We start from the raw sequence: 113,514 nt of genomic DNA, 5'->3' as shown, positions 1-113,514 counted from the left end.
TTATTTTCAATAAAGATTTCTCAACATGAAGCTCCATTCACACCAGTTCACATCAATACCTGCATCACAATGTTGCAGAGGCTGCTGGGCTCTCCGGCTGTTGACAAGCAAACACTTGCAATTGCCAGATAAGAGCTCGAGTGGTGCCATTGATTAACCAGGGACTTCATTATAGTAGCTGCCATTAACAATGCAACCCCATTGATTCAGCCACTGAAATGGCTGGGAGAGAAATCGAGGAAGATAACACTAAGAGCCTCGCTTTATATTAGAGTCACTGCAGGATCCCAGCACTGCTGCAGCTGCATGTGAGACAATGAGGCTCTGTGTAATCCACCTTTTACTCCAAAACGATGAACTAAACTGCTACTTAAATATCTGACTGTCACAGAACATTGCCTCGGCTATTTTAGTAATACACCATGTTCTGCTGCTTCATTTGAAAAGAGGGTAGTGAAGAGAGGCTCTTTTTCAACCTTGAATTGTGATCTTGTTCCATAATATTACAGGGATGTGTATTTAAAAGGTTTATTCCACCCTGTTGGTAAAATTGGAAATGAGATGATATTATTCATTAGAGCCCCTGTATCCTCTTGTGATTATTACAAGACAACTTTAGCAGCATAATGAGAAAACAAGCATCTTTATTAGAGAGGAAAACACTTTCCTGGAAGTGAATCAGTGCGCCTGTTTGCTCTAGCCGTCATTTCAGGAGGAAAAAAGCGCATTGCGTAATAGTGTACTTGAAATAGCTGGTGTCAGAAGTAGGCCTATGTCGCTGTTGCATGCTCTGTGATCCGAGTGCAGGATAAATGCAGGGCAAAGGGTGGATGTCTGCGGAGAAACAGCACAGCGCTGTGGTCTGAAGTGGTACTACTCAACACATGAATAATTCCAGACAGCCGATAAAATCCAGCTGACACATTCAGCAGCGGAGACTGAAAGGACAATGAGTCTACAAATAGAAACCGGGAAGTTTTTGAGTAACTTAATAATAATAAAAAAATAAAGACAAAAATAATAGTTCAGAGCATTGTATCGTTGTTTCAACTGATTGTAATTCCTTGATATTTATAGTAATAAATATTCATCAGCATAATTATATATGAGGCTTTGATCGTGAAAATGTGTTATCCCGTGACGAATATACCCCGCTGTCTTCACAAGGTCAGCGCTGCGTTTTAAGATGATTTATGTCTGGATAATGGCCCGCCTCGTGTCTCGTGACTCCCCGCTTTCTAACTCGGCCAATTTTGTCTTTTCATGCTCGTCTCAAATATATATATATATATATATAGGTTATATATGAATATAAAAGGCTATTATTTTCGCTGTTAAAGCTAACCCGCGTGCCCGGGTTATAACGCGTTACAAGTTCTGCTCAAAGTGAAAAAAAAAAACGGCACCTCGCGGGTCTTACATTGCCTTTTGAGGAATCATTTGATAGCCCTATTAACTTTCATGTAACATTGTTTCTTGAAGGCATCCACAGCAAGCGCCTCAGTGTCATTACTGTGAGAAATGTGCTTTCATACTGAACGTCTTTTACACAAGTCCTTGAAGGTACATAGTATTAAAAGGCACAAAATACATAAAATTTGTACGAAATCATCAGTTGTGGGCAGATAATTTTTCGTATGTGGGCGATATGTTTGAATACGTAACAGCTACTAATTTGTTATTGAAAATTATTGAACATTTTATAGTTTTATGCCAATATTTGCCTGGGTACGTGATTTTGCTTCTTATAAATGATCCAGACCCTTGTTAATGTTCGCTAAACCAGACAAAATAGTCAAACAAGCTCACTTTATATTTTTGAAAATGTATTTACCACAAAAAAATATTTTTAAAACCGTCTTTCTCGGTCAATAAAGGGTGTTCTGAACTCTACAGAAATATGTACCTTGCAGGACCTTCGACAATCCATTCAAGCCAGCAAGTTTGGAGAGCGTGTTGAGTTTAATCAATTCATAACGTCGAGATGGAGCCGAACTCACTGAAGGTAACGTTTGATATCAACCGTCGATTTATTTTATTTTCGCTTTAAGCTAAACGCCACCTGCTCGAAACTGTGCGCACGTGCCTAATCCACAAAACTTTGTCACATTGAATTTAGTCGGAGCACATCTGTGTCATATGTTGAACGTCCAAAAATAGTTACACGATACTAATTGTGTGCAGAAAACTGAGATGTCCTGATGCGATATTTGCCAGCCTTGTGTAATCACGCAGGCATGTTTGAAATCTTTGTGTCCGCTCTACTCGATTTGTTTACTAAATGAGTTGATAAGCCATTCATTAATTTCTCTGTCTGTGTTTTTCCTCCACAGTGGGTGGGCTCGTCTTGCGGTTTACATGGACCATATATTTTCTATAAAGCCTTTAAATTTTACCGGGACGACAAAGCGAGGATCCTGTCTCTTGGAGACTTTTTCTTCGTCAGATGTAAACCAGGGGAACCTATATGCATAGCGGAGCTTCAGCTGCTCTGGGAAGAAAGAACAAGCAAGCAACTTTTATCAAGCTCTAAACTTTATTTTCTACCCGAGGATACTCCCCAGGGACGGACGATCAGCCATGGAGAGGTAGGACGATTAATAAGCTGGGGAATATTTCAAAATGATACGTCTTTGAAATGTTTGTTCTGCTTTGTTTGCCTTTTTATTAACCAGCATCTTAACTGCATTAAGAGTTGGCAGTGGACGTGTATTCTCCTGAGGCAGGCTTTCATAAACGCATGTATTGATACTGACATTGATGTATCAGAGCAGTAAAAGGATTGACCTACGGCGGTGTTTGTTCTCTAGTTTTACTTTAGCCTATTTGCCTATTGTTGTGTCAACTGCTGAATGTGCACTTGTCCAGCTGCGCTCAATAAGGCTGCCGCTGCGCTCTATGGGGTTAATTGTGTCATAAAAGGGAAAATCCGCAACAATCCTGCGCCTAGACTCCGTCATTTCATTTCTTGGTTAAAGTGTGTCAAATACTGGCATATGAGCGGAAATTGCGAAACGGCAATGAATGCATGGGGTCAACCTTGCTCAGATCATTCGCCGTGATAGTTATTAGATATTTTGTAATGCCGCCTGATGTTGAAAGAGGCACAACGAGCCATAAAGCGTGGCGCTGACACGTTTAAACTACTCTCCAAGCTTTGCATAAATTTCCATGTGGACATTTCCATCCGCAACAATGTGATATTGTCAGCTCGCAGGGCTTAAAACGCCTCTGTGTGTTACATGACGCCGCTTTTGGCACAGAAAAGCAATAGTTATGATTGACTGTGGCCATATGTGGCGCTTGTGATCCGGTTACATCGCTGCTCTGACTGGCATTACTCTTGATATCGGGGAGTTAAACAAACGCCGTGTTGTTTTCTATCTGATATTCATCCGCGAGCGACAACAGCACTTTAATTACTCCTCTCTGCTTTTGATCACTCGCGGCTGGATGGAAATGATTCTCCGCTGCTGTTATATTGTTTATAGGGAAGGACAAAGCCGTGTTTGTACTCGACTCTTCCGCTGATGGTTTACTTACATTCTTTCCTCTTGAGTAATAGAGTGGCTATCACATTTCCCTTTCATGAGAAAGGTGGCTATTTATGGCCCTGCCGCTTAGACAAGCTATCATCTTTGTGGCAGAATTCTTCTATAAACGGGTATCATCTCCAGCAGCCCTCTCGCTTTAGCCTTTAACACGCTGCAATTATTTAGTAATTACGTTGAGAGCATGCATCGCCGACTCTGAGGCCACACTTGCGCAACGACACATGAGCTCCGCCCCCTTTCCTAAAGACTTATTTGCATTGCAAAGTGCTTACATTCCAGTCTGTTGGATATAGCTGGGAAATATACAGCGCTGCACAAGCAGTGCAAATACAATCTTGCACTGTTTGGGACATTAAGTGCAGACAGAGTGATACAGTTTGTGTTTGATAATAGAGTGAAATCACAGGAGCAATAAAAAGCATGAATTATGCAGTGACTTGCATCACACAGCCCTGCAGATGCTTTGAAGCTGCAGCCTGATTACAGTATAAGTCAAACTATCAAATAAGATAATTTGAGGATGATATATTTAAGTGCAATGTAAGTGCCTGCAGGGCTGCCCCCAATTTAAGGGCCTGTCAAAGCCCTCCTGCTCTCAGCGAATAAGACTACTTACTGTATATTACACAGTGGAAACTGCCCTGACAACTTCAAGTCAGTTTATGACCTTCACTGAGCCTGTTCAGATTCTCGCTGACTTTGCCCCATAACACTAATCTGCCCTGCATGAGTCAGCGAGCAACGCTTACAGATACAATCCATAATCCAGAAAACAAACAGGAAGTGTAAACCTGTCATAAAAAGCTTTGATGTTAAAAAGCCCAATGGCTGTTAAAATCTTTGCCTGCATGTGTGAAAAGATTGTTTACAAATGTAAACAAGAAGAAGAAGAAGAAGTGGAGTTCACTTATAGCCACACTGGGAAGTGGAGTTTATAAACCTATCATAAGTCATTTTTCTTTGTTAGCACATAAAGACAGATATATGGTTGCAGAATTGACCAGAATTGTAAATCTGTAATTGACTGGATGAAAATGAGCTGAGTGAGTCCTAGAGATATGAACATGATAAGACCCAGCTTTCAGGAAGTGTGCTATTTTCACAAGATTTTAGTGCTAAATGAGCACAGGCTGCACTGAGAGGTGAAACCACAGCTTGGTGTCATTGAAGCTCAAGACTTTTATTCTTAGATCATGTTAGATCTACACTTCAACATTTCCACACAGCATAAAAGCAGTGCTTTCTTTTTTCTACATTTGACGTGTAAACAGCTGCTGCTATGTTGCTCTCAATCTCTATGAAATTGTGCCTCATATCTTGCAGATCAGTATTATCTTAAGCTCCAAGCCAATATCCTCCAAATACCACAAGGCATGACTCTTTGAAGAGCATCACAAACAGTCTTATATTGAGCTAGCTCACTCGAATTGGATTACTGATTCACTTGTGTTTTCTGCACAGAGGTATGATGTAATTTCCTGGTTATTTCTCAGGTATTTGTTTGCTCCCATGCCTCTCCTGCACCGTGTTTTTTTTTTTTTTTTTTTTGCCGCTCTGTGCACTGACAAGAGGAACCAACCCATGACCTACTGTGCTTGTTTTTCTTCTGTCGCAGGGTCCCGAGGTCAATTCCTTTTAAATGCAGCCAGCTTTTAAAAAGCCGGGCTTGAAATAGAAATAATGATTCATTGAATAAACTTAAACTCTTGGCGCCTGAGTTTGCTGATAAACAAAACCAGAGGGGAATTTATTAATCTACTGAGTTAATTATTAAGTCCATATGTGGAGGAAGCTCTATTTTTTGTGCATCTCAGGCTGACAAGCAGTGTTTACCCCCACCAGTTGAGCTCTGCTTGCTCTTTAAACAGGCTTTGTGTCTAGCTGCTCACCCATTATGACAAACCCTCTATTGGGGCCTCTGCTCTATTTGTCTGCCTGCAAACTGCCACCGACTAAACAGTCACATGTGTTTTAAAACTCACTAAGTGACACATTATTTCTTGGCTCTGCCCCTCTGTTTTTGGAGAGTGTAGACGTAGACTCACATAACACTCATTTATTGTACACTCTGGCTTCAGGCGCTTAATTGCCGCTTCTTATCTTATACCATATATCCCACTTTAGTGCAAATACATCACAGCACTCTTAATGGGAATTCACAACCACAGAGAATATTTCTGGATCATGTTATATTAATGTGCTATTATCATCACCTCTGATTTCATCTGACCTCTCCTCTCCTCTATTCTGTCCCTCTAGCTGACAAGGCTTTGGCACAAACGCACACACACATACACACACTGACAGGCAGGGGACTGCAGCAGTAGGCCAGTATTGATTGCTGTGGAAAACACTTTGGCATGCATCCAGGGCCATTTCTTCAGTCCATGGCAGGAGTCCATGCATGTGTTTCAGTGCTTGGAAAGCCAGCTTGTAGGGAAATTAGATTGTATTCATTTGCTGCTTCTTTGATTTTTCCTAAGGGAAAAACCCTGAATGGGTAATTCAAGCATCTGGGATGCCGGTTGAATTAAGTGTAAGTGGCTTAGATATGCGACCAGTATTTTGATGGATAAGGTCGTTCCACTGAATGACTCCAGTGTAAATGTGATATGGCACATTTTTACAGTGATCTTTTTACCAGCATCCTTACTACCCGCCTTGCTTGGCCAGCCTGTGCATCATACCGAATCTCCCAATCCACACAACAATGGCAGGAATTTAGAGTTGGGGTAGTAGAGGAGAGGTGGGGGCTTTTTAGTCTGCATGTGTGGCTTTTGCGTACGTGTGCCTCCTCCTGCCGCAGAACAAGTCATTAACTCTGAACACTGCCCTCCAGTGAATTCCTCACCATTGCTGAAATAGCATGTAAATTATTACCAGCTTTTTAGGATAGTGTAATTTAAAACCTTTAAAATGGAATACCCTGGACTTCAAAGGCTATAAAAAACACCCTGCTAACATTTCCCATTGGTAAAGGAGTTCTCAGCTTCATCCTTCACAGTCTTCTGACTCTTTTTGCCAAACTTTTGTGTCTTTCCCGCCTTGGTAATAATATGTTTCAGCAGTGCCCAGTTTGTCAACACAAGTCAGCCTTTCGTTGCTCTTTAGCTCCAGTTTTTTTCACTTTGTCATTGACTAACCACTTGAACAGGCAAACATTTGCCTTGATGCATGACTCCAGCGCCCCCAGCTACAGTGGATCGTTATTATAACCTTTGAGGGGAACGTAGCTGCAGATGAGAAGCTCTTGCTTAATGCTTCAGCCAGTATTTTTCAATGTTGAGCATATGGGATCATCAGGCTTTTTGTCACTCTTTTTTTGTCTCTGTGTGCATTTATTTGCTAAAACACAAGACTACAAAGATGGAGCATTTCAAAGGAGCTGACAGAGCTTTTTCTGTGGTGTCACCTTACATGATGGATGCCTCACCCACTTTTCAGTGCAGCTTTGAAACCCTGTTATCTTGCTATTTTTCTCTGTCGTTATAACCCACAAAAGAATGCTTCAGTTCATATATCACCTGAGCAATCTCTTTAATGGAATCAGTGAATAAAAGATGAGCTCAGCAGCCTGCAGATATTACAGCAACTTTTTATGCATACGAATAAACTTGCATGCATTAAGTGGCAGAACATTATGTACAATAATTCTCACCTTTTAGATATTGTACCTTAAACTCCATCTAGACTCCAGGAAAACATATTCTAATTCAATTGCAGCTGGCTTACTCCCTAGGGCTGCTTTTTAATTCCAAGATAAGTTTGTTTTGGGACACTGAAGCCAAGGTCAGGCATGGGGCAGGGAGAAAGATAATGAACTCATATTGTGTTTCATACCTTCGTTCCCTCTCTTTCTCTCTTTCCTTCTTCCTCTGTCTCTTCATTGTCCATGTCACCATGTCCATTACTCAATTACTAATCTCCTTTGGCCTTACGAATTCCAGTGCTGACCTCTCAGAGGCAGCAGGCTGAAACCTTCCCAGCATGACATGAGCACTCTGTTTGTGTGTGCATGTGTATGTCTGTGTGTGTGTACCCACAGTATGGAAAGACACCCACCCACTGGTAGCGTGCACCCCATTGACTCCCAAAGCTGAAAGTCCTGTCCGAGCGATGAGACGCTCTGCCGCAGAACGCTGACAGTCAGGAATGTCTGCCCTCACTGTTCTACGCTGGGAATTGTTGGGAATGATATGGAATATTTCAGGGTGCATTGTCTCTAATTGGATCACCTAATATAGAATCCAGAACGTCTCTTTATGTGCTGTTTTTGCCACCAATACACCACTGCATCCATATAAATTGAATGATATGGATTTTAGCGAGTTTAATTCTTCAATGAGATTGCTGGAATCATGCATTCTCTGGAACAGAGTTATCTACAGTTTTGCAGCAGATTATTTTTTTCCTTCCACTTCCAGTCCATTATGTGCAGTCAGAGCAATAAATTCACTCAGTAATGTTTTTTGGAGATATTACGCTGCTGCAGTAATAACATGAATTATTGATAGAAGAACGGAGACAGAATGTAACATTCAGCTGTTAATGTGTTACTTTGCGTTTTAACTGAATCATAAAAATGAGCAGTTAGGCAGCATGTGTGTGTCGACTTCCTGGAGGTGAAATAATGGCAGTACATTAAGATATTAAGTGCAGAACTCAGTGTATATAAATGGTCTTAATACATGTGTGTGTAGGAAGTGTCAGTGAAATGACACCCGGCACTTTGGTATGTTGCTGATGTGGAGTGTCACCTCTTAGCTGTGGGCTTCCAGTCCTCTGACCTATATTATCAAGTGGCCTGCTGGCTGTGTCTGCTGCTCTGCTAAACTATCAGCTGCCTAACTCAACATGACAGGACAGTGTGGAAAGGCTGCATTTACAGAACAGCAAGTTTCCAAAGCACAATTTTACAACCAAAAACCCAACGAGAGCCCTGCAGTGGTTGATAAATCCAGCTGGAGTGATTCTCTTGGCTGAGTTATGAGTAGCTGAAGCAATTATGTAGAGGATTGATTTGACAGAAAAGAAAGTTTTATCTTAAAAGAAATGATACGTTTATTTAGTAGCTCCACTAAGAGCAATGCAAAGTGCTTTACAAAGCTAAGAACAGTGCATAACTACATTTAGATCATATAAAGAAATATGACACATATAAAGTAAGGCATTAAAATACAAAATCTATTAAAAGATAAGATCAAAGAGTGAGAAAAAATGAAGTTTAGCAAAGATAAGACATGAAATACAAGCTATATATTAAATACAAAATCATAAAGAAAGAAAGTTTTGGCATGAGCTAAGAAATGAGACTTAAAGACACAAAATGTATTAAATATTTTCATTTGGGACACGACACAAACACTTAAAGGAATCATTGTGTTCATGTGATTCTTAAAATGCCAGCATATAACATTCTGTCTGTCTGTCTATCTATCCTTATTTATGCATGTATAAATGTCAGGGTTGGAAATGATTTTTTTGCCTTCTTGCCACATCAGGAGTAACTTTAGAACTGTATCATACCAATATTGAGTGTAAAGTTTACCTATGCTGTCTAAAAGGCCTCTCCACATGCAAATGAGTCTGACATCTGGAAGATTTAACAAATAAATAACCAGGAAAAGGAAACCATTTATTGTAACAGATGATATAATTATAATAATAGGTAAAATCATGTATCTTGGTAAATGTTCTCTTCCATGATTGATTGGCCTCCACTGACTTTATCTACTCATTTTCCTCTCTCTTCACTTTTATTATCCACACACATTGAATAGCTCCATCTCTTCCTTTTGTCTCTATGCCTGTGTTATCTTTTGTCAACGCTCCTACATTTATAAAGTTTGAAGAGTTTCTGTCGTAATCTGCATGTCGACAATGTTTATTTACAAGCATAAATAACGATCATAAATAAAAACACAAAAGTGGTTGTCCCCCAGTTTATTGGTCCCCGATGAATAAATGTTAAAATTATAAAATGATCATCAGGTGGCCTGCGGATGGGCCGCTCAGTCATAGTCTGTATAGGAGCTGATCCTGTCTGATATTCACGGCTTACCTGCCCCCACACACCTGTGAGGGACCAAGGGAGTTGGTGCAGAGATGAGCTCACTGTTGCTGATTTTAACCACGTTTCCCATCGGTTTGTCAGTTTACAGCGTGATATATGGGGATTGCAGGATTATCCTGCATCGCAAGTGTCAGACTTGTTGCGAGAATTTAATATCTCTCGCACCGAAATCCAGTGCTCGTTTAACTATCTTAGACGTAAAACAAGCGGAGCATCGGACGGGGCACCCCCCTAATAGATTGGAACACTGATCACCCTTCCTTTGGTACACATCCACAACATTCATAGTGAAGGTCACAGGGGCGTAATATAGCAATGTTACGGCACTGGTTTGACTCGACTGGGAGCAGGTACCCATATGCTGAGGCTACACTCCTAGCCGTACTGGTTGCAGGTTAAAGTCTAAATCCTAGTGCTGTTTGGGGCTCGTCTTTTAGAGATGCATGACATTGAATTTTTGCAGCTATCTGATATGCAGATATTTACAGATTCATTTGGCCAGATACTGATACCGCTACCAATGTATGCATGTAGTTCAGCCCTCTAACTTCAATCCTTGAAACTCACTTTAAAGTTTAATGATGAACAAAGATGCAAAGTTCTGTCCTTTGAACACACTTTCATTGTAAAAAATCCAACTGGATTAATGTTAAGTAAAAAAATGATGAAATATAGGGTGCAGTTTTGAAAACTGAACCAGTTGGTACAGTGGGTTTAGTGAGTTTCCTCAACTACCTAGCAGTTAAAGACATAGATATAAGTTGAGTCAACATTTTCTGGGGGCTCAGCTTTAATAGTTGGCACAACTATTTTTATTTGAGCCCATTGAAATGTATATTTTTATTGGAAACATCTTCTGCCAACTCAACATTTTTAGCTATGAGCATGTTATGTTAACTTAATTCACAAAGCTGTGAAAATTGTTCTTTTTACATTGTAGCCCTCTATTTGTTATTACACTGTGAAAGAAAAAGACTTCAGCTGATATAGGTCTGTTGGTCTCACAAAAACCCTAAACAATATAGAATTTTAAAAAAGAAAAAATCACAACTTTAAACAGCACTGTGAATTGGGCAACTGTTTGTGTTGATTTTGGCAACCCCCTCAGATGATCTCATCCTGTACTTGTATGGGTAATGTATTTAACGAAACATACTATCCTCTGGGATGCTGGCAGCCTAGTATAGGTTCTTCACAGATGACATCACTCAGCAGCAGAGAACACCACTTGGAGGGCAAGTAGTGATTTCTGCTTGGAGAAACTACCAAAAAGGTCATGTTTTGAGCTGTTTATGACTATGTCAAGCATTAAAAAGTGCGAAAAGATAAACTTTCTTAACTCTGAAGCTATTTTTGTGTCACTGACAAATACTCAGCCAAACATTTTTTAAGTTTATAAAACTTAGAGAAACAGCAGCAGGCAGGAATTTAAAAAAGCCACTGTCTACAGCTAAGAATGAGCGGTTTCAATGCTTGTGTTAGGTCCAGTATGGTTCAGTCAAGTTTTGTCATGTTTTATCACACTAAACTCTGATCTTACCCGTTTCCTCAGCTGATATCCATCTCACCAACCTCTAGCCTCTCTCGTTACGTCGGGAAATCTGCCTCATTTGGCTCAGTGCAGTAGAGCTCCCAAACAGCTCTTGATTTGGTAACAGTTTAGCCTTTTTAAATGTGGATTAAATAACGACAAATGATGGAGGAAAGAAAAGTGGCACTCAAACAGGAGCTAGCTACCGTGGCTGGCATAGAAGAGCTATTTCATAGCACAGGCTTGTTCATGAACAGCTCATTATCACTTGGTCCCTTACCCCGCAAGGTTTAGTCGCTTGATAGTACATCACTGTTTACATTAAAAGCATATTTGTGACAAGACGATTTTTAAAAATGTGTTAAAGGGACTCAGCTCGCCTCTTAGTTCAGTACCTGTCTCCTCTAAACCCCTTATCTGACCAGATGACACCAGACACCAGGTCTGCAGGACTATTTGTGATATTGATTGCCTATACACCAGGTTAATCTGTTAAACTGTGGTAAAAATAGCCTTTTTTGTGAAGTGTAGGGCTCAAACTCAATGTATGTAGAATGTATGCACTGATAAGTGCATCGAAGAGATCCATTTAGAGCTGTAAAGTAAAAACTTTCCTCTGTTCCCATTCATTCTTAATGGCTGTCCCCTGCTTTCTGACCCTGATATTCAGGATCATGTGATTGCAAACAACCAAAAGTACCTTGTTGTTGTTATCAGCATGGCCATTCCAGATTAAAATCCAATCAGTGGCTCTTTTCCTGCATGTCATTTCCCACTCTCTCCCCAGTTTCCAATTCTATCCACAGTCCTGCCTACAATAAAAGCATGAAAGCCCAATACTATATCTTAAGAGAAACATCACCTTCTGTCTTCAACACTTAAATATAACACTCACTGACAATCTTAGTTGTGGAAATTGTGAACAAGGCTGTTTCTGTAGTGTGAACTTTCCTCCTTCTGACACCCTGCCCCTCTGGAATTGAGCATAAGCAGTAACTATAGAAATTAACCATCTTGTCGCTAATCGCCTCGTTGGCTTTTGTGGCTCCTAAAAGGGCATTGGTAATCGTTTCAGTCTGTTTCAAAATTAGTAAAAAGTGTCCTTACACAAGCTTTAAGAGTAAAAATAAAACATGAACTGATCCTTCTGATAATAAAAACATTTCTTTTCAGGCTAGTTTTGTCTTCTTGTAGCTCTGGTAGACACTCTTGTTTTTTATTTTCATGCCCAACCAGGCTGACAAAATGCTGTTTTCATTGCTCCATAACGTAGTGGTTATCTTGATTCATTTCTTGGCTTATAACTTACTAGAAATCAGACAAGGAGAAGTGATTCATTCATTGTGAGTTCAATTCATCATCTTTTTCAGCCTATATTTTTATTACTCAAAGCTGTTTTGTATTACAAAAAGAAGCTGTTTAAAGTCTTGATTCTGACTTTCCCTATTCTCTGACTCTATGGCCAGAAGAGTTGAATTAAATCAACAGATTATGCAATAATGACAGCAAAAATTGATCGCAGGCTTTTTTTAAATTTCATAGTGGCAAACCAGGCTGACGAAACACTGTTTTCATTTCACAACAATGGCCTCGTTCTCATGGAAACCACATTTTTTTCATAAATCTACAGTATTTGCCTAAACATTTCACAATCAAACATCATGACTTATGCAAACCACGCGCCTGTATTCAGCTGTCTTTCTGTACGTGCTGCATCAGTCCCCAAACTTCAGGTGCCGTTTTAAAGTTCAGTATCCCACAAAGCTAATGGATGTAGCCTGTTTGTGCTGCGTTCATAGACTGATTATATTCTGGACTGTGTTGACAGCTGGTGAATTGCTCTCACCTGTTGTGTTTCGCTCTTGAGCCGAACAAGTCCCCAAACAGGATCTGTTGACACTCACACAAGGCATCGTGTCATCGGGCTGATTGATATAGAAGGAAAAGTCTGTGTGTTTTTTAAAGCTTTCTGTTGCTGTGTGCAAATGCTCTGGTGTGCTATTGAATTACTTGAAGTTTTCCTGTTTGACTCATACACCAGCAGGAGAACATTCGGAGCATTATTTCAGTGCTGAATGGAAATACTTCAGTTACATTTCTCTGTGTGCTGTCAGTCGATGGCATCAAAGTACAGTAGCTAAATCTGTAGAGAAAGAGTACAATGTGGTTTTGGCTGCAGGCTGAATGCTATTTACTGTTGTTCTACATTATTCAAATGGCCTTTATTTCTGAAGGCAGGAACAGCAGTCAGTTTTTCTTTGCATGGAAAGCCGGTTACAACCACCCGCCACCACTTGACAGCCGAAGACAGCTCATTATAAGAAGACCGAAAACCCATGTTTGATGTTTCTACTTAGTGAGGGAGGCACAGCTATATCAAGCTATCCCTCGCAGGCTTTTCCTTTATAAGGAAATACTGTCTCCAACTGGTTGGGATTTGATATGCCTGTAGTTGCAGATGATGTGAGAACTGAATACGGGTAATTGTGTAGACAGAGCACTCTGAGAGAATCTGAAATGCAGAGAAATCGTGTGTTTGTGTTTAGAAAATGGAAACAAAATAAGAGAAAGTCTTTGAAATATTCCATTTAATCATAAAAAGAGTTGACATCTTAAGCTTCACAAAGGAAGGATTTACTGCACAGTTGTTCTTTTGGATTTTATTACATTATATAGGTGTAGCAGCCTTTTTATATTTATACATAAAATGCACAAAAATGTCAATCTAAGGGCAAACAAAAGCTATTTTGATGTCTATAATATACAGGCTCTTTGAGGGTAAATGTTTGCATGCCTTTTATATTGGACATAACCAAGGTAAACACCAGAGACGTACTCAGAGCATCTGCGTTTCTGCTTGTACACATCTGTCCTCCATATTTGCCCGTTTCTGTAATAGCCATCTTCCAGCACGCCACTTCACTCTGCTGGTAACACACTTCAGCCATTAGCCCTCCAAATGGAAACACATTTGAACATCTCTGCTTCCTTCCCTCCACAGTGGACTAGTAGTTTTTCAAGTGCAACAGTTATTAAAAAGGGTTGAATCAACCTTATAGGATGGAAGAAAGGTTGATGTTCATACTGGAGAGAGCAAATCTTATTAAGTAAAGCTACTGAAAAGAGTGGAGTGTGTAAACAAAATCAGTGCAGCTTTATTCAGCCATGCACATCACTGCCATAGTTTTACATTTATAGTTTCCTGACAGGGTTTTATTTTGTGTAAGGCAGACCACAGCTTTCGCCTCTTTCCACTTGTGGTTTAAAAGCAGAAATTCTCAGCATCTCATGGTGGATATCAGGAGCCAGAGTTCTCAAACTAAATGCTAATCAAAAAAGCCCAAAACATCCGACGTCCTCATTGACATTGATTTAACTGCTGGCATAAATTCAATTCAGCAATCACCCGCATCATCCATATTCATGCAGCCGTAATTTACTTACATTAATGTGCATCCATAGCCGTAATGCTACTTGACGCACATACCAATTTAGTGGAATAATAAGGACGTTGTGTCTGTCCTGTTTCCTCGACTAACTCTTATCCTGATTCTGGTCTTTGTCCTTATTATAATCCTGTTATGTAACCTGACCTTTACTTTTGCTGTATTTACTTTATACTTCCATACATTACTTACTACAAGTACTGTAGTAAAGTACACATTTGAGGCAGTTAAACTGAACTAAATGTTGCCGCTCCATGCTTCTTTATAGCTCTACCTCACTGCCATGGGAGTGTAATAGTTCAGGTTTTTATTGTTCTGTATTTATTGAAACTTGAAGGGCCTTAGCTGATGAAGGGATTATATAATATACATCAAAACACGTACCCTTTAGTATACAATGACATTATAGTGTGTAACAAAAGGGTCCACATGTACAAACTAAAACCTTAAAATGTTTTTTATTGTGTGCAGTCAAGTCCTGGACAGATCTGTTAAATGGGAAAACAAAATGTGATCGTATCCTATCACTTCTTAAATTTCTGTATCATTTCATATCCTATCACCTCATCTGAAGTAGCATATTTTGTCTTGTACTATAACGCACTGTAATGTATCATATCATGTAATATATCGTACTGTATTGTATGAAACCATACTGTATTATACCAGACTGTATTCTCTCCTGTTATGTCCTATTGTATCCTACTGTGTTGTGTATATATGTGCATTCTTTGTTGGTATTAAAAAACACACACAAAATATGGAAAGATGAAACCCAAAGAGCAGCAAATACTGAGCACTTCGCCTTTGGACATTTTATATACATTAGACTGACATAACCGCTGAACTTTTAATATAAAAAACTATTAGTGAGATTTTTTAGATTTTTTTGCGAAGGGATCAAAATATTCCTCCCAGTGGTCACTTTACTTAGTGTATAAGATGGAAATTTGCAGTAACATATGTGCTCAAGTTTTGAGTACTAGCTATTATAATTTAGGGATGCACAATATTATCTGCATGATATTGGTATCGCTAGATATTGGTTTAAAAAGTGAATTATCGGTTTGGAAGATATGAAAAGTTCTGCCAATATTTACAATTGATATTTAGGTTGTGTCTGCGTACATCAGCTGTAGCTAAATATTGGTCGTACAAACAAATATTGTATGTTGATCTCCAGACCTGCTTCAGCTGAAGTTTTTTCTGTATTCATCATCATCATTCATTACAATCTAAGTGTGTTATAGGGAATGTGTTAATACATTCATCCTCAAACTTTAAATTGTGTCTTTTAAGGACTGAAGTTTTAGGTCTGATCTACATTCAAATATGGGTATCAGCTAAAATAATTTTTGAATATCAGCATATCGGACATCAGCAAAATCCAATGTTGTGCATTCCTATCATATATTTTACCTGACAGGCCAGAAAGACTGTTTTGCATATCCATTGCATGGATATATTTCACATTCATCTGGGAAGGCTCCCATAGAAAGCATTTGGGAAGGGCAGTACTTTTCAAAAAATTCCCTGGAAGATGATCAGAGGAGCGTTTTGTCTGTCACATTCATGACGGGCCGATCAGAGCAACAAGACAAAATGACATTTTTACGCATGCACTACTGTTGAGCTGACAGGCTACCACTGCCATAGATTGCAAATGCCGAAGCTTCTTGGTAGGGATGTTATTTCCCCATTTGGCTAAAACAGTCAAATTCATCACAGGGTCACTGTGTTAGTGGGTGTGATGTGAGCCTGATATATTCTGTAGAGCCTAGCTAACATTAGCAGCTAGCTCTGCCAGCATTCATTCCTCTATGCAGATTAATATTAGCATTGATATGTGGCCTCTTGTCACGTCAGTTGAGTAGTAATATGCAAGTTCAACCCTCGACAGCCTACATACCGCTTAATTTCCATTTATTTCTTTAAAAAACTGTCATACCGCGCTGTTCCTACGGCACGCTAACTGCTAAGCTTCTCATATTTACATCCAGTGAGGTGCTTGGGCAAAGCTCAGAGTGGTAGACAGAGGCCGTTAACTGGAGCTACAGCTAGGCCTGGGTGATATGCCCTAAAAATCATATCACTGTATCTCCAAGCATAGGAACACAGAAAACATGTTTTTTTTTTAAGTCTCTCTAGGTTTACTTCTAATTGCACTCCTAGTTTACAGCAGCTTTTCTGACCTCATTTAACATCGCAGCCTGGGTCTTTGACTTACTGTGGACTTAGAAAAGAAAGTCATAAGTTATAATAGACTTTTAAACAGTTATTTATACCATTGTAAGAGGGAGAGCTGCAGCGCTGGCCTCTGCGACCAGCCAAAGCAGCACTTTGCTTGTGTTACAGCCTCAGGCAGACTGACAGAGATAGCACACTGAGTTGCGGTACAGCCATCAGACTTTGAGAGGAAAAAACGTGTTTTTGCCTGCTAACTCACACTGAGGCAGATACGATGATGTCATTAACAAGCGTTATCGCGATTGGTTGGTAGAGTCCAAATCTCTGCCCTAGGCCAAATATATATCATTTATACCGTCTACCACATATACCGCGCACCCCTAGCTACAGCGGCTTCTAGTGGCGGGAGGATTACTACAGTTTCAAATATTATCATAGCTTGGGATTTCAAGCCTGTGTTTATAAAGAAATAAAGGCAATTAATTACTGACTCGTAAATCTCGGGTTGGCTAATTTGATATTGAACATAACCATTTAACTGCGGGCCTACTCTCCACACTTCTCGATATTGGAAATACATCAGAGTCATTTAATGTACTTAACAAAAATATTCAGTTAGAACCCAGAAGGTTTGCGTAAGAACATCCACAACAAGTACCCAAGTGCTGGGGTACCTACGCTACACTGTATAATATGGGAAAACAAATGCAGAACAAATTAAACTCCACTTTCTCTTCTTCAAAAAGAGCTTAGCTTTCAAACCAAACTGAAACTGATGAACCAACAGTCCTGTTGTAAATAAACAAAATTCTTGTAGACTTCAAGGACAGGAAGTTTAAATTATAGAAGCATTGTCATGATAACCTCACAGAAGGTAGTGCTTTCTAAAATGGATAGAGACAGTTGAATATAAAAAGAAGTATTTTTGATGAGTTGTATGATTTTCTGTTTGTGGAAAAATTGCTGTTTCTATCGTTGTTTTTTGTTTTATTGTTCTCAAATTGGTTTTACAGTTCTTTGTAAGAGGAGATAGTTTTCAATTTCAAGAATTCACTCATGTTTGTGTCCTACTGTATTGCCTTTGAAATGTTTCTCTGTTGAACAAAACAGTTTCAAACAAAGCCATAAACTGTGTTACGAGGAAATGACCCGTGGCCTTGGCACAGTTGCATTTATGTAACTCCCTCACTGTGCCTCTGATTGTAATTGGGATTGTGCCCTGCTTCCTTTCAGCACGAGGTAATTGCTGTGTCTGAGAAGGTGATTGTGCGGCTGCAAGACCTGGTGAAGTGGACTGTACCAGACTTCTCAGGATGGGCACACTGTCTGAAGGCCGAGCCCCTCAAACCCTCCGTACTTCGGGAGCTGGGCACCAATGGGAGGCGGGAGGCTCTCCACCGCTACCGAGAGAGCACCCTGACCAGTGGACTCAACTTCAAGGATGTCCAGAGAGAGAGGGCGCTGCTAGGTGAGCGCCAGCACAACCTCAATTTCTTTTCCGTTATTTTTTGAGGATTGTTTTTTTTTGTAATTCCAAAGGTTACTGCTGAGTTCCCACCCTCTCTGTGCTGCTTTGTTGAATGTTTCTGTATTATAGACCTGCCTCTGCCATAAATCAGCTTATATTTATTATCCTTTGGTCGGTTTAACAAGTGTTGTCTTGGCTGGAGTAATTCATCAGCATGTAGTTGGAATTCCTCCTGATATAATGAGCTGAGAATCACACTAATAAAGGCCAGTTTGAGGTAATGGCAGCGTGTTTGCCAGCACATTTATATCCTACAGAATAACAGCTCTGTTTTCAGAGTGACAACAACAAAAGCTGCTAAACAGAACAGCATGCAGCTTGTTATATCTTTAAATATTTGAGCCACATCAAACTGCAGTGCACAGCACCTCTGACATCTTCTTATACTTTGGTTCAGATCATAATTGGCCGTACATCTCAGGAGCTTTAAGGATCATTGCTGTCCATGTTTCAGTGGCTGCCTGGTGTGTTCACCATGTTCATAGTGGCATTAAGTGTCACTGATTATTTGATTCCTTCTTTCTGAAGCTCTTGGGGTCTCACTACAGCATTCTCCATGAATCAGGCTCATCATAAAGCTAGATGTCTGTGTATGACTCATCGGATGCAAATAGGATACTGGCATTTGAGGCTAATAATCAGAAAGAACATAACGTTCCCTTTGAAGTCATTTCCCACTTATTTGCCCCTCTGCCTTTCACATGGAAGTGATGTAATGTTTAACACTGATTAGAATGGCATTATGTAGCTAAGGAAACATGCTAAAAATACAGTCACACCACAGATTCAGATTTAAGCCTAAAATATAGCCTAATTGTCATTTCACCAGTAATTTTAAAGCCTCAAAGGAAGTGGAAGTGCTACATTTTTCTGTAGAAAATGATGATTTATTGATGACTTATGCTACTTTACCATTCAGGGTCTCCCAGGAAAGCTGTAATGCCCTTGATTACTTGACTTTGCTTGAATCTCATACACACAAAAAAAAAAGACAAGAGGATCAATAATGGATGCTTTGTTGTTATTCCCGGAATCAATATAGTTTGACCGTGCTTGTGTGTGTGCATACATGTGATTGCTTGCTTTCATAACAAGACATGTCATTGTGCTTCTTTAAAGATATTATGTTCCATATCATTGCTTTCTATAAATGCGCTGCATTGTCCAAATTATATGGGTTTATTTCTGTCCCTGTAATAACCTGACGATGACGCTATTGTTATATAGAGGCTGTGTGTGAATGTGTGTGTGTGTGTGGGTGTGTGTGTATGCGTGCGTGTGTTGCTAATGAGCAGCGCTGCCGTTAATGACTCCATCAGGCTGTTTCTAAATGCACTTGTCACTCCGATGGGACACTCCGCCAGAGAATCTGCCCACTCAGCAGAACGGGCTCAGACTCTGGCAGGCCACCAGAGACACACACGCACGCTTTAACACACGTACACACATGCTACACATGGACAATCAGCGGTGGGCACTCGCTTACCCATTTGTTTATTTGCTCACTACGTCTTTGGCCTGTTTCTGTTGTTGACAGTCTAACAATATGAGCACAGCCCAGAGTTTGGGAGTGAGTGAGGGAGATCACTTATTCATCAAGGCAAATGCACGTTACTCTGAGCAAGGGTTTGCATAGAAATATGAAATATGCCTCTGCAATGCTGCTGACTACCCAAATGAAATATTCATGGCACAGCAGCAGCACATCAGATATAAAAGAAGCCTTAAAGCATCCTGTAGCTGAATGTCTGTAATTCAGTGTAATATGTTACCTCATTTACTAAACCAACTCTCTTTTTTGTGACATATCTATATTCTCCTTTCTTTGTGGTTATATTTATGAACAGCCTGAGGTGGCTGCTGGCTGAATGGCTTAAATGATGTATTTTGCTGATTGTTATTCTGATCTGTAACTATGTCAGAGGAATTGGATTTGTCCCCATAACAGGATGCTGCAGCAATACCACAAGCTGCACAGAAAACCATTGTGAGCTAAAGAGCAATAAAGTGTGCCATTGTTATCGAGGGAAACGTTTCCCTCTTTTTTTTCCATAGCGCGTATCTTAACTTTTCCTGGCTCGCTGCCGAGGTGATTTAAGTGTACTGTAATGCACTTTTGTCTCACAGACACACATGAAAAATACTACGAGGGAACTGTGCCTCAGATAGCACCATTATGATAGTAGGGATTTTAAAATACATTTAGTGTTAAGTGATGTGTATGTCATCAGAAAACTAAACCAAAGGCATCTTCCTAATTTAAAGCAATTAATTAGAGAAACAAGTGACCTTTACCACTGCTGTCCTGCAGAATCGACAGCTGTGACTCGGACCTGCAAGGCACAGAGATGATTGGTATCATAATTCAAATTCCAGCTTTAGCCAGCCTTTGAAAGGCAGTATTTTAAAAGAGCGGCTGAGCTAGCATGAAAGAACCTTGAGAATGATGCAACTTTCTCACAGACCTCTGAAACTTAAAAGGAAAAATGATTTAATTTGTACAATTTGTTGAACAAGTGGCGTCAGGCTGTTCTTTCCCCGAGCAAGACGAGCAGATTGATACCACTCTCATGTCTTGTATGCTAAATATGAGCCTACTAGGGGTCTATCTGCATAACAATGCACAAAGACAGTAAACAAGGGTAAACAGCTAACACGGCTCAATCAAAAGATAAGAAACTGACATGCTGAACCCTTTTTAGGAATCATTTAATGGAACAAAATTATTTGTTGTTTTACAGGTGAAGTGCATTGAGATGTTTCCATCTAGCTGCTAGCTTCAGTTTTGTCATACAACAGTCTAGATATGTAGTTAAGTTTTCCTTTTGATATGTTTTATACCATATTAGCCTGGGAAAATTGAAGATGAAGTTTGATAGTTGTCATGTGACATCACACTTTATGAACTGCTTTCTACTGCTGTACGCTATAAAGAAGCTTGCGGTCTGTTGTCACCTACATGTTTCAACCAGTTTATCCTGATTTTTTTCAATGACACAGTTGTTGTTTAGGTGGATGCAGTGACTTCTCATAATCCTGACATCAAATATCAGATTACTAATAAGATAATGTAAACTAGCTATTTAATTAGCACTCATTTAAGTGTTAATTATGAAGGATTTCTTGTCTTTCACTACTAAAAAAAGCACCATTATTGACTTGGACACATCCAAAATAGACTTCATAAAGTTGTCTGTACCTTTGCTGGTTTTATCCCACTGAAAGCAAAGGGGAAGGATTCGCCACTATGGCCCCGTCCACACGGAGACAAATTCAGGAGTATACGCAAAAGTATTTCTGTTGTATCCGCGTTTCATCCACACAGGCCGTAAACGCTACTTTTTGAAACCAGGTCCCAGATTGAACAAATCTGTAAACGCTTACCGTTTCGTCTCCGTGTGGACAGCCAACCGCATCTTTCTTGAAACTATTATGTCACACATAGCGTAGCCTGCTTATGCCACATGCGCATGTTGAACCAAAACAATATTGGCAGATTACAGGGTTGTGTTCGTGTTGCAGAAGCTATTGAGCTCATTATGGCTTTTCCAGCAAAATCTGATGCTCCTTTACCACCAGTGAAAACAGCATATACCAGATGTTCTTAAATTGTGGAGAAATAACGTGGAGAACAACCATGAGGGCATCACTTCTAGGCTTGGCATATATACTACAGCGTTTTCAGTCGTTTTTAGTGGTTCCGTGCTTACGCAGACATTTAACCCTAACCCTAACCCTTGAAATGAATGTATTTGTATGCTGTAAGTAACCAAAGTGGGACAGTATATCTGTGTAAGCATGCTAAACTCAATTTAGCATCACTGCTAGGCATTTTACCCAGTGCTTAGCTAAGCTAACTTGCTGTTGCTAGCTTTAAATGTATTGTATACTAACATGTGTGGCATCAATGTTCTCATCTAGTGTCTGCTAGAAACCAAAAGTATTTTTTTTAATACAAAACTGAAGGAACCTTAGTAACATTTGAACATTGCATGCAGTAAATAGTTGCAATGAATCAGATTTCCCTTGTACAGTCTTCCAAGCCAAGAGAGTCATTCTTATGTGAGTGTATAAAGACAGATGTATTGCACTTTGCAGTCCTTACATAATCTGTAATGCAATTCACTTAATCAGGTAATGCAAGCCATCCACTCAGTTTATCTTGTATTGAAGTGAGCATTAGAGCTTCTTTTTACAGTTCAATCCACCGGGGAAAGCTTGCCAGGGAAGTTTACATTCTGCACCTCTATCTCTCCCCAGAGAACTGGCCTGATTTTTTTTTCATTGCTGCCTGCTGAAATTGGTTTCTGGTCGTATACTAGGAGGCTGAGGGTTGCAAAGCTGTATCTGCTGATACAGTTTTGTTGGCTTGTGCTTAGAGAAATATAGCTGTATAAGAAAAAAAAACATATTAGAGTAACAACGTAAAGGATGCACACAAAACACCTTTATAGATTTTCTTTCTTGTCTTTTTTTTAATTGAAGCCTTCAGTTGTGATCCAAGCGAGCAGATTCTCAGTTGAGATCCTGCAAAGGATTACACAAAGGTCAGGGCTTGTGACTCCTGCATTCAAAGAAAATATACAGTGTTCCTGACTCCTGCCCTCACCTATAGTATCATCTGTAGTCGCTTCATCCGTTAGTGCAGCGAGGATCAGGGCTCTGAGAGAAAACATCCAGGCAGGAATGTATAAGCATGCAGGTGGAAAAAAAAAGGATTTTACAAAAGGTTCTCCCTCAGTTCTCCTTTTTATATGACTGTCCCTTCTGCAGCAGCTAACTATTGGGTTGTAGTAATACTATTGTAGCAGTGTTTCCCCTAGTTTTTTTTTTTTTGGGGGGGGGGGGTGTCATGGTGTTCATGTGATTCTCTAATATCTATCTATCTATCTATCTATCTATCTATCTATCTATCTATCTATCTATCTATCTATCTATCTATCATTATTTATGCATGCATGTGTGAATGACAGGGTTGGAATTGAACTTTTTTGCCTTCCTGCCACATCAGGAGTAACTTTAGGACTGCATTGTACAAATATTAAGTGTAAAGTTTACCTCTGCTATCTAAAAGGCCTCCCCACATGCAAATGAATCTAATACCTGGAAGATTTATCAAATAAATAACAAAAAAAACTATTTAGGAAGCCGTTTATTGTTACATATAACGTATTTATAGTAGGTAAGATTATGTATTTTGGTAAGTGTTATTTACCATGATTGATTGTCCCCCACTGGCTGCACTACTCATTTTCTCTCTCTTCAATATTATTATCCACACACATTCCATGTCTCCGTCTCCTCCTGTTGTCTATTCCCGTGTGATCTTTCGTCAACACTCCTACATTTATAAAAGCTGAAGAGTTTCTGTCATTATCTGCATGTGGACGAGGTTTATTTAAGAGTATAAATAACGATCATAAATATTGCCACTAGCATCAGGTGCTAATGCTAAAGCATTAAAACACTAACGCAGTCCCTGATGAATGAATGTTAAAATGATAAAGTGATGGGCCGCTCAGTTATAGTCTGTATAGGAACTGATCCTCTCTGATATTCACGGCTCACCTGCCCCCACACACCTGTGAGGGACCAAGGGAGTTGGTGCTGACATGAGCCCACTGTCGCTCGTTTTAACCACCGGTTCCCACCGGTTTGTCAGTTTGCAGCGCGATATAGCCTACGGGGGATTGCAGAATTTTCCTGTATTACAAGTGTCGGACTTGTTGCGAGAATTTAATCAATTGTGCGCAATTGCTACAATCTTGCGCCAAAATCCAGCATTCATTTAACTATCTCAGACGTAAAACAAGCAGAGCATCAGTTCATACACAACTTTAGAGGATAAATCAGTTTAATTGGAGAACTCTCTCTCATGATACTGAGTCAAAGCATCTTAGCAAACATTAGACCCCATCTCTGACACGGGGAGGAGGGGGCGAGGCTCTCTTGTCAGTGAGTGTGTGGGTTAGCTCAGCTCTAGTCATGGAGTCAGAGGGAACGAGCAGAAAACCAGGACCCAGATATTAAATACAGTCATGTAAACAAGATAAATAACATAGGGCTATTTAGCTTGTTTGATAAAGGAACCGAGTAGAGACCTGCTTTATTGGAAAGACATCCTTAAATGACTTCTGTTGTGATCTGGCGCTGAATAGAAAATACAATGAAATAAAACTGACTTCACGTTCAAGGTGGGCAGGGGGTGCCTTTAATAGAATGGCAGGGGAAACACTGATTGTAGTACTGATGACTATGTAAGGTATTAAATGATAATGTAATGGGTGCATAGTTTATGCATTAAAACTAGTGTACATGAACCATAAAATGTGAGGATTTTAATGCAACATTCAGTCTGTGACTCTGAAGGGCTACTGCCATTATTATTCAAGTAAAAGGCAGGTTTGTCATGCATTTATTTATGTTTGAAAATGTTGTTTGAAAATGGTTTGTGATGATTGATGTTCTGTGGACAGTTTCTCCATCAGTGTTGGAGTTCAATTTGGCCTGAAAGATAGGATTTTATATTCACTGTAGAGTGAGATGTAAGCACAGAAAATGGCATTAAGGATTGTCTCAGAGTGATCCTTTATGGTTGACCTTTATAACAGAGCATGCTGTACATTTTTGGTGAAATAATATTCAATTTTCAGGTGCATTTGTCCCAGTTTCTTTCCAAACATTTACATCAGGAGCAGCATTAGCTTGCCCAAGGATGCTTAAGCATGTGGAAAAGAGGAGCAAGGGATCAAAACAACAAACCCTGCTATAAATGGGTGACCTTCTCTGCCAGCTGAGCCTCAAAATTGCATCATAATTAAAACATTTGTCAGCCTTGAGCAGCCCTTCAATTTCCTTTATGGGTTGCATTTTGGGACAATAGTGAGCAAACTCTTGAATAAAGCTCTTTAAAGTGAAAAAATACAGGCTTTTTTTGGAGTATATTTGAATGTATCAGTTTTTAAAGTAATTTGGTTGGTTAGATTAGTGTGCAGTCTGGAATTGGGACGCACTTAAACATCCTTCTATGTGATCAGAGCTAAACGAACATTGATTGAGCTGGATGGCGCAGCAGGCTGGCGAGACACAGAGCGATGTCAGTGCATTTCAACGAGTGAAGAGAGAGAAGAGAACCAGTGTGTATTTTTCCTTCTGATGCAACATCTGATCTGTATGCCAGGCTTGGCACATACACCCGATGTTGATATACCGACAATATTTCAGTCGGAACATTTCAATTTGATGTAGAGGGTAGATTCTGTCCCTTTTCAGGGGCCGTTGCGAGCGTCAATGAATGTTTATACGGGTAGGAGCCGGCGATAAGGAAACAGACAGATGCTGTCTTCTCATGCTTGATTTGTCTTGGTGACAATACAAAACAATATTTGGGACTTTGACTTTGCTATCACACATGAAAATGTTTTATGTTTCGACGGCAACATGGGAAAGGAGTAAGCGCTTTCTTGGGAAAAAAGATAAAGAGAATGTGTTGTGGTGTGAAAAGAGTAATGGTATGTTGTGACTCTGACAGAGGAGGAATGCACATTCTCACTATGTAGTCCTCCATTCAGAATATGTGGCAGATTGTATCGTTTGCACTCGTTTGCTTTCCGCCCCTCAAACATATTTGCTTCCCCTTCTGCTTTTTTTGCGCAGAACTAATTCAACAAACTGTTGAAAAATCCCCTTTTGAAGTAATTTAATGGAGTGTTTGTATTGATTATGTGCCTCTCTCACCCCCCTCCTCTCTTTCTCTCCTTCTCGGGTGTTTTTTTCTTCTTCTCGTGTTAGGAGGGGGTGGCTTTATGGCAGTATCTTCTTCATTATGCTCAGACCTGTAGGAGAGAGAATCACAAGCTGTTTTTCCTCACTGATGTGCTCATATCATTAATTCACTTCTGACTGGCCGGAAGCCAGAGAATTCTAAATCTGTAAGCAGTAAATTGTGTGCCGGGGTGGAAAAATCTATTAGATGTTTGAGCATGCCTCGAATTTGAATGGGAGAAAGAGACACTGTGAAACAGAAAGAGAGAGACCACCCAACACCCGAGCCATATCCTGTTATGACTCCAACCATAATCAAATTCAACTTCTTTGGATGGCTATATTCATTAATAATTTGTGTTATTTTATTTCTGGAATGTCACATAATGTGTTTCCCCAGACTTCAGCGAGGGTTGCTGGATGGTTAAACAATGAGAACGGCCTCAGAGGGGAAATGAAGAGCTCCATCTCTCCATTACAACAGTTGTGTCTGTCTTCTCTCCATTCTCCAGTCAGGTCTGGAACAACAGAGATGCTATTGATGTGACCCCTGCCAGGCATCTTAAACAGGCAGAAAAAGGGAGAAGCTTATCTGCCTCTGAGACAAATTTCCCTGATAGTTATTATTACATTAATAACAGTTATCTGGTTATTTTTCTTTGTCACAAAAATCACACGCATTGGGAGGTTTTTATCAGAGATTGTGTGTTGATTGAGGAACATTTTGCTCTCTCCTCTTAAACAAATTGTCTGCCAGTTTCAGTTACACTCTGACTCACACTCGTGTTACCCAACCAGCAGCTTTGTTGGACAGACTTTTATATCTGTCCTTATGAAAATAATGCTCATTTCAAGGATTACATTGACATGAATATTTCAGCAAATGACTGCTTTAGCTACATGTCTCCCTGTTGTTATATTTTCTTTTAGATAAAAAAAAAACAAACAATAGAAATAGATGATATGAATCACTCTGCTGCTCAGTAGGCATTCAAGACACACACAGATTGCACAATAAATAACTCTGCATATTTCATGAGTGTGCCTGTCCATCTGCTTTATGAATGCATGTAAGACTGTTCTCTTCTGGATGCCCTGTTGTGTATATTAAAAGGACTTTAGGTTCAAATAAACAAGTAAACACAAGCAGGGGGAGGTAAGAATTTGATTGGGGAATAAATCTGACATATTTGTGCTTAAGTCTAGTTTTTAATTTAGCATAATATGGAAATAATAGATGCTGTATCCATCTTTATCAGATGCCTTTAGGTGCTGCAGGATTTTACATGAAAATAATGATGTTTTATGAAAAATCATGTGTTATAGCAGATCTAATCACTCATGAACTTAAACCTTTTTAAATGAGCTTCATTTCAATTAGCTACTTTTATACATGACTGTTGCAGTGAAAATAACCCAGTAAGAGTATGCTTATATCAGCCATTTTTCCACACCCTGAGTACTGAGTGGGCACATGAGTAGTTCTAATTGTGATACTTCAAGTACATTTTGCTAATACCACTTGTGTACTTTTACTTAAGTGACACTTAAATGCAAACAGCACGGACTTGTTTAAATGAAAGTACATGAACATGAGTCAGATCACTACATTATCTTTGACAAGTTAGTCTAGATAATGGCAGAGGTTTAGTTTGACACTACAAGGATTAAGTCTTATACCCTGTTATCTCTGTACTGTTCATTCTGATTAATGAACCACAACAAGTAGGATTGGGATAGAGTATTGATATGACAATACTTTATCATCCTTACCATAGACTGTAAAAAGAATTGGACAAAGCCTGTGTGACGTCAGCCGTCTGCTTACAATATGCAGACTCAAACAGCTTTTGAAGCAAATCCGTGGTGCTTTCCATATTGAATTTGCCCACCTGCCCACCAGTGTTAATTTTGTCAACTAAAACAAAAATAGATCTGTGATGACTAAAACTGACAAAAAGTAAGTTTAGTTTTCGTCAAGATAACTAAAACTAGACTAATATCTAATTTAGATTTTGTCAGACATTCAAAATCTGTGACATTTCTCCACTGTGGGTGAATATGTCAAAAAACAATACATCTATAGCTATTCTGCCTCTCAGCAGTAGAAGGCAGGGACCCCAGGATTAGCAGAGTGCACAGAACACATTACCACAGTTTAGTACCAGATTTACACAAGAAAATAATGCTTGGACTAAAAGAAAGGACTAAAATGTGAGGACTTTTTATGGACTGAAACTAGACTAAAATGCTTTAGAGTTGTTGTCAACTAAAACTAGACTAAAACTAAAAAGAGTAGAAATGACTAAAATGTGACTAAAACTAAAATACATTTCAACTTAAGGCTGAGACTAAAACTAAAATTAAAAATAGCTGCCAAAATTAACACTGCTGCCCACTAACTCTACTTCCTGTCAGCTAGCTAACTGTCATTCTAGGTGATAGAAAGGTAGTGTCTGGCTGTCAAGCTGTCTGTCAGTCAAATGAGACATACCAATCAGTGTGCAATGATATAATCGAAATGATTGTTGTACCAAACCCCCCCCCCCCCCCACACAGTGAGATTACATGAAGACATTAGCTAATAAGTATGTTTGTTTGTTTTTTTTTTTAACCAGGCTGTAAACCAGTTTATTTCTAGTGTAAAAGTCGGCTTTTTAACAGGTGTTGCGCACGGGACTTCTGGTGTTCCTGCAGCCAGCCTCAAGTGGACACTCGAGGTATTGCAATTTTTTGCACTTTCGCATTGGCTTCATTTTTGAGGACTGGAAGTTGCGACTTGATCCTTACTCATGTGATACAAATATCCCAGGACCTCTGTATCACAATATTTCTATTACAATGTGCCATGTATCGTAGCGTATTGTATCGTATCATATCGTATCATATCGTATCATACTAGAGCTGTCACTTTTTCAACATAACTTCGAACCAAATTCAAGTGTACAGTGTACAACCAGTACAGTATAATTTTGTATGACATCGCATCCTATCATATTGTATTGTATCATGCTACATAGTATTGTACGGTTTTGCATCATGTTGTATCACATGATTTTCTTAACGTGTCAGCTTGTAGGGTATCTTATCATATGATGTAGTATTACATTTTAATTAATGGTTTCATATTCTATCATATGATATTTTATCACAACGGATAATATTATGTCTAATAGTATGATTTAATATTGTATCATATCATATAATGTTATATAGTAGTAAAACATAGGAGATTCATCGAACTTTACCTTTAAGTATCTTATCATATGGTATTGTGCTCTACAGCATGGCAGCATGGTATTATTTTCTATCATATGGTATGATATTGTATAGTGTTATACTCTACCGTATTGTGTCATATTGTATCATATGTCACGTTAAGTATTGTATCGTATAGTATAGTATCGTAATGTATTGTATTGCTTGTGTTATACTGTATCCTATCCTATCCTATCCTATCCTCAACTCTTAATAACAAGCATTTCAACTGTTTCTTGTGATTACTAATAAAATCCAGCTCCACCTTTTTAAACTTTAAGAATGGCTCACGCTCTCATGCTTGTTGCTCATGTGATTAAATACGGCTGACTGTGCACATTCATAGTAGTTTGTATCATAAACTGTGCACCCATTAAACACCCATTTTACTCTACCTCCAAGTAACTGTGTTGGAAAACACATTTTGACCTGTGCAGAGGTAAAAATAACTCTCACTGCTGATTGCAGATCAGCTCCTTGACAACATCCACTTAATATCTGCCATAATCTGTAAGCCAGAGCTGATTCATAAGGGTCCCAGAGCCTGGCTGCTGGATATATACCGTGTAGGTCACAGTGTGGAAGAAGACTTCTAGCCTTGTAGGAATAACACAGTGTTCATTTCACAGCACAGAGGTAATGCATTTTACCAGCATTGAAAGGTAATTGCAATGCGGGCTTTGATCGATTCCAGACCTTCGGTGGGAGCTGTGTGTGTAGCTGCGTGTGTTTGTGTGTGTGTGCTGCATGCTCACACATACTTGCTTGGATACATAACTGCCCTTAATGCTTTTATTAAGCCAAACAAAACACAAATGACGTAATTTGTATTTGCAAAATATCTCTGCACAGATGGTGTAATATATTTTGCTTTCTTTGATATATTGACTGCCAGAGGAGTTGGAAAGCAGCGCCTTGGCTGCAAACAATAGATCATTGATGCCTCTCTGTCCTCTTTCTCAACCTGTCAGTCCATTTCCTTGTTATGTACTGGCCCGAGGAGCACTTGGCAAAATGAGAGGCATTCAGCCAGTCTTGTTTTTCCCCCCCGTTTTTCCCCTTCAGCCATAACTCAGAGAAAGCTGTTGTTTTGTTTGACGTGCCAAGGGATAATATCAAAAGTTAACAAGTCACAGAATCACTATGATCCAATGAAGATAACTTTAATCTATTCAGTGTGACACACAACAGATTACAATAATGAATATGTACCAGATATTTCTGTCTAGCTCTCACATGGAGCGGTACTTTGTCCATGACACACACACATGTTGTCAGTCATCACTATGACTTCTAAGCTAACGGGAGACTTAGCCAAATGATTCATAACAGTGTCATTTCATGTCTCTTCTTACTATGTTATTATACTGTGTACAAAACACAAACCAGTCCAAGGATGGGTTTCACAAAATAAACAAAAACAGCTCCCTCTGTCATTTTCAGCTCATATTATTGGCCGTTTTAGAAAAGATGTTATGGGTGGAGAAATAAGGAGTTTTTTTTTTTGGCAGAGTGGACTTAAACTTGTTATCAGGCTTTCTAGATATTCTCCACTGAAGTTCTTATCACTCTTGAGCAACGTGAGAAAAGCGTCTGCAAACACTGTATTTTATGTATGTTCTGCATTTAGGTGATTACAGCTCTGTCTGTAAAGCAGACGCTTGCCACATCAGAGGTCGTTCTGCCATAAATAAGTTTAAAGGAAAGCTGGGAGCGCTTTATCAGAAACTACCTGCTTGTTTTAGTCAGATTTTGTGTGTCACATGAATAACACAGCGGGCTTGTGAAAACTGTTTGTGCAGAAACATCAAACGCACATCATTAGAGCTTGCGGAGAGAAAACAATTGTTAGTGTGTTTCTCCTCTTCTTGTGGTTCTTTCTTAAAAAAATATGTAATCACAGCTAATTGCAAACACCAAAAATATGCAAGAGAAAATCCTCTGGTTTGCATTTCCGGGATTTCTTTTGTGCATTCAATATGCTTGATACCACAGACAGCACATAAACAAGAAATGTTGAACAGATGGCGCTGGTTTTTAATGACATATTGCTATCTGTAAAGTCTCCCTCTAATCCACAGACTAAAACGTCTCCCCCTTGGGGAGTGCACCGCTCTAGTTGTTATCCGCTGCTAATGTCACTCTTTTCTTTGCCACATTGTCAGGTCCTCCAGCTAAATAAATGCAATGTAAATGGAGTATTGTGCGGGATATAATTATTAAAAAGGGTTCCAGTTGGCTTAGCTCAACGGGCTGTTTATTTAAAGCCTCCCTCCTCCATACAGATCTGATGATAGAGAGAGACAGAGAGAGAAAGGGAGAGAGGGCTTCTTATATAATGACAAGAATTCACAATGGAGCCATGTTGAATGACAGCCCCCCCCCCCAAACACACACACTTAAATAACCCCTCCTTTTCTCTTTCTCATTACAGATTTACCATTGGGAAAGTGTCCTAAATAGCCCCTAGTATTCTTCTTTTTTTCTTTATTCTTTTACTCCTAACATATTCAATCATGTTTCCTGTTACAGGGCACACGCCCTGAGAAATACAGTAAGTCTGCGTTGATAATGAGGGCCCCCTTCTTTGAGGAAATACACACGGCAACTTTGATCTAGAATGGCATGTAATTCCTCGCCTGACCCAATTCCCAATCTCCTGATAAGATGTTTTTTTCTCTCTCCTCCTCCTCCTTTGCTCTAACCTTCTCCCTCAAATGGGAACTTGCTGTCCCATTAAAGACGAATTTAAAGCCCCTAAACATGACATCCATTTCATTCTGCAGCAAAGCAAACTCTCTATGTATCCCTCTGTCTGTGAGAACCTCTCTGAGATCTCTCTGATCACAGCTGCTCGATTGAGTTTGTGTCGGACAGAGCTGCGTGACAAATGAGAGAAGCCGTCATAGCAGATAGAGTATCATCACCTGGGTGTATGAGCTTTTAGGCTCGTTCAAGGAGAAGTGAAGAGACACTGAGACGAGTGTTTCTCTTGTTTGTGTCTACTCAAAAAGGCAGCTGCTTTTCTGTTGATTAAATTTGCTCCCTGTGGTATTTGCACATTTTGGAGTTCTTGCGGAGCAGCTTGTTTTTACTCTCAGAATTGACCGCGCCATAAGTGGATTGACCCCCCAAAACCCAGCAGTAGTCTTTCATTAGTCAAGATGCGGCCAGAGACCAGACAGAGAGCGGCGTTTAGGGCCGATCCATCACGACACAAAAGGAATTAACAAACTTGTCCTCCTCATCTGAAGCGACAACCTCTAACCTTGTAGTAATCACTGCTTTGACTTTTTTTTTTCTTACTCCTCTGCTTTACTCTGATTGGCAAAGTGTTGTGTAATTTCATCTCCTGCAACAACAACAACAAAAAAAAAATTGTACCCTTTGGAGCTTTTCTGATCGCTCAGTTATTACGAGGCCCCTGTTGTTTTTTGATAGTCAAAAGAAGCAATTTGGGTTTTTGACAAGGACGCTCCCTGAATAATTCCTTCATGTATTACAGGACCTATTAAAAGCAAACTTTTCAATCTGGCAATCAATAAGGCAGGCAGCTTTCCCTGGCCGCGTGCCAGACACATTAGGGCTGCGAGCGATGGTTGCTATGGAGCCGAGCCTGCTCAGGGGAAAGAATGTTTAATGTAATAAAATCACATAAATCAAGCGGAGGAAAGTGCTCATGTTGTTTCATCTTCTCTTCTTCTTCTCTGTTTAACTGAAAACATTTAATATGGGTGTGTGTTTTAAAAAATGTGGTATGGACAACCCCTGCCCCCTCCCTTTCTCTTTTTGTGAACCACAAGAACATCTGGAAAGGAATTAAGTTGAAGGAAGTTGAATTTTCTCTCTGTTTGTGTGTGCACATTTTCTTATGAGTGTGCTTGTTTTTGTACGCATAGCTCTCTGCTCTAAATCTTTGTGCACACTTGAATAAATTGAGGTGAAAATAATATAAATGTTTCAACTTTAAAAAATATCTTTGTCACAGGCCGATGCCCCACCCTACTGAAATGAATGAGGTACTTTAGTGCTTTACTATAATTAAGAACAGGAGCCAGCATGCATGGAGAGCTCTCTCTCTCTCTCGCTCAGCCCTCTCTACAATTTCAACAGAACATTTCCTCTGGGTGTTAGTGGCCTTTGTGGGAATATGATTATCTAAGAAAAATTAGCACACAGACATGGCCTCTGTAAAAGTGTTAAAGCCAGATATCCTTTAAAGTCACACTCCACCCCTTGTACCTGATATATCTGAGTCTTTTAATAGCAGGCACTAAAGTTTGTCCATCAGGCATAGGATCAGATGTAATCAGCATGCATTCAAATATTCTCATTTATCAAACTTGCTTTGCAGCCTAAAAAACCTGTCTGGTTTTTATCAATAAGCTCTTTTTGTCCCAAATGGTTTTATTTTTACAGACTACATGGCTATCACACTCACAGTCATCTGCCAAGGCTGGCGAAACAGTAGATGGTTTTCAAATCTTAACCGATTTTAGATCCATGGGAGACCATAGACATCATGACAGTTTCAGGAGATTTCTAACATTACTATCCTTTAAAGTGCAAGGTAGATTATTCAACAAGACCATTAGACCACCATGAGACCTCATAGCTTCCATGTGTTACAAAGATTTCACAGAGGAGAGTATAGTTGTTATTATTATTGGTTATTTTGGGGATTCTGTTGGAGCCTCCCCATGATGGAATCATACTGATCAAACATGTTTGATATTTATGATTCCAGAATGGGGAGGCTCTGATGCGGTATGGAGATGTAAAACTATCCTGTTGACACCAGCGCTTAGGATGTAGTCAGTTCCGACTAGCCTCAAACTTGGTCTTATCTAGCATAAAATAGTCTTGTGTGGAGCCAGCCTGAGGTTTTATAATGTTCAATGCCTGCACAGCGAAGTCAGCAGTGTTAATTCAACTCCCACAATTTTTATTCAACACATTTTCTGAGTTTATATGATTATCATGGATTTTGAGTAAAATTAAAACTTTAGGAAGTGTGAATATTTTACCGCTCTTACAGTGTTGATTTTTAACGATGTTAAAGTGTAATCTTAACACAATATTATGTTACCTCCTTTCACTTTGGGTATAAATTTGGGCTACTTATAATCTAATTATTTTACACAGATCAAAGCAATTTCTATACTTAATAAGATAGCTGCCCTGCATTCAACAATTGTGGCAAAGCCACAAAGGGTCTTGTGATGGTGATGGAGCAAGGAGACAGATGTGGAGCTTAAGTATGGCCTGAACTTAAAGTCTACACTCTGCCCTTCTTATGGACCATCCCCTGCCACAGGCAGGAAGTTACCAACTTGGTGAATAACTTCACTCATGGTGCAGAAGTGTTTAACATCAATAACAACAATAATTCCCTAGAAACATGAGAAAATAAATCCCAGAAGTGATCACTGAACAACAGGCAACACATAAACACATCCATCCATCCATTTTCCACAGCACTTATACTGTTTTGGGTCGTTGGGGCTTGGAGCCTATCCCTGCTGTCATTGGGTGAGAGGCAGGGTACACCAGACTGGTCACCATTAAAACACAGGGCTGACACACACAAACCACTAGTTACGCTCACACCTACAGCCAATTTAGAGTCACCAATTAACCTGACGAGCATGCCCTGACTTAGAATTGAACTTTGCTGTGAGGCAGCATTGCTAACCCCCTACTCTACCATGCAGCCTTGAACACATACAGAGTAGGGCTGGGAAATTAATTGAAAATTAGATTAAATCACAATATGGCCAGCTGCAATTTTCTAGCACACCTAACTGCTGATTTAAGGGCATTTTTAAGAAGTCCCCTGTTGGACAACGTCTGATCAGTCTTCATTGTCTAACATATGAGAAAATGTTGGCACGCTTTCACAATTGTTACATTTTTAGTACAGACAGTAGTGTTGTTGCTACCAACAGCCACTGAAACTTTCCTAATATACAGGCTTATTTGAATACGGTTGAAAAACGAATTGCTGGAGTAAACCCATAGACTGTAGAAAGAATTGGACAAACCCCGTGTGACGTCAGTCATCTGCTTACAATAGGCAGACTCAAGCAGCTCTTGAAGCCAATCCGCGAAGGCTTCCATATTGAAATCGCGGTTTCAACTGAACTTTGGATCAACCTAACGGCCCGCCCCCCAGACGCACCAATCACCGTGAAGTGAGGTTCATCCTAAATATAGTCCAAACGGTCGTGGTACAAAAAAATTCACCCCCCGTACAGTGAGAGCACATGAAGACACTAGCTCATAAGGAACGTTTGTTTTTTGAAACCAGGCTGTAAACCATTTTTCTTCTAGTGTAAAAACCGGCTGTTTAACAGGTGTCCAGAAGGGACTTCCGGTGTTCCTGCAGCCAGCCTCAAGCAGACACTCACGGAATTGCAATTTTTTGCACTTCCGCATTGGCTTCATTTTTGAGGACCGGAGGTTGCTGCTTGAGTAAACCACATTGATTAAAGTGCATTATGCTGATAGGGTACTTGTACTTACACTTGAAAACAATATTTCCTCCATAGGTACTTATAACTGAAAACAATTTTGACCATTATAAGAGGATGTAGTGTTGTTATTGCTGTAAACTGTTCTTACTGGATTATTTCAAAGGTCAAGCCATTCTTAAGCCAGACTTTAAGCCAAAGCAACACTTTTTGTTTGACTTGTGTGTGCAAATATATGACAGTAAACCAAAGAAGAATAAGTTGGTACATTCAAAGAAGCATTAATCACACTTTAACGCTAATAAATACAGACAGTAAAGCTACAGTAAATGGGGCACCTGTCTGTTTTGATGTATACTGAAGAGGGCTTTAGCTGTTCCCCCAACATAATATATCAGTGAAGGAGAAGGCTAACTGATAGGATGAGACTTTTTGATGCTAAGGGGAGGAGTTGACTATCATAATACTAATCATTGATTATCATAATACTGTGAATGTTTGAGTGTGAGGGAGTGAAAGAGCAGATTGTTCACCAGTATATTATTCAATGTAGCTCTGCTAAAACATCTGAATATTAATTCCAGTTGTCATCCCTTTTAACATAATAAGATGATGATGCAGGGTCACAGCTTTGCTTTGTTTTACTCCAACACAGTGATTGTTTGATGCTGCATCCTCCGCAGAATTGATGCGATTTTGTTTACAGTTCTGACTAGCTTTTAATTAGCACAATGTTCTAGCACATTTTGTTTTATCCTCATAGTGTAGTCATTCACAGATTGGACGGCAGTGAATCACACAGATGAATTTATTCCATTGTTTTATGTAATTCTCTTTATAGAAAACACAATGTTGCTGCTGCTGCATGTGAAATAGTGACGCCCACCTCCCTCCTCCTTCTTTTCTTTCACTTCATTTCCATTTGGTGTCATTGACAGATGCCGTTCTCTTTTTATTTGGTCGGGTTTCAATAACATGAAACCAATAGCCAGATCGGGCGCCTGCTGCTGCTTATGTGGCCCCCTCTCAGTGTCATGTCCCCTCATTGAGAAGTGAAAGAGAGAGGCAGAGCGAGAGAGGGAGGATGAATCAGAGATGTGTTATATATTATGAGAAGAGGCTAAATGGAAACAGGGCAGCCTCAGAGATCAATACAGAGCACGGCGCGCAGAGCCTTCAGGATGGATGAGAATACCAAACAGAACCTTCTCCTTTCCCCCTCTGTCTTCACTTTTTTCCACACATGTTATTACTTTTTCTGTTTTTTAATGCATTTGCACTTGATTTGGTGTTTTTAATTTAAATAAAAGCAAAAATAAACACAAAATGCTTGTATGAAAGTGACGATATTGGCTCTGAGTTACATGCCTGCCATTTCTCGCCAAGCCCACAAAAGCAGCGAGGGGATCCAGTAAATTCCTCGGCCAGGCAGATAATGTGGAAATGTTGACAACAGCAAATTTGAGGCGAGTGAGTGATTTAAGGAGTACAGCGGGTGACAGGAAGCATGAGAGTAATGGTTTTCTGCTTTTTTCCTGCTTCTATGTGACAGCAGAAATGAGCACACTTGCCACCAAAAGATCTTGTCAGAGCTTGTGGGCAGTTTGGGAATATTTTAAGCTCGGGTGAGTTTAAAATGACACAACATACATGAGTCACATTTGAGCTTTTAATTAGCCAACACAGACCCGCTTTTAACTGTCAGAAGCCCTCTTATTACGGTGAGTTTTATCCTCAACTTGCAAAAGCTGCTCCAGAAATTCTCCAATAAAAGCAGCAGATACGCAACACGCAGCAGTAGATCAGCCTTTTTTTATTTCCTCTGGTTGGAAATTCAATGATATCAATGATGTTTCATCAAACACTGCAATAGCTATTCATCCAGAAGAGCAGCTGCTTCAACCACAACTAATGACTTTCATGTCGTATGCAGCATTTCTGAGATTTTGATGGTGACAAGTAATTTATCATGCTGGTTATGGAGGAGAAGCAGACATTTTTCTTTCAGTGCAATTACACAAAATATTCTTTAATTATTTCTGCTGTAATGCAGTTTCAGAGCTTGTTCCCATCATATTTATTTCTACTTGTATAGACAGTGAAGTCCCCTCTAATCCATTTTGTTGGGTTTTTTTCCTCAGTAGAAGTGCTGGCTTGCTGGAATATTTCCCAAAAGAACTCCATCCTGCATTGTTAACAGAATTTTGTCATATTTATGAACCAAATATTGTCCACATATATTACAGCATGCTGCTTTTACTATGCTGGAGTAGATTGAAATCTGTTTTTTACTGAACAGAGAGTCTCATGACAGCTAATGGAGCTAATGACTTTACCAGTCAGCTCTGGACTGCAGGAGTCTTCTTTTCTGTGTGGGCTGTATAAAGTACAGCAGTATTTGTGCTTTTATTGGTTTTATTGTCTCTTTACAGGCTTCTTGCAAGGCATTCTAGGATCATTCCCAGCATTAACCAGGAAGGCAAGTTTTAACAGCTTTTCTCCACCATTATGTAAGATTCATCCATGACAGAAAAATGGTGTTTCGCTGCCAAGTAAAAACACCTCATGGACTGCAGTTTTTCATGAAAAAATTTCTTCAGTTCAAATATGTGTTAACAGTAGTTTTGTGCCGAGCTGAGCAGCATGTCTCTCACACATGGGGGTGAGGGGATGGAGTTGTGTATTGTGGGGGGATCTTGGGCCATCTAGGAGTGTAATACTTCACAGAGGTCATGGTTTGGTTTGTACCTTTGGTTTTTGTCACGGTGCTGTTTGTCAGAAAAGAAGGAACATAATGTCCCAAATTTAAAGGCCTAATTCTAGGTTTCCTTCATTTATCACTTTTAAGCTTACAGTAGAGTAGCTTACAGTTTGGTTCTACTCGTAATACTGTCATCTATGATTGCCATTTTTCTTCATTCAGACTATAGACTGTTGAAAGAATTCAGACGTATTTGTCATGGGATTACCTGCAGTGAACCATGACCCTTAAACCATGATTGTTTGGGACGTATACAAATGCTGTTACACCCCGAATAACATCAAAACAATCTTTTCAATTTCGACAGTTCAGTGTGAAAATTTTACCTTTAAATTCTAGTTTTATGACGAGTCTTCTATAATATGAGATGTAAAGATGTCATATTCCTATGTATGTACAAGGCTGGCCATAAGTGGGGATAAAGGGGGAGAGCCTTCTGGGGTGTAGCTACATGGACCCATAGAGGTCACCAAAATCAAAAGTGGCAAAATGAAGTGGCAAAAATGGTGAAAAGAGGTAAAAAAATAGGTTAAAAGTGGCAAAAATGAGCAGAGAAAGTGGTGAAAGGTGGTTAAAAAGTAGCGCGAATAAAAAATTTCAACATCAGAACACAATCATAGCTTCACATGCTTGACAGCTCCAAAACGGTAAAAAGTACGTGTTAGAAATGCCTTGTCAAAGTTAAGGATTTTGGGCATTAGCTGAAGCAGGATTTTCAGAGGGACCCAGGCCATCCCTGCCCCCCTTCTAGATCTGCCCTTGGGTTACAAAAAATAAAGGATGACTTTTGTCAGAACTCTCTCTCAAAATCTCCCCAAATACAGCAAAAATGCATGTCCTAATTTTAACCTAAACTCAATTAGCATGTTACATTTGACCACAAAAATATGAAATACATATTTATGTAATTGAATTATAAAAAATCCAGTACTTAATCATATTTAGGAAGAGGAGAACAGTTTTCAGTTTTGTGAAATTTTTTCTCAGTAAATCCAAATTTACCTTCGAACCTGTAGAGGGTTAATTTTGTGTAGGTGGACAAAAGGACAACTTGTGTTCATAAAATACCAGTGCACCAAAACAAACTACTTACTAAAACCCCAAAACTACTTTTATTGATATGTATTTATCAGATCTGCCTGATTTAAAATGCAGTGATGTGTCTGAGGGAAACTCCGTGTCCAATATTGCCAAGTAAAAGGACATGACAGCTACAGTCGTCTTATTCATGAGTTACTTTAGAGGAAGACAGACAGGAAGCAGATACAGATGTTGCAGTAAGGATGATATGAATTTCATCATGTCCTTGTTAAAAGTTTCTGTTCTGCAGACGGCTCTGTAATTTCCTTGCTTCCTTAAACACAGCATCAAAGAATTTCACATAAACTCTGTGATAGATTATTAAATGATTCACACACTTAAGTTTCTGAGAGTAGATTTTTGAACCATACCGAACAGAGAGCAATTTCTACACTAGGGGTGTAGCATTACGGTATGGTTCTCGGTTTTAAAGTCAGGGTTCCGTACATTTTCACTACAGTAAGGGAAACAAGTGAAGGAAACATGCACAACACATTGAATTTCTTTCTCTTTATCAGGAACTTGAAAACTTCCCTTTTACACATGGTCTAAAGTGCAGCATGGACAGTTCAGACTCTAAACCTGCCCAGAGTTCTTTTTTATAGATTGTTTGCACTCATGTGATCCCAGTGACTCATGAATGTCAGATGGGGGGCAGGAAGTGCAAAACATCAGTTTGGAATCAATGGGAGCAGAGGATAGAAAAGTCCTATCAGAGGCAGCACAACCTCCAATTATCTGTAGACATTTTCTACACACACATTTGCCATTGAGACAGTTGATATCACATGTTACTTAGCCCTGCAGACCTCCTTCTCCACATCTGAGTCCTGAGAAGTGTTGTACTGAGCTAGGAGGCTAGTCTCTGCTTCCAGAATTCACAAGTGTTTGTTTTTCTTATCCAATACCCAATCAGCATCTTCTGAAGATATTTCTCTAAATTATTTAGGCCTACAGTACCAAAACGGCTTTAATTCAAGTGCCCTCTTCAGTTAAAAAAAGTAATGAGGCATAGTATTTATGCCAATCATTTTGATTCTGTTCCAGAGAAATACCCCTTTTTAGGATCTTTATAGCTTATAACTGGTTTATAATCAAAGCAGAGGGAGGTAGGGAGGGGTCATCAATGAGCGACAGCCTTAAATGACGGAGAGCGTGGTGTACTGTATTAGTGAGCTTGTCTGGGCAGAAAAGATGTAAACCATTGGATAAGGTAGGAACTTTAAGCACCAAATCTTGTCCTTTCTCAGTTTCTTTCTGGTATTTGTCAATGTTAGTAAGCTATGAAATGTTTTAAAAAGTATGAAAGCAGACAGATGCACGCAGCAGCGTCTCTGTGTATCAGATCGGTCAAGGAAAAACAAAGTTGTCTGGTCAAAGTTTAATGCCTTTTCTTCTCTGTTATTGGTGATGTTGCCTTCTCTGTCCTGCAGCTGGTTGCTAACCTGACGCGTGTAACATGCTTAGTAGTTTTAGAGCAGCTGTGAATCTAGACTTTTTGGTTGGCAGCTCCAGGCCATGATTTGTGCAGGGAAAACATAAAGTTTGTGTGCACACAAACAACCAATCATCATGTATTATTATAACATTTAACTTTATGATTTAAATCTATTTAGAACAATAAATAAAATAAAATGAAAAAGTGTATTAACAAATAAGTAGCTTAAATTGTTGACATTTTCAAGTTCTAGTTGGACTAAAATTTAAAAAGTAGGCTGTACAAACACCCGCAGTATTCACTGGCAGTACCTCGTCTGAATGAAGCATCTGACTGGCTGAGTAGCATCAGTGCAGCTACCGCTAAGACGAGAAACTGTGCAGGTCAAGATAGATCCCCGTAAATGTAAAAAAGCTGCACTGGTTGTCACAGGAGCGGTTGTCAGAATGAAATAACAGGTACGCAGGAGTCTGGATTGGATGGAACTTGTGTCTGGATCCAGTTCACTAATCAGTGACCTTGAGTCTACAAGTTGTCTTGTCAGCAACATATTCAGACACTTTGCCTTGTCCACTTATTTTTTCCATTGTTATTTGACTGGGAAACTGAAGTTCTCCCAAACAGTTGACCTTCGTGATAGCAGAGGATCATGTTCTTGCTTTTTATTTGTTGTTTGTTGCCATGACAGTCTTAGCATGCTGTGTTGTGCACTCTTGCTCTCTGAAGTACATTTACTCTGCATGTATTCAGAGTGGTACACGTCTGCACTGCAGCAAAAGTCTTTATTCCCAAACAGCTGGGTATGAATCTATAGACCTTTACATCCTTAGCCACATCACAACTTTAAAATCTAAGAAGAGTCTAAAAACAGTGTGCACTCTAACTTCTCCTTCTATTCACTGTTTGTTCTGTACTTTGCTCTCAAGATCTGCTTGTGGAGTTTTTGATGAAAGTGATGCTGAAAGGACAACATCTCTACACCTGAGTGACGGATGTTTGTATGCTTTGTCTTCAGAAAATTAAACAGTTATACTGATGCTTCCTTTGTGTGCAGCTCCCTTTCATTTCTGTGGCATCTGCTGCGTCCCCTGGGTCATGATTCATACCAAAGCACAATAAAGCTAAAGCTGCAACATACAGTACTGATTCATTGTGCAGTTTCTTTAGTCCAAAGACGACCTGAAGCACTACACTGGAGTTCAATGAATAAAGAGAGACAGTTTTGTTGTGTAAAACTATGTGACTGATGTAATTTTAAAGCTATTCCATGCTTGCTAAATGACTTTAGCAGACCGTCCATTTTATATAATTGTCCTTCTGACATCAGGGATGGATTGCTCAAACCTTAAGTGGAAGCATACATTTGAATCTTCAGTCCATGTTGCACAAAGTAGTTCAATAGTTTCCTCACTCCTCGTCTTGTCATGAAAGGTCTGTGTCTGAAAATACAAAACTTTGATTTCTGTTTTTGCATTTCAATTTGAATATTACAAAACTGGTTCAGTCATGCTTCTTTAATCTGGGAAGTGTTAGTAAGATCAAGCCCATCCTGTCATCTGGAGACAGCTGAACTCATCCATGCCTTTGTCAAAATCCTGGTTACATTATTGTAATGTACTCTGTACTTGAGTTACTCAGTCAGCCTTGAAGTGTCTACAGCTTAAACAAAGTTCTGCTGCCAGACTCCTAAATAAGACCAGACGTATGCTAATATCACCCCTGCTTTTGCTTCTTTCACAAGCCATCAGTGTATTATAGAATGGATTTTTAAAGGAGACAGAGAGACAGAGAAATCAAAATAGAAGATAGATCTATGTAATTGATTGCAATTTCATTGTCACACGATACAAGCAAAAGTTGGACTGTTGCAATCAGATTAAAAATGTTTTATTTTATGATTTAGCACTACTTTCTCACTCAGTATGTGAAGATGTTACATGTTTGCACTAGGGCTGAACGATTTGCAAAAATAATCTGATTGCCCCCCCCCCCCAAATATGGCAATTGTGGTTTAATATGCGATTATTCTTGGGTTAATCTTATGTATTTTTTGACAAATTCAAACAATAAATAATTCCATAAATAAGAACATGTGCATGGAAAACTATTGAATTATTTCCAAAGTAATAAATCCATAGTAGCAGGAAGCTGAATATGGGGGTGCAACAGGCTTTAAGCTATAAAGGAGGCAGCTGGGGTGGGGGAGGTGAGGCTGGCTACCAGCTGGAGTATGACTTTCGTGAAGTAATGCTGCGCTTCATCAGTTTTAGATCAAATGAGCTAACTATGTCACTCATTTTGATTAAGAAAAACATACATAAAACACAAAAAGGAGGATTTTTGTAAACCATTATAAAAAAGTTGACACCTAAATGTTTGCATAATATGCAAAGTTAAAGAAATATTGCAACTAGTACGATATGAAAATTGGAGCAGGCCATATTGCGATTTAATCTAATTAGCGATGAATTGCCCAGCCCTAATTTTCACTTCAGTCCTTAAAACATACTTTGAAGTGTAAGGAATGATGATGAATAATGAAAAAGACTTAGCTGATGTAGGGCTGTTGGTTCAGCCCTCTACTCACTTGTTGTTTGTACAACTAATATTTACAGATGATATAAGCAGATAATTATTGCCAAAATGCAGGTAATAAATATCAGCAGAAATTTTCATATCTGCCTTAACCCATTTAGGCTCATGTGGATAATATCGTGCATCCCTTAAAAATAACAAATATTTGAATAACTGGTGAACTTTAAAAGATGTGTAACCCCACCCACTTTTGTCTTTGGACTTCTGCTGTAGCATCTTTTCTTCCAGTTACTACAACAAACTCACACAGAACACTGAAATGAATATTTATTGAAAACTTGATTCAAATGAAATACTTTTTAGTAATTTTTTTCACAATGTAATTTCTATTGACTTGTAACTTGTACAGTCTCTGACTGTTGCCATGTTAGCCTCTGAAAGTCAAAAGACAATCTGGGAGCTGGGATTTCATGCAGAATTAGGTGAATAGGGTCTGTTATAACCACTATTTCTCGATTGTTAATATCCAAATTAAACACAAATGTTGCAGTCCATAATTTAAAATCTAAAAATCTCTAACGTCTTGACACTTTTGAAAATGGCGCTAAGGGGAACCAGCGAGTCCTCTTGATTTACTGATCAACAACAGAGATGTACAGGTGTGCATGTGTTTATCGATGTCTGATGTCTGCAGCCAGGCTCTCTTGAAAAGTTTTGCAGATTGGTTTAGGGATGCACAATGTTATCGGCCTGATGCCCGTATAGGCAGGTATAAAAATGTCTGCAGATATTTCAAACAGATATTTTTGCTGTGAATATCAACTACATTTTTGCCATTTGTTTAATAAGTTTGAGAAGTTTTAGGCTGGACCCACAGACCTATGCTATTTGAGGTGTTTTTCTTTGTTTATGCTCAGTCTTAACTTTAAAGTGTATTTTAAGTACTCAAGTTTATTTTTTTGTTCATCCTTATACAATAAAATGTGTTCAAAGGGCTAAAGTTTTAGGTCTGAAATATATGTTCTGATACTGGTATCATTTTGATATTAATCTGTAAATATGTGCATATTGGATATCAGCAAAAAGCCCAAAATGATGCATCCCTTGATTGGTAAAGTTAGTAGCAGATCAAGGCTGTGTTAAATATACTCCATTTAGAGATGCTCCGATTGTAGGAATCAGACATCAAACATTTTTGACCATTAAAACGCTTAAATATAAGTTTAAAAGGTCACATCTTCTACCCAAAAATAAATCTCATCTCTAAACCAGTCATTAAATGTGCTAAATGCCTGCATTAAATTGATACGACTCAATAAACATCTGCATACCCACATTATTTGCTGAAGGCCGTTGTCTGTAAAGTGGGCTGATATAAACCAATGCAGATGTTAAACTGATGCATCTGTGCATCTCTAATTAAATCAGTTCTTATCTTTTGATGGGACATAAAGAGCGGTGTAGTACTTAAAGCACATCCTAGCAAGAAGGTGAAGGCAGTACGTCTGCAGATTTTTAACTTTGACACGATGCTCATCACATAAAGCAACAAAATTAAACATCCAGGTTACCTGATTTTGGGTTATTTTTTGTTTTTAACTACCAGAAATGAAAGGCAAACCCCTGCAGACTGTCCCAGCTGTACAACAACACTGACAGGGTTAGGCTATATCACTGAAATTTTGACCATTTAGACTGTGTTTTTTGTTTTTTTAGTTAAAATATAATGACTGTCTGAAGTTTTGTTACATTTCTGTACTACTGTTTCCTGAAATAATAGTTTGTATAGTTTTAAAACTAGTGGTTTGATAAAACATTAACTATTTTGACCTTAAAAGGAAATGTTTGATAGTCAATCACAGCTTCAGGAAGCATATGGCAGAAATCTGTTAGAAAATAACCAGACAGGAGACGGCACACTCAGTCATTCCCAGTGTCTTAGTCACAGGGCTTTGTCTACACATTTCTCTTTCAGAATCCTAGTGTAACATTAGGGTTATGTGGTTAGTACAGATGTATGTCCTGTGCTGCTAGCATTGTTGTTTATTGAGATGGATGCATTTATTCATAGAGGAGCACGAACAAAGAGTTGAAAATGATGGAGTATGTTTATTTTCTCTATTGATATTTTGCTATTATTTCTCTTGTCATTTATGAGTCTGTGTGGGGAAATGAGATGTTTCAGACATCAGATATTCACTGAAAAAACCAATAACAGGCACTGATATTAAATGTTCTGTATTAAGTGTTTTATTGGTCTGAGGGAAGAGACAGGAAGTGTATACAATGTCATACCTTTGGCACTGCTTTCAATGTGTCATCTTTTGTTATATAGAGCCTCTGTGCTACTACTCAAACAGCAACTATAATCATAAATGTTGTGAGCAGAAGCAGTAAAAAGAAGCCATAACAGAACTAATCAAGGTCTTTGCTCTCTTTTGTACTATCAGTGTGAATGGAGAACAAAGATATCTTTTGACTGCCTCAGAACATTGCAACAACTATTCTACAGTCAGGTACTGTATGATAAAACCCACCTCTATGAGGAACACATTGTTCATTCTCCTTACATGTTTTGTTTTGTAGTGCTCTACTTACTTGAAAAACTGTATCTGTTCATATTTTCCTCTTTGTTGCTTCCACTAAATGGCTGTCCACTTTAAAGAGAGAGATTGAAAAATAAAACAAACTGTAAAATAGAAATTTTCATCCCTTGACTTGCTTCTACAATTCCCACGATGCAGCTCAATCGCTCATCTTTCATTAGGGCTCTTGTTGGCTCATAAATTCCTGTGCCTTTTATTCGCCGTGCCTCCACATGTTTTCAGTTATAGATTTGTAGCATGCAACCCAACCCTGATGACATCACTGTGACATCACCAGGGTTATTTTCAGACTTTGGAAAGCTCCGCGAGAGCCACAGGAGACATTATACAACCTTTTCACTCCACTCCACTAGTAAAAGTAGTGTGTAGCATTAGAGGAGTGGCCTTTAAAGAGCATCAGCTGTAAAGCACTAAAGTTTGTACCTGACTAACTTTATCAGTTTACTGTTTATTGAATTGTATTAGAGTTTACTGAGCGCTGCACTGACTGAGTGGTTGTAACGTCAGCTGTCCTGCAGAGCAGTTATGACCCTGACACTATTGTAGTTTATGAGGTCAGGAGCTTTACAGCATGTTCTGAAAATAATCTCCCACACCACAGCTGTTTGATCAACATGCTATACTGACAACCAAAGAGGGCTGACGGACAGAAAGAGAAAAGAGATCCAGAGAGTGAGAAACATATTGCATAATGTTCTCATGCTGTCTTCCAGCTCTCCAGTAATGCAGCCAATTAGAAAGCTTACATAAAGATGATGTCCTTTATTTCCAAAGGTAGGACTGTATGAACAAAAGGTTTTCTTTTTTAAAGTGTGTGTATGTTCAATGTAAATTACATGCACCAGTGCACACACATCAACGTGTATGCATTGCAGTGCCTTTGTACAGTTATTAATGCCCTGCGGCTCTCTCTCCAAATTGAATCTAATCAAGTGAAATGCTGCGAGGGTCCTTAGGAGAAAGAGCAAGTCTGACGGTGACCGCTCACAATAAAATCCTGACATTTGGAAACAAAGCATGCTCTACCTTGGAGCTGTAATTGCATATAACAACGGCTGCAGCCTTTAATGAATGTGCACAGCTGGATACATATGTGAATATATGTGTGTTCATAAACCTGTAAGTTGTGTGGAGATTAACTCCACATATGCTGTCTTTTTTGCCTGTGCTTGAGTGTTTAAGTATATGTGTGTGCTGGGTGAATGGTTTTAATAATTTCTTTTGAAGTGGTCGTCACACTGGAGTACAGTGGAACTAATTACTCTGATTGTCTGGAATGCAGCTGCTGTAAATATGCTATGAATGGCGTCCTTCCTCCCCTGTTTCTGCAGCATTTTTCAATGATGCTATCAGCCTCCAGCTTGATAAAAGAACGTGAAAAAAGAGGAGAAACTGCATTTTTAAATAGACTGTTTGTCTTTAGGAAAGCAAGGTGAAAAGCTCGGCTAGTTAGCCATCCTTGAAATATTAACTCAGCAGCAGAAATTCCCATGAATGTCATGTCCGAGGGCTTTGTAAAAGCAGACAGCACGGTGAATAATTCATGTAAAAATCCTGTTTCAAACTGCCTGACTCTGCTTCATCAACTGTTGAACCGTGTAGTCGGCTTTGTAAGCTCGAAAAATATTAGCACTCCACTTTCAAACAACACGCCAACGAGAGCGAGTGAGTCCACACAATGTGATGCGATTGTTGAAACGATTAGTTAATTAAATCAGTTAGTGAATCAGAAACTGTTCCTCTGAATACCCATGTGAGTCATATAAAACAATGAAGAAATTCAGGTTTGAAATGTTTGTATTCAGAGGATTTCTTCTATGATATCAAACTAAATGCATCTTATTCCTGAGCTTTTGGTTGATTTTTCTGAGACAAATTTTTAAAGTTTGAATACTTATGGGTGTAAAGACAAAATAAACAAGAAAAGAAAGTTAAACTTTATCAGCAGACAAACTGTGGGTCTTGTATCATCTTTAGAAGTATTACATACATTTTTTGATGGATTTCAACAATATTTTTTTCCATGGTTCTTTAAACTGAAGATGCTTCATCCCCGTCTGCATATAAATTATAACTGAGCATGTAATTAGTGGTAGATTATAATATTTGAGACGTGTGGGTGGCAAGGGATGTTCTGATATGATTAACTGTATAAAACTGTTATTCTAATCAGCATCTGCAACCTTTAAACTGAACAGCTATCCCTCTGTTATTTGCACATCCACATATAAGAGATGAAATATAGAAAGATGAGATTCAGTAGAAGCACATTAAATAAGCTTGATTTAATTGAACTTTGTCTGCTGGTTAAGTTCTTGTGTTTGTGACTAGTTTCAAGGAGGGAACATGGAAAAAAGAAAAATAATTATTCAAAAGGAAATATCTCAGCTGTACTTTATATTTATAGTTGATTATAGCTGTGTAAGCTTGTACCGTAGCTGTAAACCCATACTCATGTGCTTTGCTTGATATTGCTAGATCTTTCTATCAGCATAACTTTCTGACTTTTATTGCAGTTCATTGTGTCAGGTCACTGTGTACTTCCTATCCTGAGTTTCCTTCTTCTTCTTTTTAATGGAGGTTTGCAAAAACATTCATTATCTCCATTAGTGGTATGAACTTTGTTTTGGGAACTAAAGGTTATATTCACTAGTTTGATCAATGTTGTGTAAACGTGCATAATAGCATTTTCCTCTATCAGATTAGCTCAACCAAGATAACGTACAAGAATGTATGACATCTCTTCTTCTGGGTTGTTTGAAGCTCCCGTGAGGGATGACCAAAAACATGATCAAGATTATTTTGACTGATGTTGAGAACATGACTTTTAAAAGATTAAAAGTCTCATTTACAAGGCAGCGGACAAGCAGCGGCAGAATAAATGAGTTTCAAACATATAACATTAAACATAAAAACACCAAAAACACAGATCAACCAACTCCTGAGTCACAGAGCAGACAGTCATCAGTCAAAACATCTACAACCTGATGCATTTCCTCCAATGCCTTCAGTCTATTCTTAAAATGATAAAGAGTGAAGACTTTTACTTGTAGAACTATTCACATGAATAAAATCACACAAGTATGATGGAATCAGGTTAGGTAAAGCCTTATGGATAAGTATATGCCAGTGATTTAGCCTATGAGAGATCAAAGAAGGCCAATATCATTGTTGAATTCATACAGAATACAATGATGAGTTAAGGGCTTAAGATTTATTACAAACCTCAGTGCGCAATGGCACACAGTATCTTAAGTCTTGGGATGATGCATTTGTAAAACATCACTGTAGTAAATTAAAGGCCTAAAAGTGGCAGCAACAAGTTTTTTCTTGCAGCAAAAGAAAAACAAGACTTTTTTATTAAGTAAAAGCCCAGACCCAACTTCAACTTCTTTACAGGTTGTTCAGTATAAAGCTTTAAAGTCAGAGAATCATAAAACAAAAAAACAAAGTTTTTATAAGAAGAGACAAACTAAATCACAACACCCTGAGGTGTGTGAATGGTTGGCAGGTTCAGTGGCTTTTTCTCTGAGTTTGAACAAATTATAAAGTTTAGTTTTGTCAGGATTTATAACCAGTTTTAACTCACACAGAGTGTACTGTACAGTATCAAAAATGTCATGTAAGCAGCAGAGAGCCTGATGATGTGTAGGAGTGGTGCAATATATGACAGTGTCATCAGCATATAAATGACAATGCTGTTGATATAACGTGTAAATAACACCGGTCCCAAGACTGAGCCCTGAGACACTCCATTTTTAACTTCAAGATATTTAGGAGTGAAGCCTTAAATATGATTACTCACTGAGTTTACAGCTCCTGTGTCACATGCATTTATTGAAAATTCAGGACACTTTGAAAAACATTCAGTGAAGGGAAGTTAATAAGTTGAAATAAGTTGAAATACAAATACAAATATATCAAATATAAATAGAAATAATGATAATTTTATAAACAATAATGAGGAACAAAACAAGAGCAGCACTGCATGCGGCACAGTAATGATTATGATTTTCTTGTTTTATGGTTGCAGAAAGCTAAAACTATAATTCAAACTGAGTAACTGCAGCACCACATGACCTGCAAAAGTAAACAAGATCATTGTTAAAATTTTCTAGATAGTTATTTCTGTTCTCTGAATTGGCACTATCCAAATAAATATCGATTGATATTGAGAGTTTGAGTCAGAAAAAGATACTCAGACATTTGCAGGACAAAATCAGGGTAGAGTTGAGTGGTTGGCTGAGGAGATTTCTTTAGCAGTTCCTTTCAACAGCTAAAAATGCTAGGGATGCAACATTATCTGAGAATACAATAAAAGAACAAATATAATTATAAATCTCATGAGGAAGGTATTGTATATGTATGTATTTATACTGAGTTGAGTGTATTGTTGCATTCTGATAATGTGATGGTGAAATATACAAGCCAGCTGCACTGACTATTAATGACATGCTAACATTACAAATAATATCTAATGCAGTAATGAAGTCAGACATATCATAATTTAATCAAACAGTTTTGTCTGCAGTCAAGCTAGAGGTTGAAGATCTTAAATCAAAACAGAGAGCTGTACTGTGCACTCACAGTTTGCAGGTAACAGTTTGTTTCCTCTTAAATTATTGTGTATTCCTGACTGGTATAAATAGATTCAAACATTTATGTTTGTGGGGTAACAAGGTCAGCACTCACTCACACACGCACACAAGCACTCGTTCACCCCTGCCTCGCCTAAATTGCTCCGAGGATTTTCCAATCTTGAACTTGCTTGTTAAAAAGACCTTGTCAGTCAAAGTTGCGAGCTTCCAGAGTTGTTGTTGACATTCCCCTTGTCACCTCAACAGTGATGCATGTCATGCATTTCAAACATGCAGCCTGACAACATAACATGTTTGTACAGTTTACATGAGACAGCGTTCAGTCAGTCACATTGTTGCTGCAAGGAAAGGGTGTTAACCTTTTATGCTAAGTATTTAAAATCAAATGGTTTCAATTGTTTTTGGATGAATTAACATGCAGCAAGAGGGAATTGTTCCCTGGAGTTAATATAATTTTACAAACTAACATTTCTTTGCAGTAAAAATGTTTTCCCAGTCTTGTTATCTTGTTTGTTGTTATTTTGTATTTTGTTTGGGGAGTTATCTGAACCAAGGTTGAACCAAAAATTGATCTGTTTACAGACAATCCGTCACATAAAGCAGAACTGAATTAAAATGCTTTTCACTGATTGGTCAAATAAAATAAAACCATCGTTTCTGTGATGATGCTTTGGTTGGTTTGGATGTTGGGCTCTCCTAGTTAAGATAAACCTTTGGTTTATCATTTTTTTATTTTAGTCTTTAGACAAAATATCTTTTAGTTTTAGTCCCATTTCAGTGATTTCTACAGTTTTTAGTTTTATTCTTGTTTTAGTCGACAAAAACTCAAGACATTTTTGTCTAGTTTTAGTCCATAAAAAGTCCTCACGCTGAAGTCTTTACTTTTAGTCCAAGCATTTATTTTCTTGCCTAAATCTGGTACCAATTCATGGTAGTGTTTTCTACACACTCTGCCAAACCTGGGGTCCCTGCTTTCTACAGCTGAGAGGCAGAATAGCTGCAGCTGCATTGTTTTTTGACAGATTTACTTACAGTGGAGAATTATCACAGGTTTTGAATGTCTGACAAAATCTAAATTACATTTTAGTCTAATTTTAGTCATCTTGATGAAAACTAAACTTACTTTTTGTCAGTTTTAGTCATCACAGATCTATTTTTGTTAGTCTTAGTCTAGCTTTTGTCATGGAAAAAAGGCTGTCGACAACTTGTTTTAGTCATGGTTTTAGTGGCTGCTGTGGTGCAGCCAAAAAATGACACAACTTATGCTACAACTTTACTTTTTACAGTGCTGGGCTTAGTGTGGGCTTTACACCATAGCTGGCGCAACAAGACACAGAGGTGGTGATGAAATGTGTCTTCCAAAATGTAGAGCTTACATTAGGTACAAATCATTCAGGAGCACTTGAAAACAAATCAGTTCCTATTTCCCTTAAACTCTCTCTTTGATGTGACTGTATATACTCTCTATGGATTCTCTAACCTTGTCTGTGTATTTGGTGTGTTTTTCAGGCCAGGAAGAGGATGGGCGGAAGATTTTGGTCCTCAGTTACCCCCAGTATTGCCGCTATCGGTCCATGTTGGCGCGGCTCAGAGAGCAGCCGTCCTCCCTGCTCATCGACCACACAGTGCTGGCGCTGGGCGGCATCGCTGCGCTGGGAGGAAGCACGAGGATTCTGTACTGCCGGGACACCTTCGAACATCCCACCCTGCTGCAGAATGACAGCATCTGTGATGAGTTCGGTGAGTGAAGCAGCTGGAGATTTCATTGTAGTTTTTGTATTAGCCCATCCAAAAAATCCAACAACCATTACAGTGACAGTTTATGGCATTTGGAGAGTTACTCATCGCCCCATGAAACATCAAACTCCTCATGTCCTAAACTCTGAATGTGAGCAGGCACTTAAAACTCATTCTCACAGTTTGGTTCATCTCAAAGTTTCAATTATGTCATTATGGTTACCCCAACCATTTGTTTGAGTCTGCTTTGAGTGAAAAAATGGACACTGTGTGCACTTTCTGGGCCAAACTATTTGATTCCATTGTGCTAAATCCCAGAAAATGTACTTGAATCCATTTAAGATTTTAATGTCTGTAAGGTTTGACCATCAAATTTAAAACCATTAGAGTCCAAGAAACGGTAGCTTCTGTATAATTGTGTTCTAAAGTCAAATGAAATTACTAACCTTTGAAAAAAAGCACTATCTTCAAAACAGCGGCATTTAATTAGCTGAGAAAAACTGCCTGGCTCCCAGCTTTCTGCTCTTCTGAGAAGTATAATCATTTCAACTTTACATTTCAAAGTTTGTTTACTGGTCTTTGTGAATACCACTGCATATGTTAAAAGTAATCTCACATAAAATGAAGAAAATCTGGGCTTGTGCTGTTAAAAGCAGCCACATAACCAGATAGACCCCTGTTAGTAGCTAGTTCTCACTTTGACCAAACTTTTTGTATTCTAATAGATTTAGTATTCAAAAAGTGTTCTACTATGGTGGATAATGTGCCTTGTAAGAATAGACAATATCCTTGGTTGCACTGATTATCACATTTTTCTTGAACACCTGCTTTAGCTGTTACGAGCAGTTCATGGGGCTTGGTAGTCACTTGGTTGAAACTATTATGAAATACAGTGTTCAGCCTTTCTTAGTACTGTATGTGTTCTTTTTCCTTCTCCTGCTGGTGTCAATCACTTCCAGTAAGTTTCAAGGCAGGCTTAAAGGAAATAAATGTGTGCATTGTTCCACAACTCATATAAACAACCAGTTGGCCTTGTTAGCACCGAGGTGATGATAAAGAGTTTGACTCCACCCTTGCCCTGAAGTTGTAATACAAGCAGTGAATTCTGCTGTTTTTATGCTGTTGTACTTTAAATTCTACCCACAGTGAGGTCCCAGTATATGGATTCAAATTACATTACAGTGTAGGGAAAGCATGAGATGCATGGTGTGTAAGATACAATTGCAAATTCATATACGCACACCTTGACATATACACAATACAGCGCTGTTCCTCTGTGGCTTCTCTGATGTTACACACACTACACACTCTACTCTGATGTCCTTTTTTGAGTCACTTCTGTTCTGCCTCTGCTGGCAGATCAGGGCAGAACAGCTTTGCTCCACAATTCTTCAGTGTTACAGACTACAGGTGTGGTGTAACAATACAGTGCCTATTAACAGTTTTCAGCCCCTGGGATGTTATATTCTTTATTGATTTTTTAATTCAATCATGATGGATATAATTTGACCTCATTTTACACAAACAAATTACCAAAAAGACCTCAAAGTGGTGGTGTAAAGATAATCTTAGATGGATCGGTTAACCGATCTTATCGTCGAAGGTCCAAGTGCATCAGTCTGTAGAGCCCTGTATTGGTAAATAGAGGCATAAACCTATCTTTGGACCGGTTTTACCGTTAGAGATCGGTTCACTGAAGCACGATTTTCATTCGCTGTGTGCTCGCTAGGTAGCCAGATGTGTTGCACCAATCATTGCTAAAACATCTTTCACTTACAGTCCTGCACCTCAGAAATCACATCATGTTGACTAAATATAAAGAAAGGATAACTTTCGCAATGTTTGCCTGTCTGTATGCTTTGGGGAAAAGCGATTAAGAACTACGGCAGCTCATAAATCTCACCTCTTGAGACGGTGTAGCTAAAGTTTAGCTAATATGCTAACACCAAACGTAACACAAACAGCCCCGAAAATGAACACAAGAACGGTCAGATACAGAGAGAGAGAAGATAACAATGTTTTGGTGACATGTAGTTTAAATACTCACATTAAGGGGAATTATGAAAGGAGAAAATTTAATGTACAGAAAGCTGTTTTTATTTTACTGTTTTCAATATGCGTATGACACACGTGTACGTCTGCCTAGATCAGGCCATCCTTACAAACTGAGTGACCATGCAAGGAGACTAGTGAGAGAGGCCAGAGAAGCCAAGTCCAGATGTGCAAGCCTGATGGAGACCTAGCCACACAGACTCAGTGCTGTGATTACAGCCAAAGGTTGCAACTTGCGGCTAAAGTTTTGATTTCTATAATTTATCAGCGATCCATGGTAGCACAAATAATTGGACAAAAGCCTCGATAATCAACCAGACCAAAAATTGGTTGACCCCTACCAACTGTTGGAGCCTTTTTAACTTAATATGATTTTTTTACTTCTTAAAGAAGTAAAAATGCCGTCAGTGTTGTTTTTCCTTTTGCCTTTGTTTATTTTGACCTCTGCTGGTTCTCCCTGTTTACGAACACAAGTGACCTCCATTCAAACACTCTCACCAGTCACACCTATAAAAAGCATTCTGTGGTTCCAGTGAGGAATTTTGAAGTGCTCGAACATGTCTATTTGCCATTCAGTGTGCTTTCCCCGCTGCTCATGAATCCACACATTTTATTAACCCCAAGCTGGGCTAAAACAAAGGAATAATGTGATTCATCTCTCTTTATATTTCCTCCACTTGGTTTGCACAGCAGAGCTCAGCGGGCTCTTGTGCAGCATCAATTTGACATTCACAGTAACGGCTCCTCTGGTCAAAAGTCATTGTTTTTCTTTTCCCGTAAATTTGCCAGTAGGTAATTGCATTTTTAAGAGAGCGGCAGAGGTGAGACCAGAAGGGAAAACGGTTTTAAGCATAGGAAAATAAGTTATGAATAGTAACGCTAACATCCTGTGGCTGCCGTTGCTCATTCACTTGGCTCAATAATACCATTCCTCTGTGAGCCACATTTAAGCTAAAGGTTTATTTTCAGAGCCTAAGGGGAGCTTTACTTTTTTATTTTTTAGACTAAAGCAACTGGGCTTCTAAAGTTATTCACATGAAGGTTTTACTAGGTTTGAAGCAGGCTTTTATTTCTGCTTGAATTGCTGCTAGGAGACTTGTTTGTGATTTGTTTCAAAACAGCAGAGCTAAGTAATTTCCATCTCTCTGCCAAGTGAACTAAGGCCCCAAGGGCGTCTTACTTATAGGCACAAAACACACACATGAACGTTTGCACATTTGCACTTTGTATTACACACAACTGCTGAGTAAAGTTCTCCTGCCATTTACAGGCTCGTATCAAAAATACAGCAATAAAAGCCATATTAAATGCACCTTTATTAGGATAAATACCAGCGCTGTGGACACGTTAGAAGGAAATACTGTGCTGCTGAGAAATATTAAAGAATTGATCTAGGGAGCAGTTTTAGGACTTTCTTCTTTGCTTCTCTTAATGCTAATTCTGACCTTTTATATTCAGCCAGATCTGCTGTGGCAGCTCTAATAGCCATCCATCTTGTCTCGGCTAATTCACGAAAAGTGTGTCAGGCTACCTCAGGGGGGAGAGAAGAAGAAGAAAAGCCTCAGGAAAAAAAAAGTGCTACAGCAGATTTTCATTGTGCCTGTTGGTACAGTATTGTGTGAAATGTAACCATCAGATAAAGGCATGGTGTTAGTCTATTCTTAGGAGCCATAGTGTGGTGTTAACAGAGTATATGTAAAGTTTAAATATGCACAGATTTCTTTTATGATTAGTGGAATATGTTGTTCTTCTACTTTAATTTCGAGGTGAGTAATGAAACACCTAGTGCTCTCCTGCTGCTCCTGTGTGCATAATCGCTTTGATATGTCTAATATTTGCTCTGACTTCACTCAGTGATGTAAGGCCATCCCTGCTATGACAGGGGCAAGTGTCTTAGCGCTTTCTAACTCAATCTATATTCATGTTTTTTCTGCGTCACCAGTGTGCTTTTGAAACCAGCTTGAGCCAAAAAAAAAAAAAAACTGCAGTTGCGTCAGATCGTGGATCTTTAGTCCTGTGATCCATATTTATGTTCAGCGTCGCCTGTCACCCCTGCAGCTGCTTTCCTCACGGGGAATGACACAGTTTTTGTTTATATTATCATGCACTCTCTGCTGCCAGCATGGATTGATTATACCCATCGCTACTTTGCGTCCCCGATTTGATTTTCTTTCCAGGAGGAAAGTAATATCAGTGGTGCATGATGGCAGAAAAAGAAAAAAATAAGTCCACATAATCCTGACAGTACTTGAATGAAAAACAAGCTCTTATATAAATCTAAGAATAGAGCAGGTCTTACGTTCAGTGCTGTAACAATATTGGCTTAACTGTAGTGAGAAAAATCCAGAAATACTTTGAGTGGGCCAGGTCTTTGCAGTGCAGAATGACAGATGACAAGGTTCAAGGTTTTGTTATAAGCTGTCATGCTTCTGTTGAATATTTCTCACATTCATTTGGCACTGTTACTGCATAGGCGACATAGCAACTACATAAACATTTGTAAGCTCGGCCTGTGAGAAATTTCAAGATTTACATCACAGAGCAGCTCACGAGACGCTCATTTGAGCCTCTGTTAAAGCTCCTGTGAGAAATATTAGGTTTTGTTTTGATTTTGGCACCCTCTGTGGACAAAATGGTAGTTTCTCTCTGATGATCTTGTCCTGTAGATGTGTAAGTGGTGTTTTCTGACAAAATATTAAGAATCTCATTCTACTGACTGTAAACTGTCAAATCAAATGTATCACTTCTTGTAATAGCTGGGCTTGACACTTGAATCTTCAACTTTGTATGAAACTATTACATATCAGTCAATACACTAATCTAGATTCTTTGTCAAATAAATCTTAAAGTGTGAAGCAAAAGTACCCTGGATTTAAAAAAAAAAACACGCTGAAATGTTTGTGAACTCCTGTCCTCCTTAGTGTATCTTTTATATCCCACAGTGGACCGTGGACAATAGTGAACAAATGGTGGACGAGAGCTCAGCAATATTTATCATCATGCATCACAGTTCACTGCTAAAGTGGCGTTTTGTGGCTTTCATACGACAGTCAGATGAGAGGAGAACAACCAGCATGAATTTAAAAACACAGAAAAAGGTTTTTATTTTGTGTAATTTTTCAGAATCCTTTATCTGTTTTATAAATAAGGAAAGGATTTATGAAGTAACATTTTCACCTGATAACTACAGACATGAGACCTTCATCTGCACAAATAAATGAGATGCAGCGTGAAAACATGCATCATTTTTCTGCTTAAAACTTGCCAAACCTGCCTGTTTTTTTGCCTATTTCACTAGATGGAATAGGAAGTAGGAAATGAGTATCTGATTTTGGACATAATCACTGTGTTAAGCATAATCATAAGCAGGTATGATGATGTCATCTGGTACCAAATAAGCCAGTAAAAAAAATTCAACTGCAGTAGCTGAGTTTCAACCTGTAGAGGGCAGTCAATATGCACATTTTAACACAAATGTAAAAATTTGATATTTTGTACCCAACTTGAGTTTAGATAACACTGGTCATTGTTGCAGTGCAAATAAAGATGGATGGATTTATTGATTGGCTAATAAACACTAATAATATCAGCTATCAGCTAACTTTTTTCATAACTGCTTATGGTTAAAAATATGACTTAAGAATCTTTTATTTTTTCTAAATTTCTAACTGAGGCTATTGATCTTCAAAAAAATGGAGAGTACTTTGTCCGCTAACATAAGATCACTGCATAATAGAACATTTTGACGCCATCTGTGGCTTGCTGTAAATTGTCTTCTCTGACATTTATTCCACTGCAGCAGTGACAAACATCAACATGTACAACAAATAAACAGATGAAGAGGCATTATTAATTTGCCATTTTTAACAAGCTTAACTCTCTTCACAGGAGCTTTAAGTAAAACATTTCGACCAACATTCTTCTCTGATTTTGAAGTTATGCTGACCTCCCTCTCTCCCCCATCTGCAGAAACCTAACCCTCCTTATGTAGGCTCTGCTTAAATCAACAGCATTTTGAAAGGTAGTGAGGCAATCATGTTTGAGGTAAAGCAGCTCCGAGGAACCACCCCCCCCCCCCCACCACCACCACCACACACACACACACACACACACACACACACACACCCTTTTTCCTCCCTTTTTGCTCTTTCTCTTCTGTGCCATATATTCCCCAGGTCTCTCTCTCTCCTTGGCACAGAAACTATATATTTCATGCTCGGCTCAGTGTGTTTTGTTTGAAATATCTCTCACTCAGTTCTGGTTTGATTTTTATTAAAAAGAAACATTTTCAGAGCAATCCTTTGGAATCCCTTTTTTGTAATCCCCTAAGGGTGGGAGGAGTATAAAAACTATTTATTGCTTCAGTATATTAAAATTGTCCAGATGCACTGATCATAAACAGAATTTTATGGTCTATTTTTGATCTGTGGTGCATGTGTGCTAGTTTTTCTACATCTGTGGCTGGATTTTTGGTCGTGCTTGGTGTGTATTTATGAGGGTGTTTCTGCCTGTCTGAGTTTGTTGCATCTGTGTTTGACAGAAAAAGAAAGATTTCCTGTTTGGTCTCTGTTCTTCTAACTGAAACTGATTCTGAAACATATTGCTCTAAAGAAGGACAGCTGCATTAAAAGAAAACTGTGAGCAGCAAAAATGCTAGAATCTTAACCTTGAACTGTGTGATAACATCTTTAAAAACATTCGTTCTCCGTTTGCTTGATTGGGCTGGGTCACCACACTGAACATACAGTGTGATGTCATTGTTTCCACAACTTGAAGCACTTCTCTCTCGCTCTTTAAACATAAAATCAGATTAGATGAAATATGCATATGTCGATACCGTCCCATGACAGCCCCGTCTGTTAATGTAATAGGCAAACTGCTTGCTAAGCTCATGTTTTCCCATCTCCTCTGCAGATTTGTGTTAACCACCAGCCCATGAATTTTTCATCGTCCATATGTCAGGGTGTACAGAGGCCGGAGAGGAGAAATTTAGAGGAGAAAAGAGGACATGTTGTAGCTCTATAGTCTGATTTCATAACCAGGACATGAACTGTAGAGAACAATAAGTGAACATCTGGTGAAAGGGCCACTTATTGTGCAGTCATGTCCTCACATATCTACAAATTCTAACAGGAAATGAAAGATGCATTATATTTACAGTATATGTTATATAACCAAACATACTATGCATTATGGGAAGAATGCAACTTTTTGTTCCTCATATACATAGAGCACTGACACTATTCTGACTAAAAGCCTTTTCTTGTACTAACATCTGCAGCGTTATGTCTGAGCTGAATACAACACAATCTTTCTGATTATCCCTATTATGTCATCACTTCTACACCAGCTCTTTGCTTCTTATTTTACATTGCTGCGTGTCTATTTTTAGTAAACAGGACATAGAGATAAATACTGTGAGCATCTATCATTAGAAGAGATGCTTTTCAACACTCTGAGCCTGGTATGTACAGTACAAAGTTCTGAATTAAAGCTCCTGTAAAGTTTTTTTTTAACTGGTTATGAAACAGATATTAATGTTAATGCCCCTGTGTGAGCATTAAAAGCAAAGCATAGATAGCATGCTGTTTGTTTATATGGTAATTTTTAATGCCACATTAGCTGAATCCATGGGGTAGGTGTCGACAAGACAGAAAACAAAAAACAGAATTATTTACATTTTTCACAGCTGTTATTTACTATGAGTAATACAATTAAGGTTTAGAAGGCTGTAGAATAACATTTTTTTTTTGTTACCAAAGACATAATTAATATTGGTTTATCATGGGGGAGTCAAAATCAAGACAAATCCAAGCTCCTCAAAGCAGATTTAAAATGTATTTACAGGGTCATAACATGACATGACTTCTTTTCTGTCTCATACTTTTTTAGTTTTTCTTCCTTGTCTAAAAACGAAGGGAGAAATGTATGCAAATGTTAAAATACTCAATAGAGTTGTGCTCCAAGCTATAAGTAGTAGGGTTTAGATCCAGGACTTAATCTACATTTTCAATTTGTGTATTAAAACCTAACTGGAAATGCTGCACATTTTAAAAAATTGGGAAACATGCCTTTACTTTTGTTACATGGTCATGCAGACGTAAAAAATAAGGGTGTTTTAATTGTTCAAAGCAGTGGTTCACAGTTCACTGGGTATCAGGACCCACCACAACCTCCTGGAGACAAATTTTTTGAAAATGTTCAACCACTCAGATTTACTTATTAAACCCTAAATCAAAAACATACTTAACACCCTAAAAAATACAAGTCTGAATTACAGATTGTTCCCGGGCATCTATTTCCCCATTAGCAGCTAGCTCCACCAGCCTTCGTTCCTCTTTGCAGATTGATATCATGCTTTGATATGTGATCTTTTTCACTTTGGTTAAGTAGTTATACGCAAGTTCAACCCTGGATAGCCTATATTCAACTTTATTTCCATTTTCTAGTTAAAAGCACTGTCATACAGCCCTGTTCCTACGACACACTAACTGCTAAGCTTTTCATATTTACATCTAGCTTAAATGCTGGAGCTCAGACAGAAAGGCAGCAGCCATTCACTGAAGCTACAGCAGCTCCTAGTGGTGGGAGGTTCGTTACAGTCTAAGAGCATTAGACCAGGAGTTCAAGCCTGTGTTTAAAAAAAAAAGTCAGGTAATTAGTTTAACCGATTCGTTAATCTTGCGCTGACTAATTTGATAAATGATTTATCCATGCTCATCCCTGGTCTGAATTACTCTATGTCCGCTAAGGGAGTCCGTACATAGCCCCACTGGAAAGAGTTTTGTGACCCACTTTTGGGTCCTGACCCACCAGTTGAGAACCCCTGTTGAAAAAAAGTACCTTGGATTTTTTCATGTTAACGCGATGACTACATGAATCCCAAACATTTTTCTGAGTCCATGAAGTGCACTTTTTCTACACTTTTAATAAATGCATCATGTCCTATTCTTTAAACACCTTTATATTCAGCATGTTTTATTTCAAAGACACAACTTACTTTCAGTGTTTTTGTAGTTTTTTGGCCAGCTTACTAATTCTCATTACTGTGTTATCAAAGTAAAACATCTCACTAGTGTCATAGTTCAAGGATACCTCACATCAGAGAAGATCTCCAACCATAGCCATTCATATAGAAGTGAGTAACAAATTCTAACTATCCCAATTGATGCCTTTTTTCAGTGTTCTGTTATCCGATTACTCATTGTAGGTTATGAGAGTAGTTTTTTAGAATGGCTGCAGTATTTCAAACAAACATGAGCACACTTCCAAAGTATATTTTTCAGACTTGTAGCAACTTGTAGCTGCTGTAACACATGACATAAAGATGGGTTAAAGGTGCAAGAGTGTTGAATGTGGAGGATCAGTCACTGGGTTAACTTCATGTCTCTACATGTCTCTACTTTTTACATGCTGAAAAACCTTAAATGTGGGAACTAAATCAACAAATACATGATGTTAAGATGATTGGATAGTGCATAAAGTGACTCTAATAAAGGGATTCGTTTGACCACCTGTCATAATAGTAACAAAGAATCTGACAGACCAGTAGATAACAAGACGGATCTTAATATTGCTTAATTTCTTAAAGCACTTGTAATTGGAAGTGTGATAAACTGCTCTTGATTACTTTACACTTGAGCTGACCAGGCCAGCTTGACTTCATTTATTCTTATCTTGGATGATTATTTCATTAATACGCCTGTCAGATGGAGAGAAATTACAGCTGGTTCACATGTTTTAAATCAATGCTGCAAAAAAATGTGTGCTATTGTTATAGCTGTATGTAGGGAAGTCCTAAGTGAAGGTACTGATGCATTTTATTTTCTCAGCGACAAGAGGCCAGTGCAATTATAGTGGCAGAGATTTGCATGGATGCTGCTATAGCGTCAGTGTTATCAGAGCTTGATGACATTTCTTTGTGAAAAGAAGAACAAAGAACAGTAATGAGTCCTTTTCTTTTCAAAAACGACAAAAGTCATGTACTGACATATCTATAGTCGCCATGGTTCGCGTTATGCAGTTGTATATGGAGTTACACGTCACACGTTTTGTTGCTCTGATTGGCCCGTAAAGATGTGACAGACAGAACATTCATCCAATCACCCTTCAAAAGCTCTGCCCTTTTCCAAACACCATTTATGGGAGGTTTTCGTGTCAGGTTAACAACAACATGAGTTACTGTAACATGTGTCAAAGGGACTATTTTATATGGATACAGATATGGTATGCTTTGAGATATTGGCTCAATTTCTTATGTGCCTTGGATGAAAACAGTTTTAAAGCACTGATCTAGATAACAAAACACTAGGCTGGTCAGACCATGACATGCCTTGATCCCAGTATAAGATGCTACCATTTACTAATGAGGTATGCGGTAGGTATGCTTGTTTTATGCTTTGGTAACTGGTGATACGAGATGAATAAATTAAGGCCTCAACAGAACTGCAGGAAATTACTCATTATAACTATAAAATGAATCAAATAAAATGTTAAATAGATCCCATCATGATCACTCTAGTCTTCCATAGTAATCGATGCCACATAGAGAGCAATAATCCCTGTATCAAATGTGAGTTGTGATCCACCTCCAGAATGTCCCTAATAAAAATTATGGCACAGCGTGTTGCAATGTGGAGTGAGCACATCTGACTCATGGCTGTAACTGTAGTTGCTGTTTACAACGACTGTGTCTCTGGTGTAGAAACAGCTCAGCCATCTGCAGCCGAGTTGTTGGGTTAAGTGTGGAGCATCTTTCACTCGTATGCAGGTACAGGCGTGTTGTCACCGGTTGTTGTTTCTGAAAAGAGCTTGTGTAACTTCAGTGACGTCAAATATTTTTTCCACCGCTGATAGATGAAAGTAGCAAAGTGAGGATTATACTGTACCTCATGACTTTGATTGATGCTTCCAGTTTTTTCCAAAGATGATGCAGACAATTCTTTGAAAAAGAGGATTGTGTCACTGCCGGCAGCTGCTTTGATTATTTACTTTATAACATCTTGAATAATTGAATGGGAAAAATGATAATTCTAGTTGTGTTTTTTAAAAATGTTAGAATAGAATCATACACTCCCAAAAAATACAGCCTATCAGCTTGTAGTACAATGAAGGACAAATGGACAGATATCTGAAAGTATCCATTGGCCTGTTTTGTTCTAGGGCAGATGATTACTTATAATCACCGTGGCTTATTACTTTATGGCTTTTCAAAATGATAAAGTCCCCATGATTGGGCTCATTGGCCAACTCAATCCCATCAAGTGTAACTGGAGCGTGATCTATTAGAATACATATGTTTTATTGATGTTTGGGCTTCTTGTTTATCCTGGCATTCATTTATTTATAGGTCGATGCTGTGATTTTTTTTTTCCTCCAGTAATGAATAGGATAAGCCTTGAAGCTTATCCACTGCTCCCTTTCATCTCTCCCTCCCTCCCTCCGCTCCCTTTCTCCCTCTCTCTCTCTCTTTCTGTCTCTCTGTCTCTCTCTTTCTCTCTCCCTCTATCCTTCTCTCTCTCCAAAAACCAAATTGAAATACTGTATTTTTAAAGCTGCCTTCCTGCCGAGTTGTTGCTGCAGTCTGTCAGTATCAATGATGTGGAAGCATTTGAAGGTTATTCCGTTTTTAGTAAATCCTCCACATTATGTAACTGTGATTCTGTTTTGCATTTGGCACTCTTAAAAAAAGGGTGTGTATGTGGGACAGTCCCTTCTGTATGCTCTTAATATTTCTTTTTGCTAAATGGTATTTATTGTTCAAATCCCTCCTCTCTTGGAACAATAGCCATTAACAACTACCTCCCAGCAGCTGAAGTGACATATTCACTTGATATTTACACCTTGTACTGAGTTGTATTGAATCTGCTTTGCTGTCTTGACAGCAAAGCAGCTCAGCGAGTGGTTAAAGGTTGAATGTCGTTTTGGACTCAAACTAATACCATAGAAATGAAACTCTTGAGATGCAATAGTTGAATCACTGGTGACTAGTATTAATGTAAATTTCAAAAAAATGTTTTTCTAAGAGATTTCCGTGTTAGTTTGACTCTCTGTGTCATCATGTCATGACTCCTTTGTTGGCGTTTGTGACATGAGTCAGGGCAACATGAACAGAAGTTAAAGGGATACTTCAACATTCTGGCAAATTTGCCCCTTGCCTTGGATCAAGCTCCTCCTTCTACTGGATGGCTTGCCGCCACAGTGTTGTCCTGCTCGGCCCTGTGCTTTGGTTTGGTAAGTATTAAACTAGAATATAAAAGATTCAGATTTTAAAGCTTATTTGAAGTGCAGAGTTCCACAAGAAGTGGATGGGTTTTACCCTCAGTGCCAACTGCATCTGTGGTATGAATTGCTATCGTATCATATTGTTTATTTCATGAATGACCCTGGGAGTCCTGATCTGACGTTATTGTTATTCTCCTGATGTACAAGAGCACAACATAATGAAAACTTGGTTGCAGTCTAAAACAGTTTTGAGATTGACCAATAGAACCCTCAAAAAGGAGAGTGCATGTAAGTGTGAAACAGCCGCTGTAAGCTGCCGGTGTTTAGCCGCTTGGTGAAAATAGATGTTTATGTGTCTTATGTTACCTGAGTGTATAGTCCTGTGTGGCCTAGCAGAGTTCCCTCCATGTTATAATTACCTTCTGTGAGTGTGTGTTACTTTGCTTTGAGCTGAATACTTGGTGATATTATTAAGTCCCCCAGTGGTCAGAGGTCATTGCATTCCTCAGCATGTGTGTCAGTCAGTGGATCCAGGCTGAGATTAAACCCAGCCATGTCTCAAATGTGATGTGTGCTAATAAGCGCTTAACAGGTGACGCTAGTATCATGAGGCGATCACATGAGGAGGATGGAAAGAAAGAGAACAAGAGAGGGAAGGAAGAGATGAAAAAAGACACCAGATAAGGAAGATATCCTCCCTCTAACTGCATCTTATTCCCAGTTTAAATTGAGTTTGTGAAATGTCTCCTGTAAAACATGTCGCACTGTGACTGCGTACCATAATTTTCTATTTACTGTGCAAATGGAAAGCTTCAAGTCGACAGGCGTTCTTTTTTTTTATGAGTTTGCGCAGCGGCAAAGAACACACATTCACACCCCTATTGAAACACACACCCCGATGAATCCAATGAGAATGATTTCATAATCCGTCGCAATAATAAACTTCTTTGAACGGTTTAATTGGCTCTTCCTGGAACGGCGCGGCTTTGCTTCATTTGATCTGATGAAAGAGTAATGTTGCTTCTCCCCAGGGGGAGCATGCACAACAGCGCACAAATAATGAATTAAGAGCACTACTCTTTTTTTTTTTTTTCAAAATGACTGCAATAATAAAGCAGGAAAATTCATATTGCACCCCCCTTCCTCCCCCCTTTAAATTGCTTTCATGTTTTCTTGGTTATTTATTGAATTTTCAGCTTGTTTTAAGTGAACATAATCCGGATTCCTGGAAGGGTAATGAATCGAGGTCACATCGAAATTGATTGTCATCTGAAAGTGGCGTCGTGTCTGGCAATATTCCAGAAACATTCTTCATGTGTGATTCTGTGAAAAGTTGCACCTACTATAGACTCCTCTAGCACTCTGAATAGCCTGTACTGCAAAGAGTGAAATTAGATTTGAAATAAATTTGGTGTATATAAAATTGAAGAAGACCTAGAGAAAAAATGAGAAAGGAATATGCAAAATTGAAACTGACAAAGTCATGATGGTTTGGGAGAATGTCCTCGTCTCTCAGCTGAGGCGTATTAACAGTGACTGTATGAATGGAGATTCTATGTACAGCAAGAGCACGGTCACAGAAATGAGCTCATTACTGGCATATAAATTATGTATGTGCACATACACACATTTATCTGTATGTGAAGAGATTTTTCCATTTAGATATCCATCTCCCTGTAACCCTTTACAAGGAAAAGATTTCAGAGTAAACTTAAACCCTTAGCCTCAAATTATCCCCAATTCTACCCTTGAAAATCTGTTTCCCTCGTATGTTATGACAGGACATAATCACACACAATCATTTAAACACTGCTCATAGCTCCAAGAAACTACATCAGCCATTTACACGACATTATAAGTGAAAGATAAAAATACAGGAGCATATTTTTAATGTCCTGGTAAACACACACTTGCCGGTATGTGGGCTTGTCTCCATGGCAACGCCAGTCAGAGCGTGCCCAGCCTCACGTTTTGACAGCTCCTCCTGATGATGATTGATAATTACTACCTGACTTGTTGTCCCTGTCTCCACAAACATATGGCAGGAGCTGCCCTCCGTCGTATATCTGCCAAAACGTTCCCTTTTTCTGATAATAGCTTTTTAATGTTTCGTTTTGTTGTGCATGCACAGCAATCATGCACACACACAACCCCCCCCCCCACCCCTTTGTAATTACATTTGCTGCTGCTCACATAATTATTACAGAAAGGAAAGGAAAGAGAAATAGATAGAAGAGGCAGGAGAGTGGGAGAAAGTCAAAAAGAGGTGGAGAAAGGGGGGTGGGATTGATTTCACTTTGTGTTTCTCCCTGTGCTACTGAATTTAAATTTGACAAATTGTCAGGATCAACACAAAGAAGCAGCTTTTTTTTAACAGTATAGCCACATATTAGAATATAAATACCAGATAATACCGCGTGTGGTGGGCTATGGTTTAAAAATGGTAAGCGAGAGTCTTTATTCCATATCTATGAGCTCGGTATTATATTATGCACCCTGTTTGCGTGCATAAAGCTCGTATTTAGACACGATTGGAAGCAATCTTGTTATATTCAGTGAGGACATCAGTCTATAAACATGATTTATCTACTGCACACTATCTACCAAGGCATTAGCATACACCCTCTGTTGTGGATCAGCTCAAACCTCACACCTGATATGCATTTTAAACCTCAAATTGAACAGATTCTACTCATATTCTATTTTATCTTTCAGAAACAAAATTTGCTTTTATTTCAGGTGAGTTTACGGTCTAAACAGAAGATAATGACTCCTGTCTCTTAATGTTGTATTGAAGAAGTAGCTGCCTGGCTGAATGATTAAATTTACATTCATGTTTGTATTTGTCTTTCATTTATTCAAACGTTTTATTGGCCTGAATGACCTCCGCTTCCAGGAACAAGAACATTATCAGCGACACTCTCTCTCTCATTATGTCTCGACTTCCGCCAGCTAAATCAAATGAACTTATTAGCCTCAAAGTGTCTGATTTTACATGTCTGTGCTTCCAGATGGATAGAACAACTACTTCACCTTCATCCTACCGGTTCATTTAGCGTGCAGCACCCTTGCAATAGGCAAAAAAGCTCAATGCTGCGTGGAAACCGAAGTCCTTTCTGATATTGTGTGATTGAGGTCTGCCACAGGCTACGGCAACAGACAGGCTCTGTGAAGGAGATAATGATGCATGCACACACAGCTGTCAGTCAGCCGGCTAAAGGGAATCGTCTTTGAGGAAAATAAAAACAGACTGTAGCCGATATAATGCAGTATTTGTATAGGAAATGATGGGTTTGGGAAATAGAGTGGAACGAGTTGTCAGAGCTGTTGCAACAAGGAGAAAAGATGTGGCGAGAATATCCCCAGACCAGAAAATCTCGTATGGATTGCTGTCTTTGCTGTGAGAATGTTTTCATATTTATTCAGTCTGAACAAAGGCAGGGGTGTCAAATTGAGAGAGGGATTCTGATTAAAGGAGTAGTCCAACTAAATTTCCCCAAAATATTTTTCAATACTCCAGAGGTATCTAACAATGCAGATGGCTTGTGTTTAATCTATTTTTAGGGTTCTCTCTCCACCCAATGACAATGGCAGTGAATGGGAATTATTCTAAAAAACATCATAGCCAGGTAGGATATTTTATGTCTTTACCAAAGTTTGGGTGGAGAATGTACTGTAAATGGGCTAGAGAGGTAATGTGTGGGAAGTAAAGACTTTTTTCCATTCTTTGATTTAACTATTTACTGTTGTTTGCTCTTGTTTTGCTTTAAAAACTTTCATGTATAGATTCATTTAAGGCCTGTTCACAAAGAATAGGTAAGCTTATAACAAACATATAATGAAATACTCAGTCTGAGTTTGAATTGTTGATCATAGTTTTGTAATAAGTTCAGAAGGGGCCAAAAAAAATGTTGGATATCAAATGACTGAAAGCGACGATGCTCAACTGCCTCTGTAGTTCCCCACACTACCATAGAACATTTCCTCATATTCTTTTTGAATCACGATTTACAACTTTAATGTTTAATTTTGACACTAGTGCTTCCTTTAGCCTTATATCCATCCAAAAGGCAGCTATTTTCAGTCAAAATGCTCTAATAAAGGGAGCTGGCTTTAGTGATTATAGAGCAGATTCCCCATGTACAAAAACTACTTTCCTCTTTGGACTAGCCCAGGTTTGATTCTTGGTGTGGTGTGTGTAATCCCACACTCTCTCCCCCTACATATCCTGTCTTTCTTTAGCTTGCCCAGTCAATAAAGGCAATAAAAGCCCAAAATAAAAGTCTTGAGAAACAAAAGAGCTTTAATAAACTTTAATAAACACCAGACAGACTAAGCAGGTAGCTGGTGAACAATGTAGAGAATGCAGAGCTGAAGAACCAGATCTGAAGTCAGTGGTGAACTACGTTAAACAATGATACTGTGCCTGCTGTAAAACAGGCAGGACAGATGTAACTTCACCTCTGGATGATCTCATTAAAAGAGTTTAGACAAAACTCCTATAGTTCATTTTACTGACCAAATACATTCAAGATACAGACATTCTGAAGAAAAATGGCATGTATTTAATAAGATAGTTATGTAACAGGGGAGTGAATGCTTCAGAAATGGCAAGTTAACTCTAGCACACTGCCTAAGCAAGGCTGTCAATAAGGGGGGATAAAGGGAGAGCCTTCTGGGGCCCAGCCAATTTGTCTATTGTAAATTTAAACTGTGATAAAATTTTTTATATTTAACCTGAATAGTGACCAGTCATATCAAAGAAACATTTTTATTCATTTATGCTGTAGTATATCATAGCCCTCTTTAAAATTGTAAAATCCTTTCTGTTGTTTTTAATGTTAACAATGTGGATGGGCACACTGACTAAACCATTTGGAAAGTATTGTTAGACTTCAGAGCTAACCCATGCTCTGCACAAATGTCAGAGTGCCAGAGAATAAAGTAGAAGGAACCGAATTAACTGTGAGAAGAAAATAATGAAATAATTGCAAAAAGAAAACTTGTCAAAATGAGTTAAAAGTGGCAAAAATTGTCAAAAAAATGTAAAAAGTGGTTACAGAGTGAGAAAAATGGTTTAAAAGTGGCAAAAACTCATAAAAAAAAGAAGGCATAAATAGGATGATAGGCAGAAAATAGTTTCACAGTGATGAAAAGAAGTTAAAAATTGGCACAAAAGAGTAATTTGGACACCATTACCAAATAATGGATTGACACATTCCAGCTCAAAAATGTACTAACTGTCAGCTAGGAGACTAACACCAATGCTACAGATCCAACACACCTGCGTCTGATATCATCAATAAATCACAACATGGGAGGGCTCATTCTCTGGGTTTTTCAGGGGCCCAAGCCACTTCTGAGGGCCAGCCTGTGTCCAAGTTGCACAAATAAATAAGCATCATTGCTGTACTGAAAAATCTATATGCCAATTTATTTGTGAAATTTAGGGATAGTGCAGGAGTTACACCATGGATGTTCACAGTTAGGTTTTACATTGCTATTGGCCACTAGCTCTTTTAACAAAAATCGACTATCTGCAAATAATGTGGGCATAAACCAGTATCAGTAGCATATGGCTATCTTCTGTTTCACATTAGTTTAATGCTGGCTTTAGCGCATGTATAGCTGATTCAGAGAAGAGATATGTTGTGGGACACAAGATGTTGCCTGTTGGACAAACTCTGATCTGTTTCATGGGAGGAAATTTTGGCATTGTGGGAGTGTTACAACAAAAGAAATGATGACAAACACATTAGCACCATCAGTCATTTGCTAAATTGTTATTTTAAACATTGAAATCATATCAAAGTTTAAAAATGGAGTGTCATGATGAACCTACAGTGAAGTAACTTCCTTTCCTTTGATACCACATGGCATGATGTGGCTGAACCATGGCACGGCTGTGTTACAGCTCAGAGCAAGGGTGTGAGTTGTGATGCACTGACCACAGTTGATTCAAATGACACACTTCTTGTCCTCTTAACAAGTTTCAGAAAGACTTCAAATATCAGCTCTGAGTTGTCTCAGTTGGAGTGTTGAGTTATTGCCCTATCCTTCTTTAAAAATACAAGTTTTTCATGCTGTAAACATCACATATAAAATGTAATTAACCTCTATTATACTGGGGAAGTGACATCTCAGAGACGGTTATATCTCTAACCTGCCCAAATTACATTTTTGACAAGTGAAAACAAAAAAAACAAAAAAAAAAAATAAATAAAGGGAAATTACTGTTTACAAAAAAGCTGTTGAGAAGGTGCAGATTAGTCTCTGCACCTCAGGGACTTGAGTTGTTAGAGCTCCTTTAGTAACAAGCCTGTTAATCCACCTCTTTTATTCACAAACTTGCTATAATAACCTTGTATTGAAGTGATATTGTGTGTGTTTAGCCTGGATAAGATTCCCTGATACTACTGCTATATCTAAACCCCACACAATTCGTTGTTTTCTTAAAAAAAAGGAATTTTCTCTTTCATTGCTCAACGGTGTTTACTGCTTTTTCTCTCCATCTGTCTCTTTCTCTGTCTGTGATTTTCTCTCCCTCTGTTTCATTGGAAGGTGAGCTTGTTGTTGTTGAAGCCTGGGCAAAACTTGGCTGTGTTTGTGTAATAACAGTAACTAGTATCCATTGTCATGCCTCAGAAGCAGCCAAATGCATTCCTCATTAAATTCAGAATCGCTCTCAGCAACAGCAGCATAAAATATCTTCTTCTACATTCAGCAGTGAAAAACAGGCAAGAAAAAACAACAGTGATGAAAATATTCCGACATTATTGATGTTAAAGCCCCCTGAGGTTGACCTAATTTGAAACAGTGTACATTCACATTCAAATGTTTTACACTTATCAATGATAATCGCCTTCTGTATAATTATGAGAAATTAATTAACACTTGTATCATCTATCAACCTGCGGAGGTTTTGATGATTAATAAAACAGTGTCTTCTGTCCACCCACTCACTCTGTCTCACTCTGTGGGCGCGTTGTGTAATTTTTTTTGATGATTGCAGTGATAGAGATGCTTGAAGTATTACTGTTCATTAATTTTTTTTTATGCTGTCAGTGTGAGTCTCGAATGAAACGTGCCTGAAGCGCAGGAACAGAGGAATAACTCTGCTGTCAGATGTGACAAAGTGAGAATTATGAGCACGTCAGAAATGTCTGATATGAGGACGTGAAATGCGACGGTGACTACAGTCGGCAGCAAAATGATAGAGGCGGGAGGCTCTGTAGTCTCTACTTTTCATATGGAAGAATCAAGAGTTGCATTTGTAGTGTCAGACATAGTGGCGTTAAAGACAGAAGAAAAAGCTACTCACCTCCATACATTTATACTGAAAGTGCTCTGTGGAGTTTCTAGAAAGTTTTGTTTACGACTAGCTCCATCAAACAACCCACATTGTGTACATCCTTTAAGAAGAGTTCAGCTATGTAGGGCTAATCATCTGTTCATCTCTTATTTAATCTGTATTTATTGATTAAACATGCAGATGTCGAGACTGCACTTGGGTCTGGATTTCAGGGATGATTTGCAAGTTGCAACCTTTTTTCTTCTTTCTTTTTATAGATTTATTTTTGGGTGTTTATTAAATAGATAGTCAAGTAAGGAAAAATAGTGAAGTCAGACTCCATGGGTTTGCTCATAGAGAGCAAAACAGGTGCAACAAAATCTGCCTTAATGTCATCTCAGCTCCCTTTCACTGTAATCTGACATTTTATTTACCACTATAAACAGATATCTGCATATAAATGCAGCTAACAGTCTGTTTGTGATTCATCAGTTTTACCTTAGCCGCAAATCAGGTTGACATCGTGTTGCAAAAGCCAATTGGCATAAGATTACCCTGAAATGTATCACAAATGAACAGACCAAACTCTATTTTGGGAAAAAGGGCATTTTAAAAAAATGTGGGTTTTTTTGTCATTTTGAGGACAGAACTGACAAAGCTTTAATTTTCATGTTTTATAAATCTGCATTGTGTTGTTATTCCTGTGAACTTGAGACCTGTTCGTTGAAAATACATCACAACTAAAATCTGTTTATTTTTCAGCTTCTATCGCTGATACAAGCCTGAGTGAAGCCTCTGTGAGACTAAAGTCAAAGAGAGTTTCTCTGCTTTATACTCTTCACAGCTCGCCTCCAATGTCAGTTTATTGTTTTCTACTGTTGTGTTTGTAGTGAAGAAATGTAATTCTATATGTTTTATGATATTAATAAAGCCACAGTCACAGTTATGGAAGACTTCCTCCCTCTCCCTCATGCAGCTGGAGCAGGATAGGCTAAAGTCATGAGTTTAAAAAATACTTCTCAAAGTGAATGGTACTATTTTTCCTATCTTTTGAGCTTCAGAAAAGACAAATAGCTGAGAAGTTTAGCTTTAATGGGCAGTTTTTAATAAAACAATACATGTTACAATAATAAATGAGGACATATAAGCCGGAGACTATTATATTAAATTGCAGGCATTAGAACATACGATAATACCTGTGAAATATTACACCACAAGTGAAGGATTATTTGTAGGACCTTAAGAGGTGAGAAAAGAAGGAAATGCTTCTGAGGTGAAGTAGTTTTTTCACACCTCTTTCATGCTGCGGATGCATGGTTTTAATGTCTGTTTACTAGCTTGTTTTTCCTCTTCTCTGCTTTTACTGACACACTGCCTCTTTCTTTGGCCTATTACTGCCACCTATAGATCATAAACATGGGAAACCACAGATGGATATGTATTTTACACCAAGAGAAGTACACAAGTCTAACAAAATATGGACTTATTCATGAAAAGACATCACTATAGGGTTTAAAATGTCCACTGGAGACTTCAGTATAGTAATGACATTTGCCCAGCTGCCCAAACATCTAACAAAAGAATATGAAATTTGACTATACAGGGATCTCTTTATTGGTAAAAAGTGTATGTCACGTGAAACAAATCAACAGCTGTAGGTTGTTTGAACTGGAGAAAAAAGGGTTCCTGCAGGTTGACATCGTTAAACTGGAGTTATGGTCCTACAAAGCTGTTTAGACTCATAACCAGAGGAGTCACAGCGATGAGAAATTACAACAGTTTTTCTGCAATATTGCAGGATAACAACAGAAAGAAACAAAGATGAATTTTATTATAATTTCTTGGATGTTGTCCTTTTTCTTATGCACATTTTTTTCTTAGTAAGAGGGCAGACAGAAAACTTGAAATTAAACACCCACTGTTAGTAAAGCCATTAATATTATATCCTGATTCAAAACCGGTTAAAACATACTTCTCCTTCATTTGAAATTCTATTAAGTTAAAGTAATTGATAGAAGGAATACGTGGTTATTTGATATATTTTTGGAGTTAACTGACAATATTTCCTCAAAATAAGCATAATTTTGAACATTTTACTGAATGGAATGGAAACATCTTAAAGCTGTGGTCAGAAACAAGTAGTCTGTGAGCAGAAGCTCTTGAAATCCCTCCATCCTCAGAGCGCTTTGATGTATAGTGAAGACACGCCGTTGCCTGTCACTACCAGCTGAGACATCAGTCATCCCTGCCTTTTTTGTATTCTCTCTGTGGTACGGCTGCTGTGTTGCTTTGGAGCCTCCCTTGTCACATCCCTGTGCCTCCAGTGGAGTTAAAATGTTCCAGTAAAGTAATATCACTTCACTGATCACATGTTTAATACTCTGCTGCTCAACAGATTAAAGTCAATGTGTCAAAAGTTGCGTCAGAATAGGATTTGTCAGGTTTTATTCAGCATGTTTATTAGGTTTTATTGACTTTGGTTCATCTTTTGTCCAGCTGCCATTATTGTTCTTTGTAATAACTTTTCTTATGAATCACATAGCATTTTTTTTAAAAGCTCCTAAGAGTAACTTTCATTTTGTGTTGTTTTTTGTGCTTCCCTGTGGACAAAGCGGTGCCTTTTTTTGTCTTTGTGGAGTTTATCTTTTACATGTTGAAGAAATGTTTTTAAAAAGGCACACCTAAGATCAAGCCGAAATATCAAGGCACACCATATTTATAGCCATGCAAAAATTGCCTCTTCAGCAGGTATTTAAAGTTCTTTAGTTGTAATGTTGTAGTTATAACATGGTTGTACAAATTCTCACAGCACACCTAAACTTGCCTCAAGGCAACAACAGTGTGCCTTGCCCCACCATTTAAGAGCCACTTCTCTAGATTAACACATTTAAGTGAGCAGGGCTGTTAGAAGAACTCCTCTAAGAGCTCAAATGTATGGCAAACCTCTGCCTTTTTACCAAGCTAATCCTTCTTTGTATTGCTCATCTTTTCACTACTTAATACTATCACGGGTAAATGGCCCAGCCTTTTGCAAAATAGCATTGGACTTGCAGTTCAGCTGTGTACTAATGTCCAATAAAGGATGTACAATTTTTTACATACTGCATAGCATGTTTGACAGTAGTATGAAGTAAGCAGTTTCAGATACAGCCTTCCAAGTCTGCAAAGACAAAGGCTATCGATTATAACTTAGTGCAGTGTTGTGTTGTCTTTTTCTGCTGTTCCTTTTTCATTTTTTTCATCTATAGAGCCATCTACTGCTCAACCTATTGATTCCTTAAACTGGTATAGGTTCTTTGCAAATGCAGTCATGCAGCAGTGGAGAACTCCAGATGAGGGCAAGAAGTGATTACTGGATAGAGAAATGCTGCTTTTGTGTCCTGAAAGTAGTAAAATATTCAGACAAAAAAGTTTAAAAAACTCTCAGAAAAACAGCAGCAGGCACAGATTAAAAAAGCCTCTATCTAATGTCAGGATGAGCGGTGTCACATATTGTTTGTGTATGGTCCATTTCCACACTACAGTGTTGCAACAGTTCAGCACATTAAACTACGATCCTGCCCGTGTTTCCTCAGCTGGTATCCATCCAGCCTTGCTTGTTGTGAAAGAATGTCCATCTCTTTTTTGAGATCTGGATCATTTGACTCAACTCAGTAGAACTGAATGTTTTACTCCCGAATAGCTTTTCCTTTTTGAACAGTTTGCTTTTAAAATGTAGATTAAATAACCAAAAATAGAGGAAAGAAAACTTGCACTCAAATGGAGCGAGCCACTGTGATTCACATTGAAGATCTGTTTCATAGCACAGGCTCGTTTGTGAAAGGCACTTGGATTAAAACTCACTCACCCCACAAGGTCTGTTTGGCTGATAGTACATCACTGTTTTGATTAAAAGCATGTTTGTGACAAAACAAGGATTTTTTTATATGTCAAAGGGACTCAGTTAGCCGCGTAGCTCAGTATCCTCTAGACTCTGGTCTCCCCTCATCTGGACAGACAACGCTAGATGCTAGGAGGTCTGCAGGACTGAATATGGGTGATATTAATCTAAGACTGGGCAATTAATTGCAAATTAGATCAAATCGCAATATAACCTGCTGCAATTTTCAAATCGTAGAAGGTGCAATATTCCTTTAACCTGAAATTTGTGCCAAAATACCAGTTTAAAAATTTTTTTGCAGCAGAGATGCTATGCATTACATATCATGCAATCATTCTAGTGGCATATTTTTTTTTGAAAAGTTTACCAAAGAAATACTATTTTCCTAATTTTTGTATGTTTTTCTTGTTAAATATGGGCATTATATAAATTATCATTCCCTTTAATACAACAATTCATATCCAATTTGCAAAATGAGTCAAAATTATCACAATTAGTTTTTTTTTTTTTTTTAAATTGTTCAGTCCTAGTTTAATCTAATATTGTGTTGTTTATAGTTTAGAATGAATTAATGCTTGTTTTTATTGGAAAATACATGACATGAGGAAATTAAATAATCGCAAATTAATCAGCAATCACAATATTGGGTAAAAAAAATCACAAATAGATTATTTTCTCAAATTGTTCAGCCCTATATTGATCACCTCCACACCAGATAAACACCATTCACACCATTTTGAGCTTTAAATACTAACTTTGCTCTGTTCTGATTCATTTATAATAAAGTCTGTTTTTTGACCCCAAAATGGGCATTTGCATCAGACTGAGCGGAAGGAACCTGTAACTGTGGTGGATGGAAATTTTCTTAAGATTTGTATTGATCTGGGATGCAAATGGCCTAGTGGTTAGGTTGTGCCCATGTACGTACGTGGTCTGGGTCACATCTGCTGGCTCCTTACCCACATGCCATTCGCAACTCTCTTATGCCTTTTTCTGATTCTATCTACTGTCATTCTCTCTAATAAAGGCATTTAGAGGCCAACAATAAAAAGATAAAAATCAGAATAAATTCTGGATATATTTAGAGGGAAATGCTATTAACAAGAATGATTTTGGTGGAAAATGGAAAGACAGGCTGTGTTCATCACTTGGACTGACACCTACCCTCCAACATCAGTTTCCAGGCATTAAAAATGAGTATGTAGTAATGATCAGCGTTGTCACAAATGGTCTGGTTCACTTTAGTTGCTCATAAAGAGATGTCAGTATTTATTTCAGTCTGTCTTATTACCAGGTAAAAACTCCTCACTGGAGCTTTAAAATACAAAACTATGCTTTTGTTTTCCATTCAGGAAGTTCCCTTTTTAACCAGCAATATTGCCTCACTATCTAACTCTGATTTTCACCAACATAAAAAACATCTGCTGTTTGCTTTTGTGGTTAAAATAATGTCTGTCACCTCGCCAGATGTTTTATGACTGGTTGTAAATTTCCAATATGCTGCTGTAACCCTCCATACCCACCCAGCCTGAGCGTCCTTCTTTGTCTGCATGTGGGCGTGTTCACAGGTACAGTTTCATTTTGTCTCTCCCCTATGTGGATATTTATCAGTCCTGTGAGCTGTGGTCTTCGTGGTTAGACTGTTTTTCACTGTGTTTGGTTAAAAATCCTTTAACCGCTCTGCCCTTTTACTGTGTAACTCATTAAGGAGCGACTGCAAATTGACTGAGTGTGTTCTCTTTGGGGGATTCACATCGATTACAGCAAAGAAACTACTTATTAACATCTCTCTGCTGCTGAACAGTTTTTAAAGTTCCTTTAAAGATCAAGCTTGTTTCTGCATTCCCTAAATGTTTCATTTGTTGGGTTTTTTGACTACATCTTTGAATGATTGCCTCTTGGCTTGTCATCCTTGCGTAAAAAGTTGCCTCATTGCGACATGTTTATATGAAAAGTGATTCATGATGGCATAATTTATCAGTAATGTATTGTATTCTGTTGTGTACTGGGGACATTATGAACTGTACAGACAGGACCATGTATTGCAACATGAATGTTACCTTTGGCTGTGAGCTATACCGATAATTGCTGAGTGGGTGTCGGGCCCTTTGGTAAATTTGCAACCAAGTGAGACAACAAAATTTGTCAAAACATGTTTTTCCACTAGACCTCAGCTTGTTCCTGTCATGCCTCACTCCTCCTCCTCCTCCTTCATGTCTCTGTTTGAACCTGGACCTCATTACAGTGAGAGGAAGTGGAAGTTAAACTGTTGAATTAAGACTTTGAGTGAAGACCTGAGTAGGTGCTTTGTTTAATGAAAGTGCAGATAGATAGATTATTGTCTGGTTAGTCAGTAAGTCACAGTGTGTCTACACAGGGGATAAAACCTCTTTAGTCTAGTAATCTCATGTCTGATGAGTCAGAAAAAAAGTCATTTTTGTGTAAAGATGATTACACATTATTTTGTAACCCTATTAGGTGTTTTTGGAATTGTAGTAATTACAAACCACTTTTTTATGTTACTTATTTCAACTTGACCTTAATAAAAGCCAATTAACTGAGAAAAAGTTATTGGCTTTTTTTATGCAAGAACACTTTAACTATGTAAACTATGTCTTTAGTATTCTAGCTTGGTGTTGTTTTCTGATTTGCTCAAAATAAATAGAGTAAAGGCTGACAGAACTAAGTATAAATGCTGAGTTATTTCTGGAAGGTTGTGAAACTTTGACCTTACAATGGAAAAGAAAAAGAGTAAGCCCACAGTCCTTCACAAGATGAGAAGCCACACATTTTAAGTTTCCTTCTAAATATGTAGAAATTTTAAAGCTATGACCCAGAGATGGGGGTCTTCAGGGTTTAAGACTGAGTTGAATGAAGATCATGAATCTAGTTTCCAGATCTGATTTCTTGATAGTAATTGTTGAGACATTTTAATTGCATACTAAACTGTTGGACTGTCAGCCATCTCCTGGTGTAACCCTTCTGTGATGCTCACTTTTTTAGACCCTTTGGCACTGGATATTATTTGGGGTTTAAAACACAACAGAAAACCCCCCCCATAAAATCCTGTACATGTAGTGTCTTTATCTAAATTCCAAATGTAGAGTTCATTTGCGATCATTTTTTGTGGCAACTAGATAACAGCACTGAAATATCTTCTGTAACTGTGATGAAATTATAATTTCTGTAACAATATGCACTGCATTCAGAAAGTACTCAGACCCACTTTTTTTCAATGTTGTTATGTCGCAAGCCACTGTCAGCTGTGAGGCCTTCTATAGAGAGGTGTGTGCCTTTCCAAATCATGTCCAGTCGATGAATTTTACTACATTAATTTTTTTTTTGTCAAATGGTCTGAATATCACTGCAATGTGATAATTCAGTTTTTTTAGTTTTGATAAATTTGCAAACATTTCTAAAATTTTGTTTTCACTTTGTCATTATGGGGTTCTCAGTGTAGATAGTTGTATTTATATATCTTTTTTTACTGTAGCATCATGCTCAAACAAACAAACAAAAAAAGATGAGATGGGGTTCTGAATACTTTTCAGACTTACTGTTTGTAGACCATAATTTCTTTTACTCCAGTAATATAATTACCAGTTATCAGTATTGTTTAGAACTGAGAGAATGACAATAAATAGAAAGAATTCTATCATTTTTTTAAACAGAAGTTGTGCTTTTAAAGCCAAAAATATCCCAAGTCAGATTTAACAAAACATTGTTTCCTGGAAGTGAATGTGTATAGGGGTGTTGTATCATGTTTGCTCAGTGAATTTTTTTCTTTTACAAGTTTTTCATAGAAAAAAGTGAAGGCCATGGAGTTTTCTGTTCATAATTTATTCTTGTGTCATTTAGATTGCAGTAAGAATGTAAGGCAGTGAATTTACACAGTTCATAAGGCTTAAACAGTAACACAGTTATTATTCCAAACAAACGTGTGTTGTTAGATTAATAAAACAATTAGACAACATGGGATTATTTCAAACTGCCAACTAACAAAAGGCTTTCTGCACATCATTAAATACATCAGAAGGGTTGTTTTAGATCCCTGAGCTGATAATTAGTTTATGAATCATATAAAAAAACAAAATATGCACAATCACAGTGGTAATTTATCTATCTACATGTAATTGGACTTTTTTATTCATCCTACTTTGAAGCTCTTGTGAAAAGTTTAGAGCTGATTATGAGACAGACTAATACTGATGTCTTTTTATAGCAATGCAAAGCAAAACATTTCACCATCAGCTTTAGTATCTCTAAGTTTATTCTGAATGTCTCTGAAAGATGCAGCAGGTAGGTGACAGATTAATGGATTAACTGCACTAACAGCAGAAACATTTTCCAAAGTAAAGATTTACAGGGAGTGATAGGTTTGATACTGAAATGACAACAGGGTGACTTTTTTTTTTTTTAGCAGAAAGCACTACTTACTAATGTGCAGGATGATTTCAGCAAAGATACAAGGTACCAATATGTCCACAGGGGGTGCCAAAATCAACACAAACCAAAAACTTCTCACATGAGCCTGAAGTAAAGGGTCAGTAAGTGAAGGCATTCACTTTTTAAGTCTATTTTGTGAGCATTTTGAACAAAGGTATCCTTCAGCTGAATCCTCCAGTCATCCTGATGCATCTCCGCATTCTCAGCAGCCTCTTAATCAATCAGTCCATTTTGTTGGGGTTCCCCGTGGCTCTACTCTGGTGATGCATCAGACCGTCAGAATCCCTTCATGAGCTTTCTCTAATGACTTTTTCATTATCAGTGACATCCACTGAATGGCAATGAAATCGAGGTGTTAGTGCTGTGTCTAATTGATTCTGAGGTGGGGAAGAAATTATAAAACAAAGTCTGGCTGTGAAGCTGGTTAGAGCCCAAAGCATTCGGCTGCAACCAAAGATCAAGTCGTTGGGCCGTGCTGAAGTTGTCGTGATTCCTGTGACTAGGGGGCTGCACTGTGTGACAAGACATGATGGATTCACACCCCAGGGAATACCCGTTACCTGTATTCATCTATAAGTGCGTGTATGCTGTGCACTGGGCATGACCTCACCTCCCCTCGACAAGCTGTGATCCAGGATTTTGTTCACTTCTGTTGAGCAGCGTGTGTTCTTGTGTGTGTTTGGGCACATAATGCCCTCTGGGGTTCTTGAAGGACCAGGCAAGAATCCACCGGTCACTTCAAGGCACGTCTCCATCTCAAGTCAGTGGCCCAGATAAGCAGAAGGCCCCAGACGGACAAATAAGTGACTCGATTTAAAGCAAAAAAAAAAAAAGGAACTGGGGAGGTTTGTCAGCAGCCATTTTTAGTGAATGACGAAAGTGCTTAATCAGGCCTGTTTTGGGGGATATCATGGATACTTAAATGATCTCTTTCTCTTGTAGTGCGTTGACAAAAACACTTAATGCCCACAGAGCGGTAAAAATATCCCATCCCCCAGGGTGCAGTAAAATCATTACTGTGTGATGTCGACTTTGTGTTTTCACAGACTATAAATGTCCGTAAATGTTTCCATCGAGAAAATCAATCTGCACAGAGTCAGCTCATGTTTGATTTCTTCTTTGTGTTATTCTAAAGCTGATGACTCCTCCCTTATGCAACTCCTGCCACGAGGACGGGCAGATCAGCAGTTCTACACGACTTCTGCAGCACGGAAAGATTGCCAGTGCTTAACCTTGTGTGCCTGCCTCGTGTGTGTGTTTACAGAAATACTCAAATGCACCAATTTGACCTCTGTTTTACTGCAAGTATCTACATTGAAATGTTTGTCTTCGTTCAGGTTGTCCTCTGTCAATAAGTCAATGAATTTCAACCCGCTCCCTGTCGTGTCACACCATGTTATGCAGCAGCAGTTCTGCTGTAATTGCAGCATTTTCTTACGCAGCAGTATTTGACCTGATGAAAAATGTAAACAGACAGGCAGGTTATGTAAGCCGGTGTAGGGTGTCAGGGGGGTTAGTGATTGGACTAAAAACAGCACCACATTGGGAGGGTGACCTCACTCAAACCTGAGCAACCTTTGTTAAAACAGATGTCACATACTAGCAAAGAAATCTACAAGTGTTTAGAAATGACATATCAGATCATGTGTTTGGCATGTGTTCATTTCCTTCAAATTCAATTTAGTTTAAAAGCACTTTCAGTGTAATTCAGACTTCTATTAATGGTTTGTTTTGCCCAATAACACATATTGCATAGCTTGTGCTCAAAGTGCAATTATATGTGCTGCTTATGGATCCATCTCTTTAAAAATAGACATGACTAAATAAATAAATGCCAGGGTTTATGTAATTTCTCTGCATTAGAGTAATTGGCAGGATAAAAGAGGCTGCAGAATGAGGAACATCAAGGAGAAGAAACACACCCAGAGCTTTCTAAGTAAAGATTACAGTGTTGAAAACTTGTTAAAGTGCCAAAGGGATGACAAATGCACAACAAATGCCCTTGGAATTTTCCCTGCTCTGTTTTTCTTCCACGGTGCAGCGTTTGTGGAAATAACAACATGAAGTGATAGGTTGCTGAGTCGTGATCATTTTACCCTTTTTAATGACTGCCTCTCTGGGCTGTTTTTTTTTTATTCAGCTCCAGTGTTATTGTAACGTTTTCTTGATGGGAATTTGATCCGACAAAAATAATCACACAGGCCTTTTGGCAGCGAACAACCTTGGATGTGATTTAATTGTCATTGCAGATGGAGAGAAAGAATGTTGACGCTGTGAAATACGTGACTGAACTTGGATTATTTGAAGTTTCTCTCTCTCTCTTTCTCTCTCTCTTTCTCCTTTGAGCTTATCTCTGTTTGTGTTGCTGCATGGAGGCAAAGGCTCTCTGCCAAGAAGTTACATTACAGTCGCGGGCTGACATAAACGTGGGTGTACAAAGGACTTGGAGGGCTTAAATACTTTATTGTGTGTGTAATGTGAACTGAGCAATTATATCTGCCAGCCTTTCAAACAAAGAGCTCCTATCAGGCAGGTTCATGTGTTTTTAATTAACAGCGTTCAGCTTGAAGACATGAGCAGGCTAAACAGAGAAGTAGAGGCATCTGCACATCTTAGTTCAATGTAATTCTCTATAATGCTGACAGCTAAAGATGAAATGACTACTGTGAAAAACAAGACTAATCTTAGCCATATTGTATATTTTGTTGAGGGAAAAACACACACAAGCACTAGAGGTTAGTGTAGAGGTTTTAATCAAATAGAAGGAAATGTCTGCCCCTTTGTGGGTTTGTGGGTCAGCCTGTGTCTGTCATTTGCTATATTATAATAATGACGTGACTGTTCAGAGGACCTCATTGGAAATCTTAAAAACACATCTGTCTAAATTTGAATGCAGTGTTTTTAAGGCTCAGAGGGAACTTGAGGTTCGTGTTTACTAGCACATTGGAGCAATTTGGCAGCCTGCTCCCCCATTCAGCACAAATGTTGCACTAATCCAGTTTAAAAATAATTAGCTACAGGCTAGCAGGCCTGTGAAATTCCTTTCGCTGATTGTAAATGTTTCCGTCATAGCCTCTGTCCTCTAAAGCTTAAAGTTCCCAGGGAGGAAATGTATTACAGCTGTAAACATTTTCATATGTCTTTTTATTCCGCCTCTCGATTGTTTTGTAATAATAACATTGTTTGAAGATAAAATCATCACACTTGGCTACAAAAGCACAGTGATTTTATCTCATAGTGCTGGAACAATAAAATGAATATTCTCTTTGTTGGTCTTTTCTGTCCCTCAGCTCCCAACCTGAAGGGCCGACCTCGGAAGAAGAAGCTGTCCATCTCTCAGAGGAGGGACTCCCAGGGTCACGCTCAGGGACAAGGGTCAGTGGGGTCCACACAGGGGTCAGCAGCAGTGGCAGGGCAGGACCCCAGCAGCCCAGAGAGCAAAACTACTTCCAAGGTAAGAAAAAAAAATCAGAAACAAAAATATCTGAAAAGAAGGAAGGAAAATGATGGGCAAGATGAGATGATAAGATGAGATAAGTTAAACCTTTACTGATCCCCCACTGGGGGACAATAAGATGATTAGATTGCCAATGAAAACAATAGACAGCGTAGAAAGATGGATGACATGACAGCTACCCCAAGGCTGACTACATATTAGATGATTTAAGAGTGTATGGTTTCAGGACTGTTCTCTACTGCTGATCTGTAATTGAAAATATCAAACATGTTTGGACTGCTTTCCACCAATTACCCACTATAGCCAATGAATGAAAGCAGACCATTTACCCAATGCTGCACACTTTTACAGGTACATCTAAAAAAATTTGAATATCATGAAAAAGTTCAATATTTTTTGTCACTCATTTCAGAAAGTGAAACTCATATATTATAAAGACTCATTACACATAGAGTGAAATATTTCAAGCCTTTAGTTCTTGAAATTTTGGTGATTATAGCTTACAAATAATAAAAACCCTAATCAGCTAATTAACTCAAAACACCTGCAAAGGTTTCCTTTAAATGGACTTTTTCATGATATTCTATTTTTTTAGATGTACCTGTACACATCATAAACATAAAAACAAATGAATTGTTGTCACATTGTTTTGTGTGTGCATTTTGAGGATTATAATGTTAAAAACTGTCCCTGTGCTTTTTGTCTCCTATGCGCTCAAAGTCGGTTAAGATTTGAAGGTCATCTTGTGTAAAGCCAGCCTAAAGTAAAGCCAAAAGAATTTTTACTGTTTATTATTATTATTCTTAAGCACACAGGATTAGAAGAGGATGAACAGCAAGAAGAAAAAGTAATAAGATTATTCAAGGAATCACTGAACTTCTCAGAGCCGTTAGTGTCTGCTCCAAACCAATGCATGAAACTATGTTTGTAGAACAAGTGGGACATCAATAAAGCAGAGTCTACATTATGCAATATGTCAGCATCCATTGTAGGGGGTATATTGGCTTCTTTTTGTACAATGGAAGAAGATGGAGATTTGCTGTGGCGTTATTTACAGTCAAAAATGACACAACAGCATAATGCATTGCAATTATTAGTTTATATTAAATATCTGTTCAAAAGAAGTCCTATCATAATTAAAACAGTTGTTTAGTAGGTAAATGTAACGTACTAACCAAACAGTACAGTGCAGTTAACCTTAATTTACAGTTTCCTTTTGTACAGCATCCCCAGGTAACTCCATGTGATGCCTTAACTAATGTTGCTCTTCAGGTTGTCCGTGTAGCTTCAGTTTACGAACAAGGATGGAGCATTTTTGCACAATTCCCTGTGAGACACAGCAGCAGCATTACAATCTGTACAGTACTTGAAGTAAAACATGCCACAGGGAAGGCCACATGTTACATTAGAAGATGATCTTGTGCAACACAGGTGTCAATTTTGTTTGTTCTTGTTATACATGAGAGAGATTGGCTAAGCAGAACTACAGAAAACATTTGTTCCTTGACAGATAGTGCCTTTATAAGAAATGGCAGTCTTTTATTAGATGATGTAAGAGGTTTTTTATGATAATGGTTCTGTTTTATAAAAACGTATGATTTATGTGTTGAAAATTATTTTTGAAACTTACTATTTTGAGTATTATCTGCCAGTTGTGTTCTTTTGGCATTAAACAACAGTTTTACAAAATCCCAGAAATGTTCTGAACTTTTCTGTCATGCTTTAACAGTAGTTCAGTGTAAAAAAGGAAGATCCATTACATTGGATAAATAAAGTTGTAAATACAAGTGTTAATTTGATCAAGTTGACTCATTTTATGACTAAAAATGTTCATTTACTACCCCTTTTTCTACAAGGGTAAGTTTAGTGTTGTCTAGGAGACTAAAATGAGACTCGAATGTGAGTGCTGAACTGCTCAACATTCAAATCCACAATATTTCACCACAGTGCATGTAAGATATGTCAGTGTTTTCTTCATTTTGATTTAAATCAAATAAAATGTTGACAATGCATTAATATCAGTATTTTTACATTTGTATTACTTTTGCAATTTGGCTGATTAAATTAGTTCATTGAAACTAAATGTGACTCAAATGAAAGACTTAAATTAAAAGGCTTTTTTTATTGACTGAAACTGGTTAGGTTGAAAATGGCTATAATGAGACTAAAGCTAAAAGACTTTTAAATCTAAGGGCTAGACTACAGTTAAAATAGCTGCCAAAATAACACTAGTAAATAACTGCCAAAAACAAGTGTGAATTTCTACCTTAAAGCACCTGTGAGGAGTTTATAGACGGTAATAAAAACCAACTGTTTGTCCACAGAGGGCGCCAAATCCACTCAAACCTGAAGTTCCACACAGGAGCTTTAACAATGCCTCTAGTAACTTAACCTGTATCAACATTTTTGGAGGTAATTTATAAGGCTGACAGCCTCAAGTCGATTGGTGGATTAATTGGTCGATGACCTTATGTCCAACCAAAATCCAATTGGTTGAACAATCGCACGTGCAACCTTAACTGGAAGAATCCATTTTTTGCAGGAGTGAGAAGGGAGATGTCATGTGTTTTTATTTTTTCAGTTATCTAGTGTTAAAAAATATAATTTACAAAAAAAAACTATGAATATAAGTATTCAAATATAATTTACTCGTGCCTTTAAGGGTAATTAATTACAGGTGAAATACCCAGAAAGTCAAAACAATGTCACTAGGACCCTCCCCCCGAACAAAGCCTTTGAAGCATGCTTATACTCTGTTTCCCATTAATTGACAACATGTTGAAAAAGTCAGCGGTGTGGCAACATTTTGTTAAAAAGGATGATTTTGGTCCGTCCCACGACCAATTGATTAATTCATGATCTGGTGCGATATTAGTCGACCAAGTTTTTCTTTGGTTGACTACAGCCCTAGTAAATTAGACCAATCTTTCTGTCTCCAAAACCATGTCATTTGTTTTTAAATGATTAATATCTTTGTTGAAGATTGAGTCATGAAAGCTGATTCGTAAAGCAGGACTCTGTTTGTCTGTGAGTTTTTCCTCTTCCTCTACACACTTAGCAGTGATTCAAACAAGAGCAACATGATCTCACTTTGGAACAAGATTTTAACACTTATTTCCACTGCAGTCTCAAAAAACAGGAAGCAGTATTGTGGAGAGAATGAAGTTGTGAACAAAAAGAAACGTGTTAGTAGATGGGGGTATTTTGAGTTTTTTGCATTCAGCAAGGTATAATCATTTCATTCTTTTAGCAGATTTCAGTTTTGTATTTGATCACTGGTTTTCAGCTCTTTCCACTTAAGAGGCCTCAGTGATATTGATCCAGTATTTCTGTATGAATCCTTTTAAACCCCTATCTGCACTGGTTGTAATATTCAAAGGGAAGGAAATATCCACCTTAAAAGCCCTTCCACGGCTGTTATTCCTATGACCTTGGACAGTTGAATCAATATTAGCAATTCTCTCTCTTAGCTGCAGTCAAACTAATCTGTGCCTAATCTGTGATGACAAGAAGAGCTGCTCCATTGGTAATCAATGAGAGGCTGCTTTTGTGGCCTGTAAGGATATTTGTTTGTGTTTGAACCCATTTCATCCCAAGTGTCTGACATTATTTAAAAAAAACTGCGAAAGGTTTATTTACATGAAAGTACATCCACTGATATTCTGTCTCTGCAGGTCAAACCCAGTTGTAAAACGGTACCCAATGGAAAAATAACCCCTGCGGCCAAACACAAGGCCAACGGTCTGAGCAAGAAATCCTCAGCAGAGGAGAAGGAGCGAGGAAAGGAAAAGGAAAAGGAGGAGAGGAACGAGAAGGAGGAGAAGAAAGAGGAGGAAACATCAGAGGAGAGCCGAGCTGAGGAGCAGGCTTTCTTAGTAGCGCTCTACAAGTACATGAAAGAACGAGACACGCCCATAGAAAGGATCCCCTTCCTTGGCTTCAAACAGAGTGAGTAGGACAACTTATTCTCTTATTCCCTCAACAGCAATGTTTAAACAAAGGAGGAGAGTCAATGGTTGTATAGTAAAGTTTGTGTGGATACATTTATTTGAGGATCTAGGTCATAAAGTACACCTCCACGGGGTATTAAAGCACCAACATTTATTCTGATATTGCCTGAAAAACAAAGAAAGAAGATACAAAAGTCAAACCATTAAATGTCTTGTGCATGGAGAGAAGAAAATCAGAAGTGTATGTTTCAAATTAGAGCTGAGATATCAGAGTGAAACTGCACTCTGCTGTAAGTCATTAGAAAGTCCACACAGGGAAAAACCCAGTGTGGATTTTTAATCAGGAGCTCTAACTAAATGTTATCTATAGTACCCCCCTGTTGTGATCACACAAGAAAACCAGTAGCTGCCTTTCAGTCAAGTGAAGGGCACACTTTGTCCTAACTATCCACAATATGAGAGCTGGGGGGGAGGGGGGCAGCTGCCAAGTGCTGCAGGCATAATGCCCAAAAGTCTGTAAATTACACCACTGTTAAACTGAAGAAAAAAAAATCACACATTTATTCTGCGGTAATAATAAACTAAAGGAATAATTGTGTACGCTGAGAGAAAAAAAATCACATCTAGTGGTTAGTAAAGGACTCTGGAGGCTTGCTGTCACACCACATTTTGGCTGGCTTTTATACACACAATATCTTCTCACACTTGTCAAAAGGGGCTTCCCGTGAAGGCCGAGAACGTCCTCTAACAGCGAAAAAGAACATCACATGTATGGGAAACACGTCTGCCCAAAGATGAAAGATTTCTAATATAGGTCGGATGCTTAGCTTGCACCAGGTGTGCATGGTACAAAGAGAAGAGACATGCACATAAACATCATATAAAGGGAGCACTCTGGTCTCCTGGAGCTACAGAAGAAGAAGCATTTGTTTTAAGCGTTTGATCTTGAGGTGAGAAGAACGTGGGTACTCATCTCAAATCTGCGCCTTTCAAATCTCACTTTTTTTCTCACTTTTTATTCGAGGGAGGAAATCACATTTGCATTCATGTCGAAAGAGCCAAGAAGAGATTTAGCCGTTCACATCAGGGCGACAACATCAGCAAATTAATGAGAGCCAAAGAGAGAGAGAGAGTTGTCTGTTGGATTTAACAGTGACAGTTTATAGTGCAGTAAAAAGTCATTACTCTTAACTATTACATAAAGGTAAGCTGTGGTCGCCTCATTCTGCTAACCTCTCGTGGTATTTTGACAATCCTGTTATCTTGACTGCTGACACGTTGTTGCCTAAATAGGTCACTGTGGTCGAGGGAGATAGTGAGAGGAAGACAAAAAGAGAAAATAACGGAGAAAGAATCACATACCCAACCTGCTTTTACTTTTCGCTGGCATTTCTCGATTTGAGCTGAGAATGAAAGTCGAGGTCCACGCGCCAACTGTTTTACATACAGTACATGCTTTGAATCTGAAAACCAGACACATCATAAGCAAGGCCCTCATTAAATGGTGAAATCATGCTGTTTAAACTCCGTCCTTGGCAGCGAGCACACATCAGCACATGTAAAGAGGAGGGGGGGAAAAAAAGGAAAAAACACATCATAATTAATACAACAAACCCTCGGATGTAATCAGGCGCCGTTTTCATATTCTTCCCTTTAAACTCTCTACAAATGCATTAAAAGATCAAAGAACCTCGCTTTCCCCGCATTGGAAATTGAAATCATGTTATTTTAGTTGCGTTTGAGTAATAATCTTTTTATGGAGTCCTCTGGAGTTTTACAAAGCAACAGATGGTTGAATGATTTACCAGACTTACCCATGCTTTGTTGGCAGGGCTACAAAAAAAGCCCATCTGAATCCCTGGACTAAACTCAACCTCATCTCCCCGCTGTGCAGTCTTACCTGATTTTTTTTTAGTGATTGTAGCGTTTTACAACCCAGCAGAGGCACATGAAGCCCTAAAATTCAGTCAATCTGCATTTACCTCCAATGGCTCCAAACATCTTTTAATACCTGTGATATCAACATTGTTGTTTCAGCACAGCTCCTCTGTCTTTGCCTGCCTCACACTCATGCTGAATTTATATTCGACTCCAGGGTTTGTATGCATTAAACATCTTAGAGCAAAGGTGCTGATGAAAGACCGATGAGCCTCTTAACTCCATGCCTGCAGTAATATCAAAGCGTTCTGTTTACTTAATCGCAAAACATGAAAGGAAAAGTAGGAAATATCTACATTTAAGTGGCTGAAACTTCTGAATTATTATCATATTTCCCCCACTAAAACTAACTGACATAAAGCTTACACGTTTGCCTGCAGGGGGGCCAGGGGATTGTTCCAGGCCTCCCTTATATCTGATTGGCCATCCCAGGTGTCTTCACTTTATGTCAAACTACACTGCAAAAATTTTCCAATCAATATTTTATTTAACTTTGAGCACCATAAGATACAGCTTTTGTATTTTCATCATACTATCAATAGTATCCAAATACAAAGGTGCTGCTTTTATCACCAAAACCAACAAAATACACAAACAAATCAAACCATGCTTCTCTTGACACAAATGGGTAATCTATACGTCACTGAGTATAAATTTGTAACAGCTGTTCAATATAAAAGTTGTAGTTCTAAGTAAGTTAAGTTATAATTGTATACAAGTTCATAAACTGCATTTTCCACATCAGTAATTTTCTTGATCATCTGTCCAATTTAGACCCTTAACAGGGTTCAGAAGAGGTCTCCATATATACACTCAGACTTTTACTGTTTATTGTTTAATATGTAGTATATTATTTCCAAAGGAAGGCATGAAAACATCTACCTTATCCACTGAGTAATACCTGATCTATGAATGTTTTTTCCAAAACAAAGCAGTACATTTTTGGTGCAAAATATGCCAAGATTAATAAATTCTTGTTTATTTTTGCTATAGTTATGCTTACACTGCAAAAATTTACAGCTTATCAACTGTATTTGTTTAATTTCTTGTCACAAGGAAAATCACAATACTAAATTCACCTGACATATCTTAATTCAATATTTTAAAAAAGCAAAAAAGAGCAAGACAGTCTGGCTGTACCCTGTTAATTTCTGACAGTCACTGTCAGAGATGCTGTATGTCTCAGAATAAAAATACATCCTAAAACTTAAAAAAAAAAAAAAAAAAAAATCGGAATAAACTTCTGTTTAGGGTAAGAGTAAGGGTTAACTTATGGGGTAGGATACCAAAAATAAAACTGAATTACTTGATCTGCAAAGCGTAATTATAAAATGTTTAATAATGGAGAGTAAACAGCCTGATTACAGGAAAAACACTTGTCCTCCATGAAACCATTAACCAAGAAAAAAACAAAAACAAAAACATTCTAACAAAGCTGTCGTAGCTTATGCAGCTCCATTAGCTGTGTAAGCTACTGAGATAATGAAACTAAAGTTAAGCTCACAAAGCAGCTAAGTATCTATGTTTTCTGTGTAGCTAGGTGAGCTTTAGCTGCATTTGCTATAGCTCACTTTGCTAAAGCTAATGTGGGTATAGCTAATGTAACAACATAGCTAACGTAGCTAATGCTTAGCTTACAAAGCAGCTATGTAAGCTACATAGGTGTTATCTACATAGCTACTTTAGCTTAATCTACATTTGCTAAAGCTTTCTTTGGTAGAGCTAACTTAGCTTCACTGACTTATGTAGTAAGATTATTTATGCTGCTAGTCTTGCTGTTAGCTTTAGCTAAAGCTTATGCAGCTAAAGCAAGCCAACATTCATGTAATTGCTTCTAAAACAGATCTACGCATAGAGAACACAAGAGGACAGCAGAAAGACTGAGTAACACAAAAGTTGTAATGACGTCAGTCACATGATATTTAGCAGTCAGTCCTGGAACCATATTAAATAAACTGAACATGCAGCATGGTTGTAGCTGCCCCTAGAGGCAGTTAGTTTACTGTTTGATAAATACACCTCATGGGGCACAGTGTTTCGTTGAACAGAGTCCTCAACTTTAAACAAGACGTAAGCAACAGAGATGGGTGGAGCTGAATAGCACGATTCTACTCTTTATCGTTGGAATTTTTTTTGACTGCGAGCCCCAAACAGCAGATTTCACTTCAATTCACATACGTTTAAGACTCTTAAGTAAACTTTCTTTCTGCATTGTCAGGTATTTTTACTTATTACAAGCAATTCAGGCTTTACTTTTTGCTTTAAATATGTAAAAAGAACATCTTGACATGTATTGTCAGATGAAAGTGGCTTAAAATAATGACAGTGGGATTTTCTGTTACACAAATGCACTCATGAAGATTTGACTTTTATTGCATATGATTGGACATCTACAAGGTCAGAGGCAAGATTATGGATCGTTTTTGTGTTTTGCCTAATTTTGTCCCATGAAAAAATTGCCTTAGCAGATCACTGAATTGTATTTCTGGTTGTACTTTATGTATTTGACTGTTTCTTTGGTTGAGGGTTAATTTCTTTTGAATGTATCACACATTTGGAGGTAGAATTTTTTTCAAGGCTCATTTATCCTCTATAATGGTACTGCATACAGTCCATACCTTTAGTTCATGTCGTCTGTTTGTCGTCAGTTCTCTTGAAGCTTACAGATACAGATCAAACGCTGCAATACTGCCGCCAGTCGTTGAGCATTGAGCAATGAGGCCAACAGTTCAACCCCGAGTAGCAAACTCAACGAAGAAGAAGAACTTAATTGAGTTTTCTGAGGAAATTTAAACAAATAATGAGTTATTAGAAAATACAAACATATCTATGAAGTTAGCCCATCTGGACACAAACACAGACAGCTACAAGAGCATAGCTGAGCAGAGGATGACCGTTCTTTCTTCAGACTGTGTGACGGATGGAGCAGCATTAAAGTAGCTTGCCGAGAGACAACGACCTCTAGTGGGGTAGTTTTTCAATGTCCACTCTAACATAATAGACAGATGTCAGTATGAGGGCAATGACGGTTTTAACGTTCAAATGATAGATCTATTTAATGCATAAATGAAGGTCTGTTTATCCCCTAAACAGAAGTGATAAATACACTGAAAAATACTGTGCTTTATTAGATATAGATGTTAGAGAAAAAAAGAGTCATTCCATGGACAGTCAGTCACTCAGTGACATCGTGTGTGTGTGTATAATATAAACTTTTTGTTAAACACAAAGGTATTCAGTTAAACGTTGGAATAATGAGACACATTTTCACAATCTCATTGGCCCCAGAGGTTTGTTTCACCGTATTTGCTTCAAAACACATATTATAGTAATAAATGCATATTATTTCCTTTGCTCAGCTAACCTTTCCTGGTGTTAAACTTTTTTTCTCCTTTTTATGCTACATAAAATGCATCAAAAGAGCTCTATTCATCAGTCTTTGACTTCTTCTTTTTTTTTTTGTTAAGGAAAATGTGGCTTTAAATTACCTCGGTAAACCCTTTCACAGAGGCTGAATGTACAAGAGAGCCTGAATCACAGGAAATGAAATGAGAATAGTTGGCTGTTACAGTACAGAGAGAGAAGAAAACAGTTTTTCTGCTGCAGCTTATTCATGCGAGTTGCTGTCCTTCTGTTTTTTATCACTTGGTTAATATTGACTTTGCTCTACAGCTGCTGCTATTGAAGCTGTACGGATGCAGTTGTGGTGTTGAGTGAAATGAGCGAAAGTGGATTCAGGAATAAACCAAGAGCAGTTGTGGGTGCATTGTATATTCTAAATGCCCTTGATGGGCAAGATTAACTGGTTACTGTGTGTGTGTGTGTGTGTGTGTGTGTGTGTGTGTGTGTGTGTGTCTGCTTGAGTCATGTGTGTGTATAGCTGCTCAGGCATCAGCATATGATTGTGAACATCAGTTCCAATTTGTCTCCCTCTTTCAGCCCGGTTGTCTAATTGCCGTGCCATCGGTGTGTCATTGAGGCTGCATTGTGTTCCTGTTTTGTCATCCTTATCTCAGTGATAATTGCCCCTGCCAAACAGAGGGGAATTAAGAAAAGAAATTGCTAATGACAAGACATCTAAGAAAAGGCATGTTCACTCATTTCCTTTATCTGCTCTGTTCCCTCCCTGTCCCTGTGTGCTATTGTGGTAATTACAGTCGATGCATAACAAGCTAGTTAAATAGACCATCTTTCTGTTTCTCCAGTCAGAAAGCACAATACGGCGGAGTGCTCAGTTCAAACAGAAAAACCTACCCAGCTCCCTTTGTTATTCCACCCGTGCATTGACAACGGTCGCAGAGAGGAGGGAAGGAAAAAATCAATGCTGTCAAATGCGGAGATAGGAAAATGTCATTTTGACAAATGCAAGGCTTTGTGTACGCACAGATTGAATTTTGATGGATTTCTCCCCAGGCGAGGCCTCCTTTTCTTATTTATAGGCCTTCATATAAAAATGTTAAACAATGATGTTACAGAAAGCAAATACAAATGTCATTGGCACAAAAAGTCCCCCAATGAACCTGAGCTTCTTTGTTTGTGGGAAGTATTTTCTTTCAGAAACAGACAGCCATTTGAAGGCTTTTTGAAAGCTCACACTGCTATTTTTAGGAAAATGTTACACAAGACTTGTATTTTGATATGGCCTGTCATGCGGTATTTGCATGGGGAAATCAATGCAAATGAATTTGCATTAGTTCAAACAGAAGTTTGAGCATATTGCCAAGCGTTTGATGCTTGTAATGGTTTTCATTCATACCTGCAGGCTGCAGCTGAGGGTTAACAAATCTTTTTGTCAGGATGAAGCATATGCTGTATTTTATCACACAGTGGTGATTGTACAACTATTCACTATTCATTTGCATCCTTTCAACTGAAGAGCAGCTTTGCTTTGTGTGAAAATCACAAAAAGCTGTTTCCATTGTGCCAGTCCAGGAATATTTGATTACCATAATCCTTTGAAATGATCCCAAAAATATAAAAACACTGTTAGATTTGTCAATCAATCAATGTCTGTCTGCCAGTTTGTCTGTATGTCTGACTTTCTGTCTGTCTTTCTGTCTGTCTGTGTCAGATGTTTTTTTTTTTTTTTTTACAGATATAATATTAGTTTAAAAAATATTGATGGAGGCCCAAAGTGGTCATGCATCTATATGATGGGTATGCAAGGGCCAATGGTAACTGTAGTTGCCCCTTCCCTTTACTCTGCTCCACTAAAAAAACAAAACTACACTTTTGTATCATAATAAATGTTGTGAACTAAGTTGTTTTGGTACTTTTAATATTGACGTTCTCTTTTTTGGTACTGTTCAAAAGGACATAGGTGACTTAAAGGGTTTCTGCATAATGGTATTAGCAGTTTAACTTTACAAAAAGATCTAAATACTTCCCCCAGTACTGTATTTATCTCCCTCTCTCTGGTGTAATGACTGAATATGACGTTATGAGTTTCAGCTCAAGTCCTTTCCCAGAGTTCCTGACTGCCTTGTTTGTCTTCTGTCTCCCACAGTCAACCTTTGGACCATGTTTCAAGCTGCTCAGAAACTCGGAGGATATGAGCTGGTAAGTATTCACATATGTGGCAATATATTCCTACTCTTTCCTCAAAGCCCCTCCCTCCTTTCTTCTGTTCCCTTCCTTTATCCTGCTTTCTTCTTTCCTCTTCTGTTCCTTCCTCTCTCACTACCTACCTCCTTTCTTTCCTTCCTTTCTCTTTATCTCTCTCTCTGCCCTCTTTTTGCCCCTTGAGGTCAGTCACTATTTTCCCAAGAAGAAAGTCTCGCTCTGAGCCACATTTAGCAAAAATGATGCAGTTGTTTCAAAACCCCCTCAGAGTGGAAAACACATGTTCCTCTGCTCGGGTCTGGTTGGACGGAAATTGGTCAAATCGCTCATTTTTTCCCCCATGTTGGTGATGAAGTGAAACACACATGTATACTCACATACACTGTATGCACACACATACACAACCAAACTGAGTAAGGCGGTATGAGACATTTAACTTGGCAGCCTTACCTGAAGATTATTCATTCACTATTCATGTGCGCCGTGTTTCCAGTCCATGTTTGATGCTGTCGTCAAAGTGCATTGCTCACGCCTGTTTCTTCATTAGCAAGCCACTATAATGTCATTCAAACGAGACAGCCAGACCAGACCATAAACAGGATACAGCTCATATAATTGGGCTTGTATCCCTTTTTAAAAGCCTCATATCTGCAGCTGATTATCTCACATTTCATGCTGATGCTTTGTTAGTTTGGCAGCGGCCAGGAGTTTTGTGTTGAAGCCTGTCATTTGTTAGGGGATAAGGGGTTATAGCAGGAACAACTGACTGCATGATGTTAACAGAGCTTATTATGTTAGAGAATTGCGCGTTGTAGGATTCAATAACTGGAACATCATGACTCAGTAACTCCCCAAGACCTCAAAATGATGTCAACCCCTTATGTTTTTCTTTGTCTTTCTTTTCCCTCGTGTTTTTTAAATTTCCCCCAAACTCCACATTAATCTCATTGTCCCTGTCTTTTTCCTCTTTGTCTTTTTCCCCTTTGTCTCTCTTAGATCACAGTCCGCAGACAGTGGAAGCATGTGTATGATGAATTGGGCGGGAACCCCAGCAGCACAAGCGCGGCCACATGTACACGCAGACACTATGAGAGGTGAGTTATTACGGATGGCAGTTACATATGACATGTTATTGCTATGCATGCACACATGGAACAGTTTGCATTGCCCCAGGTGACTAAACTCCCACCCCCCCACACACAACACAGCTGCAATAGGATTGCACAATGCTTTATTCATAACATCAGGACACTACAAGACAAATATTGATCTAATTCACAGGGGAAGTCAATGCACTCACACATACACGAAGAATAGGAGAGAGGGATGGTTTTCATATCCCTCATCACTGCCCCACACTCTTTATGTAGTATTTATAAGCCTAAATCTGTCATGATTATGTGATATCCATTTTTTTTCCTTGGATTAATTGCATATTTTTGAAGTGGAACTGGTTACAGAGTATCACCTATGCTGCTTTGCAAGCTAACGAGGATTCTAAAGCTTGAAAAAAGCTAAGCCTTCAATTATTAACCAACTCCCATGGATAAACATTCATATTCAGTACACAGTAACTACCTTCTAGCCCTGTATGCATTGCAAGCAGGACATGCATGCAAGTTAAAATGCAAACATCAGTTTAATTATTCAGACAGATCCTGGAGCTTTGAAAACTGACATATGGAAATTTTACCAAACACAGGCAAACATGTTTAGATGATCCTAAAAGCAGCTGTGAGGGCATATAATAGACCAGAATTTAGTTCTTCAATACAATACTAGTTAAAATCAAATGGTATCGGTACCTGTTTCGATACCACAGCAACAAAATTATCCCCTGGGCTCCCAAAACTGGTTAATCTAGTCTTTTTTTCAACCTGCACATAAAGACTCATTAAACAGCTAACATATACCTTAAATTTGTCATACTGTTTATGGAAATAAAATGGAAAATAAGGGATTTTCCTATAGGGCCTAAAATCTGTTTCCTCTAAATGATCACTAGTAAGCAGAAGTTGTGCTATGATTCTGCTCTGTTATTGAAGATTTTTAAATATACAGAATTTTATCGGTGTCAGTAGCTGTGTTTCCATTACCCTTAGAAATGTGCAAAATCTAAATTAAAAATAATAAACTGGTAATGGAAACACCTGAATTTTGAAAAAATACCCTCTCAAATATTACATAAAAGTTTTTATGCTCGCATGAGGAGGTTTTTCAGGCGTTTCAATATAGAAATATATTGCAAAAGTGCAATGGAAACACTTTTTCCGCACACACAAGTCACAGGATGTAGCATATGGTGTCACATGACCAGTTCACTCTGAGACAACATGGCGGACAGAAGAGGAGGCAGAAACTTTTCTTAACATCATACTTACACCCTTATATGTGACTTTTGCCATACATACAGACTTTGCCTCTGAACTATCATCCGTTACCTTCGTCTTTTGTTCAGAATTATCAAGGCAGCCGCTGTAGATGTAATCATAACCTAACCAACATGCAACAGGTTTTGAACGTCCATCTTCCTTGCAGCGGAGTCTTGCGAGATTAGACTTTACGAGAATTGTGAGGCTCATGCCCAAAACTCCCTTCAATGGAAACACATTCAAATCGCAGATGAACTTAGTGGAAATTATATCCCTTTATTTTGCGAAAAACTGTAATGGAAACGCAGCTAGTGTTTGTGCAGGACAGTGAGGCTGTCGTCAGGCCACAGGTTGGGATGTAAAGGAAAACTTTTATGCACCAGGAGACACTGCTGTCTCCCTTCTCAGCTCTGTTTCTGTCTGTAACAGATGCTAACATTAACATTTGCATTTATAAGAGACGCTGAAGATACTTAATTTGAGGAATTTACCAACCAGTGAATTAAACGGTTAGCAGAGATAGAAGCTGTGACAGAGACACAGAGGTTTTGATGTGTTACTGACTTCCTCAGAGCTAGCCATGGGGAAACAATTTGGAAAAAACATCGTCTCTTTCCATGTCAGCACTCTGTTATAGCAACAGCACACCAGTGCTAGCGCTGATTTGATCACCCATCGCTGTGTGCTGTCTCCTCCTCTCATAGCATTTTTGGCTTGAAATACAAAGGTGTATCTGTTTTTGTTTTTTAAACCTTGGTACCTTTGGTGCTGTAGAATGTAAAAGAAATGGATATTGTATCATCTAAAGTACGTGGTATCAAAAAAAGTATCAAACATTTTGACAAAATTAGTGTAAATAGATGTGCACATGCCTGCTTTACAGATAGATGGTTCTTACAGCAAAACTTTTGAGGCTTGAGATTCCCTCCATAATCCCCCAGCACAGCCAAGACATGCACACACTCTCACAAAACATCTCTCTTTTTTTTAAATAAATATTACAGTTGTCACTCACCCAAGAAATATCTCAACACTATGGTGCACCTACCTGGTTAGCTTAAATTATGCCAAGATATGATACAGTGCTATGAAATAAGAGGGGAGATAAGGCAATGTGAGGCTTAACAACATGATACAGTACAGTAAAATACTCTACAGCATGATACTATCTGATGCAGTATGACACAGTACAACATGGTGCAATATAATGTGATGTGATATGATAGATGTCTAATACTATATATGGCATAGTGTGAAACAGTATGAAATGACATAAATAGCACAGTGCAATGCCATATGATATAATAGGATTAAAAACAATACACCATAACATACAATATGATGCTATACGACAGGATACGGTACAGTGTTTCATGCTACTGTATAGCAGTGTTATCATTCCTGTTTAACTAAAGAGCCAAATTGTTGAAAAAATATCTTTTCAATAGCCACAATCTAGACCTGGGGGTGTAAATCCAATAACTACTAAAAATATAAATATATAAATATATTAATCAGAGCATGCAGAGAGCTTGTTTTCAATTAAGATAATTATATGGGTTAGAAAGCTAGCTTAAGCCATCACTTTTTGTCCCCATTGTCAACTCAGACGCTCGTCAGCTCTGTCAGGTGATGATTTTGTCCATTTTACAAAAAATGCGTCATCCTCTGGTCATTATATTCTGCCTATTTGTTAAAAAAAGCAAATAATATATGTGATATGAAAACTAATTTACTTAAAAAGATAAGTTCAATATGGTTAATAGTAAAGATTAAGTTAGAAAATCATGAAGTTCTGAGATATGATACTTCAGATGAGTGAAGAAATGAGTGAAAATAATGAGTTTCGTCACTACATATCATCACTGAGTACCAGTATTAGATAACTGAAAACTTGATCTTCATCTTGAATGAATATAATTAAATGTAATACATTTTAGTTTGTCTGGCATAGCTGACAAAAATTAAGATGCTGCTGGCTAAAACGTCACATTTTGTAGAAAAAAAAAATAGTTGAAAATCTGTTCCTACACACAACTGTCAGTTGATATATCAACCTAAACAAATCTTCACTTCAAATTACTGTAGTTAAACAAAAGTACAAAGTCAAGCTAGAACATGTTTTGTCATTTTTCTGAACAATAAGTGATATTTATCTTGACAAAAATAAAGGCTGGCAATTAAATCTGATATTGAAAGCCTGATGTATAAATGTAGGAAACTGACTGATTGATGTGACTTGCAGTGGATCATTTCTGAGGTCAGATCCCCCTTTTAAAGGTTTTCTGGGGGAATTATTTTCCTGATTAAGACTTAAAAAAGCCACAGATGTTACAAACAAGCCACATGTGGCTCAAGAGTAGGGCTTGGCAGTTAATCGAAAATAGGATACTTTTTTTAACAGCAGAGATGTTGTGTGCTACACATTCTACAAATATTCAAGTGTCTTTTTCTAGAATAATTTACAAGTCCTACTTTTCTTGTGCTATTTATGCTATCTTAATCAAAATGAGAATGGCAGAAAAATTATTACTCCCTTCAATTTCGTAACTGATTTCAGATTTGCAATATGAGTCAAAATAATTGTAATTTCAGATTCTTTAAAAATCTCTCACCCCTAGTTTAATCTATCAACTGTTGTGCTGGTTCTGATAATCAGGATTTATTGCTTGTGTTTGTTGAAAAATACACAAAAGGAGGAACCCGAAGTAATAGCATTTTAGATCATAAATTGGAAAGAAAAATCCAAATTAGGTTATTTTCCCAAATCATTCAGCCCTACTCAAGAGATGGGCGTTGAGTATCACTGGTGTATAGTGTGATATGATAGGACATGTTATGGCATCATACACAACAGTGCTTTATGATATGATAGGGTACAGTAACATGATGCGATATGATGTGATACCATGTGATATGATATGATGTAATGTGATATGATACGATGCTATATCATATGATGTGATATGATACAGTATGATATGATTTACCCTATTGTCCCTGATGGCAAACTGGACTTCAATGCTGCAGACAGCTGCCTCTAAAGTAGTACAGATAATTAAAGAAAAGAGAAAAACAAAATTCAACATTCCTCCTGTCATATGACAGGCACAAAGCACATTGGCAGTCACTGTAACCCATATGGCAAATATTCCTTAATGTAACTAAATTTGCAAAAACATTGCTGGTACAATGAGAGAAGTTTGAGGGGAAATTGGTGAAATCTTCACCCTTAAAAACACACACCTTCCCAAGGTTAAACAAATGCTGAACACAGGGTTATGTTTTAAAAGAGGAGTTCCTTATTTATACTATTAATAGATCTGACTCTCAGCACACATGACAATCTCAGCACACAGCCACATGACGATTCAGGCAGAATTTCATTTTATTACAAAAGACAGAATAAGTCTTTGATGCTTGTTTTGTTACATTCTTATCGAGCTTTGAAATCTCATCTTGGAATTTCTTTGAAGCCAGAAGAGAGAAGCTACAGTGTTGATGAGATTATAAGGTGTAAATGTGGTGGTGGTAGGAAGGCAGGCGTGTGGGAAGCACTGAGGTGTGACCACTGCTGCGCTGGCCTTTCCCTCTCCAGCCACCGAGAAGCAGCTGAGAGAAAATAATGCTGAATCAATACAAAGCAATAATATCCACACACTGCAGTGAATATCAGGCTGACAGAGAGGGAAGGTGTAAATCTGGAGGGGGTGGAGGTGATGGTGCGTGTATGTGTGTGTATGAGGAAGCAGGAAAGAGAGAGAGAGATCAGCTGAAGCCGAGCAAGTTTTCCATTCAGGGGAATAATTTTAGCTGAGCCTCGGTGTTTGGGCTGCTTGGAGGGCAATTAGCTTCATTGTATTAACTCAGCAAACACGGCCATTCTCTCTCCGCATGATGAATGAGGCTGTTTGTAGGCTCGCTGAAGTGTGTGTTTGTTCCCCAGAGGCGTCTTTGTTTCCACCTTTAATCATTAGTCAATGTGCTACAGAAATATAATTCACGGGGAAGAATGTACGGAGTACAAACTAGAACAGCGCTTACGTTTTTCCTCTCTTCTCCGAAGGATCACTTCTGATTCGTCTCAGAGGAGGAGAGCAGGAAATAAAAAAGTCTCAAGCCAGCATGAAGAAAGGAAACAATATTTCAGGACTTAATTGCTTTAAATTAAGTGGTTATTTGTGGCTGTCTTTGCGTTAAAGTCTGACTGTCCACAAGAACGCAGCCCTTATTTTAAATTACACACATTATCCCTTTATAGCCCCAATAGTCAAATCATGTGAAATGGTTTCCTAGGAGATGTTATTGTGAAAGATGGAGCCGCGGGCATAATCACTGTATTTATGCTGTCCAGGAGCAGGTAGTAATCACTGCTAGTAATGGAGTTACATAGCTGGAATTGAACAGGAGATAACCTCGGCTAATTGTCATTTTCAAAGTTACTGTTTTTTAAAGTCGCAGAGCGGTGTTCATTAGTGCACAGAGGGAAAAAAAATCAATGTAGAAAACGTCCAAGCCAAGGTCTGCGTCTCACTGCTGCAGCTACGGGGGGAAGCTTTAATGATATTTATTTAAACCGTTTCCCGAGATTAGCTGTCAGGGCCCGGCGCTCTGAATTAAAAATGAGGTCATGAAAAAGATGGCATCAATAACCTTGAAATAGACTGCCTTTTGCTTCTGTGCTGTGCCATTTTCTCTGTGCCCCCCCCCCCCCCTCCCTTCCCTTCCTTACACTTCATGCTGTTTCTTTCATTATACAGGTCAGCGCCTTTTAACAGCTCCTACATATTTAATCTTCCTGCTTTCCTACGTGATCTCTTGTTACAGAAACATCACATTTCACTATCTCTCCTCATTTCTGCCTGTTACCCATTTTTAATACCTCACCATGCTTTGGCACTCTAATGTAATTGCACAACGGGGTTGGCATTGGCGCTGGAAGGGGGGTTTTTGGAAAAGGTAGGGGGGTATCCATAGCAACAGAGAAGCTATTTAGAATAATTTGCTATTTAAAAACTCTTAGATTTGGGTAACAGCAGACTACACAGATTAGATTTTCCTGGACTGGCTCATTTTTTTTCTGAAAAGTATTCAGTGTGTGCCACATAGAGTCTTAGGCCTGTGAAATATTCTGCGGCTCAGATCATGCAGATATGTGTTTCTTTTAAGACAGATGCGCGCCTGTTCCAATTTTAGTCGACGAGATGTTTTATTGATTCAGCCTTTATTCATTCCTCCTGGAATCGATGTTCCTCCGCATTCACTAAAGCTGCTCTCAAGATATAAAAATACATTTGTTTCTCATGATTATTAGGAAACCTTGAGCCAGTCCGTGCTCTAAAGAAAGGAAAGGAATATAGCTCTGATTTTATAAGCGTTGTTTGACAGGGAGTTGTTGTTTTTATACATTTTATTCTGCTAGATCCTTAGTATCTTGCCCTCGTCAGCATCTCTCTCTGCATTGTCCTTGATGTATTGCAGAAACATCAAATGTGGCGCATTGCACTTTAGCTTGCCTCATCTAATACTGTAGCTACAACACAGATTTCATCACTTGATCCCAAACAGAGGTCCTATAGAGAAAATATCTCCCCCATGATCTCCCTGTTTTTATGTATTCCAAAACCAGAGAGACACACATGAAAGGAGGAACAATATTAACACAGTAACTGATTTTAAACAGCAGAGATGGATTAAAAAAAGAAATAACAGCAGCAGAAAACATGGTTTCCGTCAGCATTCTTTAAAGGCTCCATAAACAATGTCTCAACATGTCGTCCCCATCAAAAGCCCGGCCAAACTCTGTGTATATCCACCACTCTTGCTCTCAATCTGGACTTCAGCTTGAGTGGGAATGCAGCCAAAGAGCTGCTTGTTCTTTACACTAAAATAGCAGGCAGCTATTTTAACCTCTGAGAGCTCGATGGTTTTCCCGAGACAAAGTGCTTCATTGAGCTTTCAGTGATAAAAAAAAACTCCTTTTTTCTGCAGCCATCTAACAAATCACAATAGTAGGTAATTTCTCTCTGCATTGAATGAAATCAAAGGTTTAAGGTTCCTCTCCCCCGGTGGCGATGAGAAATCACAAATTACGGCACTGACGTGTGACAGCCAGCTGAGTGTAAGAGAATCTATTCAGGTCTGCTGAGATTAATAGCTAGTTCAGTGTAGCAAATTAAATTAATGGCGATCTTGCAGAGATTTCGAGCAAGTGCAGGGCAGCAAGAGGGAACATGTGCTATATATTTATGAGCATTAATACTTGAATGTTTCTTTAAGGAGAGTAGCACAAATTTATTTTAAACAGTTAGTTCTCTTGACTCACACCTGCTATGGCGAACATTTACTGTGAGCTGCAGCAGCAGCAGCTAATGAGAGCAAACCCCGGGGGAACAGTAGAGGTCATTTTAAATCTGGTATTTTCAGACTTGACAAAGGACTTAAGTTTTTCATACATTCCTGCGCTGCCCTCCTGTTTTAACTGCATGAATGAGGGTCACCTCAAGTGGTTTGGCTTCCAGACAAAAGAGGGGCTTTGAGGCATGAATCCAAAGCAGAGGGAGCAGCTACAATGTCTGTTTATCCGTCTGCTGGCATCTCCTCTCTCTTTTTCTCTGCAGCAGCTATTGTTTTCTCATCATGGCTGTGATGATGCTTAATCATCGCGTTTAGATTTGATAAAGATTTGATTTTATCTTTTTAATTTTATTCCCTTTCTCCTCGCAGGCTTGTAAAAGTAAGTCATTTCTTTCCTCTGAAATCTTTCTACAGCCTCCGGGGCTTGTCCACCAGCTCTTTAAATAGTTTTTTTTTAACACACGAAGAGACTCTTGTGATCTTAACACAACACCAGTTTAAATTAATTTCAGCACGGATAGGAGTGAAGCTGTTGAAATGGAACAGCCTGCAGGCTTTTTCCACTTATTTGGTGACTTAGGCATTTCTTGGATTCTAGCACGCTGCTTGTTCCTGTAACACAAAACTCAGATGAGAGCAGCACATTGCTGGTAAAGTCACCTTGTTTTTGCCAAGTTGTGTCTTTTTTAGGAGGAGGTGCTTTGTGTGCAATCCATTATTTGAAAGGCACAGACCTGCTTAGTAGACAGATGTGGTTTGATGTGGTGCTTTTATGCTGTTATTGATCTCACAGAAGACACATCCGTCATTTTTAAAGCATTTCATGTTTATATGGAGTAATATTTTCATCTTAATTACATGAGCAATCTTCTATTTGTGCCCATTCAACATCTAATCTTCTCTCTGCATATTTTAGTTGCTTGTTATCAACACGGAAAACGGCTGCTTAAACAAAAGCTGGCTGATAAATTGGCAAGAGAGGAAGTTAAGTATTTATTGACCTCATAAAAATGTTGCCTCTCCTCCCGCCTTAATGAAATTCTTTTCCTGGAACCTCTCAGTGCCACACATGCCCCCTAGTGGCTTAAATTAATAACTACACCTGGCTCTCTCTCAACCAGAGCAGGGGCTGCCAAGATCAACCCTTCCCCTTCCTCGGAGGAAATTGCTCCTTATATAAGTGGTATTGTATTATGAGCTCTATATTACATGATCATGACTAGGTTATATATATATTTATACTGTTTGGAATTACTCTTGTGATTCACACCGAGGGGTTCACACTGAAAAAAATAAGATTTAGTGTTCAAATATGGAGAAAGGTGTGCCTTAAACTTGAAGGTCCTTGAAAAATATAATTTTGTGGGCTAGAGTTTTTATAAATCATGTAATATTTCTCAAGCAAATAATTCCAACAACATAGGGAGCTTCCTGAGACTGTTTTTTAGATTTTCTTTGCCCACTTAGCATCTCAGTCTTTCCATTTGGAACTATTTAAGGCTTCAGTAAATTCCCGGGCTTAGCTCTTACATTATCCAAGGCCCTGTGACACCCACCCACCTCCACCCCCCACTCCCATATTGACATTCCATAAAGCTGACCCAGGCCAACGCAGCCGTCTCTTTCCCACAGATTATTGTGATAGTCAACAGTGCACTCTGCCTAACTGTATTTATGTGCCACTTTTCCAGCCCTTTGATCACTAATGGGACAGCTGCACATGTTGAGAAATGTAATACACTGTGTTATAAAAGTGGAACATTTGATAAAGCTGATTTTTCTGTGCATAAAACAATGCCTAATTATAAAAGGCTTGAGAAGTCCTCCACTATGTTTCTAATAAATAACGCTGCTGCTATTTAAAGTTAAAAGGCTGCATAATTTTTTATCTGCTGTTTCAAGGATTCTTCATTGAGAATCATTTTTCCTCTTCATTAACATGTCATTATCCCCTCATTCACTCTCTTTCTGTTTCTTTTTCCTCTCTCTCTCTCTCCCCTCTTCTCTTTCACATACCCTTCTCTCTCCCTCTTTCCAATAAGTCACATTTAATAGTACATTTCCTTTCTTGGCCTGGGGCCTGGTGCCAGACCAGCTGTATGAAATGTAGTTTCACCGCTTTCCCTGCCAGCACTTTTGTTCAGAGGAAAAATAACAAAAAATCCCACAGAGCCTCTTGAACTCTCTGAGGCTTTTTTTTCCTCTCTTTCCTTTTGAAGAGGAGGCGAAACAGCTCTTGATTCATTGTTTGTTTTACCGCCATGTCCCTTAAAAGGAATACTGCAACCGTCTCTTGTTGTTACACGAGAAGACCTTATTTTTTTCACATGACTGAGAAAGTCGTGTTTCTGTCTGGCTTTTATGGATTGTTATTGTAAAAATAAAAAAAAATCCCTGACAGAGGAGCTGGCAAGGTTTTCAGAGGAGTTTATTGAAGATTGAAGTGTTGTAGTTTCTCAGTTGTCCTGGTTTCCTCTTCTACAGTGTTCCTTATTTCTGGTTTAGTGCCAATTTCCATTTTCTTTTTCGCAGCAATAAAAGTCTAAAAGTTTCCCTCACTGGTTTGTTCATGTCATTATTTTACACTGGGGTATTGTTATGTTACCCAGAGCTTAATGTTCCCATTAGTTATGACATCAGATACAGAAAAAAAAAACGACCTGGGAAGTATTCAGAGAAGAAATAACACAAGTTAAAAATAGAATAATGTTTTTTCTGCAAAATGCTCTGCCACTTTATATGGACTTGAAAATGAGCATGTGCAGCGTTCCACGTCTTAGTGCATGTATTCAAGCTTAATGGACTTTTTTTTTTTTTTTTTTACACTTTTCATGACTTTGATCAGAACAAATTACCATTTTAATGGGAATATTGTAGTGTAAAGTTCCTTAAAATAGTTTGATTTCCTGACATTTTCCCCATTTACACTCCAGCAAACACAACATGCACATGCATATTCTCCTCCCTCACAGCTTAACTAATACCAAATGTGATCTGTCTCAGCAGGAGAAAACTGGTTACTCACATTCTCACACACATACTCTGGCACATGGCTGAACCTGGATTTCCCCTAACATAGATTAATTACAGTGGAATTGTTAATGCTTGCCAGGTATTAAAACAGAAAGCTGAATAGGTATTTAATACTTCACAGACAAGGGGGAAAACTGCAGGTCATTCTGCTTACGGTTGTAGCGAATAAAATACTTTAGTTGTTTATTGGGTTTTCCTTTTTTTCTTTTGTATGGACACAAAATTAAGTTGTTTTTGTCATTTCCCTCCAGTAAAGATTTAAGCACAGGTTTCTGTATTTTTTTTAAACTGATGTTGTTGTAAGGTTAAAATCAATTTCTCTTGTGGATTGAATGTTTGACGTGACATGACATGATCATACCACAAACTCATCGACATTCCTCTGCCTGCATTCCTCCCCAGGCTCCTCCTCCCCTACGAGAGGCACATCAAAGGCGAGACGGACAAGCCCCTCCCCATATCTAAACCCAGGAAGCAGGAGGGCGGCCAGGAGAAGGCATCAGGAGCCAAAGTCAAAGGAACAGGGGCCAAGAAATTAAAAGGCCTTGGCAACCTCAAGTCAGAGAGTAAAAAGGACAGAGGAGAGACGGTGGAAGGCCAAGAACAATCACAGGTCAGTCACAGCTCTCTAACAACTGCTGCCTCATCACAATTCCTCTCTACTTTAGGTTCAGTTTAAAGGTCCAGTTAGGGATTTTAAGCTGAGATGAAACTTACTGAAATTAATACTGATATGCCTCTACAGCCCATGACAGCATGCCGGACTATTAGTGATTATACTGGGTATTTTGTATTTTCTAGTTTTTTTTATGTCTAACTCTGATGCTGCGGAGGGTAGGTGTCAGACGAAGTGATCTATACTTTCCCTTTTTCACGACTGAAAGAGTGCAGGATCACATTTTGTTTCAACACTACTTAGACACGAACATGAAAAAAACCACAAACCAAAATCAACGCAAGACATGAGATCCTTACTGGAGCTTTAAATTTTTAAAAATTTTAGAGGTTATTTTTAGAGCAAAGCAAACACCCTCTCTCTGGACATACCTCCTTTGTCACTCCACTCCATGCTTTCCCCACCCTTCTTTCCCTGTTTCACCTGTTAATTTCTGTGTAATGGAGAGTGGCAGCAAGTGCTGATATTGTATATTTGTTCTGTGGGAAAAGGAAATATTTTCTCAACTTTAAAAGTCAGAAATCAAGCCAAAATTTCAAGGCACACCATATTTAGATTGCCTATGAGAAGTATTTACCACCTTGATGTTTTACCCTTTTAATAATTTTATAAACCAGTCATGGTCAACATAATTTGGCTTTTTAACAAAAAAACTCTTTAATGTCAAAATAGTAAACAAATTTCTACAAATGTAAAATGACTGACTGCATAAATATTCACCTCCTTTTAAGTGGCTGACCTAATTCAACAGATGTCCAGCCAGTAGTCTTACAATGAACAAATGGGGATTACCTGAGTGCAGTGAATGTGTCTCAAGTTACTGCAGTATAAAGATACCTGTGTCTGGAAGGTCTTGTCACTGTTTTATCAGTATTCCTGGCTACCATTATACCACAAAGACAAAAGAACACTCCAAGCAACTCAGAGAAAAGGTATAGTATAGTATAGTATAGTCTAAGTCAGGGAATGGATACAAAACAAGTTCTGTGTTCAGTTAAATCCATCTGCAAGAAATGGAAGAAATGTGGCAAATGTAAATCTGCCTAGATCTGGTCATCCTGACTGAGTGACTGTGAAAGAAAGAGACCAATGAGAGAGACCACCAAGCCACCTACGATTACTCTGAAACAGTTACAAGCTTCAGCAGCTGAGATGGGAGAGACTCTGCATACAAAAACTGTTGCCCGAGTTCTTCACCAGTCCAAGCATTATGGAAGAGTGATAAAGAAAAAGCCACTGTTGAAGAGAACTCGGATCAAATTTCAACTAGAGTTCACCAAAAGGCATGTGGGAGACTCCATTGTCAAGCATAAGAAAGTTCTTTGTTCTGATGAGACCAACGTGGTGCTTTTTGGCCATCAGAAAAGAATGTTTGGTGTACACCAAACACTACACATCACCACAAACACACCATTCTCACTGTGAAGCCTGGTGCTGGCAGCATCATGCTGGTGGGATGCTTCTTGGTAGCCAGCCCTGGAAGGTTTGTATAGGTAGAGGGTCAAATGAATGCAGCAAAATATAGGAAAATCCTGAAGGACAAAGGCAAGACAATTACCAAAAGCAAAAAACAAAAGCTACACGGAAATGGTTTGAAGACAACAAGGTGAATGTTCTGGAGTGGCCGAGTAAAAGCCCAGACTTCAATCCAATAGAGAATTTGTGGCTGGACTTGAAAAAGACTGTTCATGCCTGATCCTCTTGCAACCAGACAGAGCTTGAGCAGTTTTGCAAAGAAGAATGAAGTAAAATTGTCATGTCCATATGTGCAAGCCTGACTGAGACCTATCAACACAGACTCAGTGCTGTGATTGCAGCCAAAGGTGTGTCTATTTAATACCGACCTGAAGGGGGTGAATATTTATGCGGTAACTTATTTAATATTACATTTTTTTTATTTAACTGATGTTCCTTTGTGGAAGTCTGTTTTCACTTTGAAATGAAAGAGGGTTTGTTTGTATTTTCTTTTGGTCAAAAAAGCCAAATTATATTGACCATGATTGAATTCTGAATTCAATGAAAAGGTAAAGCATCCAAGGGTTGAATATTTTTTGAAGGCACTATATCCTTGCTAAATAGCATCCAGCTGAAGAGGAAGCAGAACACCCAAAAAAATTAATGACACAAACAAGCTTGGTGTAAAGACGGTAAACATACAGCTAAGAAAAAAAATATTTAGTGAGTTTGACACTCTTTTAAAGAAGTCATTGCTCCACAGTATATGTTTAATTATGGTTTATTGGATTTTTGCTATTTCAATATTCAGAATGTCCCCTTTGTCCCCTAAAAGAAAATTAATGAGAAAATACTGAATTGCCCTATTTCTTTCACTTGGTTCTATAACATCTCTTATTTTTATTCACACAGGACTCCAAAGGGAAAGCAGAAAATCATGACCTGTCCTCAGCTATAAAAAAGGAACTATCAATGGGGGATGAACCAATCATAATTGAGGAGGAAGAGTTACATCTCACCCTGAAGAAAGAAGAGTCCTTGGCAGGGGAGCAGCCATCCTCACGCCGCCCCAAAGAGCCAGACTGCAGAGGCCCACATGCTGGTCTGCCCCTCCTCCATGCAGGCACAGGTCCCCAGCCTGAATGGATGCATGTCAGCGAAGCCCTGCAAGCAAAACTCTCCTGTGAACAGCAAACTGAAAGGCATTTCATTCCCAAACACCCGTACCTGCCTCATCGCTGGGAGCAGAACAAACCTCCCGGACTTGTTGCCCTGCCTGAGCCCTCCTCGAGGGTCAAAGACTCCTTAGAAAGCCACAGTGGGAGAGTGGGGAAGGTGTTACCCATGTGTAAGCAGGCAGAAATAGAGTGTATAGACTTGAGCACAGATAAAGAAGACTATGGGGTGATAAAGAAGGAGTCAACGCAGACGGCTGCCTATTGCAAACCCAGCCAGGGTGTCATGTCTCCTTTAGCCAAAAAGAAGTTCCTTTCCCAAGTGTGCGAGTCAAACCCTTTCTCCTTTACATCCTCTTCTCTTCAGCCTCCACCTCCCACTGCTGATGAAAGAGAGAAGGACAGGAGAAAAGCTGAGGACGAGATGGTGGGAAAAATCCCAGAGGTAGCACCCATCTTCAGGCCGTCAGTCATCCAGCATGCTCAGAGCAGCAAGACACACCAACAAGCCAACAGTGGCCAATCAGAGAGGAGCACCGCAGGTGAGCTTTCAGAGACTTACAATAGCCGGATGAGCCACCACCTCCAGCAGCAAGTCAGTCTCTCATGGCAGCCCTATCTGCCCCATCCCCATGCCCAGGATGGCGTAGAAAACAGTGGAGAGACTCTCCTCCAGGGCCAAGCAACTCAGTCCCGCAGCTATGCAGGGGACTGCTACTCTTCCCCTCACCTTCACAGTCTGTACCGGCAAACAGAGAGCTGCCTCAGTCAGGACAGGATGGCTGGCTTCACCAATGGGGAGCGGAGGGAGCACTACACCCGTGAACGAGAAGGTAACCAGGGCTTCGTCTGTGGTGGGCTGGAGCAAGAAGGCCTGGCGTACAGGTCTCATTACAGCGAGCGGACTCAAATACACAGTGAGCGGAGAGAGGCGGAAGATGAGCCCAGAGACTTTACAATCTCCAAACCTGTTTCTCAGAGGGTGTCCTCCTCCTCCTCCTCCTTCTCCAAGCCCTCCTTCTGCGGCCTCCCATATTCTGTCATGCACCAGAGCATGGATTCCCACCCTAAGGCATGCAGAGTTCCTCCCATGACCATCTCTCCTGCGAAGCAGAGCCCAGCAGAGTCATCTTCGCAGCCGTATCCCAGCCCAAAAGCTTCAAGCGATTCCTCCCTCACCAGCCCCATACGGCCAAGTAAGCGAAGCCTGGTGGAACCAGAGAGTGAGGAAGTCCCAGAGAGGAAAGTCCGCGTAGTGACTCCAATACATCCCGCTGGAGCGTTGAGACGCAGCGACCCAGAGGAGCTTAAACCAGCCGAGCCGGCCCATGGAGTTCACCTCAATAACCACCTCCCTGAAGGCCACCCTACATCCACCTACCCCCCTCACCACGCTGCCCCCTTCTACCCCGGCATGTACGCACATAGCAGCCTGGTGTCACCCGGAGCGCAGGACGGGCTCCAGCAGCACCCGGGCCTGCAGTACCTAAAGAGCCAGTCTGCAGTGTCCCCTCTGGTGCCACCGTTAGCGTTCCACTCCATGATGCTGCACAGGCAGCTGCTGGCCTCCAGTCCCTCCCCACACCACTTCTACAGGCACCCAGGTGGGGCAGCGCTGTACGGAGATCTGCTGCACCACCTGTACCCTCTCTCCACCCTCCCACCACCTCAGATTTCCTCGGTACACCCCAGCACCAGACTGTGAAGTAGAAAGAGGAGTTATTTCTCCCTCTTCTTCTTCTTCATCCTCAGAAACTTTCAGCTTCTTTCTGTCTCTCTGTCTCGGGGATCATAGAAAGAAAACACTGATTATAAAACTTTGACTGATTACAGACTGATGCAGAGTGGATATTCCATTTTCTTTTTTTATTTGTGTATGCATTTGTTTATATACTTTGCACTGTTCTTCATTTTTTATCACCACTTACTGTATCTGTTTTGTTGTATTCTTATTTGCACAGTGCTTATGTGTTTGTGTTCACGAATCAGCTTTTGCCGCTCTCGGTCACTACGAGTCAGGTCGGTGCTCTGGACGTGTGAAAAGTGGAGGGCAACAGAGTAAAGCCATTTGTTTACTGCGTCTGAGGGCTACACTTTTCTGCTTAAAAAACACTACAAGTAAATGAAATTCTTTATATAACTAGAAAAATCATTGAAAGCTGTTTAGCGCATTATTACTCTTTAGGCAGCCTCTTGTGTTGCGTCTGTTTACATGTCTGTAAGCTGTTGCCTGTGTGAGCCACAGTAAACCCATATGGACTCTTTGGAGTAGACATTAACACTCACCGCGGTGCTTCAGAACAGATTATAGCTTCTAGGTCACATTCAGGGTTGCTGTGTGTACCTGATGTACTGTAGACTCACTGTTCGCACAGTTCAGGTTTGTTTTCACTTAATTTCAGTTCAGATCAAATGACACAAGCAGTTTTATGCTCAATCTTTTGACAAATCATGAATGTTTTTTTTTTTCAGTTAGAGTGAACAAAAGCAGGTTTAATGTTGAAACTTAAAGTCATTTGACCCATTTGTGATGAGTAGACTGTAGCAGCTTGTTCATGTCTGTAGGACCAGCAGCGTAATGAAGCAGCCGTCTGCTGCGGAATGCTCACCACAAGAAATCAGCATTTCATCTTTTTTGTTCTCGACTTGAAAAGCTCTTTTTTTCTTTTTTTGAACAGACTTTCATTCAACACGATGAAAAGACTCACTGTATGATTTTAAATAGGAATGTTGTCACTTAGGATATTATTGCTTTGCAAATATCTGTGCCTTTCGCAGTCTTGGATTAGAGTTAGCACTACAGTTAAGGTTTATCTCCTGTAGCAGGGTAGGAATATCAATATTACCATCTGACATTCATACTAAAAAACTATATGGCACATTAGGCTATCAGACACCAGACCTGATAGGTAAGGCACAATATTTTTTTAAAAAATTATGCTTCAACTGCTGAATAAATCTCAGCTAAACTGATTATAGAAGAACCTGCAAAGATTATTGGATAGCTAATATTGACACAGGTCTGGTGTCTGTCACCTGCAGGGCATGTGTCTCTCTGTGTTTTCTTGCAGTGATGA

General features: G+C 38.7%; 1 protein-coding gene across 2 annotated transcripts; it reads left to right on the top strand.

Annotated features, from left to right (window-relative positions):
• The first annotated feature begins 1,981 nt into the window (after nt 1-1,981).
• Nucleotides 1,982-113,091, top strand: arid5b (AT-rich interaction domain 5B). 2 transcript variants are annotated; one of them, XM_041789715.1, is made up of 10 exons: nt 1,982-2,005; nt 2,334-2,588; nt 18,025-18,259; nt 52,342-52,572; nt 83,753-83,916; nt 87,594-87,867; nt 95,314-95,366; nt 96,366-96,463; nt 107,534-107,744; nt 110,175-113,091. In XM_041789715.1, the coding sequence occupies exons 1-10, from the start codon at nt 1,985-1,987 to the stop codon at nt 112,140-112,142; spliced, it is 3,510 nt and encodes a 1,169-aa protein (XP_041645649.1). In that variant the 5' UTR covers nt 1,982-1,984; the 3' UTR covers nt 112,143-113,091. The 2 variants fall into 2 exon arrangements, with proteins under 2 accessions (XP_041645649.1, XP_041645650.1); XM_041789716.1 differs by lacking the exons at nt 1,982-2,005; nt 18,025-18,259 and having other exon boundaries at nt 2,476-2,588.
• Nucleotides 113,092-113,514: the final 423 nt, after the last annotated feature.

Source organism: Cheilinus undulatus, linkage group 6 (genome assembly GCF_018320785.1).
Source record: "Cheilinus undulatus linkage group 6, ASM1832078v1, whole genome shotgun sequence".
Lineage (NCBI taxonomy): Eukaryota > Metazoa > Chordata > Actinopteri > Labriformes > Labridae > Cheilinus > Cheilinus undulatus.
The sequence above is the reverse complement of the archived record's forward strand: the minus strand, read 5'-3'. Positions and strand labels throughout refer to the sequence as shown.

Bases quoted from the DNA above. Each gene is read 5' to 3' on its own strand.
- arid5b (XM_041789715.1), top strand. From the start codon at position 1,985: ATGGAGCCGAACTCACTGAAG. The intron at 87,868-95,313 runs GTGAGTAGGACA...TGTCTCCCACAG, and splicing joins CTTCCTTGGCTTCAAACAGA to TCAACCTTTGGACCATGTTT. The intron at 96,464-107,533 runs GTGAGTTATTAC...ATTCCTCCCCAG, and splicing joins ACACGCAGACACTATGAGAG to GCTCCTCCTCCCCTACGAGA.